General features: G+C 38.3%; 2 protein-coding genes and 1 pseudogene across 9 annotated transcripts; 2 read left to right on the top strand and 1 right to left on the bottom strand.

Moving 5' to 3' along the window:
• The first annotated feature begins 8,763 nt into the window (after window positions 1-8,763).
• Window positions 8,764-79,378, top strand: LOC113114230 (zinc finger protein 827-like). 7 transcript variants are annotated; one of them, XR_003293690.1, is made up of 14 exons: window positions 8,764-9,199; window positions 29,616-30,833; window positions 34,004-34,176; window positions 34,591-35,089; window positions 45,822-46,049; window positions 59,241-59,477; window positions 61,231-61,285; window positions 61,372-61,472; window positions 66,228-66,365; window positions 67,119-67,457; window positions 69,808-70,005; window positions 70,921-71,098; window positions 74,556-74,701; window positions 75,012-75,106. XR_003293690.1 is itself a non-coding variant. In XM_026281073.1 (14 exons), exons 1-13 carry the CDS (start codon window positions 9,157-9,159, stop codon window positions 74,697-74,699), a joined length of 3,456 nt encoding a protein of 1,151 aa, XP_026136858.1. In that variant the 5' UTR covers window positions 8,764-9,156; the 3' UTR covers window positions 74,700-74,701; window positions 75,042-75,178. The 7 variants fall into 7 exon arrangements, 5 of the variants coding, with proteins under 5 accessions (XP_026136858.1, XP_026136857.1, XP_026136856.1 ...); XM_026281073.1 differs by having other exon boundaries at window positions 74,651-74,701; window positions 75,042-75,178; XR_003293691.1 differs by having other exon boundaries at window positions 8,765-9,199; window positions 70,921-71,107; window positions 74,651-74,701; window positions 75,012-75,094.
• A 7,525-nt stretch (window positions 79,379-86,903) lies between these two features.
• Window positions 86,904-89,734, bottom strand: LOC113113332 (RNA exonuclease 1 homolog; annotated as a pseudogene).
• Window positions 89,735-114,497: 24,763 nt separating this feature from the next.
• On the top strand, window positions 114,498-133,231 carry LOC113114231 (mothers against decapentaplegic homolog 1-like). Of its 2 annotated transcripts, XM_026281075.1 has the most exons (7): window positions 114,498-114,611; window positions 122,424-123,009; window positions 125,853-126,131; window positions 127,739-127,855; window positions 129,665-129,886; window positions 130,070-130,326; window positions 131,718-131,861. In XM_026281075.1, the coding sequence occupies exons 2-7, from the start codon at window positions 122,610-122,612 to the stop codon at window positions 131,859-131,861; spliced, it is 1,419 nt and encodes a 472-aa protein (XP_026136860.1). In that variant the 5' UTR covers window positions 114,498-114,611; window positions 122,424-122,609. The 2 variants fall into 2 exon arrangements, with proteins under 2 accessions (XP_026136860.1, XP_026136859.1); XM_026281074.1 differs by lacking the exon at window positions 114,498-114,611 and having other exon boundaries at window positions 122,610-123,009; window positions 131,718-133,231.
• The last annotated feature ends 10,948 nt before the right edge of the window (window positions 133,232-144,179 follow it).

Genomic DNA, 144,179 nt, shown 5'->3' on the forward strand with positions numbered 1-144,179 from the left:
AATAAAAAAATTGAAATAAAAAACTCAAACTGAATTAAAGTTACATAATAATAAGATTAATACAAAATATGCAAGCACAAAACATACTTATAAAAACTAACCAAAATTAAAATAAAATAAAAATAAAAGCTAAACTATAATAGTATATTAATGATAAAAATAACACTTTATTGATGCAGTGGAATCCAAAAGTGTATATATATACACACACACACACACACACACACACACACACAATACATACAAACATTATAAATACCCATGATGCAAATAAAGTCCCGTATTTTGAACCACAGTGACTTGCTGTATGGGCAGAAACAGTTCAGAATTTCTTTAAAATATCTTCTTTCGTGTGTCACAGGAAAAAAAAAAAAAGTAGTACAGACTTAAAATGACACTAGGCTGACATGAGCATCATTTTCATCTGTGGGTGAATTATCCCTTTAAGAGATTGAATTATGATAGTGATATGTGAATGCTTGCTTCTCATGACATTTTTTTAAACCATTATTACTAGCATTAGGCTCTGAGAAGAAAGACAAATCTCTGCTTTTATAGCCGTGAGTCTAACAGAGCCATGGTATGCCGGTTTCTCCTTTCTAAACACCTCAGTGGTTGTTCTAAAAAAGAGCTAAAACTCCCGGCTGCCAGGAAGCTAGGCTTTCAAATCCTACACTCTCTCCTCGGGTGAGGATCTCTTCTCTCTATCTCTCCTTCTCATATAAACACAACCACACACACATACACAAACTCCCACTCTGCCTTTTGACCACCAGTGTTCCCTACCACAGAGGAGTTTTGACTCAGAGGCAGGCAAACAGTGGTCTCTGCTAGCTGAATATTCATCGCAATGGGAAGACATGCCGTGCTTGATCCTGATTTATGTCATATTGCGATGTATCCAACAAGGTGACATGTTTATTGAAGTTGAATGCTTCAGGAAGTAGCAGAGGAAAACAGCTCAGCACAATGTCTGGCATTAATTTCTTTATTCTCTTCACAGAAATGGCATTATGCAGGACATTCCTGAGGCAAGTCTGATGCCTCAGTAAATCTGCCCCAGTCTCTCCCTCTCTCTATCCCTTAGCTTGTCTCGGTGGAATGTCAGCTGGCAAGTGCCCAGAAATTGAGACTTAGCCTTTCAGAACGTGCCAGTCTCGCCCAAGCTTCAGAAGTGTGCGAGCCCAGAAGCAGCAGTCCCCTTATCAAAGCCCTTGTCCAGCAGGGCTCACGGCTCGCTGAACCACTGATCACCAAATCCTCTGACCTGCCGTTAACCCGCCGGACTCAGAGCGACAGTGACAGAAGAGTCTGTCATGGTGAAGACCTACAGAGAGACCACAGGGGTGATATGATGCTCCATGCTGCATCATCATTTACATGAGGTTAGATGTGAACAAATGTCCCTACGATACCACAGTCCATATCCGAACATTTGTTTTGATGACACTGAACACCACATTTCTGGAGTAGTTCTGTCATTATTTATTTTACAGTACATCCTTGTGTCACATCAAACCTGGTCTTTTTCCTGTTTCCTGTTCACAAAAATGGAGAAAATACAGTTAATAGCCTACTTTCAACGGGTAAAAAAAAAAAAAAAAAAAAAAGCACCATGAAGTCATAAAAGTGAACTGTACATTTCATTCTAGATCTTCTGAAGCAGTGGGATTACTTTGTGTGAAAAACAAATCTATACTAATTGCTTTTGAACAAATTGATCGCTTTTTACTGATATAAACATTTGCGATTACTCTCATTGTAAAATATGAATAGCCACAGTTTGATGTGAAGGGGATTCATTTTCAAATGAATTGGTTGATTAAGTTTTGATGATTAATTCATAAATTAGACAATTTACAAAGTAATATGAACTTTAATGATACTTTAACATGACTTTGTGTCCTTTTTTCTAAACTTGAATGCCAAAATTATTGTAAAATTTAATCTCATATTCATTTCTGGTGTGAACTACTCCTTTAAATCTTGATTTTAACTATTTAATATCTATAGTAAAGTGTGTCCATCTGCTGATGCGATATTTGTCCTGCTCGGAGGAATATCATGTGTAGTTCCCTCTTGTTTTCTGGTTGGTTTTCATGCCTAGCTCATTTTCATGGTTCAGATGGTATTCATTTCAAATCCAGCACAACCAAATCTAAATTAAGAACTTCATGTTTATGCTGTTCAGCTGGCCATTTTTGATGCCACATAAGCCAAGAGGAGCTGCCAGCACTTGGTTTTGTTGGTTTAATATTTTAATGTGTTTAATTAAGACAGGATAGGCTCGATAACCTTCTGTGACGTTCAGGCAATTGTCAGCAAATTAGTGAGATTACATGACAAGCACTGAATGACAGCGCAACCCAGCTCTCAGTCTTCCCTCCACTTATCTGATGGTAGCCTAGCAACAGATCCCTGACCTGGCATTGACCTCCACCTGATAAGGTCAGCACCTGAAGTGTCTCTCATTGGTGGGCCCTGTGAAGAGGAGGAGGAGCCTAGAAGAGAGGGAGAGAAAAGGAAAGAAACAAAGGGAAATGGAGAGAGGGCAGAAATCCCATCAGAGACAAAGCCATGGCCACACAAAAGCGCAGAGGACTCGTGTTACAGTGTGTGGATCAAAAGAGAACTGTAATCACCATAGACTCCACCGTATTTCCCATATGCAAAACAAGAACTGTCGCCTAATGTACATATATAAAAGTGTTCAAATTCAAATACAGCATTGATAGCACTGCAATGCATTACTAAAACGCTGCACATTGGGTTGTTTGATAGAATGTCACGCCAGCGTTATTTTGCAAATACTATTAATTTTATGTCATTTCAGCAGTACACTCCCTGTAAAGCCAAAGGGATGCAAGGATAGCAAGTGCTAAAATAATTATAATCTGTAGAGAGCCTGCATTCAACTGCTAAATGTCAGTTCTGTGTGTTTTATGGGTTGAGATTGTTCCCTGCTTCTTTATCATAGATGTGGATCTACAGCTGAGACATTTTCCAGCATCCAGTATGCATTCAGAATGCATGAAAATAACAAGAATGATTGAAATTGATAGAAACATAAATTTTGTAATGACTGAAATAACAGGAACTGAAGTGAGAACCAAACATAAACAGACGCTTAAACTAAAATTCCACATAAAATACAATAATGGTCTTATTGTGAACAATGAATTAGTGAATGCTATTATAAAAGGTCTGCCTTTACTATCATTCATAAAAATAACTTGCTCCACCGCAGAAACAACTTTACATTTAAGAAAATTCCCACATTCATCATCTTATATATTTTTTAAATATTCCTAAATGCACATATACTATATAAAAAAAATAAAAAATAATGAATCATACATAATGAAAACCAAAGTGTAATCATTTGAATTAAATTAAACCTACCACCCAATCTATACACTAAACATAAAATGTTTGCAGCATGCAATCAGTGATTTTTGGGCTGAGGAAAAATCGGGCGGGCAACCTGAAAAAGGCTTTCAAGACAAAAGAAGCATGAAACGTGGCACAGTAATCAAATAATTAAAGCAATTAAAGCATTCAAGGGTCACACACTCCGAGGTAGAATAAATGACTTCAAACTAATTGTCTGTTATAAAATTATCACAGAGCTTTAAAGAGCAACAGGAATAGGTCAGAGGAAGGCCTTAGACTAAATTAAAAGGTCTTTCTGAGATGGACAGTACTGGGATATTAACTTAATAACGTCTCTACAGGTGCTGGTGAATCCACAGTGAAATTGAATACATCTATTAATAAATAAATATTTGTCAGAAACCTCGTCCATATAGGCTATCTCTCATTTTTGATCTTGTAGGTTCAGCGATTTAAAGATATAAAATGACCCTGTCTTGCTCTAAATGCTCTGTCAGCCTGTCAACATGTATATAAAAGGTCATCATTTTTGACTCTTAGCACCAGCATGTAATATGCTAGAGGCCAAGAAAAGGAGTTGACTCTGTCATACTTTTGAGGAGAGAGGGGGGAAGAGGAGCTCTGTTCTTGAAGACTCGTGTCATTCTTTGGGGTCATCAGCTATCAAGAACTTCAGATTATAGCACACCCAGAAACTAAAATTGTCCTGGGGTTGTTGCAAACCCATAACCATGTTTATCTTCAGAACACAAATAAAGATATTTTTTATATTCTCGCATCATATTTGACCATCCATTGAAAGTCCACACAAGCCAGCATTTTTTTTACCAAGCTCCAAGAAGCTCATCGTAAAAGCCATCCATATGAATCAAGTGGTTTAGTCCAACAAATTTAAATAAGCTTTTATTCAGGTTATATTCACATAGATCAACACACATACATAGAGCACATCAATTAACTCGATGAAATCTTTTTATCATTTAAAGTAGTCATGTCTCTTCAGAAGTCTTTCAGCTTTTTGAAGCTTGAGTAATTTGGTTGCATAGACTTGGAGGGAGAAATATGAAGCAAGAATATAAAGGAAAATATCTTCATTTGTGTTCCAGAGATAAATTAAAATCATGTAGATTTGGGACAACATGAGGATAAGTAATTGTAATTTTCTGGGTGTGAAGTTACTCTTTAAACATACCCCAGATTGTTGCAAGTTGAGTCAAAACTAGTCAGCATTCTCGAATAGGGCCTGCAGGATGAGGAAAAGTAGCCTTTTTTGTGAGGTATCTCTTCCCGCGCAAAAGGTCAGAGAGAGCAAGTGCAGGGGCAACCACCTGCTTCTGTCACACAGCTGGAAAGAGGGAGTGAGAAGAGAGGGAAAGGGGACAGGTGGCATATCCGGGACGACACTGGCACCAGCTTTCCACCATAACAATCTCTCTTTTTCAAAAGCAGTTTGAGTCGGAACAAATGTTAGATAGGTGTGTTAGATACATGTGAAAGGCCCCATGTCCCATGTGGCAATAATAGGTAAACAAAACCACATGCATTCTCAGATTTTAGAGTCAATTCTGAATGCAACCCTGCAAAACATGAAAAAATGATCTGTGATAATTAGGTTTCACGATTAAGTAAAGCATGATTGTTTAAAGCACACAGAAATCACATTTACATGTCTAAATATGGCGTGCCTTATAGGTGACTTTGACTTTTTTTCCGGGAAAAATCGGTACAGACTATCTTTCTCTTATGAATATAATAAAACTAAAGACTTTTTGGAGTTATGAAGGATGCAGTACTACTCTATAGGTACTCAAGATTAACAGGATATTGAGTGAAAACGAGCATTTCACCCCCCCTTTTAATGAATGAATTAAAAAAATGATAAGATACTGTGAGGGTGAAGGATTTGCACTGATTTCACACAAATTCACCTCGCTGACCTCAAGAAAGTTGCTGGATTTTGACTTTTGTGTGAGCTGTGCTTTATATATTGCTACACTACCGAAAATAGACAATGGACCCTTTGATCCCACAGCTTTACACAGATCATTTGCATTCAAAATTCTGTTAAATATTATAAATGATCAAAATATTTTCAAATGCTCTTTTCTATACAGAAAAAAAATGGTTATTACTGGGTTGTCATTTGAAATTCTGTCCTGCTACTTTCACGGGCCACTGAGCTTTTCAAACTGTTTTGGGTTTGAAAGCATTAAGGAATGGCCGTTCAAATCCCATATAGTTTCATTATGACAATCTTTAAATGAATCAAGGGTTCCAAGGTTTAAATGAACACCTTCTAATGGTGCAAAAATGTCCCAGATGCGGTAAAGCACAGGTCGTCACATCCAAAAATATACAGTGATTGCATTAAGCTGAAATGTTTAAAGCAACACATATTTCATGGCATCATAAGTGTATGAATATGCAGTGCAGAGGGCAAAGAGAAATATTTTTAGTAACCACCCTAGTAGTTCAAATTGATATTTACAGCATTTCGAGCTCTGTTATTCAAGCTTCCTCTCTCAGCCGTCACACAATCCTGTCATGTCACTAGTCCTCTAATGACCTGCTCCACTCAGTGTTCTTAACACAATCTTGCAACATCCTAACAAAGAGGAAGAGGCTGCAACGAATTGAAAAAGAGGTAACCCACACCACTATGCTTGGCCTCAGGGAGAGATATACCTCTTTATCCAACTTCCTTTATCCGCTACTGAAGCACCTGAAATTCATTTAGCTCGCTAACAGCCTGCACTGCTGCAGGGGAGCCATTTTAATAAGTAGTAATAATGCCAACAGACAAAGCAAATTGCTTTCAAAGACCAGCAAAACAATCATGCTTATCAATATCGCACAAGAAATGTAATGAGATGGACAGTCTGGGGCTAACTATTATTATTTTTTAAGTAATTGTGCATCTTTAATATAAAAATATTATTCATATGCCATAAACTGCATTGCAGATGAATGTAAAAAAGAGAGCTTGGCATGTAAATGAAGCTGTTACATTTAATTCAATTCAGTTTCATTCACAATATTTAATATTTCAAAGCATGCATAGAAAATACTATACAATTAGGATTTATGTTGTTCCAAAATGTGGATGAAATTGAATTAAATGCATGTGGATTGCATTGAGGTCTGTGAGTAATTTGTAATGCATCGCTGCAGTGTGAATGAAAGGGTAAAGTATCAAATGGAAACAGATATGTCAATGGAAACGGTCTCCTTTCTTTCGCAGATGTTTGTCACTGTCAGGTTCGGTTGATACAGTGCCCATCAAAAGATGATGTCTGTTAGGTGACCTTTAGGTTGCTACCAAGTGTGAGGTCATGCTGCTGTTGCCATGACTACTATCAGCAGATTGTCTGCTCGCACGCATTACCTCAGCTGCCTGGCATCGGCAGGGTTACAGAACAGACCGTGACCTCGCCATGGAGACTAAACTAATCTTAAACAATAACAAGCAGCACACACACATGCAGGGGGAGATTTTGTGAGATTACCATAAATAGTGTTTCCTAATATCGCGCATCAAATGTATACCTCAAGATATAAGGATATAAATATATTGCGTTCTGTATACACAAATAATTCAATAAGAGAAACATAATACAGGACTCCTATGAATAGAATTGATTTTATTTTTTAGTATGTAAACGCTATGACCAATGTCCAGTAGTATACAGTTCAACAGCCTCTCTGTGGATTTGAAGGGGTGACAATGGGAGAGAGAGAGAGAGGAGTGGTGAGGCAGCCATATTCTAATGAGCGAGCTACAAAGTGTGTGTCAGTCACCTGTGCAGAGGCGAAGTGGGCTAATTTGAGCCTGTGCTAATTGCCACGGTAACGAGCTGCACGTGTGGATGGTTGAGAGGAGGATGGCAGCATGGCATGAGGGAGGATACAGTCCTCCTAACACCAAAGAGGTGTGAAAGAACGAACTTGTCCAACAACATGCTGCCTGCTGGAGTCCAGCCCTGAGTGGGGAACAGCCGGCTGCTTCAGTGCTATGCATAGAACCGAATACTGTGTGTGTGTGTGTGTGTGTGTGTGTGTGTGTGCGCTTTCGTGTGGGGTATGGAGGGGGATCTGTTAATCAAATTATCATTTAAAGTCACATTATGGTTGTTACCATGCAATAAAATGTAATAATAATAAAAAAGAAACATATTTTTATTTGATAGAAAAAAATACATTCCTGTATGAATAACCTGTATGAATATAAGGTCCTATTAGTTCAAAAGAATTAGTGCATTATCTATCATTAGTTACCACTTTATTAATATTTTAATGTTGATAATGATTCAACAACTGTTCATTGTTAGTTCATGTTAGCTAATAATAATATTAACAGATACAGCTGTGTTATGCTGAAATTAACATTAATAATGATTTCCATCGTTTTTTCATGGTAACTTATGTTAATGAAGCATTATTGTAAAGTGTTCCAGAATAACCTATATGTGTGTATTACAATATCAATTGTACGTAAACTCAGAATCAATATACTAGCCAGGACATTAAACATTAATAAATACAATTAAAGAAGTTGTAATGGTAATAATAATAATAATAATAATAATAATAATAATAATAATATCTTAAAATGAGATAACATGGAGATTGTAAATTCCATAACATTTTAGAATAAAGTTAAATGAATGTTAGTTATTTTACTAACAACGAGCAATACATTTGTTACAGTATTTATTAATCATTAATTAATGTTACTTAATATAAAAATACAACTTTTAATTGTTAATGGTAGCTAAGGCTGATTAAATAACATTAACAACTTTACATGGTACAACTTTTGATTTGAATAATCATATTAGTAAATACGGAAACGAATAAAATGCTTACTTATATTGATACATGTTTTCAAAGTATTTTTCACTGTCCATGTTAATCAATACTAATGTTTACAAACAGATCCTTATTGTAAAGCATTACTGTAAATTATATAGATTTTTAATTTGTAGCATTACATCAATTAAAATGAACTGTACCGATTTGATTCAACCAAAAATGTATGAAAAGCATGTAAATAAATTTTAAATATCTTTATTAATTTTAAATCCCATTTTACATTTATACCATTACATCGACCTTAAAATGAATTGCAGTGATTTAGGGGTTTCTATCAACTCAGATTTAAACATTTCTAAAAATCGTTTATAAAAAAAAAAAAAAAAAAAAAATCATCATTTTAAACCGATTGTCATTTTATATCATTACATTATGTTCAAAAAGCCCCCCCCCCAATCCATTTGAATATTTATTAGTCAGAATCTATTTTCTAAATAAATATATAAAAAACAAAATCCTTCGTGGTCAGTCAAGTATACACCCTGAAAGCTTGGGGGCACCTTGTCCCTTTCTCGTTGCTCTGTCGGGCGAGCTCCTCTCTCTGAGAGCCAGTGAGTGAGTGAGCGAGTGTGTGTGTGTGTGCGCGCGCGAGTGATTGTGTGTGTGCGTGCGTGTGTGTGTGCTCTGCTGTTGCTGCCCTTTGATCCCTGCATTAGTGTTAGTTAGGGGCTCGGAGACACACACTTACAGAGAGCAGCCATAGTCAAGACACGGCAACAACAACAGCACCTCCTCCTCTACTCTTCCCTGTTCCCAACAATACACTTAACCGAGGACAGCCAGGTGCACGACAAGTCCCTGCCATCAGGCTCCCTCGCAACATTTCAATGGGGAAAGACCTTTTTTCTTCTTATCCCTAAACAAGAAGGAGAATGTGATAAAAGGGGGAAAATGCCAAGGAGGAAACAGGAGCAACCCAAGCGCCTGCCTTCACGTAAGTCGTTTTCTCGTTCGGCGCGATTTCAGCGCGTCTCCGTGTGTTTTGCGCAGTAGTTTAGGGTTAAAGAGGTGAAACAGACAAAGGCACGGCGGAGGTTATTTCTCCTTTTTTAGGTCTGTGCTAGGCAGCCATGTTGGCGATGAGGGGGCTAGCGGAGCGAGCGCACTAGCGGTGCCTTTAATTGCAGATAATCGATAAAGGTCCCGTTCCGCCTAAAGGTTGCGGCCAGTAAAGCTCGCGTTATCGCCGCTTATTTGGTGCTTATGGCCGCGCGTCTTTTCTTATATGTGTCCGTGCGAGCGAGGCAGAGACGCGCGGAAGGGAAAGGGGAGGATCTGAGGATCTGGCCGCAATAAAATGAAGGGTCAGTCGGATCAGACTGAGAGCCAGACTCAGCCTTCTATCCGTGCCCCTGCCTTTACTTAGCTCCAGCGCTATCTAGCAGCGGTCCGCAACTTAAAAACACGTCCTTAAATACATTCGTGCAACTTTCCGCCTTCCGCGGTTGTGTGTGTGTGTGTGTGTGTGTGTGTGCGAGCGACTTTTTTCTTTCGTTTGTCGAGCGGGATTTTTTTAAGCTGAGGTATTTTCTTCCACCCCTCCCAGTTCAGTGGGGTTCGTGTCTGCAGGCTGCCTGTGTCAAAGCCGTGGTCGGTCACCTGAAGTTCAGGGTTTTTTTCCCTCCTCATGCAGCCATTCATTGCAGACAGTCTGCGATCAATAACGTACGAAATGCGAAACGCGTTAATCTCTCGCTTCGAAGCTCTCGCGGCGGATATCTCACGGTTTGCAGTGCTCTGCACGGGTTGCGTTTGGGATTACTAATCGCGAAATTCGTTCATTTGACCCTGTGTAGCTGGATGTTAACATTGTGCTTTTATCAGCTCGCTAATAACGGCTGTAGTAGCGTGAGCCGGCCGCTAGAGGACACATGATGTGTAGAGTGTGGAAAACATCGATCAGAGGCGAAGTGTGGCACGGTGGCGCTTTAAGTGCACGAAAACAAGCGCTCATAATGCATCTTTGTGCGTGTTACCATTCAAAACCTGACACTGTCTTTTACTGCTCTGTGGAATTTTCTGCTTGTATTCTAGCAGCATTGCATTGTGCTGACTTGTCTTCATAATGCCAAACATGTTCATGTTTGCATCCATTGGACTTTTCACAGTCATTTCTGCCATTTCTACTCGCTTTTAATCTTTTATCAGAAATGCAGTTCAAAGTTGTCACTTTGGAATCGCTTTGATTTGATTTTAAAATAAATAAACTTTTTGGCTGGTTTAGTGAATTGCTTTACAGTGTAACAAAATGTTTCACAAAATTCAGCAGTGAAGAAAACTTTTTTTTTTATGGAAATACAGGATATAAATCACTTTATTATAATGATAAAGCATTTTAACTAAACGTATTAATTAAACAACTTATTAAATAAACATAAAAAATGTTATTTAGTAACATAAACTAAGGGTGTTGTACTTAAACATTAATATTATAATAAGTGTGTTATAACTAAATGCACATTTTCTTTTCATAATTTAAATAAACTTTCTTTCAGTCATTGTTGTTTAGAAACTAGACATTTGTCCCACCTCTGATTAATGCAGCATCAAAATCACCCACTCAGCAAAAGCTGCTCTGAAGTTTCAGCCATGGAGGAGTGATGTCACGTTTCATTACGTTCTGTTTGTGTTCATCGTACTTTAACACCTGTGAGCAGAGAGGCAGACGACAATCACAATGGTTAATCTAAATTTAGCTTCTTGATTACTATATACTGTCTTGAAAAAGTTACAAATATGAGTTGGCACAGTGGAATCCGTGTGCTGAGACTGTTTGTGTGCTCTTTCAAAAAAGTAACATGCCAGGCATCTGCTGTTTTTTTTTTGTTTTTTTTTCAGTGAACGTTTCCATGCAAAGGCTGTGGCATATCCTTTTGCAAGTGTATCTTTCACTTCCTTTTCTCAAGAATAGATATCTGAGTTCAGGAGTGCTTGCGTCACGATGCGCTCGGGTCAAGACGTGCAGCAAGAGGGCCCTGACACAGTCAGATGATCTTCTTGACAGTTAAATATGACCTTTGGCTTTAGTGCTAACCACTGGGATTACAAAAGCACGGCCTGTAAAACACTGTTGCACACTCATTTTCCAGAATTAACACGTTTTGTTCAAACTGCAGGTCACAGTTCAGCAAGCTTCCAGTAAATTAATCGCGAAAAAGCAGCCTAGGTTAAAATGTTCCTGTCTTGTTGAGCTGTTTTGCTCAGTTTTCCACTCTGAGGTGGAGAGGTCGACTGAGGTTACCTCTTTTTCTCCTTTTCTTGCTGGTTCTTTGTCTTACTCGCAGGCATCCATTTTGTGCAAGTACATAGCCCATATCATTCTTTCACCCTGACCTTTGCCATCAGCTAAAATGTCTCCCTATGGGAGCCAGCCGTTTCCATTATACACACATGATATTTAAGGTTATCTGCATTTGCAAATGGAGGAATTGGAGCATTGCACGGATTTCAGCTCTCCATTACAGACTGCCGGCAGAGTGTGTGCGACTGGGTGGCTCTCCACCTTACCGTAATGGTGGGTCACTGGCTCCTTTCCACTCATCTATGATTATAATGACCTTGGCTGGGCTTGGGCTTGAAAACATTGGATTAAGGGGAAAGGAAAATGAGGGGAGGTTTCCATTTCGCTCTTGGCATCTGATTTGTAGGGAAAATCTGCCAAGAACACCCCCTCCTCTTCCTCCTCTATTTCTTTCCTCTGCCCCACCAACTTGATCAGGCTCTCTCACCGGTGTCTGCCCATTTGAGCTCAAGCGAATAATGATACACAGGCTTTCCTCTCAGAAATGAATTAAAGGGCAGGGGAAGGGGTGGTGGATGCTCTCCTGAACAAGTGCTCACACAGAAAGGGGCTTCAGCCAGGCATGCTGAACCAGAACATTTAGATTAATTTGGCTAGCTGGATCGCCTGGCTTTCATCACAGGTGTAGTCTAGCTGTGAGTGCTCAGTCAAAGGCACTATGGTGACATAATTTAGACAATTTTTGTATGGCTCGATAAAGAAGGTGCGTCTTTAAAATGACAAACCACAAAGTAGCCTGCTATAGCCTAGGAAAGCACTGAGGCTAAGCTCAGAGTTTAACATTAAGGATGGGAAGAATGCTTGCTCTGTTCAGTCTGCACTATATCTATATGCATATTTTGATCATGCATGTGCATTTTACACCTTGCAAAAAGAAACATTTGCTTTTCAGTAGCATTTGTTTGCTAAATTAGCTTGTCAACTTTTTAAACTTGTTAGTTGGCTAAAATGATCTAGCTGGCTTGATACAGATGAGGTTTAGACTAAATTCTAAGAATGATTTGAATAATCTTGGTAGCGTCAGTGTGAATGGGTTTAAAATTACAAGCCACTCTGAAATGTTTTCACAGTCACTGGTGTTTAGGAATTCTTGGCGTTTCTTGGGTGATCATATTAACTGTATAATTATTGCACAGGTCAGCTGTTAATATTTAATATCAAGGTACATTAAAATGTGTAGATCATTCCACTTTTAAACACATTTTTAAAATCTTTTTAAACTATAATATTTATTTTACATGCTTTTGTTTTAAAAAATTATAAGTGTGAATACACAATGCCCTAGTATTCAAAAGTTTGGTATCACATCAGTTTGTATTTTATTGTATTTATTAATCTTTTTAGAGAAATCAATACTTTTATTACATTAAGTAAAAAATCTAATTCAAGTAAATGCTGTTTTTTAGCTTTACATTAAAGAATCATAAACAACATTTATTTCAGTTTCTACAACAATATCAAGAAGCACAACTGTTTTCAAATTTTAATAATACGTTATATACTCAGCAGCAGATCAGTATATTAGAAGGATTTTTGAAGATCACGTGGCACTCAAGACTGGAGTAATGGCTGCGGAAAATTCAGCTTAACCATCATGTGATACAATAAGTAATATTGTAAAATATATTAAACTGAAAACATCTGTGATACAAGCAGACAGAAATAACTTGTTATATTATTGTTTCTGTTGTGCTCTGATCCTGTCCATCGATCTTCTCGAGGCTGTAGTTCATCAACATGCTCATTTATTAAGGTTTTCTCCTAACTAAAGGACACGTGTCTGTATGTTTTAATGAAGCACTACAGACTCTGAATAAAAAAAAGTCTGAACCCAATGTTTCACCCACCCAAGTTTCAGTCAAAGCCTGTATGGAATAAAAGTGCCTGAGCTGGGTAACGATTTTCCGCATGTTGACAAGTCACAACATGGAGATCTACAGCTCGGAGAGCAGCCCTTTGGCTAGTGGCGGCCCAGCACTGAGTAATAACCAGCTCAAAGCAGGCATTCTGCTGGCAGGGGTTCATAAGGAACAGCTCGCTGGTTCAGCTGGGGAAAGGGTGGGGGGAGCTCCTGGAGAGCTCCAGGCACTATCCTGTGTTGTTGTACCACACAGATGCATCCATCCCCTCCAGGATAGACCTTTAACAGGCTGCTAACGCTGGGCCACACCGCACAAGGGATCGAACAGACAGGTCCGACACAGGCCCAGGCTGCAGTACTGTGCCAAACTGTGATTTGATTTATGAGTCAGTACTCTGGGTCTGTCTTAAGATGAGATGAGGCATACTGGGCAGAATCAAAGAGCAGTCTGTTCACTTGACAAGGAATGAGAAGAAGCAAGTCACTGTCAGTTTTTAAAACTGGATTTTAATGATCAAATTTTAGAGGAGGCCTTGGAAGTGGGGAGGTCAATAATACTTAGAAAAAGCTAGCTATATGTTAGTATTCCCATAGTATTCCCATTCATCTGAATGGCAGTTGATTGGCAGGCACGTGACTCCTCTGTATGCGACCTGCTTGCTGCCGTTTTTGCTCATTGTGGTTCATGGCTGCATGTTTTGGGAGCCAGTTGCTTCTAACCTCCCATATGTTGCTGCTGCTTAGATGTCAGGGGTGAAGGAACATTAAGACTTTACACACTGGTTTTTGGAACATAGTCAAACTCTTATATTATAATACATTATATTACATTACATTATATTATAAAGACAAGACAATCCAGGTACATGGGGTCACTACACGTCCCCAGTTCACTGATTACATTATTAACTGCATTAAATATGCACTAATTTGCATACATTTCCTAAACATAAATCTGAACTTTGGATAAAGACAAGTTAAAAATTCTTATTTGATTTTGGTGTGCTGCTGAAGTGGAGATTCCTGATTCATTTCTGAATTTTACACTGTAATATTAATTAAGTCTGAATTCTGTCACTGTCCCAGAAACATTCTTAACAATAAGCCATGATGTTATTATTTTGTCTAGTTGACACTAGTTTTAATACATTTCTCATTACTTTGTGTGAAGTGCACACATGCTGCGAGCTGCTGAGCTTCAGCCCCATGCGTGCTCCATGTGTAGTAGAACAAACAGAATAGAGTGCAATTTATTCATTTTGAATCACATAGTGCAAACAGACTAAGACCAGACTTTTTGCTGTTTTTAGTCATTGATTATTTTGACTCAAGTTGCAGCCAAAATTTTGACCACTTGATTAGAAGTTCCTTGAAGCCGTATTAAACCAGTTTCATTTTTAAACCAAATTATGTTTAATAAAATCGAATGGATTGTTTTTTTTTTTTTCTCCACCTTGAAATGGAATCCAGATGGCGACAATTATTGAGTGTATTTAGCTTTATTAGATTGTCCCCAGTCCTGATCAGTTCTGTTACCAAAATGGCTACTTGATGTTGTTTTTTGATTGTTGTGATTGGGAAGGCTGATTCCACACCAACAAAGTAGTGCCAAAAATGCCAAGTTTGATTCAACTAGACAATTTACTCTCACAATTATGCAGCTGTCATAATCATAGTAATTATACAACAATAATGATGATAATTGCTATCATTAGCATCAAGAGACATTGGGACACCAATGTTTTCTTGCAATGGAACCGGTTATATACGCTTGTCGGGATTTCATTGAGCTCAGTATGCCTTAAATGTGAAATGTGTGTTAAGATTTAATCGAAACTTAGATGAATTCCATTTTCCTCCATTTCCGAGATATTGTGTTTGATAAGGGTCTGAAATTTGTCACGTCTCTAAGTTAGACTACAATGTCGGGTGCAGAGAACATAATCATGTTAATGAGTTTAACTAGCAGACTAGCAGCTGTGCTCCAAGGGTTTTTCTGGAAACGGGGCTGTTTTATAGCTGAGAAGATTAAAAGTGCCAGGAAGCAACAGACACAGAGTAGTGGCAACCTGAGGTATTGACACCTTCCAAGGGAAATGGTATATCATTGGCAAGTAGGGTTGCAAATAGGGCTGTGTATTGCCAAGAATCTGGCAATATGATACGTATCACGATACAGGGATTCCGATACGATATGTTGTGATACATTGCGATACTGTCAGCAAGGCGATATATTTGGATATTTCTTATTTTAGGAATAGGATATATTTTTATGAAAGCTGTCATTAACAATTTAATTCAAGTTTATTTGTATAGCGCTTTTTAAAATACAAATAGTTGCAAAGCAACTTTACAGATAATTAAGTTTCTACAATATTTAGTAGTCGCTTATCAGTGGTGACTGTCAGTTTATGTACATATGGCAGTAATGTGCAGAACAATCAATTAAAGATGTAATCGAACAGTCGATGAAAACTGTTAACAGCAATCATTATATGATGCAATCAAACTTATAGCAAAATTTGGTAATCCTGTATGTTGTAAGAACACACCACCATATGCCAACCTTAGCAATAAATAAATAAAAATGATTTAACCAGAACTCAGTGGGATCTGCGTTTGCAATAATCAGTCCTTGTAACATAAAATGTTATTGAACCACTTCTTGTGCAGTACAAGTAAAGGGTGGGGGTGTTTGGAATTACAATTCTTTAAATTTACAATTGTAACATACGTCATAACATTTTATCTAAAAAAAAAAAAAATCTGCTTAATATCAATTAAAAAGTGCTTGCATGATTCCTAAAGAAAACATTCAAACCTTTCCACTTGGATTATACAGGTTTTTCAGTTTGTATTTCCACGTTGTAGTTCCGCGTGGAATCGCCGAAACCATGACGTGAGCACTGCACCAACTGCGCAAAACGTCACCAAAAAGAGAGACAGCTGCAGCCCTCGCCACGGTCTCGTGGTAGACGTTACAACAAAAGCCCAATTGACGGCACACTTCAGCTTTGTACACCGAACCAGGAACAGGGACAAATCTTTCATCCTCCATTACTAGCAGCGATATTAATGTTAACATTAGTGGCATGCCCTAATACTAGTATTTCCTGTTACTCTGATTTTGATTATTTTTTGTAGGGGGTGGGGGGGGGGGGGGGGGGGATCTATGATGCTTTTTCCAGGATTGATGAAATGAAGATAACCTGTGAACAGTATTTATTCAAAATATATTTTTTCTAACAATTTATATATATATATATATATATCAAAACTTAGATGTAGGGCGAACATTTAAGTTTTGATGTTGACAAACATTTTTTTTTGTATCATATTAAAATTTAATCAGCCTATTCTACTTATGTTTCTATGTGAAATTGAAATCAACCCCAATTTTGCTTTAAAAAGCATTGCAAGATATGACCATGCCATGTTCCCTTCACTAACAGACTTCTGGAAGGGCTTCGTGGAGGGAATCAGTTGCTCACTTTCCCTACAAATATTGTGTCCCCTTCCCGAAATAGCCTTGAAGTGTGCAAAAAAGCTGTTTGGAACTTGCCCGTAGTCTTTGGCCTCAAATGCAGCAAGTTTGGCTTCAGAGAAAATGGAGGGGAATCCCCCTCTTAGATGACCAAAGGGGATTGTGTGTGGGGAAGGGTCATTTTTTTAGACTTTTGTTTTATTATTATCTCACCTAAATGTTTGTTCAGTCATTTTTGTTTTTGCAATGGTATAGCCTAATTTAGTTGCACAGTATATTATAAACAGTATATTATATATATAAAAAATTATATTCAAGTCATTTACGTGAACACTTTTGGTAAAGGTACAGAAGCTATCACTGATGTGGTACCTTTTCAAAAGGTACACATTTGTAACTTTTAGGTACTAAAATGTACACTTTAGGTGCTTATATGTATCATTAAGGTACCAATATGGACTCACCCCAGTGACAGCTTTTGCACCTTTTTTTATTTTCTGGGAGTGTACCAAGATGGACATTTTGATTATGCTGCAAGATTTTTGTTTTTCTCAACTATATTTAAAGCCCAATTTATACTTCTGCGTCGAACCTACGCTGTAGGTTATGTGTAAGTATGCCGTAGCCTGACGTGCACCTCTCCAAAAATCTAACAGCGCGTAAATTTTACGCGGACAACAAGAGATATGATTGGTCTGCTATAATCCCTCCCTCCATATGTAATTGAGTTTTGTGTGTGTTTATTTGCACTGTAAAATATTTTAATGTTACACCTTCTTATATAAAATTAAACAAAGCAAACAACAAGTGTCTTATCATATCCTCCTGAGAACCAAGGAAAATATTTTTTTTCCTAATCCTATTTTTTTGTGATTCCATACCTGTTTAGGGTTTAAAAAACATCCTACAATTTAGACATTTCTATTTTAATTTTTTATTTTTGTTTTACAGCATGTCCACTGTAGTGGACAACAGGATCATTTTAGTACGAAAACAAACACATTTGGTAGATAACAATTTTACCAGATTATACTTTTTTTTTTTTTAACTAAGAATACATTTTGGGCTGTAAATTGATTATTATCCAATACAGACATTTTGATTATATAAACATTTATCATTCTTGAATCCTTTTCCTTACATTTTGCAAGTATATCTTTACTATTAGAGCTTAACACTTTGTTATGTCCGTATCCTTTTATTGGTCCCCTTGAATCCTTTTAGTGTTATTCGAACAATGAACATAGAACTAATGTGAAACTTTTGGAGGGGGATTTTTTTTCCTTCTGTCAAACTGAATCCAATCTAGTTTTTCCTTCACTTTTCATTTTATTCTTAGTATGTTTTTGTTAGTTGTGATAGTCCAGGAAGCAATTTCTCTTTTTGGTAATGCAGAGGAACATCTTGCATTTGGTACATCTCATGTACGTCTTGCTCTTGGAGCCCTTATTTCTGCATCTTTGTGCATGCTTGGTATCCAAAAATATTCAATTGGACTCCAGTCTGCATGTGTTGTAGGGTCATCTTGACACACTGGAAGCCCAGGTTACACGTGCAAATCTGATATGAAGGAAAAAAAGAATAATAAATGATAAATAATAAATAATAACAGTTTAAATACTCAATGCAGCTGCATTTAAAATTGTGGAACTGCATAAAACATACATATTACTCCTAGCCCACAGAGGGCGTTGAGTTTCCTGCTCATCCCTGTCTGTGTCTGCATCTGTCCCTTCACCTGAGCCTTCTGCATCATCTTCCTCTTCTTCATCACTGTCTTCTCTCACTGGTTGAAACTCATCCTCATCTCTCTCGTCATCTGACAACTCTAAATCTGAATCTCCCTCGACTATTTTGTAAAGAATTCTTTATGCTTCAGTTCTATTTCCTATAACATTGTGGAGTCATTATTTACATGAAGATAGTCCTGATGTCCTCTATAATTGACATTCATAAAATTGCTAATTTTTCAAAAGATACATAATGTATTTGCTATCAGAACTAAATATATGATTCCTAACACCTTAATGAACAAGAAAATATATGATTATCATAGAAACAAAACCATAGACAAACAATATTTTACTCACCTTTTATCTTTCCATAAAATGTGCTTATTCCTATGCCGGCCATTTTGGATTGAAAGATTGAGGGGGTTCCCGGCCTCCCAGCCAATCAAATAACATATCCCTGAAAAGCCCAGGATGTCCTCTGTACAGTACAGCAGGAATTAAGAGACTTGCACAAAAGATTCCAAGGAGAGGGATGAAACTCAAATGTCCACTACAGTGGACATAAGTCAAGGGGCTGGGTCTCAGGAGGTTAAATAATACTAAATAGCATTATACAACAGTAGTTGTCTGTGAAAAACAATGTTGATCTGCTGTAGTACAAGTCCTTGTGCAGATTGAAAGAATGCCATCTTCTCTTGCTCCGTTGTTGTCTTCTTTTTGTAGTTTTAAATAATGATTTTATTATTTGATATTCATTTGCCGCCGTCACGGCTATAATGCTTCTCCGACGAGCAGCTTCTTCTTCGGCTTTTGTCGTGGTACTTCGGGTCACACCAGCAACATGCCCATGGACACTGTAGACTAGCAATGACGCAGAAGTATAAATGAAAACCGATGCATAACCCCATAAGTCCCCAGTTCCTGCAATTTTGCAAATTTCTAGTTTATTCCCATAAATCAATCCCCTTTAATTTCCATATATTCCCATAATTCCCATAGAAAGTTTCCATTTTGCTACCATATCGTCACGTATAGAGGTGTTTGGCTGCTTTACAAAGGTGAGATTTACGAGGCTTAAAACGTAGGTGAGTGTCTCAGCCCCTCGTGTAAAAAATGTCCTTCCCATTTGCAGATGACTTCACAGTATGTTTGATTACTCCCGACCTTGATGCAAAGCTCCAGTATTCATGTTTTGTTGTTACGACGAGGTCGGTAACTGTTTAGTATTGGTCTGGGGAGTCTACCTGGATGTTGGCGGGGGACTAAGGGAGTGGCCTTATTTTGACTGTTAAACCTGTTAGTTACACACACTATACCAATGCTCTGAGTGAATGGACGGTACAGCCATTGTGGAAAAAAAATCTGGGTTAGCAACTGAAAGGTTGTATGTTTGTACACTGTTGGGAAAAAAAGTGAACCAATTGGAGCTTTATGGGTACAACAGCTTGTCACTGGAAGGGTATCCTCAAAGGCAAATAAAAGCATCTACTACATGACTAGTTAGAGTGGTTATGTCATTTAAGCCATATACAGTTTGTACTCACTGAAATTAAACAGTGTTCCTCCAGGACAATAGAGTTAAATTCAACACAGGACAACGAAACTGGGCTAGGCTACACTGACTAAATCAGATTAGATTAAACTAGAACTAAAAAGAACTAAAATAAGATCTAAAACTAATAACTGAAGTTATAAATGATACTTACTATGGTGGTAAAATGTTAGTTAAGTCAAAGCAATGTTTTGTAGGGATGTATAATATACAGCACCGTATCCGCTGTTATTTTTGGATTACTTATATACTATTATAGTGTTTATTAATATTTTGAATTAGCTTTTTTATTTTATTTATACTCTTTAAAAACACTGGGTTAAAAACAACCCAATTTGGATTATTTTCAACCAAGGAGCTTGGATAAATATAGGACAGAAAACGTTTTAAGTTTATTTTACCCAGCAAATTGGGTTATTTATTTATTTTTTCAACACTTTATTGTGTGTAGATTTATTGTTTATATATTGTGACTGCCTCCATAACCTGTCCATAAACAAACAGTAAACAGCAAAGTATTTATATTCTGTATCTTTGTGGATGAAATCTTTTATTTTATGCAAAACATCAATCTTTTCCATCACACAAAAAGACTTGATGCGACACACTCATTTAGGTGTTTCCCCAACTGGGGTTTGTAAGTTGATGAAAAGCTAATTAATAAATCATAAAATAAATCATTTTATCATGTCAAATTAAAATACATAAATGTGTTATTAAATTCTTGAAATATTAACTTACAATCACTCACAATAATTCAAATTACCAGTGGGTACAAGTTAGGGATGCTCAGATCCACCTTTTTTGCCTCCGATACCGATTCCGATTTTGTTCTCCATTAAAGGGGTCATATGATGCTTTTTCAAAGATCATTATTTTGTATATTTGGTGTAACAGAACATGTTGACATGCTTTAATGTTTAAAAAACACATTATTTTTCAAATAATGTACATTATTGTAGGTCCTCTATGCCCCGCCTCTCTCAAACGCGTCGTTTTCTACAAAGTCCGTCCTTCCGACAAGCGCAGTCTACTCTGATTGGCCAGCTGACCCAGTGCATTGTGATTGGCTGAACACTGCAAGCATTCATTGGAAATGTCATGCCCCTTTCCATAATCACAAGCTTCATCTTTTGAAATAAATGTAAAGACAGTTAATAATGTCCTTATTTTTACCATCAGTTCAATCCTGAAAGGGGAACAGAGTCGCGTGATAGACACAGTGATGAAGCTTGTATGTGTTTGCAGTACACAAGTAGGGCTGGGCGATATATCTGACAATATGATCATGCTCATTTAATCAGTAAATCTGGCTCCGTGATTAACGCTTAATCACCATCACCTGCTTTCAAATGGAGCGGCACTTAATCGAGAGAGCTGTAGATCACTGACAAGCTACGCAATATCGCGTTCATTATCGGAGGCGATTCATTTACGATAATGAATACGATATTGCGTAGCGTTGCTTTTCATTTCTGCGGATTGAAGCGTCCTCAATTACATAATATTTAGTCCCTGGAATGCAAATTTTACTGGAGGATCGCTGGCGAAAAATCTGCATTTTACTCCCCGGATTGCGATTTTTTTTGGGGAACCCTCCTCGAAACCTAATTGGGCTTTTTTTTTTTTTTTGTGAAAACCAGGAAACCCTTGTGATAGCACGCAACGCTTTGCATTAAAAAGTGCAAAGCACAAGGAGAAGAGAAACTGATGCATAGTGTATTATATCTGTGCAACAGTTATTGAGCCTTTCTTTTAACAGTTATAGTCTTTCTACGGCTGTGTTTTGTTCTCACAGACAATAGAAATGTATTTACAAATTAAGTATAATAATGGGAACACAAAATGATCTTGGCGAGAGCTTTACCGAGCTCACTGTCGTAACTGAATGCGACCAGGGTTTTAAGGCTGAACGAATGACTGACAGCCACAGCGGAGAAAAGATTTTGTGCGAAGTTTAATGTAAGGACTCAAATATTTATATGTAGCTCACATTAAGCTATTGTATGGCTTCAGAAGTAACACAGAATAATACGCACAATCTCGGATTTGGATCGCCCATCTCTGACTGATACCCGATCCAACAAAAATGGCAGTATTGGAGCCGATAGACCAAACAGAAGAACACATTGTCTCACACGCACACTGTAGACTTCCGTGGCTTAAAAAAAGGCTTGCATAACATATGACAGTTACAGTAACTTGGGACAATGCCAAATAAGAGCTCTGTGCTGACCACAGACACCCCCGACTGGGTTAGAGGTGTGGCTGAATCAGTGTTCAGATAGGCGCAGAAAACAATAAAATTACATGTTCTACGTAGCGATTAAATGGACATGTCTAGCCGTTTGCTAGCATTTGCCTGTAACATTACAATACATTTCACATTTCACTTACCACATAAACAGAGTAAGAAGAGTTGACTGATAGCGAATGATGGCAAATGATTTGCAGATCCTGAGCACCACTGACAAAATGTATGGTAAAATGTATGGTTCTTGTAAAAAATGTATGGTAATGTATGGTAAGTACTGCCGAGTGCTACTCCATACGTGTGATCGCGAATCTCGAATGTGGAAGTAAAAAGCAAGTGCGCGTTTATAAGCAATTTCAATGCCCCACATATTAATAACTGCTACCTGATGCCCGCAGTTTAGTAGAATTTCAATATTGGTGAAGCCCTCATTTTATGCGCCAATATTGACTAATATTTTACAGCATGGTGTTGATTTTAGACTATAATTCTGCTGTTTGCTCAACTGAAGATCTTTATGCAGTTCTTCATTATGGTTTTATAGACTATCCCAATTACTCTCTATAAATACGTCCCCGTTTGGCATGCACAGTGTACTGTGATTTTGTTCCTCTCTCAGTCCCCCTCAGTTTACCCTTGTTGTCATTTAGTCGTTGTCTATGCAGAGACTCTTAAACGAAGCACTAAGGTTAGCCACAAAATGTTGGCTCGATGTGCTCTCCAAAGGCACAGTTATGGTTGTCATAGTGATCATATTTTTTTGCGATCATTTGTCACCCAGATACTGTAGGGTTGAATTAGAAGCACCTGGTTACACTGACGTGAAGCGGTCGGAAGGGGAGAGGTGAACAACTATTCCCGTTTACTTCTGTGACACGGCATGTTTTCAGTCATACGTGGGCGCTGTCAGCGTTATCTCGCTCATACGTCTTTACCTTCGTAAAATCGAGATGGCTATCGGCGTGACAAAGAGCACTAGGACCGAACAATGCGGCGCTAACCATCGGCTGCCCCGGCCACCGTTTAACATGGAGATTGGAAAAGGAATCAGCTTCCTCTCTTTCAGGACCTGCATGTAAATGAGGTTAGCCTCTCCTGCTGTGCCACCGCTCTATCCCCCACTCTCCTCTCCCAACTCTAATGGCTGCAAAACTGCCACCCCCATTCTTCAGGAAGAAACCGGGACCAATCCTGATTAGTGCCCTTGTCTTGAGTGACAGGCTTGGATCCAATGCCGTGGGCGCTACTGCCAAGATACTGTCAACCCAGTATCAATGTAAAAAAAGCCATCCCTTTTCTTCAAACCCCCCAGCCACACATATACCTCCTCCACTCTCTCACACACCCCCTCATATTCTCTCTCTCTCTGTCTTTCTGGGTGGCTGGCTAGTCAAGCTTGGCTGCATCCCTCGCCTGAGCTACTGGGACAAAGTGTGATTTACAGTAGTTGGAGAGTTTCCCTGTCAGCTCTAACCTGTGTGCATGCTGTCTATCTGAGTAGGCGGCAGTAATGCTGTAGCAACAGCATATTGTGGTGTTAGCGTCATAGCACCTAGCTGAATCCACCCCTGCTTCCTGTCCCCGTGCTATCTACACAGAGCCTTACTTATTATCTTATGTCTGTGACTGTGCGGGCACAGAGAATTATCCATTTTCCTTTCGTTTCAGCATTTTTCAAGTTGTTGTAAATGTAAAATCTTCAAGGCCTTTGAGCTCTGGTCTCAATGCCCCACTTTTATGCTCTTAAAGAAACACCACTGAAGTGTATGGTGGATCCCATTAGTTAGCATCTCACGGATGATTATGAACATGCAGATCTGCCAACTTTTTGATGGTACATCTGAGATTACTAGTCCAGGCGCTGTCTTTTTTTTTCTTTCTCTCCATCTCTATAAATGGAAGTTGGGGAAATAAACATGAGTGCAAAAGGGCGCTTCATCTACAAAGAGGAATTTCAGAGGTCTGGAAGCCAACAGTGTCTCAATCTCTTCCAAGAACTCATCTCCTTCCTGTTTCACCTCTGGCACCCTGCCCAACATGCCCACAGACTGCTGAGGCAAGGCAGAAAACACACAGATGGTAATATGTAATATGCTTTGATAATACATGTTGAAGAAGGCCTGTGCTAATGTGGAATACTGTAGGTGACTGATTTGTTTAATATGAGTGTTGGATACAATGGATCAGAATTACAAACAATCTCAGCATTCAATATAATCATTTTGTGTATATGCTGTGTATTACACCAAGTATCCTATTAAAATAGACTGTAGCTTGTTGATCTGTGTTTTACTTGAATGTTGCAAGTAAAACTTTTACATTTAGTCTAAATTTGAGTTATTTGCTTAAAAATCTCTCTATTACAATTTACATTTTTAAAGAATCAGCAAATATGACAGAGTCTGCAATTTGTGGACAAAAAAATGATAGTGTCAGCTGAGTGGGAGCACTTCACTTAATATTAGAAAAATAAGAATAATGTAAGAAGCGGTTCTGAAAAATGCACTTACACTAACTCACACATAGATATTTGTGTTTAATGGGATGGGATTTCATGTCTTATGTGATCAGTTAAGAGGCTAGGGTTGGGTATATGTTACAGCACACTTTTGTCATGATCTAATACGTTTGTGTTTCATTATATCATAACTTATTTTTGACTGAGAGAGAGAATCAGTTTTTGAGTGATAGAGAGTTGTAATCTGTGGTGTCTGTGTTAATCTCTCTCATGCGGTTCCCTTCACTTTTGTCCATTACTATGAAGTGTCTCAGACTGCACTAAGAAACGCCGGTTGCCAGTTTACGCTTATTTAGATTTCCTGCTTCTTCATTAACTGAACTGTGGGAAACAATATGAGTGAACAAGGATCGATATGAGAACCTTGACAATGTTGCAATATTTCAAGAAAATAAATTGTGACTTATCGATAGATGATTGCATTTGCAGAATCTCAGTTTTGTCTTGACTGATTGCCCATTTTCTTCAAGGCATAGACTGGTCATTCTGAGAGCCCCCTAATTACCAGAATTACTTCCCACCTCTGGTTCTGCGTTAGTCACTCGTGACGATGTGTGGCTGGTGGCTGTGCAGCGCGTCCTTCCCACCATATTGTCGGCCGGCGGCTAATAAGGTAGCACTGACCGGCGGACAGGCTCATTAGCATCGCCTGCGGCCGTGGCAACACCCGCCAGGGCCCAGTCGGACACTTAATTACCGTCACCACTTTTTATCTCCCCTTTAAAACCCAGCCCCTCACCCCTCGAATGCCACCGGCACTTGCTTCTACAATCCACAGAGAATGCTGGGAAAGTATAGATGCCAAAGTGTTGGTTAGTTACCCTGCAACATCCGATAGATGCCCTCACTGAGGCACTGCAATATCTCTGATATAGTTAAAGCTATTCAACCCGAGTCTCTCATGCAAGACTGTGCAAGTGTGTCTTTTCAATGGAATCAGTGGAATATTGATGGCTCCACCCCGACTTAATCGACTAATGCCTCTCCCTCTCTCCTTCACTCTGCTGAAGCAGCCACCCTCTCACCCAGCACAGCCTTTCTGTGCCCTTTCTGTGACTTCTGGGTCAGGCAGGCCGATTTTTATGCCCAACTGAGTCAGAGAATAGCCTCAGTGTATTGGTAAGCAACCATACGCAAGTCATGTGGCTGCTGGCCCTAATAGAGAACGCTCCCATCCTCCTCCTTGGCCTTTTGACTTATTGCATCTAACAGCTGAGATGTTGTGGCATTAACTGTATAGGTGCCAACGGCTGGTGTTCACTATATCCATGTACTGTGAAGAAAAGAACAAAACAGAATTAACAAGGTCCTTAAAGTCAAACTGAAATCAAAATTGACCATATTTACTTTGTTTGCCTAAATTGATCGTTTTGTGGTGAACGAGTCAATCCAAACACACAAAAAAAATTTGGCTTCATAATCTTAAATCAAAATCTGAAAATGCATTGCATTGGAGAACCTTCCCTGATGACCTTGGTTTGACGGTTTGGGTGTCTGCTTAGCATCCGTAACCACGCTCCTCCAACTGACAGTTGACAGGCTGCCTGTATGTTTGCGAGCATTGACAGTGCGTGAAAGGAGAGATGGCGAGGAGGGGCATTTTTGGTTGTGGCACTCACAAAACACTTTTCCCATTCCCTAAAATTCCAGTCCAGATAGCTTAAATTTTTAACTTTCCAGGAAGAAGGGATAACAGAGAGGTCACGGATTTGCTCGAAGCACGAAATGGGGTTTGTGAGATATCTGTCATTAACTACTTTTCTAGATCCAATCAGGTGCTAGTTGGAAATAAAGCCACGCCCACTATTTTTCCTCATTTAGTATTCCGTTTCTCTCTGAAATACGCCACAACACTGGAGAAAAGTAGTTTGCAACTTCCGGTTCACACGGACTTTAAGATGTTTTCCAAGTCTAATTATAATAGAAAGAGCAAATATTATGTGCCCAATTGTCTATAGAGCAATATGGTAAAAATACAGATTTCTACATAAGGATGGTTCACTCAACATTTGGCCATCGTTTATTGACACTCGCTTATCGTGTTTGGCGAATGAAGTACACTACTGGTCAAGTCAGTAAAATTTTTGTGTTTTTGAATAAAGGTACTCATCAAGCCTGCATTTATTTGTATAATTGTATAATTACAGTATAATATATGCAGTAATATTACTCCATATCACCGTCCAAAAGAGCGAATTTGAATGGGTTTCTATAACATTCCCGTTAAAGGATTTCCAAAATAAATACAAATTCCTGATATTTTACTCACCCCCATGCCATCCAAGATGTTAATGTCTTTCTGTCTTCAGTCATACAAAAAGGTAGGGTAGGGTTGATATCTCCATCCCATTTTCTCGTTCCAACTTCCAAATCGTTTAACATAGTTGCATAGTGGCATTTGACTTTTTATCATGCAGATTACAGTATAGCATGTTTATCCTAACCTTTTTTTAGAGAAAATAATTATTAATTTGTAATATCTTTTGGCAGGTTTTTTTTTTTTTTTTTAACTAAATTGGCTGAAATCTGTCTGGTAGGCTTTAAAGTTCATTTCAGAGCTTGAATGTAACACTCTTCTTTCTTTTCATGTTTTGTTGAGGTTATGATTTGCATTTAGCACTTGTGGTTTTAGGGTTGTAGGGTCATGTCTGCAGCAGCACACAATCATGAGCTCAGTTTAGCCACAAGAGATACGAGCACCAAGTCTCAGTGTGAGTGACTGATAACAGATCTGGACCACAGTGCCTCCCGCAGCTGTTTTTCTGGCCACACAAAGTCATGCTCACTATTATGCCATTAAACGAACCTCTCAAAGGCAGACGTCCAGTATCTTGCCCCAACTGTCAAGCTTGTTGCTACGTGATAGCATTGTTGCCGTTTCAGCTAACTACCAGGGTTTTGTTCCCGTTTTCAAGCCACATACGAGTGTGTGTGCGTTGTAGAGGCAGGGGGTTGTTTCAGACAAAGCCATGCGGAACTGGGGCCTGAGCCGTGACCTTGGGAAATGTCAGGCCGCCCACGGAGTGGCTTGCCTGTGTCTGCCTCTCTGGTGCAGCTAGGAACAAGAGTGGCGGGGCGTAGCACAGCCTAGCTTAACCTAGCATGGCGAGAGCAGGGTTCAGTCTGAGTTTCTACCACTGCCTCAGAGACCTCTGGTCAGCAATCTAGCCATTTCTCTCTAACAACATTATGGGCATTACTGCCCGTCCTCCCTGGTGTCACATGGAAATGGGTCATGCCTCACATGCTTCAGTCTTTTGCTCAGGTGACCGAGAGCTCGCTCAGTGAAATGCCCTGGTGATGTGCATTAAATGCTCAAACCTTTAATGATACGGAAAAAAGGGGGACGCTTGAACATAATTTCATTCACATCAAGGGATGTGTGTGTGTCAGGTTTATATCTTATTTTATTTAATTTTATTTTTCACGTTAAGAAGCATGGTCTGCTGTATTGTTAGTATCATGGTGCATGGTCGCATGGGGTCATGGCGGTTGCCACCCCTTTGGACCAAAGTAAGCAGTGCTGGCCAGATGTGTGTTGACTGTAATGATCCCTACGGGTCGACGGGATACCGTTGCCAGGCAACGGCTTTTCCTTTTCCCTGTAAACAGAGAGCTTACTTGCCAGGCTTATGTTGGGGTCGGCAAGGTGAGACCAGCGTTTGTGTGTGCGAGCAAAAGGCGAAGAGAAGATGCTCAAATGAATTTTCTTACAGATCATATTCCAGTGTCACAAGTCCCCGTCCTCTTTTCCTGTTGTCTCCAGGTCTTGTTCCCTTGTACTCTCACCGAGGTGTGAGGATTTAATTTGGTCAAGTGAACAGACAGAAAAAAACCCCACTTGATAAGTTTTGACATCCTGCCTCATCTAGGTTTGTTGCTTTCTGACATGCTCTTGTGGACGGATTGTTAATATGTATCAGGAATATTCTTTGTTCGCCCTTGTCTGGCAAGCTGTAATGTTTTGCTTATGAATATTGATACATGAAGTGTATATTAATGACCCTCGGTGACCTTAACCCTATCCTTATTGGCTCCCTTGTGCTATCGACAAGCTCATGAATATTCATCCAGTTCTGTAACCTCCATTACCCTAATCTTTGCTGTCTAGCCTCCCGGAAGGGCCTGTCACCATGGTAACCCTTTTACTACACTCTTTTAGACCCTTGAAAAAAAAAAAAAACGTGGTTGAAAAAAAGAATTCAAGACAAGTTATTCCACTGTGCCTCATGAGGGATGTGTCAGATACTCACCAGGGCAACTCTCAATTGTATTATATCACTCACTCATCATTTTAGAATTCCTTTTTCAAACTATCCATTTTAGTCCTAATGAGAAAAGCCACTTGAAAAAGGTCAGTCAATGGCTGTAAGGACAATGCTGGCAGCATTTTGCCCTAACTGATTTTTCCTCCAGCATTTATTAATAATTATGCCATATTGCCATTATATATATATATATATATATATATATATATATATATATATATATATATATATATATATATATATATATATATATATATATATATATATATATGTTAATAAGATGCTTGTTTTATAGAATACAACAAATGATAATAAAGTATTGTCAGTTGTCTTGCTGGAAAATCATTTGAATACATCATGTTTTTATCCCATTTCGCAGATGTGGACACAGTAGAGGATGGAGGGCCAGAGGCTGGCTCAGTAGAGGAGGACAGCTGGTTTGGGAATACTTCCGACAGCCCCTCTGAATCGTCCTATGGTGATGTGCAAGATGAGCTGCGGGTTTCCCCGGACGATGTTCCCCGACCGGACCACGACACCTCAGCCGAGAGCTCCCTGGGCTGCCCGACGCCAGTTCAGCGAGCTTCCCTGGAGCTGCTGGGGCTGGACAGTGGGATCCTCTCGACCAGGGACATGCTTTCCTCTGAGGTGTCTTCTCTTTACAGAGACTCCAGCCAGGCCCTGGGCAAGCCCCTCAGCAGCAACCTGCGGCGTCTCCTGGAAGCTGGCTCAGTGACACAGGAGGGAGGGGACCTGACCGGCCATGTGATGGGTAGAGGACCAGAGTCGCCCCCAGTCAGCTTGGTACTATCTCCATCTTCACATCACGCACAGCAGCTGAGTGCCCTGGCGAGGAGGTTGGCTAACAGCAGCAGCAACAACAGCGGCGGCAACTCGAACTCTGCATCACCTGCGTCTGTAGCAACTGTCAAACAGGAGCCCTGTGACCCATATGGCCCCAGCAATGGCCTTAACTCAGGCAACACTGGCTTCGTATGGGTAGGAGTTGCAGATAAATGGCCGTCGACTAGTTGCTCAGCACCCAGTGGCAGCAGCCTGTCACCAGACTCAGCTATCCAGAAGTTAAAGGCAGCTGCCAACGCCGTGCTCCAAGACAAGAATGCAGTTGCTTCCTCCACCTCGGCATCTTCATCCTCCTCTTCCTCATCATCATCCTCTTCAGTCAACTCTTCTTCAATGGCAGCCCTGGGTACTCGCTCTGATGACGCGGTGCGCTTTGAACCGTTCGCTTCACCCTTCAGTCCGCAGTCAGCCAGCTCCACGCTTGCTGCCCTCTCAAAGAAAGTGTCTGAAAGGAGTCAGCAGCAGGTGGGCTCATCTGAGCATCAACCCTCAGCTGGCTCCTTTCTCTCTCTGGTTTCCATGACCTCCTCAGCAGCTCTGCTAAAGGAGGTGGCCGCACGAGCAGCGGGGAACCTTCTAGCTGATAAGAAAGAGTCGGCATTAGTACTGGGAGCATCTGAAGATGTCAAGCCCCTGTTAGACAGGAACCAGAAGGTGCCCACCCCAACCCAGGCCATGGATCTTCTGCTGCCAACAATCCCCAAGGGAAGGGCCAAGCCCAGCAGTCAAGCAGGTAATGGTTTGTTCCCTAAATGCATGCTTTTTTGTGCTTTTGGGGGGAAATTGCCAGGTGGTTTAAATTTGTATTTTTATTTATTTATTTATGCATTTAACAGACGCTTTTATCCAAAGCAACTTACAGTGCATTCAGGCTAACATTTTTTACCTAACGTGGTCCCTGGGAATCAAACCCACAACCTTGCACTGCTAACGCAATGCTCTACTACTTGAGCCACAGGAACACTTAAATTAAATATCAAAACAAACATGAAATGACACTAGCTAAAATTGAAATTCTGTGATTATTGTGTTAAAAAAATATATATGCATATAGGACCACCTCTTATGCCACCCTGCAGTTAGGCTCAGTTAATAAGACATACCAGAATCCATTAAATGCAGACCGATTTCTTGCATCTGCATACACAGTAATGGAAGCTCCAGGAAGGTATCAGAAACACACAGTTGTGTGGTGCTTTGTGTCCCAGGATAACCAGGGAAACCCGGTATTTCAACTTTTCCACAAATCACCCCATAGTTTTAGAGAATGAATTAGCATTTTCATTCAGCCCTTCTTATACATTTATTCATTTAGCAGACGCTTTTATCCAAAGCAACTTACAAATGAGGACAGTGGAAGCAATCAAAAACAACAAAAAGAGCAATGATATATAAATGCTATAACAAGTCTCAGTTAGGTTAAACAGTACACGTAGCGTGGGCTTTTAAATAATACAATAAATAAAAAGAAAACATATAGAATAAAAAAAAGAATAGGGCAAGCTAGTGTAAGAGGTCTTTACACACACACACACACATAGACATTATTTATTTTGGGACACCTAACAATTACACCAAAAGGGACTTTAATGACATTGGATTCTATCTGCATAGACATTGATATGGAGTTGCTACCCCCCCTACTATGACAGCTTCTACCATTCTGGGAAGGCTTTCCACAATATTTTAGAGTGTTTCTGCATGACTTTTTTGCCCATTTATCCAGTAGAGCATTTATGATGTCAGGCACTGATGTTGGACGAGAAGGCCTTGCTTGCAAACTCTGTTTATCCACCAGTTTATCCCAAAGGTGTTTGATGGGGTTGAAATCAGTACTCTGTGCAGACCACTCAAGTTCTTCCACACCAGACTTATCCAGCTAAGTCTTTATGGGCCTTGCTTTTTGCACTTATGCTGGAACAGAAAAGAGTCCCGTAAAGTTGGAAGCATAGCATTGCCCAAAATGTTTTGGTATGCTGAAGCTTTAAAACTTCCCTTCACTCAAAGTGAGGGTACATTATCATTATCATACATTATCCCTGCTCCACCAAATGTTACAGTTGGCACAATGTAGACAGCTAAACGTTCTTACCTGGTATACTCGTCTGTCAGACTGCCAAACAGAGAAGTGTGATTCACCACTCCACAGAACACATTTCCAGTGCTTCAGAATCCAGTGGTGATGTGCTTTACACCCCTCCATCCATTGCCAATGTACTTAATGAAGTAAGGATTGCATGTAGCTGCTCAGCCATGTTCTTAAACGCTTTCACCTTTCAATAATACCACTTACAGCTGACTGTGAAATATCTAGCAGGGATTAATTTTCACAAATTGACTTATTGCAATGGTATAAATATATATTTATTTTTAATTTACATCAAATGTTAACTATTGCTACAGATTACAAAGAAAATGCTATAAAAAAAATAGTAAATGTCATGCTAGACAATTTCGAATAAGATAGTCATTAACTTCCTGCCTTGTTTTTTACATTAGAATAATTTCTTTACAGTAATAATGTTTTTAAGGTACGTGTCCCTGAAAATGTTTTGATTACAGTGATTTAGTAGTGCCATAAGGTCATGCTTCGTCTGCAAGAGGTTGGCTGGAGAATCTGGGAAAGGTCTGTTAGCACAGTGGGGGTTTGCTGGAGTTGGCGGCACGTTCCCAGACCCAGCTCATCTCCCGCGGATGTGCAGCCTGCCAAACGGAGGCCGGCAGTGTGTGTGCTCCCTGTAGCCCCAACAGTCGGAGACCATCTCAGCAGATTCCCCCGGAATTTAGGTCAGGCTCCAGAGCCGGCACAACCATCAGAGTTTCCATTCAGCACAGGCCCGGGTTGAGCGCCTGAGATATGGCTGATCTTTTGCTAATTCTCAAACCTCTGTGGCTTGGAATCAGGGTTGACCGAAAGAAGCTGCAGACATAGAGAGTAATGTCAAAGTCACGATCACAAGAGAGATAAATGTGTTGTAAATGACTGTAATATGGCAGATTAGGAAGTGTAAAGTTTAAATACTAAATAAGAACGCCTCAATTAAAATAATAATTGAGTTTCACCTGGCTTGTTTTTATGAATGTGAGATCTATAAGATGGTCACTCAAATAGTTTTTGTCTGTTAATGAAACAATATCAAATGCACATTCAAATTGGAGAAACCAGCTAATGGCTCTCATTCCTTTCCCTTGATACTAAAGACCTTCAGTCGTTTTACCTCACGAGCAGTTTCCACAGTGATCTCGCCGGGAGAGGTTGAGCCACAGATGGTGGTTTATTGTTGCAAATAGGCAGTCTCGAAGTTTTACACCCCGGGTCAATGAATGCCTGAGCGCGGTAATTTCACCAAACACTGATTACCAGATGTTTTTCGAGGAACGCGACTGGAATACTTATGAAGCCATCCTGACAGGCCCTCGTAGAATTTGTAATGCAATCATGCCAGCTTCTAATAAGACCAATTAAGCCCTAATGGACACCGGATATGGAGCCAACAACAATAATCGGCTTACTAAAAACATCCTTGTGCTTGGCTTCCTTTGTGAGGAGTCTTTGGCATTGATCGGGGTAATCATAGCTCACAATTTTTATCTCATTCACACCAATAGATGCAAGGTTGACAAGAGATATTTAGCCTACATGTTACTGCATGCCAAAGGGCTATCTGATAATATGGAATTGTTCTCCAGCTAATGGTTTTATGCAAATACTAGACCTTTTTCCAACAATATATCACTAGCAACAAGTTACACAAAAACTATAACAAAAACAACACTTATAAAATGCGCGGTGGTAATAGATTGTGTTTTATTTTTAATTGCGGGTTTAGTGTTAAACTCTGTATGCATGCATTTTATTCACGTATTTAATTATTTAGTTGTTTGTTTGTTTATTTGTTGCAGGTTCTCCTGAGGATGGAGGGAAGCCCTTTCAGTGCCCAGTGTGTGGTCTCGTCATCAAGAGAAAGAGCTACTGGAAGAGACATATGGTGATCCACACGGGCTTAAAAAGTCACCAGTGTCCCCTCTGTCCCTTTCGCTGTGCTCGTAAAGACAATCTCAAGTCCCACATGAAGGTGACTTCAATCGCGGAGAGCAGAAATGCCTGTGCCATAAATCACATCATAACGTCTCTAGATGCAGATTTTTTTTATGATGCAAAATGATTAGGGTCTGTCATTTCATATTTTTAATCAAATTAAGTATCAAATGATACCAAATGAAAACAATGAATCACATTTATAAATATTTGCAGGGAAAAGCCTCTGAATTAAGGTAATTCAGATATTATCGTGAATAGACATGATAAAAACTGGCCTTAAAAGTCAATAAATAGTTTATTTTAATATACATATCATTGAATGGAAACCTATTGTTGGCACAGCCCACAGTGATTAGAGACAGTTGAGAGGGCATTCACATCTTTTTTTCTTTTTTTTTTTTAATCCGAATCAATCCATTCAAAATATTTCTTCTGTTGCTTTTCTCAGGTCCATCAGCACCAAGACCGAGGGGAGACTTTCCAGTGCGAGCTCTGCCCCTTCACATCCTCCCGCCACTTTAGCCTCAAGCTGCACATGCGTTGCCATCAGCACTTCCCCCGTCCCGACCTTAAAGTCAAAGAAGAACCCGGCACAGACACGGAGGAGGGCGAGGGCTTGCTCATGGGGGACGGTGGAGTCGCTGGTGATCAGGTCATGAACACAGATGCTTCCTCATCTCCCACTGCGAGCCAACCTGATGGTCGTTTGCTGGCCTCCCCTGCAGAACCCTTGAACCACGTCCAGATCAAGGAGGAACCCCAGGAGAGGGATGTGTCTGTGATGTCTCCCTTTGCCCTGTGTAGGGAGCGACCCAGCAGCAGCAGCAGCTCTCTGGATCTGCCTGGGCTCAAATCCATTCCTCCAGGGTCTGGACCTACAGCTGCCTCTCTCTTCAGCCCAGATATCACCACCAAGACTGCTACGGACCTCCTCATGAAACTCTCAGGTAAGAGATCTCAGTTAAACCACAAGGTAAAAGGGCAATGTGATGGAATTACATGCTTGATTATGTAAACCAGCTTGATTTATCCATAATTCCTTCCATTTAGGATGAATGAATTGCTAATATAATTATGGGTTGGCAAAGGCAGTAGAATTCGGCTTGCTGGATGGGAACACAAAGCCAAGATCCTACAGGACTGTGTCTGCTTGATTAATTCTTAACCTCAGTTACAGCTCTACAATAGAGAGCCTGTTTATTATAGCTTCACTTTACCATCTTGATGCCTGATCAGGTTTTTATTTTTATTTTAATTTTTTTAGGTCTGTAAGTTTTTTAACAGGTTATAATACATATTTAAGACTGCCATAAAGACAAGTACTTTACATTCAGTGCCATGTTTCTTGACACAAATGATACTTGGCTTTAGGTTGAAAAGAATTTACAAACTATATCCTAGATTGGGCTGAATAATATGATTAATATTGATTATGGTTTAATGATTTATGATTGCTAATTAATATGTTTCCAGAAATTAAAAGAAAACAATATGGTTAAACTTTACATTTAGATTTATTAATGCCTTAGATACCTGATCTAAAAATGAACAATCTTTTACAGCATTTCTTAATCTAGGTTAATAATCCTAGATTAACAATTTTATATTTTATTAACTATTATATTAAATTATAAATTGGATTTTGTTTAAAAACTAAATCATACTTTTGTTCAGCCAATAATAAAATTAAGACTAAAGACTCAAATGTTAATGTATACAATCTGAATTTTTAAAAACGAATTAATAAATCCAGACATTTTTAGCATTATTAATATCATTGAATGAGTCAAAGTGTTACAGACAATATCATAATCAGTTAATGCTTATGCTAATATTGAGTAAAATAATTAGTATTTTTGTTGGGGGGGGGGTGTATTTAGCTGTTAAAAAACAAAACTCACAATTTACTTGTTAATGTATTTAAGCTGCAAACTTTAGACCATTAAATACGTGTTGTTATAGCCGAAAGTATAGATAATTGTGAGACAGCAGTGAGATTGATGCGAGAGGGCTGACCAGGGGTTACCCAGAAGGTCGGCAACGGGGTCGCTGCTCCCTCGCTTAATGCAGAGTAATTAGATTGAGATCTCGGAACAGAAAAAAAAAAAAGGAAAACCTTCGGAACATTAGATTAATTAAAAATTCATGCATAATTCATAATTAAAAAGGAATCCGTAATTGGAAATGATTAGCGCCCTTAGCTCCATCGTGTGACCTCTTGCCTGGATGCAGAGGGACTGTTCCAGCCTAGTTAACTTCATCTCCGTCTTGGTGGAACGTGGAGAGTCTGCGTTCAGTGCACTGCCACCCCCTTGTCGCCCAATGGCACTGTGTTCCTGGACTCCCAAACAAATGGGTTTAGGTCCCAGAGGAGATAGACTCCTCAACATTGCAAGGCTGGAGTTAATATATAGTGGCCATGTCCTGCTAGACTTCCAAGTGGGAGATGCTCCACTGCTAACGATGTGATAGAGATTGATCAGCATAGGCCTCAGTCAACTAGTTTGTTTAGATTTTTTTTTTTTTGGAGTTTGGACTTTAGAATTTGTGCAGCGGTTCTTTAACAGGGATGATTTTAGTGTGCTAAAATGGTCAGGATGCTGAAACTGTCTTTGAGAAGTTCGTTTCTTAAGTCAGTGTCAGTCCCAACTTTTTTATCCCATTGCACACTAGGGATGGGTACCGAGACCCGGTATTAAACTGGCCCCGGGGCTAAATAATGAAAGACCGTAGTATCAGTAAGATCTGACGTTATCGGTTCTGCTTTCGGTACTGGAGGGAAAAAAATGTATGTACTTTGTATCTTTGCTTAATAACGTTATCGTGCACATTTTATCTCCCCAAATATTTCTTATGTGCGATCATATTGAGACATTTGTCTGTGAGATCTGCGAGATCTCTCATGCGCGCCATGGAGGCTGTCTGTCAGTCACACACACAAACACCACAACGAGCGTGGCGCACGCACACGATGCGCATAACAGTACGAAAACTCCTGCTTAATAATAAAGAGTGAAGATGGCGAAGAGATCTGCTTAATAATGTTATCGTGCACATTTTATCTTACCAAACATTTAAAATTTTCAATATTATTAAGACGTTTGTCTGTGAGATCTGCGAGATCTCTCATATCGCTGCAGAGGCTGTCTGTCAGTCTCACACATACACACACAACAAGAACGAGCGCGGTACACGCATAACAGTACAAAAACTCCCGCTTAATACAAAGAGTGACGATGGCGGAGAGAGCAAAATGTTCCAAAGTGCGGTTATACTTCACTAGAGTTGTTGCAGACAACGCTCGTTGTCATAAGTGCAACAAAATTTTTGCATGTAAGGGCGGAAACACAAGCAATATTTCAAAGCATCTTTCAAAAGTGTATTATGTGCAGACAGAGAAATGCAAAGTTTTCGACATGTTGAATCAACGTTGTTCACGTCATTTAAAATAAATGTAAAATCTCCCTAGTTTGCTAACCTTACGTAGAAGTTCTGTTTATAAAAATATAGTTTATTTCATATGTTTTACATTCATTTGTTTTTTTGTATAATAGCTATTTGTTCAAACATGGCTGTTTCTTGCACTAAAAATAATTTTTTTATTAATTTTACATAAAAAAAAAGAAATGTTAATTCGGTTCTCAACTTGTTCTTAAAAAAAACACACACACACAACACAAAGTACCGATAAGAATACCATTAAAATACCGGACCGTTAAGCAGTATCGGTAAGAGTAGTAATACCGTTAAAACCTTAACGATACCCATCCCTATTGCACACCACTAAGCATGCATTGCTTCGATTGGCATAGTAAAACTGGATATTATATTAAAAGTAGTACTCACATTTAATGTGTAACTTGTGCTTAAGTCAACACTGTGGCATTGTGTTGGCGATGATTAAACAACACATTTGCAGATCGTCGCTGTCGGGTGGGAACATGTCCAAAGCCACTACCACTTTCAGGAAATGTAAAAACTTTTTTTTTTAAATATAATATAATTAAAAAGTTGGTATTGTGGCTTTATGGATGATCAGACACAGCGAATGATGGCAATATGTGTTTTGTCTGTCATTAGAATGGCAGTGAGTGCATCACATTATGTTTTCATGAGCTTACATGTTATAAAGTTTATTGTAGCTGTATGGGTGCTCAGTTTTTTGTTGTTGAATACTTTGGTCAAAATGTCATGATATGAAAGATGAATCGCAATGCACAGGATATGTATAACAGACTCTTCTCTGCTCTTCACATTCACAAAAAAACATTAGCCTTTATATAAATGGTGTTTCTTGAGTAAAGAAAACACTGTACTTTTTCAAACATCAGTTCTTTATTTAGCCTTGCATCGTGAGAGATCCTGACTGTGCATTCACTTCATTCTGAATGGAGGCGGGCGGAGTTATGAGGTTTCGCTGTCAGTTTGAGCATCCAATGGCATTACAAGTTCTAATCACACGCTCTTTTGAAAGTTTTGTCATTGGTTAAATATTTGTAAAAACCCACAAGCGGATGTAAAGATGACCATAGCATTGATTTAAAATAATAATAATAATAAAAATGTAATACAAATATAATAAAGTTATATATGCACTCGTGAGGTGTTTTTCCTCTGAATATAACTTGAACTTGATGGTTTATTTTCTTATCCACAAATGTTTTCAAAAAAAAAAAAAAACACATCTTGACTTCAAGTGGATCTCTGTTAAACTTTATCACCCACTTTTGTTTGTGCTTGTGTGTGTGTTTTTTTTAATCATTTATAGTTCAAGTTTTTTTAAATATTTAATATTGCCATTTTCCCTTAATTGGAACTGTAGATCACAGAGAATTGACAGGAAGCAAATTAGGAGAGAGATAGGTACAGGATTGGGAAACTGTGTGTCTGTGTGTATATGTATGTACTGTATGTGGCTTACAAATGATTGATTAAGTAATTATTTGTCACAGCCCTGCTTAGAAATCTTACATTTGTGAATCATACTGGTACAGTACCAATTAGGGATTTGCTAATATAAACATTTAGATTTTTTGACTTGGGCTGCAACTTGTTTGGCACCTGTGAACATGGCAACGTATTTGTGCACATCCTCCACATTTAGTGTCTTGAGTGTTATCTCCGGTTGTCATACTCCCACTTGGGGTACACGAGGGAAAGAGAGAAGCAAAAAAAAATTTAAAAGGGAAGGGAATTAGAGAACTAGAGATATAATAAAGAATGAAGTGTAAAATAGTAGACTATACTGCTTTTAGAGTTCCCCAGGCAAAACACACACATGCTCACGCACACACGAGGTGAACTCTCGCCGACCTCTGACATAATTGGGCTATCATTTCTTAGGACTGCCTGGTTCTCCTCTGAGTTTCAGACCAATCCACTTTGATTTTCCTCTGTGCTGACATGACTGTCAGCCATCCAGTTGCGATACACATTTTGATTTGAAGATGAAAGCCGGGGAAACGCTTTGAAATGCAGGCTCCTGCACATGCTCGCTGGACCTAATTCAATAATGACAGTTCACACATTGTCTCTTCCTCTCAGAGAAAGTGACACTGGGTGTGACTCTGGTCATGGACGAATAATTGCCTAGTACAACTGTGGGAGGTGTTGCAATCGGCCTATCCAAAGAGCGAACAGACGCTGGACTGTTTTCTCCATCTGCATGGTTTTTGTATGCCCTTCTTCATTCATATGTTCCTTGAAGTCCTCGCCAGCCATTTCCCTCATCCACCATGCTGCGTCTGCACTTGTAAAGGACCCCTGCTGCATCCAGCGTCCAGTGATGTGTGGCTGCACCGTTGCTGCTTCATGTAGCAAAGCCTTCGTACCGTAGCAGACTGTTGGCTGTTGTTGCCCCCTTAACCTGCCACGTTAAGGCATCCTCGGCAGGAGCACTGACCAATTGTCAAAGCTGGGAGCAGAGCTGTGTGACAGAGGTGGGAAGCTAATGAAGTGGTCCAATAGTGGGCAGCCGCAACAGAGTGAGAGGTGACAGGGAACTGGACAAGCGCCCAGCAGAGAAACGAATCAACCCACAGAGATGAGGAGGCAGGTGACAGCAACGGCAGATGACAGCCTCACCGACGAGAGCAGAGATGGCCCCAGTGTTGATGTAACACTGACCAGGGGCTTCATTCCAGTAACAGCAAGAGAGAGAGAGAGAGAGAGAGAAAGAGAAGAGACATTGAGAGAGAGGCTGCTTTCAGACAAAAACTGAATATGATTGTCTGTGCTGTTCAGAGCGCAAAATGTGGTTATGTTCACACATTTTAGTGATATAAATGAAAGAGACAACTGTATTCAATAATCAGAGTCACTTACTTGAATGGAAAAAAAAATAACGTATCTTGTATTCAAAATTATTTAGTTTGTTGAGGAGCTAAGTTCTTTTATATTGTATATCTTAATGAATCATCAGTAATTTTTCATCATTGCATCTCTTTTTGGCACTTTATTTAGTTTAATATTGTAGGGATTCCACAATTCTCAACATAATATTGAATTGTTTGGTATGACATTCACGGTTCAATACACACTTGTGAATTGCATTTAAATTCCTTCCATGTATTTTATTTCTCTTCATATTACCTGTTTGTGTGTTCACACAAAGTTCACACTTTAGGTTGAGGAAACGCCTCCCACTTACGTACAACATGCATTTGAAAAAGCAACACACCCAAACATCTTCTCTTGTGATCAGTCAGACATCAGTCAAATGTCTGAAATAACTTCCTTTTGTGAACTGATGTGGCTTCTTATCACAAAAAGAGACAGAAAAAGTTTCTGGAAACTTCCCAGGGGGACTTTGAAAATATTTGAAGATGGAAACTTTATGCGAGTTAATTGGAAATTTGGGGACATTTATAGAAACTGTATCAAATACATAAATATACTTTTTTATTTTTGTTTATAAAATGGGGGGTTGTGATACTTCGTTAATGAATCCTGGAAAAAAGTACCAAAGGTTCTAAAAAAAATGTTTAGAAACACAACTGTTTCCAAAATTGATAATATATCAGCATATTATAATGATTTCTGAAGGATCATGTGGCACTGAAGACTGAAGGAGTAATGATGCTGAAAATTCAGCTTTGCATCACAGAAATACATTATATTTTAAAGTATATTAAACACATTATTTTTGTTGCAATATTTCACCAATATTCATGTTTTCTGTAATTCTGTCATTTTTGTAGCACAATAGCTTACACACCACACAAGTATGTTTTAAAAATAAATGTATGTAATATTTATATAATTAACATGAATACTTGCCAAGAATTTGAATTTTTTTTTGTGTGTAGGATTCAATAAATGATCCGTGCATGTTTTGGAGGAAAGCACAGTGCATGTAGGGGCTGTGGCCTCAATGGCCCTGCAGAAAGTAGTGTGTGCTGTGTGTGCATGTGACTGAGAAATGTGCAGGGTAGAAATTCAACTGAAACGGCATTAAATTAAGGCTAACCTGCAATTTTGCTAATTCCCAGTTTATTCCCATGAATTCCCATGGAAAGTTTCCAGTCCTGAAAATTCCTGGATTTTCCCAACCCTACGCAGCCATAGCTGGATGTCTCTGTACATATTAGGGATTTCCTGGAATATCATGAGTTCTATTACTTCTATGATGTATATGTTAATTTTGTGCGCTACGGTGCCCTCTGTCTTCCAGAATAAATTAAAGCAATGTTTAAATATTCTTACATTAGCTATTTTAGTGAAAAATGTGGAAAACATGCCTTTATTAATTTAGCTAGTTTTTTATTTTTTTATTTTTTTATTGTATATTACCCTATGTAATCTTGAATTGGTCTAAATTATGGCTGTGAAAAAAAAAAAAAAAAAAAATATATATATATATATATATATATATATATATATATATATATTATACCATTTCAGAGCATTAAATGCCATCTAAAGACTAAAAATGGCAGGATTTTTTTCCCCAGGCCTAAGAGCTCCACAGAACAGTAGAGAAAGTGTGATATGGAGATCAGACAATTTTGACATAAATGAATGTGTGTATTGTTTACTCACCCTCGTGTCGTTCTAAACCTCTATGTCTTACTTTCTTCTCCGGAACATAAAATAATATATTATGAGAAATGTCTCAGTGTTTCTTTTTTGCTTCTTTTTTTTTATGTAACCAAAACTTTTCCATTACTGACATTCTCGTTTTTCGTTCCGTGGAAGAAATGAAGTCATACATATTTGGAACAACATGTCTGATGAACTTACTCCTTGATTGGATCCAGTTGTAAGGCTTTCTGGTTTATGGGAGTTGTTATCTTAGATACATCATTCAGTCACTGTTGCTATGGTTACATGCATATTCACAGGGGCATGACTGCAGTTATTTGCCCATACATGCAGTATTTGAGCCGCTTCTGTGTGCTGTTATATGACCAGAACAGTTTAAGTGTCACACCTGTTTGTTTGGAAATGCCTTTGCACAATCCTGAACACTGACTGTGTGAATGGAGCTAGAAAGATGGCGGCTTTCACATAAGACCTCCACGGTAGAAAATAAATTATGCCAAAGATGATTTCGATGGCAGGACGCAATTTGAAAGATCAAGATAGGCACTTGGGGATTACTCTTCTATGAAAGTCTAATAAAAGAGACGGTAAACAGAAAGCGCTTATTTTCATTGAGCTTAATTTTGGTATTTCGGAGACATTCATGCCTTATGAGAAAAAAATAAATAAATTTAGCTGGCAGATTAAGCTGATAAATTATTCAGTGCTCTCTGTAACAAGAATTCGAATGGAAATGTTGCTCTATTTTTAGCTGCAAACCGAAAGGTCACCAGAGTGGTGTGACTTTGTTTCTCCATGTTCACGTCTCCAGCTTGTACTTTTCTACATGTCTGCGAAAGAGAGGTCACTTATGCGCATGCTGTACGCCCTCTGATAGGACACGCGACCCGACACACTCTCAATTAGAGGATGCCCTTCCAGGTGCTGACCGGACCACGCTAAGTCCGTCCGCTGACATCTGACTGCTGATATTTCCAGCCAGTGCCACCACATTACACCACCTCCTGCGCTCTTCACGCGAGGGTCATAAACTCTCCCAATGGCTCTCTACGATCTTTAGCTCGTAGTCGTGTCCTGTCCCCTAACCTGACTGTACCTTCAGTGCTATCACGGATGCACCATTAATCAGAGTCATCAAAGTGAGGCGGTGGTCAGCTCGAGGAGATTGATGAGAAGAGTCAGCGCCATTGTGGGTGGTGCATGTACTCGGATTTGGGGCTGCGAGGAGATCGGATGAGTGCTGAGGGGAGTGTGGTAGAGACAGGAGGGCTGAGTGATCACTGATGATCTGTAAGAGAGATGAAAGGAGGAACAGTGAGAGAGGGAGGGAGGGAGGGAGGGATGCGGATGGGCAAGCATTTGCATAGAAAAGACTGACTGAACAGGAGGGGAAGGGTGATATCGAGAGAGAGTGTGTGTTAATGAAAGGTTTTAAAACACGGAAAAGGTGTTTGGAGTGAATGTCCCGACAATGATACTAAAACCTGAAATCATCTAGATTTTAAAATGGAGCCTTTTCACATTTCTGGCTGTTTTCAAAGGCAGAGCATAAGTCAAATTCTATATAGTGGTCATATTTTTATTATTTTACATTTCCCATTTTTTCCAGGAGCAAAAGTAAAAACAGACAGCCTTTCTATTACTTTAAAAGAATGGGTAATAATAGGTAATGAAACATAAAGTACATTTAAAAAAATGTACTTGAAATGTTTAAAAGTGACAACAACAAACAAACTTGTTAGATTTACGATGTTAATAACTGAATGAAATGCATCATGTTTTGTGCAAAGGCTCTGTTACTTAAAGTCGCAATGAAACGGAAGCAGCAAGAGATTTTTCTTCCATATTGTGATGTATATTGGAGTGAAATGTAGTATCGAAAGGATAAAAAAAGGATTGGTTGGTGGGTTGGATGGAGGCAGATCTGAATGCGATTTTGAGGTCAATTGTAAGAAAGTTGTTATTAATTGGTGAAAACTGACGTGTCACCAGACCGCAGTTGTTCCATCGGAGATTGAGTTAAGACATTTTGATTAAAAAGCTTTCCACTTGTAAATGATCAGATATCAGTTATTGAGCAACGTTTTTTTTTTTTTTTTTTTTTTTTCATGTTATTGTGTGGAATGCTGGTAAATAAAGAGAAGAAGGTCCAGATTTTATAGTGCACGTATGGTGCGAGGTGTGTTTTTTAGTTTATAGTCATAGGTTTTACCTACATTGTGGGGAACAAATGTTTCTAAAAGGTTATTAAAACCTGAAATCACCAGCATTGAGGGTACCAGCCAACAATATCCACAAGGAGAAAGATTTAATGAACTTAATACATCATGTTTTAATTAAAATCTAAAACAGAAGCAAAAAGGAATCTGCACACCTAGTCAGAGAGCAAATTCAAAACTTCCCGTCTGATCCCTTGTGCACTTTCACCTTTTTCAATGCACCATTAACACTTTCTGGATTATCAATATGTACATTTTGTACTGTAACCCTTCACTTAAACTCATTTGATCTGGATCTTTGACAGTTTGATTGTACCTTTATTTTGCATGATATGGTTACTTAATTGTTTTTTTTTTCCCCAAACCCAACCTTATGTACTCTACCGCTCAAACACTTGAAAGAAATTAATACTTACATCAGCATTTATTTGATAATTAAATTCACTATATTGCTGCCTTTACTGTACTTTTGATTAAATAGATCTGACATTAGTGAGCATAAGAGACTGCTTCAATAACATTTAACAATCTTACTGACCACAATTATTTTTTACATACTTTTTTTTTTTATTATCTAAAAATGCAAAAGGTTTAGCAATAATATTAGGGTGAATAAAATCTCATTAGGTAAGTATAAAAACAAAGTCATAACCATCACATAAAACAAACGTGTTTGTCAAAAAGATCTAGTTTCCTGGCATGCATAAGAATATTAATTATTCATTGGCGCCTGATTAGAAATGGCCCACTTTTACAGCATATTGAGTGAGAAAAGAAATGTGTCTTACTCTCCTCTGAATTCAGCAGAAATATATCATCACCAATCATTTTACGTGCAATTACAGACAGTCAACACACTTTTAGATGTTCACACTGTTTGATGATTCAGAAACAACACAGTCCATATTTTGCATAAAACTGCTTGTGAAATTGTTTCCGCTGGGCTTCGGGTCCAGCACAGAAGGCTCATCATTTAGCCTATTGATTCCTAATCTATTTATCTTGTCTTCTCAAAAGGTTTCCCTTCTTTTAATATGGAACCAAAGCTAGACTGCTAACAAATAGTTATTAATAAAAGCACATAAAAAACAAAAACAAATTATCTTCTGCATTGATGCAGACTTAACTAAACTAACTAACTACCCATAATATTTAAATATCTTATTTTAAAGAGTTAGTTCACCTAAAAAGGACATTTCTGTCACATTCTACTTGCAGTTAAGTCAATCCAAACCATATGGTTTTATTTCTTCTGCAGAACACACATTTTTGGTCTGTTCCTCAAACGAAGCCTTCATATTGCTTAAGAAGACATGGAGTATAGTCACATCTTCACATTCCGTGTTGCTATCAACAAAAATTTGGGCTTCAGGACATAGTTCTCAAAACTCTTGCTTGTCTTTTTCTTGCCCTACAGCAGCGAACCAGAAGGAGGCCCTAAAGGGTCCATTCTGTGTCAAAGAGGAGCCCCAGGCGGAAGAGCCCCTCAGCTCTCAGAGGGGACCAAGCTATAGCTTCTGCCAAGAAGGACCTCCAGGGTCCACCAAGCCACGAGAGGAGGGGAGCCCGATGTTGGGCAAGAGCAGCCTACTTAGCCAGGACATCAACGTCAAAGTGGCCTCTGAACTGCTTATGAAGCTCTCAGGTCAGCAGATGTATTTTAGTGCATGCACTCAGATGTGTATGTGTATTTTCAGGCTTGAATTCACAGGATTCCAGAGGATTGAGTGGGTAGGTGTGTGTGAAAGAGATGTGTGTGCTTTGCATTCTGTTTCTTTTTTCTCAACACATTGCTAAGGTCATATGTAGAAGACCCTTAATGCAACAGTCCTACTAAGGTTATAGAATAAGCTAAAGTTTGTATATTTACATCAGAAATATGTCTATACATTATGTCAAATTATGTAAAATGCTGTGAGGTCATCATAATATCCAGCGGCTGTTTATATTTGCTTGTGTTTGTTCTTTCTTTGTTTCTTTCTTTCTTTTACCATTTCACTCCCTCTTTGTTTTGCACTCTCTCTCTCTCTCTCTCTCTCTCTCTCTCTCTCTCTCTCTGACCTGCTACTGTCCATTCCACTCACTCGTGTGTTCTGGGCAGAAGGAAAAGGGTCAATTCGTTTTCATGTTGCTCAGTCAATGTGCTTTTTATCCTGAGCAGTCCTCTGCCAAAATAAACCCACTGATTGCTGTTTTGGGGCCTGGTTCAATCTTTATTTGAACTCTACAATACAAGGGGATTGAAAAAGTTCAGGTCTGAAAAGTATTCTGTCACTTCCATTTCGTGTACACTTTTGTGTTTAAAAGCAGTTGAAATGGACTCACCACCAAAAAGATGGAAATGTATTTGTGGAAAAAATGCTTTATTGATAAGAATGTGGAGATAGGGTAGGAAAAATATGGGGAGAAGGTGGCTGAACATGGTAGTGTTGCTAGCCAGGTGTGATCTTGCGTAACTCGAATGTCAGACACAAAACCACAGCACCAAAAAAGAAAGAAAGAAAAAATGCTTTCTCATACTAGTCAGAAATGGGTTTAAAAAATTAATTCTTTAATGATTTTGAAGTAAACAAAAAACAAATCCGACAAACGCATTGAATTGGCTATTTTGCCATTGTACTGCACTGTCATTTAGGTGTCTCCATGAATCAGACTGAATAATCAAAATTGATTCCCAGTACTATTAAAAACCTTAAAGGGTTAGTTCACCCAAATATTAAAATTATGTCATTAATAACAGTTTAAGATATTTTAGATTTAGTCCGAGAGAGAGATATTGTCCATGTCTAGAAAGGTAATAAAAACATCATCAAAGTTGTCCATGTGACTTCATAGGGTCAGTTAGAATTTTTTGAAGAATCAAAAATACATTTTGGTCCAAAAATAGCAAAAACTACGACTTTCTTCAGCATTGTCTTCTCTTACGGGTCTGTTGTGAGAGTTCAAAACAGCTGTAACTGCAGTTTGGTCATATCCGGTTTGCGAACGAATCATTTGATATAACCGGATCGTTGTCGAGTCAAGAACTGGTTGCATCAGTTTTCAAATCACCAGTAGTGATGCAAAGTTCGGTTCTTCTCCGCGAACCGGTTCTTTCGGACAGTTAGATTCAATAAACCGGTTGAAGAAAACGGTTCACCAGTTCTTTTGCGCTCAACGAAATGACGGTTCTCAAATCGGACGTGTCCGACAGAAATGGTTCTTGACTCGAGAACGAGTCAATCTTTTGTTCACTATCTGGCTTGGCTCGGTGTTAATCTTCAGTTCTCTCTTCACAGCCGTTCAGTCAGTGTACTGTTTGAGTAAATTAATTACTCCGGGATATTGGTTTGTTTGAACTCAGAGGGAGTGTCAGCCACATTAAAAAAGTTAACAGCTTAAGTCATTGTGGATTAATGCGTATTGAAGACACGAACCGTTACAAACGATTCAGTTCGATTTGATGAACTGGTTCAAGAAGAACCGGTTAAATCATATGATTAGTTCATGAACCGGATATCACTAAACTGCAGTGCTGTGAACGTGCTCATATCAGACCCAGAAGAAAAGATAATGCTGAATAAAGTCGTAGTTTCTGTTATTTCTGTTTTGGAACGACATGAGGGTGAGTCATTAATGACATCATTTTAATATTTGGGAGAACTAACCCTTTAAAGCCAACATAAAAGTGAAATTCATTTTCCAAATTCTGCTCCATCTTGTGCACAGCTGTGCCACACCGTGTATTCAACCACGGACGAGCACGAATGGACAACTTTGACACCTAGTGGACTCTCAACAAGTCTCAACAACATTCTCCTTGTGCATGTGCAGTTGTATGCACAAAAATTAAGCGGCACGCACAGAGTGAGCTTGAATATCAGTGGACCGTACCGATAACTTAAATTACTTCACGTGGACAGTGTGCATAACATTGTGGAACTTAAAAGCTTTATTTCCCAGCCCTAAAACCTTTATTAAAAAAAACCCTCAATATTCAATAAAAAAAAATAATAATAATAATCCATCCAAAAGGACGTGAAAAAAAATAACCACATCTTTCTTTTTTTGTAGAACGCTACAGTCTTTAATGCATCAGGTCTTGAGAAAATAATTGTGAGATCAAAGAGGTGGGATTTTAGACGTGTTTGCAAGGTAATAAAAGAGCTGGAGAAAGAGACAGACGAACAGAAAATGAGTGAGAAAAGCACTTGTCAAAGGGAGAGACAGCAAGATCTAGAGTCCATTACAGAGGATGATAGGGAGTGATTCACTCTAAAGCAGCGCATTTGACGGGCACCACACACCAGCTGCTGCTGCTCCCTCCCCATGATTCCTTACACTTCAGCGTGACTCAGCCGAGCCAAGAGAGAGCTGGTTTTAACACGTGTGCTTCCTGACTGCACAGCCCCAGGTCACGTTTCCCCAGAGAGTGAGTGAAAGTGTGCGCATGAACTAGAGAACCAGTCTTTGCGTATATGAGTATGGAAAGTAGTAAGACATGAGAAAAGGACTAGTATGCTTCACTCACATTGTTTTTGTGTGTTATATGTGTTCTGAAAGCTCAATGAGAGGTCTCTGTGACTTCCCACATCAAAACTCCATGTGCTACTATAAGCGAGAGCCTTTTTCCAGCTCACCCCACCTCCAGGATGTGTTTCCTCAGCCTCTCTCTCTCTCCGTCTCAAGAGACCAGGAACAGGGACCAATTAGCCTGTTTGTTGTCAAGCTGAAGCAGTTTTACACGACATGGCCTCGCAGATCCGTCTCAGTGCGGCCACCGCGGCATGCCGACATGCAACCAAGAGGATCTAAAGAGCCGTGTTCTGCTAGCTACAGGCTGGGGATCAGTGCCATGGAAACAATGACATAGTCTGTGGTCTTGTGTGTGTGATGCAGTCTTGAGAGGTCATTTTGGGGGAAGGTCAACTCCGTCTGGTTCATATGTTCATAAGCACACTGCCCTGCTGAGAGAGGATGTCTTGACAACCCCCTCGTTCTTCTTAAGGCTATCTAACATGGCTTTACATGACATGCAATGTGGGTTGTGTTACTGTAGTGGCTGTTTATAGGGTCGTTTGGCACTGTCATGTGAACCTCCGCAGACTGTGAATGCAAACTCATGGCGCTCACTAAGTGTTTATACTGGACATGATCACCATTGCGTTGTTTTCAAGTGCAGAATATCAACTGAAATATACTATACTAAACTGGTTTATTTAAAGTCTGCTAAATTTGAACAACTAAATTCACACTTAATGCACTTTAGTTGGACTTCAGCATTACTTCGGCACAATTAAAGAAATACTTAAGTATATCTGATAGCACTAAAGTGGAATTATTGCAAATATACTTTAGGTACACTTTAAATATCTTGCATTTAAAGACCAATATTATTAAAAAAATTATACAATCCTCATCAATTGTCAGTTATAACTATATAACTATTATTACTATGTCTTCGTTAAATCTTGGCCACGTTGTATTCAGACATTCCCTCGTGCCATTGATTTATTGATTTTTAACCCAAAATAAACATTTACATTGTTTACTTACCCTTGTGTCATTCCAAACCAATAAGACTTTCATTCATCTTCAAAACACAAATTAAGATATTTTTGTTGAAATCTAAGATTTAGGCGCCGTAAAAGAAATCTGTAAAACATAAAAAGAAGGCACTGTAAAACAAATCCATCTGAATCATGTAGTTTAATTCAAGTCTTGTTAAAAGATACAATCGCTTTATATCGCTTCCATACATACTAGCTTAGCATACCACCAAAGGATTAGCCTGCTATCTTACCTTACATTAATGCTTAGCTATACGTGTTTATACTTATTATATTTTTTATGCTTGATAAACCTTTTAAAAATCACTACCCATTGGTGTTCTATGTATACTGAACTCAACAGGCGGATCAGATTGTTCACGACACAGTAGTTCTTCTCTGCCACAGAAGTACAATTGCATCTGCTCATAACACTTATCTCCAGGTGGCTCCTGAGGGATTGTCCGGGAGATTAGTGGTCCAAATTCATGGTCCCATTGTGTGAAAGTTACCGAAAAATGATGAACCTGACCACTGGCCCTAGTTGGCTTGTAGTGATTTGGCCCTGACAAGGCATCAGTAAGCAATTTTTGTTAGTTCATTTCATGGTGTGGATAGCAGCCATCCTATTATGAGGTGTTGCATCACATGATTTAAAGTAGGTCACCTCCACCCCCCACCACCCATCAAACCAGTTAACAATGTGTCGACTTCCCCCACATCTGTTTGATGGTAGCTGTTTGCATCCTGGGGCTAATTACCACTGCTGTGTTAGTCCCTCAGTGCAGGTCCTGGGTTTCAACAGATGGACCCTGCTGCACCTGGGGGGCACACAGGACCTAAGAGAGGACTGCCATTCTCTCATCCTCCAAAGCGCAACCTGTATTTGTCCCTACAGACATAGATACATCCAGTTGCGGAATTTTCAAAGGGGGATTGTTTCTTGACCTGGTCATCTCTTTCTCTTCTCTGCCAGGTTCTTGGTTTTTTCTACTATACCCAAAGCCAATTAGAGGCATCATCACAGAGCTCAGCAGTAAAGGCCCCGATATACTTCAAACGAAGTTCATTTCATTCTTCGGTTGCGGGCAAAAAGAAGTTCAAAAAGGCTGAGCGATGGTATACTGTTTCCGAAATTTCCAACACCCCCGAGCTGCTGGAGGCAGGGTGTTGATTAATGTAAACATACATGTGTTGTGATGCGCGCATGTATCCCCTAAACACAGCGATGAAATTAAGAAGTGTAGGCAATCTAGAGCCCCTTTCACACTGCCATTCTGGCAAATACAGGGGTAAAGTGTTCCTGCAATTGTTCCCTGGTCGCTAGATTTTGCACTTTCACACTGCCAGTGATGACCCGGGATATGTGTGTGCTTTCACACACAACCCTTGAAGATCCCGTAACGACACGTGACATCAGCGCGTGACGTGTAATGTACGAGTCGACAACGCTAGGCATGTTATACTTTCACTGAAGCAAGCAAACGATCTCGGCGTCAGCACGGAAAGTGAGGAACTAACTGATCTCTGCTTCATTACAGTTTGCACATGTGTTTTCGTCGCGAACGTTGATCTTCCTTCAAAACAGCCGACGCGTCATCACATCGATACGGAATTAGATCTGGCTTTTGTTCACACAGCGCTCGTCCCGGGTCGAACCCCGCAATGTTACTAGGTCCCCGACCCGGGTTCAATTCGGTAATTGATCCCGGGACGTGGTTGCTTTCACACAGAAGGCGACCCGGCAATGTTCCGGAAATATTGCGGGTCCGACATGCAGTGTGAAACGGGCTTAGGTGTGAGCAGGCCTCAATGCTCAGAATATTATAGACAAAAGAATAATGATTAACAGCAGTTCAGAGCCAAGTATCATGTTTGCAATATAAAGAACCATTCGATTTCCATAATCAGTCCTTTATGTGAAGTGTGAATGTGCAGATATATTTGTGCCAGCTCAGCTTTTCGACACTCCAGTGTGTTCATGTTGCTTACTAGTGACTAGGAGATGTTCTTCTTCTGTCTGACCTCCGTGGAATGAGAAAGAAACCGGGAAGAAAAAACACTGCATGTCAAAGAAAGTGGAGTTTCATTACACACCCATGCTTAACCGATGCAGACCGATGGAAGCTCAAAGGTTTTTAGGAGCCAAAACAAAATCCCCCAGAGAGTTTACTTTGGTCAGCTGTTTCAAACTTGATTTTGTTCAAAATGACGTCATAAGAGTTGGTTCTTCAATTTGGTTTGAAGTATATCGGGGCCTTAAGACAACATGAGCCATGCCAGCCAGAGATGCTGCGGTAGGCTGCTGGGTGGCCATGACCTCAAAAGTCCCCTCTCAGAATCATACTCCAATGAGCTGGAATTTGTTTGATATTTAGAACTGATTTCTCAAGTAATTTATTTTGACAGTGGATGGCCTTCAATAGAAGAGCAGTGTCCATTTTTGTTTTCAGTGTTGGAAATGTCTATAGAGAAAAGGAATATGAAAAACTTCTTATTGACTAGTCCAGTGTTCCTCCGATGGTGGAATTGCTTTAGATGGTACACAACATAAAATGTATTTTTCTGTATTTTATTACCATGTATGATTTTTATTTTTTACATTTAAAATGTATATTTTACATTTGTGCATCTGTTAAACTCAGGCATAGCCTAGGTTTTTACATCAGCAGTACATCATCTTTCCATTATGTGATGGTCTGACCGCACTGATATGTCTATTTTATTCCTGTGCAATATTAAGAAACAGCCAAAACCGAGGCAGTCTACAAAAGGAGAGTTTGCCCACAAAAGTCTGTTAGCTGTGAACGGTCTGTTTTCGACTCACTGATAAACTCTGGATGCAGCACTCTTTTGACCATGGTATCAATAATGAAACCAGACAGAAGTTCTTCTGAACAGACGGGAGAAGTTTTAAGATTGCATTGCTTTAAATTAATAAATATATATATCTATCTAATATATATATTTATATATATGGTATTAGTATTTTAAAATTGGAGTGCAAAACCTATGAATGAACACTTTTTTTAAGGGCTCTTGTACGGCAAAGGGCCAATCAAGGGTTAAGACTCTTGCAGCAGCATTATTTGTCAGAAACATTGATATCAATCAGAATGTGGCATTATAAGTATGTTGCTCACAGTCCTTAAGCTTAAACTTAAGAAGATTTCTAATTGACCAATGTTGAAATCTTTTGATAGAGTGATCACTGATGATGATCTCCTGAATGGTGATACTTGGAACAGAACCTCTTGACTTGATTCAACCTTTTTACAAATGGGCTCAATTTAGCCCATAATAGTGCTCTAAAGAAACAAACCCACGGACTATGGATAGTAATAGAAGCATTGCCAGATCAACAGCAACTATGTTGAAATCTATAGATGAAAGAAGTTGGATTGTTGATTGTGGATTCATTACAAAAGTTGGGCTTTGTGGCTGTTAAAAATAAAGGGGGGGGGGGGGGGTATTGATGCAATGTTTTAAAAAAGGCCATACTAACCTGCTCAGACAGCTTGCATTTCTAAGATCATTGCTTTAAACTGTGCATGTTGAAAAATAAACCAAAAAAGGAAGAACCCAACACACACACACGCACACACACACACACTTAGACTACTTTGTTGTTGGGCTACTGGTAGACCATACTCACTAGGGCTGTGCAAAAAATCAAATGTGATTTCCATGCGCATCTTATCAGTAAAGACGCTCCTTTAATTAGAATTATACCTCAAGCATATGCGTTCAGATCAGGGTTGCCAGGTTTTCACAACAAATCCTTCCCAGTTGCTTCTCAAAACTACTCCAAAACTAGCCCAATCGCGTTTCCAGGAGGTTCCCCGATAACGAACGCACGTGCTGGAGATATACTTCTAATTACCGAAGCGTCTTCACTAGTGAGATGTGCATGACAATCGCATTCAATTTTTTGCACAGCCCTAATACTCACCCAGATTGTCCCCATGTGTATTTTACAACTGCAAGAAGACAGCCTTTTCACCAATCTAGAGTGTAGATACCCAAGAAATGAAACCACTGTGAAGCCTGCATGGCCATTTGACCATTTCCTGCATCACGCACAACCCAACATCCCTCCAGTAGCCTCTTCAGGGGCATGTGGAGCACTGATTCTCTCTCGCTTTCTCTCTCCAGCTGAGGTGAGCATTGCATCATGATGTGCTGAATTATTGAGAGGCTGTTCAGCCGCTGGTTTGGGATCAGCTCTCCCTTGTCTCTTTGCGGGCTGCGGTTGCTCTGGACCTCTTTGAAGCGGCTGAACTCTTCACCTCGTGTCTAAGCGGGTCATTCTTTCCGTCTGGCCAGAGGAGATGTAGTGCATTATGACAACCTTGTTCTCTATCCTTCTGCTCCACCTCCATCTCACTCTCTTTTTTGTTTCTCTAAAACTTCAACTCTATCTAGCTTTTCCTTCACTGCATCTGCTCCTCTGGTGCATGTCTTTTTAAAGTAAAAGTCTCATTTAAATATTTTCTATTAATATGCAATATATGCAATTAAAAATAAAACCATAATACTTAATTATACAATAAATAAGGATATATATATATATATATATATATATATGTGTGTGTGTGTGTGTGTGTGTGTGTGTGTGTGTGTGTGTGTGTGTGTGTGTGTGTGTGTGTGTGTGGAAGAACCTAAGATGAAACAAAAATAGATAAAATAGTCCACCTGAGTAATTTACTGTTCTCTTTTCTTACCAATCTCAATTTTCTATCTTTATTTTCTCTTCCTCATTTATCTGCTCCCCCCCTTCTCTTCCCTATTTGCATCTCTTTAGTGTGCATCCTTTCTCCGTCTTTCTCACCCTCACTGTCTCACCTCCAAATTCATATTCTCAGGCTACTGTACAGCGCATCAAAGTGCATGTGACAAGTGGGGTTTGCATGTGTTGAATGACTAATGCTCTGAGGCTGTCAGATTGTTTAGTATGCCAAACGGATGTGGTGGGAACGATGGTTGATTCATGCCTTTATTGTCTAAATGAGGGTGAAGTTTGCAGTACATGTCTTTGTCACCAACCTTCAACAGCTTCTTATGTGGCACCTCGGAGATGTCTGACGTAGAAATACTGGTGGGTGAATGCAGTCACATAATATAATTATAGGTAGTTGACATGACATCCTTTTGTCAAGCTGGCATGTCGTGTGGTGTGAAAGCTTGATGCTTTCTGAAGCTATTTTTAGCAGCATTTTTCTAGTTTTCCCTGTCCTAATTTTATAGATGACTTTTTGTTATACATACAGTTTGTTTGAGCCCTAATAAATTGAGAAACTACATGCAATATTTATACTTTTAAAAATTAATCTGTCACAATGGAGAACTATTTAAAATGAAGGGTGAAAGCAAAAGGATAACGTTAAAGAATGTGAATTTTTACTCTAAAATCTAGATGATGATAAAAAAAAAAAGGAATATATTTTGATGATTTTAGGGGTGGGTAATATGACAAATTTTATTTACAAAAAATGTATTTCATGATAACAATGTGAATCACAATGTAATAATATTTGTTAATCTCTTTGTTAAGCTAGAGAATTACAAACGGAAAAAAATATACTTAAAACAGTTCTGTTTTTCAGGTACACTATGTCTTACAGTAGCATTACTGTCTTACAATAGTTAGAAGTACTACAGAATTGTAATGATCAAATCTATAAATTAAGCATAGTCTGTATTGTATGAATTGTATCTACAGTGATTCTTATTAAAGCTAAAAAAGTTATTCAGCCAAGAGCAGTGATTGATTTTATCTGTCTCTTGCAGACAGCAGATATATATCTGCTGCTATCTATATTAGGCAGTATATTGCTCTTAATAACTGTTTTTTTTATATCAAGCACACCCCATGCTTTATTTTCTCATTCATGTTTCTTTCTAATAACTTGTGTAAATGTGTGAATATATATTACATAACCCAAATATATTTACGTAATGCAGTATAAATGTCAATAACTTGTGTGAATATATTTACATACCGCAAATATATTTACATAAAGCATATATATGAAGAGTTCATCTTTAAGTCCCATCTGCATTTTTCATCTAAAATTAGGATTTTTTTTCAAGCTCCTATGATTAAGTTGAGTCATTTTACTTTAATTGCAATGTGCAGGTCCTTTTCCAGACTATTAAAGTAAAATAACTGAACATAAATATAGGAGCCTGATAAAAATCCTAATTTTAGATGAAAATTTCAGATGGCACTAAGAGGCGTTTGCATCTGAACTCTTTATATAATATATATATATGGTGGGATCAGGGACCCTGAAGTGCTCTGACACATTTTAAACATTTGTCCTTCTCTCATCTGTCATTTTGAAAGAGAGGAAATGTTGTTTAGATGTGCATTCTTAAACCAACTTTGCTTAAAAAGTCGCTCGCATGTGTGGTCATGTAACCAAATAATTATTTTCATAAACCGCTCGACATAGCTATGTTTTTACCCATTAACCCCGGCATGTAAACACCTTATCCTACCCATGTGTGATACGTTACAGGAAAGCATCCTTTACTCTGGATTTAAGCACATCCAGCCATAGTACACATTTTGAAGTAGAGGAGGAAATATATTCTACTCTTTATTGACCCCAAAAATTATAAAGATAAGTTCTCATCTCATACAAAAGAAGTGGTACAGTCAAAGAAACTGCAAACATCAGAGAATATGAGTTCTAAACATTTCCTGATATTTTGGAACACTCGCAATGACCATATTGTGACGTCACTTCTTCAAAATCGTGTAACGGCTTTTTTCTGGCATGTAATCAGATGTCATGAGCTGATTCTTGGCAGTTATCAGAATATTGGTGTGCATGTAAACATGCTCACTAGTAAGAAACAGGGAAATTGGATCAGGACATCATTCAGGTCAAATTTGAACCTGCATTTCCAACATAAGCACCAAATCTTGTCATATCTGTTGCACACGCTAAGCCACAGCTTCGGTTTGCCTCTGTTTTCTATTTGTTTCCATAATTCTGCACCGGTTTATAAGAGCTCCCTTTGAGGTTTGGATAGAGCAGATGGCTAAACAGATAGTTGCCACTGGTCAGCCTCGGTTTAACCTCCATGCAGTTTCAGTGTGTGTGTGTGTGTGTTTGTTTGTATTTTCCATTCAGTATTTGCTCATTTATGTACTCATGATAATTTGCATATCTAACACACTGGCTATTTTAGATGCTTTCAAAACACTGCTGATTAGGGTTGCACTCTCTTCCTAATAGTGACTCGCTCTCTACATCATTCTTTTTTACGTACATGTGTACAAATGCATTTGAAAGCAGTTACTGACGTCACTGAACCCAAGGCGAGAGTGCATTGCTCTGTGTGTGTGTGTGTGTTATGAGACTGCTTGTCCCCTAAATGACCCCAGCCCTCAATCTGGCTGCAAGCACTTTATTAAAGGGATTAACGGACTAGTGGTTGTCAGTGTCCCCATGTGCCATTGCCTCCTCCAGCTCCTGACACCTGGGCACACTGCTGACCCCCATCCCTAGCCCCCAAACACACACACACACACGCACACACACACACTCAGTCACTGTAAACATACACTGTACTCACACATAATCTAGGTCAGACCCAGACAACAACACTCCAACAGACCCTGCCCAATAACGCTCACTGTTAATGGGAGGGGCGGAGGTCACCCGGCCTACCCACAATCTCCTGCTCCCTCGTCTCTGGCCAGGCTAAATTCATATGATTACACCCCCTCGGCCTCCCTCCCTAGATGTCTGATCAAGCATGGTCACCCTTGAGAGGCATATGCCATCTACCACTCATCTGTATATACTGTGAGACGTCCGATCTGATAAGAGGAGCAAGCTAAACGTTTTTTTACCCTCCTTTTTTCTCCAGTCTAAACGTAGGGAGCTTTTTTATATCAGAAGGGCAGAGTGAGTTTACAAGAGCAGGTTTTCATTAAAAGAACTCTGGCGTTCCTATGAGCTTACTGACTGTCTGTCTTTGTTGTCCTGTCGTGGCGCTTGGATGTTTTTTTAGACTAACCATAGAAAGTTCTTGAAACCTTTGGAAGTTTTTAAATGTACTGTCAGGTCCAACCCTTTCTTTCATGTTCTGCTTTATACTACAGCATTGTATAACTGCAAATATTCTCGCCAACTAACTGGATTATTCTGTGTTTGGTTTTTGTTTGATTGGCACAAATGGGATCTTCTGGTACACTTTTATTTTATTTTTTTTAAGATGGACTAGGAATTTATTGTATTCGGACGAGGTATTTGTTGTACTCTTTCTTTTTGAGTTTGGCCTTTGGAGCAGTGAGTAAGAAAAAAACATTCTGAGTCATTTTGACCAGATTTCAACCCCCCCCCCCCTTTTTTTAAGCCAAATTATAGACATCTGCTTCAACTTTAACCGCCTTTGGTAACAGCCTTATCTCAATGATGCCCTTGTCTCTGTAGAAGTTTAAAACTCAAATGAGTCACAAAACAGACAACCAGGCTCAAATTTAAATATGTTGCACATGACAGTGAGTTGACGTCTGTGCTTCCTTTGGCCAGGGGGCTTATGGGTTAGAAAATCGTGCTTCTTGGTTTTGCACAATGTAGAAAGAAAATGTGGGTTACTACCAGGTCCAATTCGAGAGAGCCCCACCCCCAGAACACAGAACATAAAATGAGGCCATAACATAAAAAAAAAAAAAAAACATACTGATTAATAAAGAGAAGTGATTTGCCATATGACAATTAAAAAAAAAAAAAAAGAAATTTAAGTAAGTGTTAGATGATGGCAGAGATATACTAAATGCACAAATATGATGCACACTACCATTCACAATACTTTTGGGTCAGTCTTTTTTTTTAATGTATTTATTTATTAACTTATTTCTTAAAAATTAATACTTTTATTCAGTAACAATGCACTAAATTGATGAAAAGTGAGAGTAAATAGGGTTTGTGGCGCTCAGTTTCTCTCACTTTCATTCAGAACAGTAACTTTTTTCAAGGATCATCCGGAGGCATCCGAGCACCTTCGCCTCAGGACTGCCTCTGACGATCACATACACAAATGACACCACTCTAGTCTTGATTCAGACATGTTCAAACCATTGGGGCAGTGACCAGATATACTCATGACGATGGCCTCTTATGCGAAAAGCTTTCATTATTAAAATATATTTGCCAGAAGCAGATATTTTACACTTATGTTTAGAAGTTTGTTGAAATCTCTATCTTAAGAATGCACAGCTAGTTAGAATCAGTGTTATAAATGTTGATTACAAATGGATTAACATTAACTTTAATTGACATTTTCAGAGAATAACAAAGAAGCTTGCCACCAGAACGTCATAGTGAAGGCGGAGCCTATGGAAGTGGACCCGCCCTTAGAATTGTCCCCACCCTCTTCTCATCGACTGGGCTTCAGCACTTCAGGGGCATGTGAGAAGAAGGAACCAATGGTCCTCCCAGATCCTTTGCCCCGCCCCCAGAATGACCTCTTCTCGCAGGACATATCAGTCAAAATGGCCTCTGAGCTGCTTTTCAAACTGTCTGGTAAGTCCCTTTGACAGAAGAAACAAAAACTGTCCGTTTAAATAAAACGTCTCCGCTGCGACAGTCTTGAGCTTTTCTTCTTCATCATCTTCTCTGATTGCTGCACTGACACACCAGAGAGTGGAGGGATATTTGTGGTGTTAAACGATGGCAGGATTGAGCTTTCCTTCCAAGAGTGTTCTGAGGATTAACAGAGACAAACCTGCCCCCAGCGCTCCTCACTGCCAGCTACGGCTCTCTTTAAATGCCATCTAGCACCTCGGAAGCCTATCACACACACACACACACACACACATATTTATATATATATATATATATCTGTACGCCAACCTCACACGCACACCATTTGCATCCTCCCACCTCCCCCCCTACCCCATGGGAGTGGTGTGTAGCTGCACAGTGTGTATGTATAACCCCTCAACCCTCGACTCCCTCAGATTGTTCTCAAACATTCTGGCTCAAGCACACTCGGTTGCACACACTTCCCTTGTCTCTCTCTTTTCTCTCTCTCTCTCTCTCTCCCCCTCTTGCTCCTGTGCAGCATCGTCATGGCAACGCAGAGAGCCCTTCCATCCTCTGTGAGCTGTGTGACCGAGAGGGTGTCAGGGAGAGGGGGCTTAGGAAGTGCCACCCAGGGAGCAAGGTCATTACCAGACCACCAGAAGAGAGAAAGACAGGCAGATAGACAGACAGGCATGAGACACTGTTCTCTTTTGCCCTCTGTTTTTTTTTTAAGATTCTGAAAGCAGTTTGGCAAAACACGGTTTAAAAATCTAACCACTGCAATCCCTGCAGAAAACACTGTCTGAAGTCAGAATGCATGGCAGAATTATTTTCTTATTTAGTACTTTTATCCTAGTTTTCCAGTAGAAATATGTAACGTAAATTTACGAGTAAAAGTCTGTCATATATTTTGAATTGCATTTATTAAATTATAATATTTATTCAAATGCGTTATGCATTTTCCTACTCCATTGTCAAAGAGCAAACTCAATCAATTTTGCACGATTTTTTACTTAAAACAAGAAAACATACTATTCGACAGCAAGAAGAAAAAAAAAACGTAAAAAATATAAAAAAATGTATATATTTTCTGAAATATTATTTACTCAATTTTATGTTATTATTTTTTACTGGAAAACAAGAATTCCATTCGATTAATTCCATTCTGGCTGGTTTATGCTGGTCTAGCTGCTGGAAAAGCACAATCACAAAATTATCTAAAACTAGTTAATTGCATGACTATATATATATATATATATATATATATATATATATATATATATATATTATATGTATATAATTCTTTTTTTTTTCTTTTTTCTTTTTCATTATTGTTGCATTTATTGCATTGCATTTATTAGAAATGATTGAGTTTTAGAAATTAACTTTAAAGTGGGAAAAACTATTTTATAGTAGTTAAAGTAAGCCTGATCTTGCATTTAGCAGGATTACCAGAATTATCGAGTTTGGCAAATTGATTTTAAAAGGGGGAAAACATTTTTACAGCATTTTTGGAAAATCTGGATCTTGCAGAACAGCATTCTAATCTACCACCATGCAAAACACTATACATGCTGCACACCGGCAACAGTTGTCTTTTTATCAGCAATGGATTAATGGTCAGCTTTATTAATGAATAGTTCTACTAACAAATAATTGCCTTATTACACCTACAGGTGGCAAATGATTTTTGTAGGTACAACACAAAAACAAGCCTATTTTTTAACTCCATTGTGTCTTTCTTTTTCAGAAAAAGTAAGTAAAGCTAACGAAAACAAAGACAATGCATCGTTCAGTATACACAGGTGCGTTTACTGTTGTGCGCTTATTATGCTGCCAGGATATAGGGAATCACATTTATTGAATCTAATTGTAGCTTGTGATTTTCCAGCCCTTACCTGGACGACCGCTTTAGACAATCACCTTTCAGCACGCGCTCCAAGAGCTCTTCCCCAGCTGAAGCTGGATCTTCAAGCAGGGTTACCCAGCAAGGTAAGACTATCTCCTCTTCACCAGCCAAGATCCTTTACTCACATTCAGCATCCATTAAGACACACCTGTAATAAATATTCTTTACTGTTCTAAGCCATTTACTGTGTTTCATTATTTTTAATATAAACAAAACAGCGCATATTATACGATTTGTTCGTAAGGTATGTTTTGGTGCTTTAATGTGAGGAATATCCCACATGCAAATTGCGACACGCTTCGGGAGAAAAAAAAAAAACTTTAATTATTTGTCTGTCTCAGACATCACTCATGATCAGATTGTAGTTCATACAATTCAATGTATGCACTATAATCATGTTCCTTTCAAAGGTACTGTCCAAATACAGGTCATTTTTATACGGATGTGGTATTCATTTTGGACCCTGCTCACATCTACGTACATCTATGTATACAAGCCTAGCCTCTCATCTAATGCGAGGCTACAGAGGCCCCTCACACTCCCACCCAGCTTTGAGACCACTGCACTGGGCAGCTGGCACTCCCTGCTTCCCTCTACTGGCCCCTCTGGCAAAGGGTAATTAGTTTGCGCTGGCCTGGCCCGATTCCCTACACCAGTTAATGAAAAAATGATTGGGTTTTACGTGTCCAGGGTGCAAGAAAGTTAATTCACTACACACTCAGACATGCGTTCGTTCTTCCGCAGACACAAAGCGGACGTACAAAAAAATCACACAAGAGAAGCCATGACCCTTATCTACCTTTTTTCATTTCTCTCTCTTTCTCTTTCAAATTCTTTCTCTTACTCCAAGTGTCTAACTCCTTCTGACCCGGTGTGGGTAGTAACTCCCACTCCTTAGTTAAGACAAAGAGCTCTAATTTTTTATTTTTAACAGCAAAATCAGTGGGTGAAAAACGATGAATTGCTTTAAAATAGTTCTGTGTTTATGCCGAAAATCATTTCTGTATAAAAATGCTTTTATGTAGTACTTGGCTGCATCAGATGAATGGCATTGCCTGCTTTTACATCAAATTTTTATATGTTCCACTTAATTGCATGAGAATACTCAAGTTCATTGTGTCATCCTTTGTGTGTTCGGTGTGTGTGTGTGTGTGTAACACTCCTCTTCTATCCTTGCCTCTTGCCCCGGGTTATCTTCAGCATCATTGTGGAGGTTGTCTCTTCTCTCTCTAATAACGCTAATTAAACTATTAACCACTTCAAGGCATTGATGTAGATGCTCTAGTGTCTCAATTAAGTGTCAGTGCCTCATTTTATTGTTGCAGGGTCGTGAACTTTGTATATTTTGACCCCAAGACACTAGATAGTTATAAATAAATATAAATCTATAATCATTAACTCACCTGGAATATAAAAGAAGATACTTCAAACAACATTTTAGTCCATTCTGTGAAAGTCGGTGGGGTCCAAATAAACAATTGACCTTTGTGTATTTACAAAAAAAAAATCTATTTTTAGATATTTTACCATGTATTTCTGTGATGGCAGAGCTGAATTTTCAGCAGCCATTAATCCAGTCTTCAGTGTCACATGATCCTTCAATAATCATGCTAATATCTTTCAGAATAAATACAAATAAAATCTTGCTGACCCCATGACCCCAAAATTTGTAACTGTTTTTTTGTTGTTGCTGTTGTTGTTTGTTTTCAGCAGAAAAAAGTAAGTCATACAGGTTTTGCATGAGGTTGAGTAAAATCTCTTTAGGTTTGTTAAGGACCCTTATGAAACAAAAAATATATTGCAGTATATTGGAAAATATAATGTAATATATTAGGCATATATTCTTATATATATTAATTTTTTCCAATATATTGAAAGCAGCAATCATTTGTATATTTTGCAATATATTATATAATATATGTATCATCAATGTATTATATAATATTATTAAATATATTCAAATGAAAATAATATATTACAATATATCACAATATATTTTAAGAAATATTTTGGTAAATACATTTTCCTTTCGTAAGGGGAGCCTGGTTCTGAAAGCACCACTTATATTGGTTCCCAATGATGCAACTCTTTTCAGTAGGAGAGGTGAGAGAGGTGCATCAACAACAAGAAAATGAATGTATTAGGGCATAGTCATAAGCATTGCACAGGCATTTGTTCACTCATGTCCCCCACTGAGGCATTGTGGGAAGGTGCCATCTTTTCCCTGGCAGTCCCCAGGCTCTGTGTCACACCAGAGCTGTCGGCACCACATCACAGCGCACTGCCGCTGAGTGGGACGTGAGTCAGACACACAGGTTCATATGAGCGGTGTGACTCAGTGGAACCGTGGGCCCCGGGGTGACGAGGCTGATTCTGGGCCCTGTGTCTGATTGTGTGTTGCCTTTTCTAAACTCACACATAGACTGAAGCAGAGGGCAAAACACCCACTGTAGTTTTAATTAAAGCTCTTATGCAGTGCAGGTCAGTGTGGGGGACGGCTGGGAGATGGCACACACATGGCACCCTTGTTTAATTATGCGGTTTAGCGATGCTAATTCATGCTGATAGTGTGGCACTACTAATCAAGTTGAGTCTTTAAGATTCTAATATGGTCAAAACATCGTCCAGTTATAGTAAGTCTGATATCAATTGGTGCTTAAAGGTGCAGTGGTATAAGGTCTATATTTTGTTATTTTGTTTTCTCTTTTTTGGCAAATGAATCACAAATGGCCGCTTAGGGAGACGGAGGGAGTTTTTAAATCACAAATGAACGAGAGAAAAAAGCCTTTTTGCACTTCCTTCAAATGTGGATATCTAAAATCCTGCTTGTTTTATGGAATCCAAAAAAAAAATCTTATGTTAGTAAGCTATTTTTTCTTTTATCTGTTGCGGTTAGAGTGTCTCGCTTTCACCTGTCTTCTCCTCCAACACGACTCTGTGCGACATCGGTAGCAGTCATCTTTTTTTCCTGAAATATTTCTCATCAGATTCTTTCAAGGATAAATGATCTGAGCTAAACTATTCACATTACTTTAGTGGAGGACTGTACTGTATCTCAACAATAGTCTCATTTGTGTCTGTTTTCTAAATCTTTTTAAAAGAAACATCTGAGAAAAAGTTGTTACAGCAATAAAAGTTTCTTCTGGGTCATAATTTCCCCACTTCTCCCCCTGTTGGCTTAAAACCGAAGTAATGTGCCTCGCTTTTGAGAAGTAAGTAATACATCAGCAGTAAAATGGAGCAGGCAAGCAAGACATCACTTATCCTTATGTCTTTTAAAATAATGATGGATTTCAGAACTTACCACAGGATAGATTGCTTACATTAGTTTTAACAGCTGCTCTAGGACCAATAAAAACCTTGGCATCTCTGTGCATGATAACAATGAAATTGACACCCTGACATTAGATTGCCCTGTGGACTAGATTTAACTAAAACCGTTGATGGAGTTTGAGGAGTAAAGGGGCACTTTTAGCATCATTCCCTGTGACTTCTTGAGGAAGCGTACCGACAAGTCACTTGGGCCACTTTGAGACACTATTTCCGTCACGAATTTGGGGTTTGGTCTCTGGCAGAAGATACGAGCATCCCCATGAAAATGTCCTTCAGGTCTTGCGTCCAAGGCCAGTGCATCTGCTCTTTAATTGCCACCATTAAATTCTCTCTGATATGCCAAAAAAGAAAAAGGAAAATGTTGTTTCTCCCCAACCACTTGCCCCCCTTTTCCTGGCCATGCCCCCATCAATCCTGAGGCTGTATTACTTATGACAGCATTTGTAAAAAATGTGCCTATTTATGAGCAAACCACAAGGGACAGGCACACATGCTGCATATCCAAAAAGCCCCTTGAATGTTTATTGAACGGATCAAATGCTGTGGTACATGCACAATAAAAAATACAAATAAAAAACTCAAGTCATTGATATGACCTACAAACCCAAAACATGCAACATCTCTGAATGCCTTGACATGATTAAAACCCTTTCAGTTGCAAACCGCATGCTTTTTTTAAATGTATTTTTTAAAATAAGTTTACATATTTCTGTTCCATTTTGGCTTGTAAAGAAACATTGCTTAACATTAGGCAACCTCTCTTGTTTTGTACAGAATTATGGCCAGGCGTTCATATTGCACCATACATCTATTTGAAGGGGCTGTGTTACATGATGACGGAATTTCTCTTTGGTTTATATATTTATTTATCTATTCATTTATTTATCTCTCTCTGCCTCCTTCCGGAGAGAGAGAAAGAAGGCATGGTGCTGCATTTTAATTTGACGCCGAGTCAACCACCTTCATCAGAAGGTTAATTCAGACACTCTCCTCCACTCGTGTGGCATGCTGCCTCTCTCTCTCTCTCTCTCTCTCTCTCTCTTTCTCCCCCTCTCTTGCTCTTCTAATGAAAGGTGAAAAAGGAGCACACAGTCCAATGTCAAGATAAAAAACACCATGTTGGCTACCTGATCTGGATGTGTAGACTCATGAACATATTTTCCAACACAGTGACTGACCTCTTGCCAACCTCCATGTCTCCTGGTTCCTCTGTTGTACCTGCAATTAGTAGTTCCCATGTGTCACAAGAATATAATATGTCAAGAATTCAGACAAATTCGTCTAAGGAAGTAAATGTTCTGATGTAGTATGTATATTGTAATCTCAAGGATGTCTAGAGCAATCACAACAAGTTATTTTAACTAAAACATTACAAGATTGCAAACTGGAATGTGAAAAAATGAGTCACTTGAGCAATAGTCTGGTCTGACAAGCAGAGTGGTACAAACAGGGAAACCTCTCAGTGCTGTTGTACAATATCTGATTATTATTTTTGATGTATCCAGATCCAGAGAAGGTGAGTAGTGAGCCAGGGAATGGACTGGCCCAATGGAGACTCAACGAACAGCTCTTTCCCTGCCCTGTATGTGGCAAAGTGTTTGGTCGCCAACAGACTCTCTCCAGACATCTCTCCCTTCACACAGGTGAGAATACATGCTCTCAAACAACATTCAACCAGTTTGGCTATGCCGGTTAACCAACTAAACCAGCAAAAATTTTCTGCTCCGCCTTCTATGTTGGTGTTTTCAGCAGAACTGTTCAAGTGAACACTATAGTATTACATTTACACATACATCCATAATCACAACTACAATGTTAAATTACCTGGGTAACAGCTTTTACCAGTTGACCAGGTTAAGGTCATCTGCTGGTTCAAACAGTTACTGAAAAGCAAGCTTTGTTGAATGCTATATGTTCAATTGTGCACATACATGTCCAATAACATGGTATGTTGTCATTAGGACAAGTAATTCCTTAAGTAAATAAGGTTCACTGGACTAGATTACCCTTCCTTTAAACAGATTAGGCTACTGATTACTCCTGGTGGGTAAATTACCTAAGTGATTACTAAACTGTAAAGAAGGAACCTCTCCAAGCACTAAGCTCACCTGGAGCACAGCACAACCATGATCAGCCTCATCTGATTGTTGGACAGTCGCGTCCCGCAGGTCTCTGAAGACCATCGATTTGCTGTTTGATTCAAATGCATCTCAGTCTGGACTAGAAAACAAATTAATAAATATAAAGTCCTGTAGGAACGGTGAGCCTCAAGGGTAGAGATCTTCTGATCTCAGAATAGCCAGGAGGAGACGGGCCACCTTATAAACATCTTCTATCAACAGAAGAGTCTATTGTTTGTTTGCTTTCTAATTGCTCTCTTTTGTTTGTCTCTGCAGAAGAGAGGAAGTATAAGTGTCATTTGTGTCCGTACGCGGCTAAGTGCCGAGCCAACCTCAACCAGCACCTCACCATCCACTCAGTCAAACTGGTGAACACAGATGCCGAGCAGATTGTTACCGCTGTTACCAATGAAGGCCAAGAGCTCAAAAACTGCCCCTACTACTACAGCTGCCACGTCTGCGGCTTCCAGACAGAGTTTAACGCTCAGTTTGTCAGTCATATGTCTCTTCATGTAGACAAAGAGCAGTGGATGTTCTCTCTCTGCTGTAGCACCTGTGAGTATGTGGGTGTGGACGAGGCCGAGATGAAAGCTCACATCGGTGCAGGGCACGCAGGTAAGATCTCACCGTTCTTACATTTAACACATTACCCGTTGAAATATTGAGTTTCAAATGCTGGTGTGTGCACTTAACTACCGTATTTTTCGGACTATAAGTCGCACCTGAGTATAAGTCGCATCAGTCCAAAAATATGTCATGATGAGGAAAAAAACATATATAAGTCGCACTGGACTATAAGTCGCATTTATTTAGAAACAAGAACCAAGAGAAAACATTACCATCTCCAGCCGCGAGAGGGCGCTCTATGCTGCTCAGTGCTCCCGTAGACTCTCACTGAAAACATAGAGCGCCCTCTTGCGGCCGGAGACGGTAATGTTTTATCTTAGTTCATTTCTCTTGGTTCATTTCTCTCGGTTCATGTCAAATCAATTTTGATAAATAAGTCGCACCTGACTATAAGTCGCAGGACCAGCCAAAATATGAAAAAAAGTGTGACTTATAGTCTGGAAATTACAGTAGTTAAGATAGCATGACTATCTTGGTCAACCAGCTTCTCCAGAAAGACTATGCTGGTTAAATTTTGTGGGTATATTGTGCCAGTGCTGGTTCCCCAGCTAGACTAACACAATTAGATTTTACTCTGTAGACCTGGAGTGTCTGGAGCGTTTTATATTTTGAGATATTTTATTGTGTTTCTATTTACTCTATTTAACAAGATTGTGGCCTTTTAGCATCTCAAAATCTCAAAATCTGTTTGTCAGTTTGCAAGAAGTTGGGCTGAGGCAGGACTACCTATATAACCTAACACTGAACATGGTGTGAAGGAAATGAGGGGTAGGAGTGATTGGGAATCCTGTTTTACTGTAGCCAACAACATTTCAATGGAAAGGAGCTAAAGACTGCTTGCTAAATGTTGTTATATGACATCATACCATTGAATCGCAGAAACGAAATAATGTCTGTCCAAGAAAGATTTAGATTTGCTTGATTTTTCGCTAGGCAATTTTCACTAAAGGGGGTCAGAAGAGGCATAAAGCCTGGTGACTAAGTCAACTGGTTCGAAAAGTTCCATTTGGTGGCGCTAGTGATGCAGAAATCACACCGCTAAGGTCTGAATCACTGGGTGGATGTTGTTGACACAGAAACTCACCAGGGTTATTATAGACAAACACCTCAATCTTCAGGTTGTGCGTAGGGTTCATTTTGAGTTGCTCATGGAACTGACTGAGGGTTCACCATTTGAGTGGGTGTGTGAGTTTATATATAACTGCAAGGCCTGGTGTTATTAGACCCAAGGAGGCAGAAAAATCGATATCCCTAGTCACTCACAACTACCCATCCAAGTAGCCCAACACCGCCATGTCTCCCACACTCACCCTCACGCCGCGGAGCTCGAGTCTATTTCTACTTGAGCTCAAAGAGTGACAGCAAAAGAACAAGTTGGTTCGTCAACTGCGATTTAGCGCCCTGCCTGAGATTTGCCGGCTTTGGGTCATCGCCTACCAGCCTGCACTTCTTTGTCTCCTGCTTAGTGAGAGTAGCGGCTATCATCGAGGTGCTTTGCTTTACACTGCAGGTGTACGGATAAACCTGGACGTTAATTCATCCTGATATTTCGACCACATCCACCTCGTACAGTAGCCTCATAGAGGCCGTCAAGTTCACTCACAGAGATGAAGTCCTTCTCTTCACAAAGCGCATCTGTATTCAAAGATGTCATTCCAGCTGACAAAAGATTAAACATGACCACCTACTCTGCATTCTACATGCGTTCTTTCAAAAGAACCTCAGTCTCAACATGTGAGCATGTGCGTGTGAGAGCTGGTATCGGCCATTTCGTGAGCTCTGAGAGCCCCAGGGTAGAGCCGTGGCCTGAGATGCTCCCGCCATCTTAGCTGTGGCGGCCCTGACCTAGGCAGCCCCCCTCCCCTGCCGCTCTCAGGCACAGCGTAGATCAATAAGAGCCCAGGCTTGAGTGTTCTGGCTGCTTGGATACAGAAGTCAGGCTAAACCCGCAAGAGTGCCTCTTAGGGAAGAGAGCCCGCCTCCCGACTTTTAAGGCTTAATAGCGCACTGCTCTAGGCATACATATTCCAGCCCGGCTCACTGGGTGGACTTCGATCAATTGGAGGATTTTTCTGCCTTTTGCTTTACTCATTACAGAATTCATTATCAAACCTTGAGCTCTGAAAGATGCTCCCACCTAATTCTCTGACGGCTTAAGCTAAGCCGAGTCTTTGATACCATCATGTCATTCAAATACGGAGTTTGTCTTATATTCAGGAAGTGACCCAAAATATTTCTTTCTTTCTTTCTCTCTTTCTTTCATTTTTTCTTTCTTTCTTTCTTTCTTTCTTTCTTTTCTTTCTTTCTTTCTTTCTTTCTGTCGTTTTATCCCACACAGGTTTCAGTTCCAGAAGCCCTCTCAGTGAGACCAAGAGCACTTCCTCCTCTCTCTCAGCCCTCAGCGACTCCCTCAACAGCTCTGAAGGTGGAGATGTTGCCCAAGGTAACGAAGAACTAAAAAGCCTTTTGGCCCCGCCTTCTTCTGTGGGGAGTCAGTCAAGCTCAGGCCCAGGAACAGAGGAAAAAGCAGAGAAAGGTACGGCTTTTATATACTACTCTTTAAAAGTTTGGGGTCATTAAGATTTTTTTTTGTTTTAGCGATCAAAGGTGACAAAAAGCCTTTCATTATTTTCCATTATTAAAATATATATTTCAAATAAATGTTTTAAATTATTATTATTATTACTATTTATACTTCTTATTCATTAAAGGATCCTGAGAAAAATATATATCACAGTTTACACAAAAATATTAAGCTGCATAACTGTTTTCAACACTGATAATAATAATAATAAATGTTTCTTAAGCAGTAATGGCTGCCGAAAATTCAGTTTTATGTTACAGGAATAAATTTCATTTTGAAATGTAGTCATATATATTTAAATACATATATATATATATATTTTCACAATATTACTGTTATGTATTGTAAATACTTTTACAATATTACTATTTTTGATCAAATAAATAAGAGACATTTTAAAAACTTAAAAAAAAAATAAAATGCTATTTAGACAAATTAATAAATAAAAACTGAATTATTATGATGTTAACTAAACATTAAAGTTCTCATAAACATTATATAATGTAATAATGGTAGTTCAGGAAAGTTAACAGAAGTTAATGCCTTGAGAAAAAAAAAAAAAACGATAGGCTCCCTGAGATGGCTGTCCACATCCTTGTTCCCAGACAGCAAGCAGTTTCGGCCCAGATCTGGCCCACATTTGGCATGGATTTTATGCGGGCCAGATGTGGTCCGGTTCTGGGCCGAAAATGCTTGCTGTCTGGGTTTGGGGGTCCCTTGGTCTACAGAGGTTCAACATCTAGATTAGTGGCCCTGAAGAAAATCTTTTGAGTTGTAAAGTTGATTAAACGTCTAATTTATTGACAATCCAGTTCCTTATAACCAACATAACAACATTTTTCTCTCTCTTCCTGACCCATTCCTTAGGCTTTGAATGCGTCTTCTGCAACTTTGTGTGTAAAACTCGCCCTATGTACGAGCGGCACCTACAGATCCACCTGATCACGCGCATGTTCGAGTGCGACGTCTGCCACAAGTTCATGAAGACACCCGAGCAGCTCCTGGAGCACAAGAAGTGCCACACCATCCCCGCCGGAGGGCTCAAGTAAGGAAAGCAAGTACAGCACGTGCCTCCCCACAATCTCACAAAACCCACCCCCACCCTACCTCAGCCCCTACCCCCTCAGACAGGACACAGCACAGATTTTAAACAGAGTCTATCCAGGAGCACTGCTCGAGGATTCACAACAGAGGATGTTCCAGAAATGAGTTCATCGAGCAGTGCTTCAGCTTAACCTCTCTGTGGCGCTGCATACAGTGGAAGCATGTTATAGACAGAGTTCCTGAAGGTGCCTGAAACATATGTGAGCACACCACTCTATAGAGTCAGAGATTTGAATTTCCTACTTATACCTGCACTTAACAGCTAATATTTTTAAAGGAACAGTTCACCAATTAAGGGGATAGTTCACCTGAAAATGAAAATTCTGTCATGATTAACTCAGCATCAACCTGTACGAGTTTTTTTTTTTTCTTTTGCTGTGCACAAAATAATATGTTTTGAAGAATGTTAGTAACTAAACAGTTGATGGATCGGTTTCCAACATTCTACAAAATATCTTCTTTTGTGTTCAACAGAAGGAAGAAACTCAGGACACCTTTTTTTGGACACTTTAAAAAGAATGCAAAAAAGGCATGAAAGTATCATAAGCTGTCCATACAGCATGCACTATATTCCTAGTCTTCTGAAGACATACGTTTTCTTTTTATAAGGAACAGACCATAATTTAAGTGATCATCAATTGGAGACCTTAAAGCTGCAGTCGGTAACTTTTGACGCTCTAGCGGTTAATAAACAGAACTACTTGCGTCTTGCGGAAGAACATCGTAGCTTGAACTATCTCTGTTTATGTCTATGAAGAATCACAAAGGTACTGGGTTACTCCGCCGCGCTACCCCCGAAGTAATCTAAAATAGTCCGAATATAAACACTTATTATAGGTGCACCCTAGTGATTCAGGACAAGCTAAAAACACGGTTTGGAAAATGGATTCATGGTGTACTCGCTTATTATATACATTTTTCTACATTTTGAACACAAACAAAGTTACGGACCGCAGCTCTGATTGGTTGCTTCTTAACGGGAGTGATGTATTTTCTGCAAATGGCGATAGGACCACTGGGAAGAGCCAGAGGAGCTTGATTTTTCCACTTATTATCTGTCTCATATTCTACTGTCAGGAAATAATGACAGGTTTAATAAATATGTAAAAAAATATATTTTTACAAAAGTTACCTACTGGAGCTTTAATATATGTCCTAGCTTTCCTGTTATGAGAGTTCGTAAGAGAAGTAGTGAAAGTCAGTTTTTTGAAGGAAATATTTTGTGTGAATAACAAAATGTGGTCTCTCCCTTACTTAGCCTTAGAAGACTATAGATGGATATAATCACTTGGATCACTTTTATTGTTCTTTTTCATACTTTTGAAGCTTTTTTAAGAATTTAAAGTCTTTTTCTTTGGAATTACAATGATTTAAATTTTGTGATATTTCGTGTTCCATGGAAAATAATTAAATTATACACGTTTTGAACAGCATAGTAAGTAAATAATGATTTTTTTTTTTTTTGCAGTTTTGGGAAACAATTGGGACATTCTTTTGCTAAAAGGTTTGAACCTTAAATTTGCTGAATCACACTTACAAGAGGAATAATAAAATCATTTCCCTACATTCCTCATCAGTGTTGGTGGAAGTATAGAACTCCCCATATGTCTCATTTGTAATTCTACTTTGCAAGAGTTATTGTCAGTCAGGGATACTAATTCTATGCAGGTGAGCACACATATCACAGGCACTTTCAGGAACGAGACCCTTCCTTTAGAAAGCCTGTGGTAGACATCACTGGAAAAGGTCTGGGCCCGCATGTGAAAATATATCTGAAGAAATCACAACAAGCCAGTCAGCACTTGTCCATCTGTTAAGCAGCTCCACTGCCAAGACCATTATGCTACAGTTCACACTGTTCTTTCTCAGCCTGTCATAACCGCCACCACAGTTACAACAACACATTCAAACACAATGAATAATCATCTGAAGGCAAATAGACACCCAATTTCTAAACACTTACAAGATCTTTTGGTTTGGGGCCTTTTTTTTTTTTTTTTTGAAACAACACAAAGTCCAGTCTTTGATATTTTCTGTTGTATTTGTCTAGTTGTTTGACATACATAATTCATGTGCTAAGGTCATGTATTTCAGATTTCATTGCCTCATCTTGTCATTTATGGCTATGCTTTTCCATGCTAGACACATTTGATAGTTTGTAGTTATCACTCATTAGAGCGCTTAGCCATTACCACAGGTAAAGGAGGAAAATAAACTTAGATCAGTAGCAGTATTTTACTAAGTTAGAAGTACAGACAGTACTTTACTTGGAGTCCTGATTCGCAGTTATGATAGAAACCAGAACAAGAAGTGTCATTTGACAATTTTCTATTCCCAATTTGCCATTAAATGTTTAAAAAGATGATACCCCTTTAAATATTATGATTTTAAGAGGACTGTGAATAAAGGCGGGCCTTCAATTATTTTAAAATGTATCAGATGGAAACCTATTCGAAAGGGGCTGGTTTATTATTCTCTTTTTATTTGTTAGCTCTTATATTAAAACACTGGGAAAACCAATTAAATAAAAAATCCTCCATTCAATATTTTGTATTTCCAAACAATAATGTGCATTCCCACAGAGTGTTTCTTTGTCAGTATCTTAAGCAATTCTTACATTTTGAATCTGTAATTGTTCAGTGACTCTGAGGCGTAAGTGTGTGTGGTCGGCTTTAATGTTACTGTATATGTATAACAGCTGACTGCTTACAAATCACTGCATGTTTTTTAAAATTATTTATTTATATATAAAAATAAAAAAAATAATTGACGTGATCTTTCTCCCACAGCAGGGCTCCAGCTGGATTAATGTCTGCTTATGAATATTCCATACAAGGTGTCATAGTTTAGAACTGGACTATATTTTTGTATATAAATACCTGTACTTAAGTGTCCTTATTTTAGACATATATTCTGTGGGGATTCTCTGCTAATTCTATACTATTTGCATAATCCCATATAGATGTTACCAAGAAAAGCAGCAATAAATTTACTGAAGTTACTCCTCAGAGGTAGCTTTTTCATAACTCAATAGAATATTGAAAACAGTATTTATATCTGAAAACAAATCTTACAATTTAGTGCCATACAGCTTTTCAGTGAAACTTATTTTGTTTTAGGTATGTTTAGATATTTTTACTGTAAAAGAAGACTGGGGGCAGTGTCTGCTCTTTCTAAAAACACTGTTTATCTTTACTAATCTGATATACTGTTTGTTATTAATGTATTCACTATGCAGTTGAGCTTGGTGAAACAAGGTGTTCCCAAACTGTGAACTGATCTTTGGTATTTTAGACAAACTTCAGACTCATTGCACAATACAGATTCAAAACGTAGAGCACAAAAACCAAAAGTGACCAAAAACTTTTAGAGCTTTTTTTCTTTTTTTTTTTTTGTAGTCAGGGCGAGAGAGAGATTCACAGCGCTCTAGTTCAGTGTTGAGGTAGAGAGGAGCCCTTCACAGTGTGCTTTCTGAGGTCATTCTGTTCTGCAGGGTTTGTGAAGCGCTTTGGGGCCCTGAGCAGATGAAAGGTGCTATTTAAATGTAAGTGCCACTCATTTATTCATTTACCTTCATCTGATTCCCATTCCAACCTGTCCGCAACCACACAGCCATACACACAAACACACACACACCTTCTCTCACATGTAGCAGTCTATACACACAGACTGTAGCTTATATACACAACAGAGGGTAAGACACACTAAATGCCTCCTTCATCCCTTCCCTTTGTCCATTCTGTGTGTTCTTCATTTCATTTAAGAGAACAGAGTTTTTCTCACTCAGGAGGTGCATCATTAAACGTCTTCCACCTCTGTGTCCTACACCCTACTCCTCCTGTCTCTTTGACCAGGTGCCCTCTATGCATCTACTCCACCAACAGGCCAGCCGCCATGGAGGGCCACCTGAAGACGCACTACAAGATGGAGTATCGCTGCCGCATCTGCCAAGCCGTGTGGGCCAATCAGGCAGAGCTGGAAAGGCACACGCGCGCTCACCGCCTGGGCAACCACTACAAGTGCGAGCAATGCGGCTACCTCTCCAAAACAGCCAACAAGCTCATCGAGCATGTGCGTGTGCACACCGGCGAGCGGCCTTTCCACTGCGACCGTTGCAGCTACAGCTGCAAACGCAAGGACAATCTCAATCTCCACAAGCGGCTCAAGCACGCACCGAGACAGACCTTCGGTTGCGCCCAGTGCCCATTCACCACCACTCACCCGTTCGTCTACAGCCGCCATGTTAAAAAGCACCAAGGCGGGGAGGGGAGCGCCGAGGAAGGTGAGGCTCGGCCAGGTACGCCATACCAGGGCCTTTTGGATCGAGGAGGGAGCAGCAGTGGGAGCGGGGACAGTGGGAGCACCAGTCCGCTCATGAACCTGTCCGCCTCTCAAGCCTTGCAGTCCGTCGCCCTGTCGATCACCAGCAAGCAGCAAGGCGGCGCCCCTACCACACGCTACCTCTCGGCCAATGGCACGTTCTCCACATTGGCGACCCGCTACTTGGAACAGTACAGGAACTGTGACCTGGCTCACCTCATCCCCCTCACCACGCTCTTTACGGCCCGCCGCTTCAAATTCCACAGCTCCTCGCCCTCAAACTCCTCGCCGCCCTTCTCGGCATTCTGGTCCAACTCGTCCTCGCAGTCAACACTCAAACACTCCTTCCTGGCATACCTGGGATTGACAGAGAGAGCTAAGACAATTTGACCATCCTCGTCCCTTCTTCTTCTCCTTCACCCGCCGTTGCCCTGTATCATCAGTCACCGAAGCCACTGACTGTTCCACATGCAGGCTAAAATACTGCCCTGAAGTGTAGTAATGATAGTAAAACATCCATTTATCAGAGGAAAAGCTGTTCACACTCAAAGAATTTTGATTTCTGTTCTATCGCAATCCAATCGTTGCTCTTTCTTTTAAGAGGTCGTTTTCCTCTAAAAATCGTGAATGACCTGGAATCCGATAACAGTGCTTTATCTATTACAAGTTTTGTATTCATTTTGATGGGCAAAATGAAACGGAACATAAAAGTTTGCAAGCGCTAAGCTTTTTTTGTGCATTTTGTCAGGAATACGAAAGCATGTTCGCTATGTGTTGCAATTGTTTTTTGAAGTCATTTAGGGGCTCGGTGTGAAATATCTTGGGGTATACAGTATATGGCACGGCAAAAACCAATGAAACGGATTGTTATCATTTGAGTCTTGTTTCCAAAGCAAAGCCTCAGACCATGCACTTGTTAATTTATCGAGCTGTACATAGTTTTGTAGTATTCCTTTTCTTTTATCCCCCACACCTGTAAGCATTGACTGGTTTTGCTGAATGGCCAGACTATCTGCAAATCTTAATCTTGCCTCAGTAACAAGCATAAGGCCTTTTACGACACCTGTGAGGTGCAGCTGATGGCATTTCTTAATACAAGCCACGCTAATTTCAAAAGCAATCATTACCACTCCTGCAGTGGTCGCCAACCCATGATGCCGCCCTTCAATTATCTTCACCATACTTTTGGTCGCTACAGATTGTGCCATAGCTGACCGAGGTGGGCATGAGATATAAGTGACCAGTCAAGCGCCCTGTGCATAGCTAACATATATAATACGCACCTGTACGTTTAATGAGATGTATGAGGTGACCGGTTTTTGGGAAAGACCCAATTATTCTGTCACAATGGCCGATTCAATGGTGCTTTTTGGAGCTCTTTTGTAATTTTGTGTGTAAAAAAAGAAAAAAAAGAAAAGAAAAAACCTGTTCCAAAATGACTTGAATGAATGTAATTTCTGTTGGTCAATGTTAGAATGATACAGAGGTAGCTGGATTGTGGTAAGTGAGATCATGGACAAACAATGGTATCTCGGTGGCCTTCTGTGTCTTACATTTTTTGTTCTTCTTCTTGTTTTTTATTATTATTGTTACTTTTAATTTGAAAGAGCCTTTGAAATGTAAAATACAAATATATGTATCAAAATATATATCCTGTACTAACAAGCTATTATGAGAAACCCATTAGAAAATGGCTCTCAAGTGCAATGTGGAGGCAGCCATTATTTTGATCTTTGGAAGCATGGCTTTCCATATGTGGGCAAACATGGTAGCATAATTCTATGTTCCCCTCTCAGTGTTTTGAATTTTAATTGCACTTAAAATTTTGAAATGTTTCAAAAAAAAGCACTTACACCCAATAGAAAACATTCTTGATGCCAATTATTTCGACTGCCTCAAATAACCTCAATGCTACTTAAGGCACTTTTTTTTTTTTTTGTCTGCTATAGTGGTTGACACTACAAATTCTAAGCCTTTTTCCTTTTGGTATTTGCCAAACAGCAGACTGCTCTGTTTTGATGGATCATATGGCATGTATAATACGGACAGCTGACTTCAAAATCCACCCTGGACACCAAAGGACCAGGCTAAATTTTTAACAGTGGTTTTGCACAGTGCTGTAAAAAAAATGCACTTTTCTAAACAATGTATCAGAACGCAGGTCTATTCAATGCTCTAAAATGGAAGACATCCATAGGTTTTACTGCCCATTATGTTGGCGAGCCCTGGAAAAAATAATTTTCGATCCAAACACAGTTGAATTCATGTTCAAAACAGATAAACTGTAACATTGGCGGTAACAGATTGATTTTTGACGAGCACTTTGCTTAGTTATTGGATAGATGGATTTATTTTACGAATTTAGAATTTAGGAAACTTTAATTGGTGCTAAAAGAGTAATTTAGTATGTGTTTGGTTTAGTAACCAAACACCAATAAACCGATACCAATAAACTCAATATGACCAAGAACTGGTTGATTAATTAGCTTGGATAATATATTGGTCCAAATAAACAGATTCTCCTTTGCATGTATTGAAAAACATGTACAAAGTTCAAACTTGAGGTCCTAAAATACTTTATTCGACGAAAGATGCATTTCAACCAAACAGTCCGTTTTTATCCAGCCAATGGGATCTGATCAATAATTTCAATGTTATCCATCATAGATGTAGAATGCTCTCCCGCCTTCATTCATGCGAGAATAGCAGATAAGGGACAAGGATAAAAACGTAGCCTGTTAAGGTCAGTCGAGGCAGGTACACAAAAGTTTTCGAATGCAGCTGACCTTAGACATTTTAAAAGGAAACGAGTTGCAGCATTACTTTGATAGTTCAACCTTGAAGCGCTAAGAGATAATTCTTCTTAAGTTTATTCTCCTTTAACTTAACCATTGCCCAATACAAATTCTGTATTTAAGGCCAATTTATAAATAAAATGCAGACATTAAAAGATGGTAGACAGTTTCTTGGCCCCGCACAGTATCCTTATTTTATACTTATATTCTTTTGCTCTCATGGTATCATTTATTTTTCATTTCATGTAGATGCCCAGCATGCAGTCTAATGGTATGTTGTATTTTAAGTGGAGCTTCTTTGCTTGATAATAAAGCTCCTGCTTAACCCATTATCTTTTATGCTCTAGTGCCACTTGGTGGCAAGGAGTGCCCGAGAGCCTGAGAGGAAGTGAAACTGATCCTCGGGACCCATTTTGATAGAGTGAATTCAAATGGAATGTCCATTGGGCAACATCCTTTTGTCCATCTGCCTTGGAACACCAAGTATTCATCATGTAGAAGAACGTGGCTGCTGCTCTCTTGCTCAGTTGTGTGGGCAAGAGGAGTGCAACAGGGATCGCTTGCTGTTCCAATACCAGTTTTTATAAATACTTAATACTTGGCGTTCTGTTTGCCTAATTGCAAGGAGCAGCATTTTTTGTTTTAGCATCATTGCGCATCCAACAAGACTGACTACCTTTTTAGCACTTCAAAAGATGCATGTAATTGCTCTTGATCTCTAGTTTGTAGCACTTACTTTTTTTTTTTTTTGGTCCGAAAAAAAAGAAGACCAACTCGTTTTGCGTTTAGCTTTGCGGGTTATTCTGCACAATCTGTTTGCTTTATCTCTTGCTGTACTCTACAACTCAATAAGGCTCAAGTATCATTTTGTTTCTTTCTTATTTGGCACCCAGTAAACTTGTAATGTGCTGTATAAAGCTTTTTTATTACTTCATTCTTAAGGCTGTACAGGGTTGTTTGTGACAATGACTGGTAATTAGACCATTTGTACTTTTTATTTTGTTTTGTATTTTGGTTTTCTCGGTTTTGCATTCTTTATGTTCAAATTGCCAGTTCTAAATGTAACAGGATTTGAAAGTAAAGCTTACATCTCATATTACCATAAAGGTCTTGATGTCTGTTTTATCAGTGTGTGTTTTGATGTCTTCAGCTTGCATAACCAGCATTTGTATTATTCAGGTACAAAATAAAAGTTGTTAAAATGGCACAAAATACAGGACACAGGAAGTGACATCAGTCCAAGGTGCGTATACCAGGTAAGCTGGGATTTGTATCGAAGCCAATTTCTACCACGTAAAAAAATAAAATAAAATAAAATAAAATAAAATAAAATAAAAAACTTTTACAAAGAGTCACAATTATAGATAAATAGTATTGACATAAAAATCTAAATTTTATTTTATTTTTATTTCACAATACCTCATAATTATGATTCTATGAGTTTTAAGAAAGCAGGATCATTTATGTGTTCTTGTTTAAAGCAAGTTATTTCTTGATTGATTCATGGTGATGCTTCCTGGGTTCATGATATTTGATAAATTTCTCTTCCTATGTCATGTTGAGTCTCCAGTAAATGCATGTTGACAAAAATACTGAATATTAAAGTCTTTTAAAAAGTCTTAAAATTACCTTCATAAAACCTGCAGAAACCCTGCATAGTGCATCCTGCTGCAATCTCTTCCTCAGGTAACAATGCCCCCGAACCCAGATATCCACCTGATCTAAAAGAAATAATTCATCAGAACAGGCAACCTTCTTGCATTGCTCCATGGTCCAATTCTGATGCTTGCATGCCCATTGTAGTCACTTACGTTGGCGGCTTTAATGGCATTCTGTGGCTGTGCAACCCCATGCACAGCAAACTGCAACACACTGTGTTCTGACACCTTTCTATCATGACCAGCATAATTATGTTTTAAAAGTAATCTGAGCTACAGTAGCTCTTCTGGGTGATCTGCCTCCATTACTCATGTGCATCAATGAGTCTTGGCCCCATGACCCTGACACCAGTTCACTGGTTGTACTTCCCTGGACCATTGTTGGTAGGTATTAACCAATGCATAATGGAAACACCCTACAAAATCAATGTTGTTCACTTCCTCTGTCAGTGGTTTTAATGTTGTGGCTGATCAGTGTACGTATCTTGAGATACCTCTCAGACTTTGTCTTAGGTCCCAAAACCTTCCTGAATTCCTGATTACAACAGGACCATGACTCTAACCCTTGGCATCTAAAAAAGAGGTTGCCTGTGCCTAAAAAAAGTGAAGCGCTCTCCACCTTCCGTCCAAGCCAAAGGTTGGTCCTGCCTAATGAAAACAGATGAAGCAGAGATAAAGTGTTTGCCGAAATTAAGAGCTCCATTCATCACTGTTAGCCCCAGAGCTATGAAGCACCTTGGACGACATCTCTCCCTCTCAGGCTTGCTCCATAATGCCGGCGGAGGCAGGCAATCTGTATGGATTTCTTCCCTTACATCCATATACAGCCAGAGGTTTGATTAATTTATTACGAGTTATTCTGTCGTGAGGTTCAGTTAGGGTCTAAATTCCATTTGAAAAATTAGTATCTTAAATGCAAAGAGAAGAAGTCTGCATAATGAACTGTAAAATGTTGATATAGGGTCTTACAGAGTGCAATGGTGCTGCCCACTTTTTCAGCAGCCTTTATCCTGGAACTATATTTTCTCAAGGATTTAAGATATGAACCAACCAACCAGCTGTAAGGTGGGGGGGGGGGTTACAAGACAAGACCATCTTTAATTAGATAAAAAAAAAAAAAAAATCCAGTATATACAGAGATATGTACTTTTGATGCAATTTGCTTGTTTCCAAGAATTACTCAGAATGTTTACACTATTATTAAAAAGTAAATCATGCAGACTGATGGCTTCAACAAAGGCTTTTTAATCGATTAACAACTTTGGAGCTCAAAGTAAATCTGTCTTCAAAGGTTTATAAGTTAACATTCAAAATCAGTTTACCTGTGGAGAAAACGACTGGGATTTTTACTTTCAAACCCAATTGATGGACTCAAATAAAATATATATATATACATTTGTTTTACAGTAATGAACAGCTTATCGCTTAATACCTACTGTGACCGAGGTGAGGCATGTGCTGCTATGCTTTCAACACCCATGCAAGGTAACAGCAAACATCCAATCACATGTTTAGACGGAAATGAACTATGGGTCACTGTACCGAGACGAACAACAAGCTGGGGTTTGATGTGTGTCCGAGTCTGGAGGATGTCACCTTCGAGGTGGTTTAAGTCCACCATGTTGGAGCTTTGTGCCACTAGATTGGCTCTGGCTTTAATGAATCCTCTCCATGTTCTAGCGCATCTTAATTAACATCAAAGCAGGGCTGGAGGCCAGCAAGAGCCTCTGCTTAGCTTGACCTCTGCTGGAAAGGGAAAGTTGATTAAGTGGGTCTCCAGGGTGATGAGGTCACACTGTATCTCTCTGCCAGATACCGGCTAATTTAGTCATACAGACACTTGACTACAGCAATCATATTTTATTTTAAGGCTGTATCAGTTTCTACTACTGAGTTTAGAGAGAGAAAACAGAAAAGCATCTGATATTTTTTTTTTAAGGAAGAGAGTACTGCAACTGTAATCCTCTCGAATATTTATATAATAGGTTCAGGGATTAAAAATTTAGTGTTCAAACCCAAAATGTGTCTAGTTTGAAAGAGTAAAGGTTTTTTTTTTTTTTTTTTTTTACTCAGCCTTGCTTGGAGCTTGTCTATGCCGAGGTGACCTTTCGACACAGGCGAGTGAAAGTTGGCGGCAGGCAATCGATAGGCTGTTGGCTTTTTTGTTTGTAGGTTCAAGACGGCCTTGGCTTTATTACAGCCGGGTTCGAGTCATGGGGGAGTTGCAGTCTTTGGCTGCTGCAAAAGCCTGAGTGAGAGGAGCTCCCTCCTGTTTGCCAAAAGTGTAATCCCTCTGTGACCTCATGCAACCCTTCCTCCAGAGGAAAAGCTGCTTAGAGGAGTGTCTGTCTACTGGAAGCCCCCCTTCCACCTCCCTTTTTCCTCCATTCCATCGCCTCGCTCTCTTCTACCTTCACGTTCTCCTCTCAAATTGTCTCAACATCAATATTTCCCAGGCTTCCTCACTTCACCCTTGTCAGATGGCTGGATCTGAGGGCATTAGGGAACTGCAGCAAGCCAAGCAACGAGAGATCCCTGTTCAGGTCTGGAATGAGAAAACAAACAGAGCGGGGGCACAGACAGACACAGAATCACTGTATGGAGGCAGGGCTGCTCACCGGGTTGCCTTACTTAATGTTTGACTTTGCAAATCTTCATGTACAGTAAGATCAATGTAGATACAGAAATTATCATCTAATTGATATCAGCTGTCAAAAAAGCAACAAAGTTGCTGTTGTTGTTGTTGTTTTCACATTTGTTCATTTTCACACAAAAATTATGATTACAGATTATCAATGAATAAAGATTTACTTTTACACAATTGCTTCTATAATACTGTTATGACCTCAAAATTCTATCACCATTGTGCATAATTTCAAAAAAAAAAAAAACATTTTCACATTTGCATCACATGACCAGCTCCATATGCATGGCTTTTCTAGTAAACTTGATGTTAACTCACCTGGTCCAGCATTGCTTGGGTACAAGTACAGTCAAACACAAGTCATGATAAAAGAGCAAAGACGTGTAGAAGCTAATTAAAGTGGCATGCTTTGCAAATTTATCTCACATTTGCTTTTGTTAACATTATCAGTTATGCGTAAGGAAGTTGGTAACATGACTTTCATAAGTTTCGTGAACCATGCAAGAGTCAAAAGTATATTTTGCAGAAATGCCACCACTGGCGCACATTTTTTGAATGAGCCATTGTTTGCAAAAAAAGCTGTCAGTCACACAGGTTGAATGCTTCAGAAATCTTTCATCTATCGATGACCACACAGGCCACACCCACCTATAGCATGATCCATAAGATGTGTCAGATAAGGGGTGTAGCTCAGTGGGAATCCTGACAATCTGGAGGCACGACGGAACGCTTGGGGAGTGTTTGAGTAGGCGCTTTACTTCAACTGTGACTGTATATATACAACTATGTGAGTGTGTTGATTGCAGTGTTTTGACTGATGCTGTCATTCATGTGGTCAGGCAACCAATTGGAGTATACACAGAGCCATTCGCCTGGGTGAGTTTCCAAGGTTAGCCCTTAGTCCTTCCAGGTTAAAAAAACTACAACAATTCAGTAGTACACTGGAAAAGGTTTTTTTTATTTTTTATTTATTTTGACAATTGATGTCTGTATAGAAAATAGCTTCAGTGAGTTGAGGAAACAGCTTATTGCTTAATGAACTGTCTAATCTTCAATGTGTTTTCCATAAAAAATTAATTTCAGGGTTTACGATGAAACAAAAATACTGTTTCACTAGAGAGGTCACAGCCAATTTTGCCTGTAGGAAGGATTTGGTTTTTAGTTTTTTTTTTTTTTTTTTTGCACTACTGCTCATTCACATCTTATGATAACCGCAAACTGTGAATGACTGATGTACAACTCAAAAAGTAATCCGATGATATCAAGGCTATAACTGGATTGGTTTATAAGGCATGTGAACCTAAATAGAGTCACTAATGAATCATTAATGCTTATTTTATAAAAAAAGAAAAGAAAAGTGAAACTGACATGAAACAGACAAAAATTCTGATAGTTTACTCCTACTAAATAAATAATAATAAAAAAATTATAATAATCATAACAAAATCTATGGAATAAATACTGGCCTCCTCAGGGTTTGAATGTGTAAGTGTCACAAACTTATGACAAAGTAGATAGTGCACATGCTCCTGATGTGAGCAGTTGTCCTCTTGGAGATGCCGTTTCGGATCATGTTGTTTACCCCCTTCGTTCCTCAAATGTTCATATTGCTCTCAGTGATCTTGTCATTAAAGGCAAAAACCCATTAACAAACTTTTATAAATAGCATAATATATATATATATATATATATATATATATATATATATATATATATATATATATATATATATATATATATATATATATAATTTCTTACAGTGCTATTTACTAATCTAACTCTAAACAGCACAATACTATTCAATGCAATACCATATATCCAGAGCTAAAATTTAGGAGTGTAGGGTGATTGGTGTTACAACACATTATTGCACTCTTTTGCAGGAAATATAATTATCATGGAGCTGGGTGCAACAATGGAACAATAGGTGGCAGCAGCACCTTTTTTTCTAAAATAATATTTATGATCCTGACAGTGTACACTAATGATTTGAATTTATTTTGGATTATTGAGTATAATTATTCAACATTATAATGATATGCCATGCAAAATGACATGTCTTTATTTGAATACGGGGAAAAGTCTGCATATTTACACTATTGAGAATCAAAGAAATATTTTTCACACCATGTCAAAATTATGTCCAAAGACGACATCCATCATAAATGTGCTCATCCAGCTGAAAACGCCAGGCCAATAGTTTATAGTAAACTTTTGAGACACTAGCTTGTTTATCTCCTACTCAGCAGGCTGCATGCTAGCAGTTGGGTTCAGAGCTAAAAAAGTAATTTTTGAAGTTGCTACCAGTTTTCTGATGCTTCAGTGTCTGGTGTGGGGGCGAATGGCCTGGATATTCAAAATAAATAAATAAATAAATACATTTGGCTTGGTTTTTTTTTCTGCTTTGTGCTGAAAGTTAACAGTCAAGGATTCTGCACATATCTGGTTTGAAATATTCTCTCATGCAGAACGCGAACACAGGATCACATCACCCCCAAAAAATACAAAATACTTTTTTTGAATAGCATCTTATGAATAGGAACATAATCAAAAGGTTTTAAGGTTGGTCTTTCTTTCTCCTTCATTTCATTGATTCTAAGGTTAAACTAATTAACCTTCGGTGGGTTTTCAAGGAACACAACACACTTTAGATTTTGACTGATTTTTCCTGTGCCATTCAATTAGCCCAAATGAATTAATGTCTTCAGTTAATTAACATAGTATCACATGGTCATTTGTCTTACAAATTAAGACACTGGGTAACAAGTTATTCTGTTTTTAGGGAAGACCTGGTTAAAAATATTGAAGGAAAATATATATTTACAGTCTTAATATCTGCTGTGCCTGCTCTTAAGTCTGTTTTTTAAGTAACACAAATGTAGTTTTGGTTAGACGCTCCTTGAGGAATTATAAAATATGACACATACAGGCCTACAAAGTAAAAAATAAATAAGAAATTTGGAAAATCATTCATATTGATTTCATAATTCATATTTGATTTCCCCGTATTGATATAGATTTAATTGCATGTTAATATATTTGTTCAAATTTCTATTAGGTTTCATGTTGTACTTCATGTACATATAATGCATTTGTGTAAGGCAGATATAGAATAAAAAAAAATCCAATCACACTAATATTATATTGATTGTACGCCTTTAAAACATTTCTAAAAACAAATCAATCCCCATGTAAACAGACTTTCTTACATTCCCGGCTAGAAGGGGGAGCATCTGGTTTGTGTCTCTCTGTGCCAAGAGCAGTGTTCGTCTGGATGATAGTACAGTAGTCCAGGGCTGTCGCTGAGGCATTCCCAGCAGCCTGTTGGGCCACGCTCACACAACTTGTATAGCATGAGCCCAGCCGGGCAGCACCAACAGCGCCCTGGCACTGCTCCCGGGCATGTCAGCCCACTGTTTCACCAGCCCTCACACTGGCTTTTCACTGCAGCCACGGCCCTCAAACACCTGTCAAAAGAGTCAAGCAGCAGGTAAAACTCCACCAGGAGCCATTAAAAAGTCAATTCAGAGTAATAGCCTTGTCCCGGATTCAGTTCTTTTCAGGATTCAGTCCCATTAGAATGGATTCTGATTTTGGGTCAGACTCTGAGTGATCAATATATAGAGACTAAGACCAGACCTAGAAGCCCTTTTGGTTTAATATTTCATCACTGGCTACAAGAATTAGGTTAACTGCTAAGTTTTGATTATCTACAGATGGCAAATGATCTGAAACGTTATAAAAACATTCATTATCTAAATGTTTTTGAGCATAAATCTTGAGTGCTTTGGAGCAAAGACCTAAAGAGTTCCTATTATGCTTTTTCACTTTTGGAATTTTAGTCAGTGTGTAGTGTATCCACCTTTTTCCTGACGTAAAAATGGGTGCAAATTCTATGGGTCTAGCTTCCGGTCTCATTTGCATCCTGCTATTTTTAGCTGTACAAAATAGTTTGTTTTGCTGCTTGATATTGACAATTGATGTGTCCTATCATATTATTTTAATCTGTTATCTTAATTAAGAACACACTGGTTTGTACTGCAAACAGTTTTACTGTTTACTTCACGTTGTTATTCTCCACGTTATTTAGCGGCTAATGAAACGGAAGTCTCACCCATAGGTTTACTTCTGCGTTGAGGAAAAAGGTGGTATTATTATGTATATATATATATATATATATATATATATATATATATATATATATATATATATATATATATATATATATATACACATACACACACACACACACACAAACAGAGACCAGCTAAAAGCTACAGCTTCTGATTTAGCAATGTTCGATCATATGGTAATTTCTTACAAATTCGTTTAACACGCCAACATGCCGCTCTCTTGTATAATTCTCCAGAGATAGTCTGCAGTCAGACTGTTAAGTTCTCTTTTGTGTGGCAGACCCAGTCGATGAGGAAACACCACAGAGGTGTCGATCACAGTGCTGTGAATAATCTGAAGATGGCGGAACGACCAAAATGCAATCCTTAAGAGCTTCTACCACAAACTTCAATGCCAAGTTGAAAAGGTTTACATCAGAATTCCAGCTACAAATTGCTCAAAAACCTTGACAGTATACCACTATAACTCACTTTTAGAGCAGTAAAGTCATTCTCCAAGCCATGGCCAATCAGAATTGTGCCTGCATTAATAAAGCTCAAAAGCACTGCTTGTACATCACACAATGATGACTTGGTACCCTTCACGTCATCCTCGCTGATGCCGGAGAACCTGAGCAGGATAAAAAGGTGTGATTTACAACATTTAAAGCACTGTTCGCTCTTTAGTTTGCCAATTTAAAATATTAAATTAAAACATCCCACTTGGTATTATAGTCAACTACATTATCACGCTTGACAAAAGAGTCACTCTTGATAGTTCCAGACCTTGAGTCGTGTAAAACTGGCAAAACACATTTAAGTTAATATAATATCACATGAATGTACCTCTATGTTCTTTTTTATTATGAATAACATAAGCCTTACTGTTTGTGTGTCAAGGGCAAAAACTTCTGGACATGTTTTGGCCATTGAAGATTGAGGAAGACTGTTCACAAAGCCCTGAAGGCTTACTGCGTCATGGATATGAAGCTGTAAACAGTGAACGTTTCAACTCAAGTTATTGGGTTAATGGCTTGGTAAAATGCTACAATACCACTGAAAACCCAGTTCAAGGAAAGATCTTGGCATAAAGGAGTGCAGACAAACCAGGTGATATGTTTTCAGCCCCTCTAACAAAGCATGAGTGTATGAGTAAACTTCTAACACAAATCATAATACATTGAACACTTGGCATCCAGGAGACCCAACTGCATTCTCACAACAACTTTACACCACCTCCTGGCACTATGAGAGAACACACACAGAGAAGATAATACCAGAAATAAAAATGTAATTTTTAGAGACTCTCAAATCCTTTCTTACCTCGATTCTCTACGACTTTTCCATAACGGTAGTTACGCTCCTCTCTGCAGGTGTGCTTACCACTTTTGTCAAAAGAGAAAAAATGCTCCACATCGACAGCAGATTCTCTTCAAAGCTGTTACCAATGAATTCCTAAATATTTAAAAGGCTTCAAAAGCCTAAAAGCTTCATCTATATTAAAAAGTAGATATTGCTTTACAATAAAAATGCTTGTAACCATAACAATATCCTATGGTGACCTGAACTGGAAAGCCACAGCTCAAAAATGTTTGAGTATGAACCACTTCACTTTACGGTCACTTATGCCCTTCTTGGGATCTCCATACTGGAAAGCAAAATCAACTCTATCTTTATGTTAATGAGGGAAGTTGTTTACTCGCAACATGTCCTTAGATAGAATATGATCCTTCAAATCACCTGCAACAGTAAAACAACACCCTTATATTCATGCACAAAGTAAAAATCATTATTATTATTATCATTAATCTGTAATGAACACACTGGCAACGTAATAGCAACAGACTAATAGCATGAATGCATTTAATTTGAGTTTTGTTATTCAAATATATATATATATATATATATATATATATATATATATATATATATATATATATATATATATATATATATATATATATATAGTTACATTCAAAATAAGAAGAAATGCTATATTTCACAATATTACAAACTTTGGAATGGTAGTGTATGCATTTATAGTCCCATACATAAAGCAAGCAACTCCCTAAGGCACCTTCGCAGGGGTTAAGACAATGTAAAAATATATATTTTTAATTAGCACTACATATAAACGGCACCATATGAAAATAAACTCCATTTTAAAAAACAAAGCCAAAAAGAGAGTTATAGCAACAGAGGTGAGCACTCTAGTTTGACCCTGAAATGAGAGCCAGCTCTTACCGGGTCCCTGAAGTGCTTGAGTGTTTAGTGGTACATTGCCTCTAGACACATGCTGATCTCGCTCACTGGGAGCTGTAAGTACATATAAGGAGGGTGACCTGATAGGAGTGTACAGTGGAGTAAACAAACGTTTCTGTAATTTGAGCAAAAGCACATGCATAAAAATAACAGATGAACCTTTGGCAGGAAAGAGGTTTTGGCTTCTAAGTCTCCTAAGCACGTTGACAGCAATGCTCAGATACTCCAGCTTATTGATACTACGGTCATAAACATTTTTTTCTTCTGCCAGAGCCTAGAGCACTGAAATGGGTGCGGCTGGAAAAACATACGCGACAAAACGTAATCAGGGCATTAAAAAAAGTGCATTATTTTTTTTAGACACAGTCACAGATGATTTCAGGAACTCATCCACAAAAGGTTCACGTAGTGTTGGCGGACATCATATGGCACCTTTGTCCCAATCTCATGACATACTTTTGCTTTTTGTTTGACACCCATAGTCTATACAACTCACAAAAATATATATCTTTATCTTAACATCACAAAATTCACGTGACAAACAAAACCTGGCTTGTAGAAAAGGATCTCAAGAGAAAACAAACACAGACAGACTAGTAGAGCAAATAAAACCGTAGCTGGTGTGAAGTTGGCTGGTTGTGGAGGATGTAAAGTTTGTGAAAGTTGAACAGATGGAACAGGCTGAGGAGGCCGTTGGATGCAGGACATTGTGGTTGGAATCAGTGTCAGAGGTAGAGCATAATCATCAGGAAATATATTAATCTCTCTAAACAGAACGTACAGGAATCATTTTAACATCTTGACTGCATTTGATCCTCTCACTTTTCAGATTGTCTAGACAAGTAGAAATGTCATCCAACACATTCTCATGTTGTGAACTTTCCTCTTTTTCGCTTCCATATTGAGATTTGTAGAGTTTACTGGTTCAGCCACAGGTTCTTAAGAAAATAAGATCCTCCAGAAAAGGCTGTTTTTCTTTTCTTTTCTTTTTTCAGAGTGCTTTTCCATAATTACCTGTTTATTTAAGGGCCCTTTATTAAGCTATTTACCATCTTCAGCAGGGACAGATCCTTGGTAGATCCTTGGTTGTAGTTCCAAACTGCTTTGAAAACGTACGTTCATCTTCTAGTGGTGACACATCAATGACAAGTTCTCCTTCAGAAGACTTTTGTTCTTTTGGTATCGTCACAGTTTTCACTGAGGTCCTTTCTTTCTCTTGGTCACACACACACACACACACACACACATTTTTAATTTCATAACTCAGAAGTCCATCAGAAGAGACATTTTCCTTGTGCTGCCTGGGTTTTGTTTGGTCAGTTGCAAGATGATCATTACTTGCACAATTCCCCTCGGGGGTAAATGTGGTATACTCTTGCCTTTCTGTTTGGTCCTACATTTTCCCTGATCTTTTGCTGAAGGTGGAATTTCAATGACCAAAGTACCTTCATTGTTAGAGTCATCAAAATTAGAGGACAAAGGCTGAACATTTTTTCCTGTTTGGTTATTCTTCAGGCTATGTTCAGTATCCACGTTATCGGTTGACATCAGCTTAGTGTCTACCAAGTTTCTAGATAGTAAGTCTGCTAAAAAATTGGAACAAGAGTCATCAGTCTTTGGCCTGGCACGATCAACCACATACTTTTTTGTATCTCAAATGGTTTCCATTCAGGTCTTTAGCTTTGGTGGTTCTCAAATATTTCTCAGATCAAAGACCTGCGCTATCCGTCTGTGTGAAGGACTGTGATGTCTGATACCAAGACAGTCTCTTCTTTTTCCACCTCACTCTTTATTGCCTCTATTTCTTTGTTGATCCTCTCCACTTCCTCAAGGCAAGTGTAATTGTAATTGTTAAAACTAATAAGAATTTTACATTAATCTGTCCAGCCAAATGCACTGATAACTATTTTATATCATCATGCAAATGATGCTGATATCAGTACATTCTCTGCTTCTGTTGCTTCCTCTGCAGTTCCTGAAGTTTAAAATTGCACCTGCCCATCTATGATATGTACGTACCATTCTCTTATTTCTAACATTCTGGATGAGTATGCTTCTATTAGGACCAGGTCTGTTCCCACGTCTCACTTCTCTACTTGGTTTAATGCAGAGCTTCGTACTATTAAAGCAAGAACTAGACAACTTGAACGTCTTTTTAGGAAAACAGGTTTAACTGTCCATTATCTTGTTTATTCTGATTACATCAAGAACTACAAAACTGCCTTGAATGCAGCCCAATCTTTTTATTTCCCCAGCTTTATTAAAGCTAAAAATAGGCCTAAAGCACTATTTAGCATGATAAACTGATCCTGGCAACAAATCATAGTATCAGCCAACAGGAATCTGAAAATTTGTGTTGTACTGTTTTGCACCACTTTCAGGGAATGTTTGATGTTTTACGTGGGACTTTTGACGAGGAACCAACTATTTCTAATTGTGAGCAAACTCAGTCTACCCAATCACTGACTAACTTTACCCCAACAAATCCATCTCTAATTGCTGATGTAATGCAAAAATCGAATTCCTCTTTAAGCCAACTAGACCCTGCACCTATTTTTCTCCTGAAACACTGTATCCCTGTTATTTCTGCCCCAATCTCACACCTCATAAACATGTCTTTCATTTTTACCACTGTTCCTATCTCACTCAAGACTGCTGTTGTTACTCCTATTCTCGAAAAATGAATCTGGATCCCTTTAAATCTATCCAACTATCATCTAATCTCTAACCTGTCATATGTATCTAAAATTATGGAAAAGACTGTAACCTCTCAGCCGCAGTCATTTCTAGCTTGCAACAATCTCTTTGATATTTTTCAGTCTGGTTATCGTACATGGCACAGTACGGAAACTGCTCTAGTAAAGTTTGTCAGTGATCTATTACTTTCTGGTGATTCAGGCAGTTTATCAGTACTTTTATTACACGACCTTAGCTCAGCTTTGATATGGTTTGTCCAACCGATCTCACGGCCATTTGTACATTTTTCACAAGGTGGCTCATTCGTACGAATTCGTACGACCACACTCGTACAAATTCATACGATTGTTGCCAAATCGGACATATTTTACGATTTGCACAATTCGAATGAATTTGTACGAATGACCTACACCTAACCCCGCCCCTAAACCTAATCGTCACTGGGGTCGTATAAAATCGTACGAGTGAGGTTGGTACCAGATGGGCCGGTCTGAGTATTTCACAATCTGCTCAGTTACTAGGATTTTCACACACAACCATTTCTAAGGTTTACAAAGAATGGTGTGAAAAGGGAAAAACATCCAGTATGCGGAAGTCCTGTGGGCGAAAATGCCTCGTTGATGCAAGAATGTCAGAGGAGAATGGGCCGACTGATTCAAGGTGATAGAAGAGCAACTTTGACCGAAATAACCACTCGTTACAACCGAGCTATGCACCAAAGCATTTGTGAAGCCACAACACGCACAACCTTGAGACGGATGGGCTACAACAGCAGAAGACCCCACCGGGTACCACTCATCTCCACTACAAATAGGAAAAAGTGGCGACAATTTGCACAAGCTCGCCAAAATTGGACAGTTGAAGACTGGAAAAATGTTGCCTAGTCTGATGAGTCTTGATTTATGGTGAGACATTCAGATGGTAGAGTCAGAATTTGGCGTAAACAGAATGAGAACATGGATCCATAATGCCTTGTTACCACTGTGCAGGATTGTGGTGGTGGTGCTCTGGTGTGGGGGATGTTTTCTTGGCACACTTTAGGGCATCGTTTAAATGCCATGGCCTACCTGAGCAATGTTTCTGACCATGTCCATTTATGTCCTTTACGACCACAGTGTACCCATCCTCTGATAGCTACTTCCAGCAGGATAATGCACCATGTCACAAAGCTCAAATCATTTCAAATTGGTTTGTTGAACATAATGAGTTCACTGTACTAAAATGGCCCCCACAGTCACCAGATCTCAACCCAATAGAGCAAGGATAGTCAACTCCGGTCCTGGAGGGACACTATCTTGCAGAGTTTAGCTTCAGCCCTCGTAAAAACTCACCTGCCTGTATCTATCTAGTAATCCAGAAAACACTGACTGTCTTGTGCAGGTGTGTTTAATTAGGGTTGGAGCTAAGCTCTGCAGGACAGTGGCCCTCCAGAACCGAAGTTGCCTATCCCTGCAATAGAGCATCTTTTGGATGTGGTGGAACGGGAGCTTCGTGCCCTGGATGTGCATCCCACAAATCTCCATCAACTGCAAGATGCTATCGTATCAATATGGACCAACATTTCTAAAGAATGCTTTCAGCACCTTGTTGAATCCATGCCATGTAGAATTAAGGCAGTTCTGAAGGCGAAAGGGGATCAAACACAGTATTAGTATGGTGTTCCTAATAATCTTTTAGGTGAGTGTACTTTGCTGTATGCCACATCACTTTTTTTTCTTTTTTAATTCCATCTCACTGCACAATTCCAAATTTCCTACTGTCTTGCTCAAACAGGGAGTTCCCCAGGGCTCAGATCTTGGACCATTATTATTCATTCTTTACATTCAGCTTCTAGGCCAAAAAATTCATAGCCATGGTTTTAACTACCACAGTTATGCTGATAACATTTAAATATATACTGCTTGTCAACCAGATTCTACCCAGTCGATGGCATCATTATCTTCATGTGTCAGTGAGTTAAAGGTTTGGCTACATTCTAATTTTCACGGTCTGAACTTGAGTAAAACAGAATTTTTTATAATTGGTCCCCAATCTCTAATAAAAAATAAGAAGCTTAGGTATCATTCTAGACCCATCACTGACATTGGATGACCACATTAGCAAACTCTCCAAAGCTGCTTTTTTTTTCCAACTTCGTCCTTTCCGCAGTAGAAAGGATGTGAAATCATTACTGCATTCATTTATTACCACTCGCCTTGACTATTGTAACTCTTTTCTCTGGCTTACCAGCTCACTCCATCGTCCGTCTGAATTAAAAATTCTGTTGCAAGATTATTAACTTCCACAAAAAAATCTGCTAACATCACCCCATTCTATTTAATCTTCACTGGTTGCCTGTATCTATTCGTGTGCAATACAAAATTCTTCTGCTCACCTTTAAGGCACTCAAAGGTCTTGCTCCCTCCTTTCTTTCCGACCTACTCTCTTCTTATATACCTTCTCGCGCACTTCCGTCTTCTAAACTTTGTAATTCACTTCCCCTGGCACTCAGAATGGTCACTTCTTTCAGGGAATTCAAATCACAGCTTAAAATGTATTTGTTTAACCAACTCTATCACTAATTTACCTTGTGTATTTGTCCGTTTTGTCTTCTATTTATATGTCTTTACTACATAATCTGTGTTATATGCAACGTCATTATTTGTAACTGAATTGGGCAAATATCCAATAAAATAGTTTCTTTGTAATCAATATTTGTTACTTTTGGTGTAGCCTACCTTGTTCAGCATCCTTGAGCTTGGGAAAGGTGCTATATAAAATTACATATTATTATTATTATTAAAGCCCAACTTTGATTCGCGCACATTTCATGGCATTAATTTTTTTGCCTATTAGTTAAAAGTTATATAGCCTAAGGGTCGAGACAACAATGCACTAATTAAGCAATTGCACAATGCACAGATTTCAAACCTTAATTTAAACGTATCGTCTTTGCTGTGATTGTACAAACAGTAAGGTCACTTGCATCATCCCCATTGAAGTAAGGGACAATCTGTTTCATCGAAGAGAGCTGTGAAAGCAAACATAAGAGCTGCCCGCACATGAAATACTGAGTTATTCTGTTGATTGCCAGTATAACGCTATCCCTGTAGGGTTCAGCATCTGTGAAACCAAAAGCCTTGACAACATTTTTCAAAAGTCTATTGAGAACATGGGAAAAGCATGTGAATGAATCCTTCTTTTGAGCAGAATCTTTTCAATGAATTGTTAAAACCAACTTAAAAAGACTCATAATTCACGCTTGAGTCGTGATTGTATGCCATTTTATTTTTAAACTAAATTCAAAACTCTAGGGCAGGGATCTTCAAATCTGGCCCATGAGATCCACTTTCCAGCAGAGTTTAGCTCTAACCTTAATCAAACACACCTGAGCATGCTAATCAGTGTCTTCAGGATCATTAGGGGAACCTTGCTCTAGAGAATCCATAGCAGGACAATGCTAATTGACTTATTAGCAAATAAGCCCTGGTAAGCCCCGCCCCCCTCAGTTGCTCGGACAAGGTTTAGACTGTATGAACTGATTAGTTCCTGCAGTTGCTGCTTTTTTGAATTTCCTAATAAAAAAATGCTAATCCAGTTTGTTTCCTCTGCAAACTATGGCATACAAAGCATCACAGAAGAAATAATGATAATAAAAAAGAAACACATCCCTGCATGCACTAATAAACAATCAAATCAAAAACGGGATTTTGCAAATGCAATCATAGGCTAGGCCTATTACTTTTCATCTTTAAAATAAATTGCTCATAAAATGAAAAGTGCATATAACAAACCATAGCAAAATAAAACTAGATTTTGATCCTTCTGTGGAAAATAAAACAAATGACTCAAATACTGTCCTCATCTGCTCATGACAACATAGTGTTATATTAGAATAATATGTATAATAAATAAGACGAAAAGTGGAAGGAAAGTACAATGGGTTAGTTCTTTTCATACCAACTATTTCTTTAAACATAAATTGGATGGGAGGGATGAAGGAGTGAGGGAGATGGGTGGCATGCTGTTCTTGATGTCTCTTTTTCTTTTATCTTAACATGAGTATGAAGGCCGCTGGCCTCTTTGACAGGCGAGCTGCCACATTGCTGTCTTTTGTTTACATTTTTAATTTCTGTAAATCTATGATGTTATTACATTGTGCTCTAAAGGTACTTCTGGTGTCACAGACAGCCAGCAGCTGAATTCACTTCAGCTGGCAAAGCGAGCAATTAGACCCTGGATTAAAAAGGATTGAGTTTTGAGGCCTGAGGAGAGTTTGCCTGCCATCACGAGACACTCCATTACCATCAAGAACACAAGCCATGCTGAGTTACCGCTTGAGGGTGGAGGCAGAAAAAAGCCACTTGGTGCTGCCAGGAAATACATTTGTTTCAGAAGAGGTTGGTTTTTACATTAGCATTGTGAAGGCAATAGTATAACCATTGCCTGAACAAACCCTGCTTTTAAGACAGAGACCAGATGGAATTCATTAAGTGAAGACTAGCAGCAGCCTGTTATTCAAAGGAATTAATATATTCTATACCATTATTCAATAGTTTCTAAGAATAATCACTTGAATTTATTAAAAAAGGTCAATTGAATTCTTCTCTTATTTCTAAAGCATTTTCTTTTCAAAAACACTTCTGAGTTGTAGCTTGTATGGAGCTGTATGTTTGCACACACAAAATAATATCTGTAATATTATATTTTTCATGTGCCATACTGTACCTTAACATTTAAAAAATAATAATCTATAAAGGGATAATAATAATAATAATAATTAAAAAAAAAATGATTGTACAAAAAATGATTCCAAACCTATATGACATTTCCTTGTCTGTAGAAGACAGAAATATTTGTGTTTTTTTGTCCGTTCCATGAAGTCCAATGGGAAGCCGGTCCAATGTCAGCCTTGGATTTTTTTTTTTTTTATTACATTTTTGGGTGAACTATCGCTTTAAGGTACTGTAAATATTATGCTTATTCTGCAACAGTATAACACTCTAATGATACTGAAATGCAGATGCGGCCACAGGGATTACAAAGGGCTTATCATAACAGGGCTGACATCACTTTAGTTACAGTTGAAAGGACTGCCGGTCTGGTCTAAGTGTGCCAAACAGAGTTCGTATGACTCCCTTTCACACTTCCAGGCTTGTCCCGTTAGTTTGTCACTCATAGGATCATTTTGCAGCAGCCGAGCTGAGCTCACACCCTTAAGGAAATGCCTTACACACTCATCAGTCACTAGAGAGACAGTGTGGCAGTCAGCCGAGCACAAGCGCATGTGAGTGTAGATGTAAGGGAGGCAAATAGCACAAACGCAGCAGGGTGAGACTCTAACCCTATAAAGAACTAATGCTTTATAGGTGGGCTAAGGCTCCATTTCTTCTAAATAAGGTCTAAATAGAATAGCATGTCATTCTTTAGTATGTCATTCTTTTTTATTTGAACGCTAATATTATTTCAGCATGCACTGCTGTAAATGCCTGATCCCAGAAATAAAATGCGGCTTTATGATATGAGTAATGGTAGCTGAAAATTTTGCTTAACCATCACAGGAGTTAAGCACAGTTTAAGTGAGCCAGTTATATATTCAAATAGAAACAGTAATTTAATTTTTAATAATATTTCTACATTTTTAAATTTTGTTGAGCTTAAGAGACTTCATTCAAAAACTTTAAATCTTACAAACCACAAACTTTTGCATGGTACAGCATATTTAAAACTTTATTTTGGATCTATTTTTTGTTAATGAAGATGTGCATAATTTACTTGTTGAGATGTGCAGAAGATTAAGATTTCCAAATATTAAAACACTCCCGTCTCCAATAAGTTAAAAAAAATTGAAAGTGACATGATATCCAGCCAAGTATGGTAACCCATAGTCAGAATTTGTGCTCTGCATTTAACCCATCCAAAGTGCACACACACACACACACACACACACACAGCAGTGAACAGCCATTTATGCTGCAGCGCCCGGGGAGCAGTTGGGGGTTTGGTTCCTTGCTCAAGAGCACCTAAGTTGTGGTATTGCCAGCCCGAGACTCGAACCCACAATCTTAGGGTTAGGAGTAATACTCTCTAACCACTAGGCCACAACTTCCCCAAAAATAAGAGAACTTGGGTCCTGCATGTTCTTACACAAAAATTAAATTTTTCCAAAAGTGAAATGTGTATTTCAGCACTGTTTAGGCTGCAATATGATATCATAGACTGAAGAAGGTTTCCTCCAGACAAACAACACTTCTGGGCTGTGATGGTAAAGTCCAGATGCTCCGGTCTAATGTATCTGTTTACAGAGAAAGGCCAAGAGCTTTTATTCATGATTGATGGAGAGGGCGGCCCTCAGGTCTTTGGAGTTCATCAGTATTCACAAAGCATTCCAGTCTGAGTCATAAGACAGAAGCACAAGGCATAATGACTAGAAAGCATGTGCACAGGAGGAAGAACGTGTCCATACGCAAACGCACACAGCTTGCAGAACAAAAGCGATGAGACAAGGTCACGTGGACTTGGGATTTATTGAAACAGAACGATGCTGGGTTTAAACATGCCAATGTTTAACATGGAATGTTCTCTTAAGAATTTGTAAATCTCAGTTGTGGTACACCATCAAGACAGGAATGAGCAGGACTGGAATCGCAGTCAGCAGATTCTGAGTCTGTAAGGGGCAGCCGACAGCACACTATTGTAGGCTGAGGCAAACAGCCGTGGCATGCAGAGGAGCTTATTTACATAATGGACAAAGATCTCTTCAGGTCTACAGGTCCATCTAGTGTCAGCCTCAGAGAACATCAGCTGCTGAAACACTCTACTGTATGAGCTCATTTAAATTCATGTAATGGAGCTCTGATGTAAGATCAGCAATATCATTTGCAGACTTGCAGAGAATATAATTGTTAAAAAAAAAAAAAATCACTCTGGTTATGGGTGAATTGGTACTAACACCCCAAGACTAAACACAGGTGAACATCAGAGCATTGCTTTTTTTTCACATGGAAACATTTATTACAACAGTATACTACAGTAAGTGGTTAAAATAGCAGTTAGTAGTTTACAAAGTGTCTGTGTACAGTTTATAGGACTTATATGTAAAAATACATCAATATAAAACAATTTTCTGTTTGAAAGGTCACAGGTCATTTACATGAAACAAAATCTTCCATTTTTCAATTGGAAGATTTCCCCCAAGAACACGTAATATTTTGGTAATATTCTCAAGATGACTAAAATAGAGTATCTGTGTATAATTGTATATGTGTGTGTGTGTGTGAGACATATCAGGACACAAAAATGACATGGGTATGACACAGGTATTTCAAGGAGAGGGTGACTTATGAGGACATAACCCATGTCCCCATTTTTCAAAATGCTTATAAATCATACAGGATTAGTTTTTTTGATAAAGTAAAAATGCACAAAGTTTTCTGTGAGGGTTAGGGTTAGGTGTAGGGTTGGAGAAGGGCGATAGAACATATACAGTATATTGCTCAATATATACAGTATATATATATATTACTTTATAAAGAAATAAATCATGTTGCATTGCATTTTACTGTATTTATTATATATATATATATATATAATTTATATATATATATAAATTTTATCTAAAAAATAATCTGCTCAATTATTTATTTATTTTTCCCTTCTTTAATAAATCTTTTATTTTAGTAAAAGTAAATGCTTTCAGGCAAGTAGAAAAAAACTAAACAAATAAAAAAAAAGTATTAATCAGTGGCCCGACACAATAAAAATAAATAAAATTTTGTAAGACTCAATCTTTCTGTTATATCTTTGCAATAAGCCTGGGCTTTAGTTTCCCATGGAACAGCATTCCTTCACTGTATGGTGGAGAAAACTTTCAGAAGGAGGTCAGCAGCAGGGCCAGGTGAGGTATCTCCACACGTGACCCTTCGTTCCAGCTCCGGGAGCTCGGCACGCACCTCTGGATGCTGCTGGAAGTGGCGTAGAGCGTTCTCCTGGATCAGATTCCACAACCACACCTTCTGCTCAGTTTGCCGCCAGACTCGGAGCTCCACGCTGCTCAGCATTGCATCCCAGAACTGTAGCATGGTATCCCACAGCTCAGGCACACCCTGCCCTGTCTGAGAAGGTATGCAGACCACCTGACCACACATGGGAAAGAGTTGAAAGCAGGGAAAGCAAAAAAAATGTGTTGGTGTAGATGTGGAGAGTTAAAGAACCATAAAAACAAGAAATGAACAGAGAGAAATGGAAGCAGCCAGAATGTGGAAATATGTTCGCCCACACACGTCACTCCATCCTCGTTTTCAATGAAAGACCTATATACTAGAGTCTTTAGGGAGGGCGAAAAAAATCTATATGACCGTCGCATTCTCCAGTACAGTGATGGAGCTCAGAAATCATGCTGTTCAGAGGAGACAAAGGCTTTAGCGGTTTTCATCCATGTGGGTGGCCTATAATCAGTAAAATGCATGAGGAAGCATTTGGCCATTCAAAGGGCTGCCTATTCTGGCTCTGTGCCCTGCGGGTAAAATTAATACTGGGGGTGAGGGGGCAGGAAAAGAAAGACTTGACAACGAAGAGCAGAGCATGATGGAAAAAGACAACAGACTACTCCACTGGCCAGGATGAATTTTTTGAACAGAAAATGAAGATATACACTTACATTTACATACATAAATAAAACATGAAATCAATTCTTACATTGGAGGAAGGGGAAGGAGGAGACATTAGAATAAGGAAGGGGCTATAATTACACAACTGAAAGGTTGGGGACAGTAAGATTTATCAAAAGTTTTTGAAAGATGTCCCTTGCAGTCACCAAGGCTGCATTTATTTATATATATATATATAAAAATAAAAATAAATCTAAATATATATATATTATGGCATGATGGCAATATATTATGAATATATTTAAAAATGTAATTTATTTCTGTGGAGCTGTATTTTCTGCATCATTTCTCCAGATCCTTCAGAGATTTTTCTAATAAACTGATTTGCTGCTCAAGAAACATTTATTATATGTTGAAAATAGTTGCACTGCCTAATTTTGTTGTGGAGAAACATTTTGTTTTTATTAGTTTATACTTTAATGAACAGAAAGTTCAAAAGAATGGCATTTATTTGGAAAAGAGAGCTTTTGTGACCATGTAAAATACTTCACGGTCACTTTTGATCAATGCTGAATAAAGTTTGTTTCTTTAAAAAAAATTAAGTCTGACTGACCCCAAACATCTGAATGCTAGTGTGAATGTTTCCAAAATGTTCCCCTCTAACATCTACTTAAATCTATTTTCTAAAATAAGCTAAAACCAGTTGTTTTAGATTCTTTAATAGCCATTTCCTTTAAACAAGATGGGGCTTTGAAGATCTGATGATCATATTATATTTCACTAAATAAAATAATAATTAAAATTATTTTGTTGTAGACCATGAGCAATGGTGAATGTAAAGCATGATTATAAAGCCGCACAGCTTTGGTTTCCAGACTTTGGACTTCATTCGGAGTAACTTTAGGGCACTTGACTGTATCCTCCCCGCTGGAACAACCAATTCACAGTCTGATTTTGTAACCACCAGCAAGTCAGCCATCTCAATAATTCCTCTTTAGATTCCCTTTCTCAAAATACATTTTAATCCACTCTCAGCAAAACTTTCACAAACAAACAAAAATGTACAACTTAAGAATCACCTATAATATAGAACATAAGTTAACATGATTCAGACAATGTTCTATGGCAGTGGTTCACAATCATTATTTTAATGCATTTAAATGTATTTAAATGCAATTTAAATACACGTATGCAACTTATTTTCTAATACTCGTTTTTTTTTACGTTTGAGTCACAATATCTCCCCAAGCAAAAAAAAAAAAAAAAAAAAAAAAAAAATTGCTTAAGAATAAAAAACTGAAATCGTAATACAATCTTAAGGCCTCCATGGAAGTTTGCTGAGGCTACTGACTCCTCCATTGAGAACCACTTCTATGGTAATGGAAGTGTGTAGATCTGTAATTAATCGCCCCCTGCTGGTGGGATCAGCAGGACTAACAAATCCACCATGTCAGGCACAGCAAACTCAGACTGACTAAACTAAACTTAAGTGACAATGCAGAGTTACTTTGCATACAAAGAGTTTAAGATTTCTCAAAATTAAAAACACAACTCAATCAGAAAAAAATGATTAAGAATTTTTTTTGTTTTGTTTTTTTATTCAGCAAGGATGCATTCAATTTATCAAAAGTAGCAGTAAAGACAAATAAATGCTGTTTTTTTTTTCTATTCATCTAAGAATCCAGAAAAAAAGTATCAAAGCTTCCATTAAAATATGAAGCTGCACAACATAGCATTTTCAATATAAACAATAATAAGAAATGTTTGTATAACAGCAAATCAGCATATTAGAATGATTTCTGAAGGATCATGCATCACTGAAAACCCACGTTATGGCTGCTGAAAATTTTGCATTGTGTACAGAAATAAATTAAGTTTAAAAAAAAAAAAAAAATCTCTCAAATATATTTTAAACAGCAATTATATTTCACAGTATTACTGTATTGTATTGGTGATCAAATAAAGCAGTCTTGATGACCATAAGATCAAAAACAAATAAAGTGTTTTTTTTTCTGTTGAGTATTAAAATAAAAATAAAATAAAAATGTAATATTATCTTAAAAGCATATGACATGTTTATTTACTGAGAAATACAGAGATTAAACAAAATGTTAGATTCTGAAAGCTTTTTACAGTATGAACATGTCCAATTAGTTTATGATAAACTATAGTTACTTACTGTAACACTAGAAACTCCATAAATTAAACTTTAATGACAAAAATAAACACAAAACAGCGCATCAGCCCCTCACGGACGACTGATGCGTACAAATAAAAAGCAAACACAACTAAACGCCCAGGCCTGGTCCTCTCTCGTCCTTCACTGTTGTCGCTCCAGTTTTATATCCTTCCATCTCCTCTGTGGGACTCGAGACCGGTAGTGGGTCGCAGGTGTTATTCATTTCCCAATCACTCTACCGGCCTCGCTCATTCCCACATCTCTCGGCCCCGCCCCACTCGTCACACTTACCATGGTAAATTGAAAATTATATGGAAGCAGGTGATCTGTCTAATCACAGAAATGACTCATTGAATGTTCATTGAACAGGTAAACAAACTGAAAATCTGGAAGTTTCCTTAAATCGTCTGTTTATCATCTTAAGCACATTTGGGGTTTAGGTTCTGTCTTCATTTGGATATATTGATTAAGAAGGGAAACCTTCAGTATCTAACCAGTTCTCCACATCAGCTGTGACGTTATCACCAATGCTGCCGAGGTAGTGTAAGTTAACGGTCGTCAGTGTTTTTAAAGGGGTCATATGATGTTGCTAAAAAGAACATTATTTTGTGTATTTGGAGTAATGAAATGTTTAATGCGGTTTAAGAAAAAGAATTAATAAATAATAAAAAAAAATATTTTCCACATACTGTACATTATTGTTTATCCTTTATGTGCCGCCTTTCTGAAACGCTCCATTTTTTACAAAGCTCATCAGTCTGAAAAGCGAGGTGTGCTGTGATTGGCCAGCTATCCAGTGCTTTGTGGTTGGCCGAATGCCTCAAGCGTGTGACGGAAATGTTACGCCCCTTACCGTACTGTGACTACGTTTACATGCAGCCAATAACCCGTTCAAAACCGGGATATTAGCAATAACCCGGTCGCGCACGGCCATGTAAACACCGGCAAAAACCCGGATATGCTCATATCCCGGTTTTAAAAACCGGGATATTATACCTGGGGTACCCCTTTTCTAACTCGAATATTTGGTCTTGTAAACGCGTTTCGGCATATCCCCATCAAAATGTGTGTTCAGCGCATGTTCTATTCGCAAGGAATCTTGGTCTTTTGAGTCTTTGGATACAGGAAGAAGAATCGGAAATGACGCATATTGCGTCTTACATCCAGACGCTAACCGTGCGTCGCCGTCAGTGTTGGGCAAGTTACTTTTAAAAAGTAATTAGTTACAGTTACTAGTTACTTCTTCCAAAAAGTAACTAAATTAGTTACTCAGTTACAAATTTTAAAAGTAACTAGTTACTTAAGAAAGTAACTTTCGCGATTCGCGAATGAGCCGACTCTAAGAGCTGGCTCTTTTAGGTGAACGTCGGGAGCTGGCTCGCATATCTGAAGAGCCGACTCTATTTTTACAAATTTAGCCTATAGAAATTAATTATGTAATAAAAATTGAAATATTATAGTAAAAGTCATTTAAAGAGCCGTTTGTGAGCCAAAAGAGCCGGCTCTTTTCAGTGAGCTGAGTCAAAAGAGCTATCACTACTATGCATGCTTTCGAACACCCGCCAACTCTACCTCTGATTGGCTTACAATGAAATTTTACTCTACCTCAGCCAATCGTCAGCATTTATGCGCTTGTCTCGTGCTCTGCCCACTAACCAAGGAAGAACAGTAAAAAAAAGTATTTGCCTCTTGCTCAGAGATCTAGTTAGTCTGATGAAAAAAAAAAAACAGCTTCATCAGTTATAGTAACGCGCCGCATTTTTTGGCAGTAACGGTAACGGCGTTATTAAGATGAGAAGAGTAATCAATTAGATTACTCGTTACTGAAAAAAGTAATGCTGTTAGTAACGGCGTTATTTATAACGTCGTTATTCCCATCACTGGTCGCCGTTTACATCGGGATATAGGCGGATCTTTTGTGACGTCATTGTTTATGTTTGTCGCGTTGCATCATGGGAGTCGTGTGGCAAGAAACACCGCTAGATACCTGTAATTTGATTGTTTTGCACGTTTGGAGGAGGATTTAGAGAAGAGGATGCTTCACTCTTGCTGTGTGGTCGATTGTACGGCTCATTGGGGGCCTGATAAAAAGTTTTTTTCGAATTCCCTCCGAAAAGGATAGCGAAAAACGAAAGAAATGGTTGCGTGCAATTAGGCGATTGAACCTGGACGCTCCGAAGAAAGCCTGGATTCCTGCAGCTTCTGATCGAGTTTGTGAGGCACATTTTGTTCATGATAAGTCTTAGTGACTATGTATTTATAGAAGATTGAATAAAAAAAAATTAGGGCCGGGACTCGATTAAAAAAATTAATCTAATTAATTAGAGGCTTTGTAATTAATTAATCGAAATTAATCGCATTTTAATCGCAGATAAATATTTGACCTGGGAACAGTGAGAAGTAATTTTTTTTTTCACATGGATTTATAGTATACCATTGAATAATGACTGAATACATAAGCTTAAGCAACAAAATATTGTTTATTTTTGTTCAACCAAGTCTAGCAGACCAGTGCAATATTTGCCATGAAGTGTAACAATAGCATATTTAGAAACAATTTAGAAATAGTACAAGCTTATAGGTGCTGGAACCTTCTGTAAAGTGTTTTTTTAAGTAAAACACAATACTGTCAATTACATTCAGAACATTGGAAACACTGACTATTAGAAAACATCTCTCTGTTGCTTCAGAGGCCATAACATACTAAGTCCAACTCTCAATAACCTTGGCCAAAACAATAAAGAGTTCAGTCCAGAGTAAAGTCCACGCTAGCTGCTATATGTTTTGTGTTGAGGTGATACTTGAGGCTCGTCGATGTGTTGCAGTGATATGCGAACGCTAGTTGGTGCTTCAGTATAATCGGTCCGCCCGAAACTCATCCAGTGAGAAACGTTCCGCGGTGCAAAAATAAGTTATTAAAAATGCGGGATTTTTTTTTTTCTGTAATTAATTAATCTTAGTTAACGCGTTATTTTTTGTGTAATTAATTAATCTCAATTAACGCGTTAAAGTCCCAGCCCTAAAAAAAAAAAAAATAAAACTGAGTCAAATCAACCGAGTCATATGTTTACTTTTCGTGTTCTGATTCAGGTGTCCCAAACCGCGATCCACTGCACCCAGACTATGTTCCTCACATCAAAATGGGCTATTATCAGTCACTACATTTTCAATAAATAAGTAAATAAGAACACTGATCAATGAAGACTTATCCGGCTTTGCAGTCGCAGTGAGCAGTGATTATTTCGCCGTTCTCTTTGGCGATCACCCACGGGAGATGAGAATCACACTGTGACTCTGCTTGGCCAGGTCTAACCTCTGCTTTTAGCACGATCACTGCTTTCTGTTTGGCAGAAAAGATCGGCCCAACTTTGCAAGAAACAAAATAATCATAAGCCTCCAGACTTTTGAAAGCCTTTTAATCTTTCATGAGTGAAGGGTCCAGGGGTTTCTATTAAATAAGAATAAATGTCTCCCCAGCAGATTGGTGGCCAAGACACGGGCGAGTCGGACCAACGTTTTTTGTCATCCCAGATCTCATATGGGCTTTGAATAACTTCAATTTTGTCACCAATACAAATTTTGAGCTTCTCTCCAAACCTCCTCCGGTCTTCAGATGTTAAAGTGCTAATATATTGTGGATTTCGCCCGCTAACTCTCTTGAAAGTGCTCGGCGCGTCTTTTACAGCCCGCCATACTGTTTGTTTTGTTGCCACACAACCACTCGCTCATGCGCACAAAGATGTCAACAAAGATCCTCCTATTGGCGACTGATTACACATTCCATGTATACAGGAGTAACTCTCTCTGCTCACGCATGTAACACAAGACAAAAACAAAAACACAAGACAAAAACAATAAAACCCATTACAAACGAGCCATTTGTTGCATCCAGTGGGGACATAATAATGGGTTATAATGACTTATACCATGTTTTTACGTGTTGCGTTGCATAACCTGCTGGCAACAACAAACAACAAAACACTTGAAACCTACATTTGAAATCATTTTTGTGTATTGGTTTTTAAAGGCACTGTATGTAAGATTTAGATTCTACTAAAGCATACAAATACCATATGTTTGCAGATATTTAAGAAACATGCTAAGTTAACATACTTGTTTATCTGAAAAACAATGTTACAATCAGTTATTCTCCTTTGAAAATGTGCATTCTGGACAAAATGCTGGTCTTGGTTTTGTTTTGTGAAACTCACCCACGGCCAGTTTACCCAAATGTATTCCAGCACCCTGGGTTGCCAGTTGGCGGAAAACACAGTATATGGTATTTCATTCATATTTAAGTCTGCTCATTCCTGTTTGTGTAGCAAATCTGCAACCTGTGTGCGTCTAGTCTGAGGAGGAGGGGAAAAACCCTCTCCAAAATTTTGACTGCAATTCCTAGTTCAACCACTCGGTGTCAATCCTACATATAGCACCTTGAATGTTGCTTTTTTTGCGCGAATGTGGAGTTTAATTTTGAAGAGGGAACAATTTTATTTTGAAGGGGTGATATGATGAGATTTCAAGTCTTCCTTTCTCTGAAAAGAGAAGATCTGTAAAGTTGCAAAGACTAAAGTCTCAAACCCAAAGAGATATTATTTATAAAAAAATTAAGAGTCATCCACAACCCCGAAAAACTTCTCATTCTAACACACCCCCACATGTCTACGTCAAAAAAGGCATAACTTTTATTCACACTGTTGCTGAATATTTTGCTTCTGCTGCAATCATGCTGGAGTTTTCTCCTAAAATATGACTTTTTTCTGCATTTTGCAATTTGATTGTGTTTCTTGGAATGTAGTGAATAATAATAATAATCACCATGCAGTAAGAAATGTTCCTTTGTTTCCACCTTTTTCTGTGAGCACAGTGAACACACTCTCTGTTCTCGTGGCCGCCATCCCTGTCTGTGCAGTCCTAGCTCTACAGCCAGTAAGTGATCTCTCAGTCTGGACTTTGTTAGTGTCTTTCTCAATTTGTGCTCTTTTACATAGCTGTTATCCTGCTGGTTTATAACCTCTTAAATAGAGTTCCATCTTAATTTGTAATTTAGCGGGTGTATGCTAACAAAATGTGACACTTAAAAAAGGGGTCTACATCAGAACAGTACATTAACAGTGTTAGTAATTGTGTTTTAGCCACTTTAACCATGACATTTTCGACGTGTCACTAGCGCCATCTGTTGGTGAGTCTTCATAAATGCATCAAGTTTCTTTTAATGCAGAGACTGTTTTTACCCCTGAGGACTTCAGGGGGCAGTGCTGAGTTTGAGAATTGGGGTAAAGCACTAAAGTCGCTCAAAAAGTATAATGTTTGGGACAATTCTATGATCTCTCACACACCATATTTTACGAATTAATATACGTATTTTTTTAAAATGTATTAACTAATTATAATTTAAGATGATGCATCAGGTTCACCATAGAAATATATATATATATATATATATATATATATATATATATATATATATATATATATATATATATATATATATATATATATGAAGGTATCGTTAAGTTTTGACAAACATTCTATAAGAGAGCAAGGTTTGAGAGTTGTGAAAGCTCAGAAGAAGATCCATGTAGGTAGACATGAAATAGGCCTATGCATCTTTAATGTGGCTTTAATGTGGCTTTTATCTGCTGTTGAACTGACAGCACCCATTCACTGAAGAGAATCAATTGGTGAGCAAGTGATGTAATCCTGCATTTCTCCAAATCTGTTCCCTTAAAGAAGAAAACTCATTTTAACAACTTTTTGGGTGAACTGTTCCTTTAAAATACAAACCCGATTCCAAAAAAGTTGGGACACTGTACAAATTGTGAGTAAAAAGGAATGGAATAATTGAAAAATCTCATAAACTCATTAACCCATATTTTATTCACAATAGAATATAGATAACATCAATGTTGAAAGTGAGACATTTTGAAATGTCATGACAAAAATTGGATCATTTTGGATTTCATGAGAGCTACATTCCAAAAAAGTTAGCAATAAGAAGCCGGAAAAGTTAAATGTACATATAAGGAACAGTCGGAGGACCATTTTGCAACTTAATAGGTCAATTTGCAACATGATTGGGTATAAAAAGAGCCTCTCAGAGTGGCAGTGTCTCTCAGAAGTCAAGATGGGCAGAGGATCACCAATTCCCCCAATGCTGTGGTGAAAAATAGTGGAGCAATATCAGAAAGGAGTTTCTCAGAGAAAAATTGCAAAGAGTTTGAAGTTATCATCATCTACAGTGCATAATATCATCCAAAGATTCAGAGAATCTGGAACATTCTCTGTGCATAAGGGTCAAGGCCAGAAAACCATACTGGATGCCCGTGATCTTCGGGCCCTTAGACGGCACTGCATCACATACAGGAATGATACTGTAATGGAAATCACAGCATGGGCTCCAGAATACTTCCAGAAAACATTGTCGGTGAACACAATCCACCGTGCCATTCGCTGTTGGCAGCTAAAACTCTACAGGTCAAACAAAAGCTGTATCTAAACATGATCCAGAAGCACCAAGGCCAAGGCTCATTTAAAATGGACTGTGGCAAAGTGGAAAACTGTTCTGTGGTCAGACGAATCAAAATTTGAAGTTCTTTTTGGAAAAATGGGACTCCATGTCATCCAGACTAAAGAGGAAAAGGACAACCCAAGTTGTTATCAGCGCTCAGTTCAGAAGCCTAAATCTCTGATGGTATGGGGTTGCATGAGTGCGTGTGGCAAGGGCAGCTTACACATCTGGGAAGGCACCATCAATGCTGAAAGGTATATCTAAGTTCTAGAACAACATATGCTCCCATACAGATGTCATTTCTTTCAAAGAAGCCCTTGCATTTTCCAACATGACAATACCAGACCACATACTGCATCAATTACAGCATCATGGCTGCGTAGAAGAAGGATCCGGGTACTGAAATGGCCAGCCTGCAGTCCAGATCTTTCACCCATAGAAAACATTTGGCGCATCCTAAAGAGGAAGATGTGACAAAGAAGACCAAAGACAGTTGAGTAGCTAGAAGCCTGTATTAGACAAGAATGGGACAACATTCCTATTCCTAAACTTGAGCAACTTGTTTCCTCAGTCCCCAAACGTTTGCAGATTGTTATAAAAAGAAGAGGGGATGCCACACAGTGGCAAACATGCCCTTGTCCCAACTTTTTTGAGATGCGTTGATGCCATGAAATTTAAAATCAACTTATTTTTCCCTTAAAATGATATATTTTCTCATTTTAAACATTTGATATGACATTTATGTTGTATTCCGAATACAATATTGAAATTTGAAACTTCCACATCGCATTCTGTTTTTATTTACAATTTGTACGGTGTCCCAACATTTTTGGAATCGGGTTTGTATGTTCTCAGTGATATCCGAATGTTTATCATATTTAGTGTATCAGTATTGTGTGGCCGAAAACAGAAATCTGCATAGGGCAGAGGTTATCATCAGGAAGGTAAGCTGGCCGGGGCTTGTGGTTAATGACCACTGATTGGATGAAGGAGGGAGAGAGTGAAGAGCACTGGGAAGGAAAGACAGCTTGAGAATCAACAAAGTGTTGTGGTGGGGAATGAGAAAACCCGATACCTACATGCCCTCCCATAAATTCAATTGCTGTGCTATCTTTGTAACCTTTGACCTACCGCTGCTACAGTTACAGCACTGTTGTCGCCATGGAAGCGACGATCAATGAAGCAATGGGGATGACATCATTACACACAATGTCTTGTGTACTGCTCACAAACCCTAAAAGCCTTTTATACTTTCAAGTTGAGGTTTCTACGCTTATATATATATATATATATTTTTTTCTTCTATATTTAGTATATTACATATTTTGAATGGTCTGCTGGGATGATGTTTTTAACTCAAGCTGATTGTGCACAGATTTGCATTGTATGAGTTCTATATGTGTTTAACATGCTTTGCAGATGGAAATGAGTTTAGGGCTTTTGTTGTAATAGAATTTACACAGTGAAGCTTACAGTATGAGTTATTCTCTTGCTAGCTGTTGTAGTCTTCCCTCCTATATGTTTTCTTTGGCATTATACTGCGTATACTGTTATTCCTTTCTAAGAAAAGCAAATCAGACATGGAAGCTTTGTTTACAGCTGGAGCTATTTTCGCCACACAGAACTCTGTTTAGAATATGCCACAGGAAAGGATGATGTCAGAGGACTAACGCTTACAATATCTCCAGAGGGACACGGCACCACAGCTCACAGCTCTCGTCTCATGAGAAATGACCTTACGATGATGAACTGTAGGAACATATGGAATAAAAATATAATTCCATCTTGAAAGACGCATGATGTAATGCAGGAGTTAAACAGTATTTGCTGAACATGCAAACAATAGCATCACCAACACCTGTGTTAAAGAATAGTTCACCCCAACTCTTATTCTGAACTCTTATTCTGACGGCACCCATTCACTGCAGAGGATCCATTGGTGTGTAAGTGATCTAATGCTAAAATGAAAAAAATTCTTGGATGGCTTGGGGGTGAGCACATTTTCAGCAAATTTTCATTTTTGGGTAAATAAAATTCCTTTTGGTGTGGTACCTTTTTCACATGTACATCCTTTTAGGGGTATTATGTGAGATAATATTTTGTCTCTTTATTATTCTAAAATAATAAGACATTGCACATGTGTAGAGTTTATATGTTCGGGGTCTTGTGGTCCCAGGAAAGTCAAATAACTGTTTGAGAAATTAACCCGGGGATCTGCTCCATTATCTGACGTCATATCATTATTCCTGCAAAAAGACCATCATAAAAACTCAGAATGAGGACAATTGATACTTATAACTGTAATTGATACATGATTGGCAAATGGTCATATACTGGTGTGATTCCCCTTTTGCCAGAGCCCTAAATGTGACGGTATTTTACAGTAAAATTACATATAAAACAATATTTGACCATTTAAATTGTTCAACAATTTAAAGGTTTTCACAAAAGCCTTTAAAAAAATTAATTCAGTAAAAAACACAAGTATTTTTTACAGTGTAAGATGTGTTAACCAATTTCCTTGGATTCCAACTCTGAATATTTGAACAATATACCAACAACGTGCTTACAAAACCAAACTCAATGGGCTTTTTATCACAAATGACAAGGAAGACCTTGGCAAATGCTTTACACTAGCGTGGTCTTCAGTATGCAAGCCCTTCACCAAGTGACCATGGCAGCTGTTCCAGCCTCTTGAGCCTCATGCAAAGCCCCACAATTGTCCTCTTATTCCTCTCTCCACTCTGGGGTATAGCAGACCACCCTCCTAGCAAACATTAGGAATTGCTGATGGTGGGGAGAGGGGTTAACTCTAGCCACGCCAGGGTGGGAAGCTTCATCTTACACGCCGCCCATTTACAAATAACATATTGTCCATTTGAACAAATGCCAGACACCAAAGTTGTTACCCTATCGCAGAGGAAAATAGGAGGCACGCTCAGCTGTCTTTTTTTTTTTTTATGGTTTTCATTTTATATGCAGTTTTGTGTTAACATGATTTTGTGTGAAAAACTTGCTCATATTACTATTCAATATTACATCTTTGTTGCGATGGTGACATAATGCCTAAAACTTTACAGCTCTCAGAAAGTTTTTCAAGAAGAATTATTGCAAGTGCATTTTTACATTTCTGCTGTAAAATGCTACAAAGATAGCCTCATTTGTCTTTTAAGAGTTTCTTTTTCTAAGTGTTTATGTTTGGCCGTATTCATATGTAAGTGCTTTACAGTAACCTTGTTTTTTGCTCCTTTTAAGTCAAATTTTAGTCAACTTATTATTATTATTATTGTAATTGACATGCCACAACTGCCGTTTAATTTAGCTTAACATGTATCGAACCCAGAATATTGCTTTAATGCTGTTCCACAATTTTTCATACTACCTCAAGCATCAAATTAACATGTAGGCCTAATTATGCAGGTGGACTTATAGTCCATGGCATATTATATTTATTTTGCAGGATAAATAAAAAAAGCCCTTGGAGACAGTATTTAAATATTACCACTCCAGGCATTATTTCTAGAAGAGCAAGAGCATGGTGTCAATGGAGGCGCCTGATTGAAATGTGAGCTGCCTGATTCTCTGCCATCATGCTTAGCATTACTGAAAACACACGTGCTGTGCCAAAGACCGCTGATGGCACCGAAGCACAACTGAGTCGCATATGTAAGCAAAGGTTCCCAAAAAGAAATGAAAATACCACTGATTTAGAGAGTGGTTCTTCGGGTAGAACTTTACATTTTGCACAATACTGTTCTTCGATAAGCAGATAGTTTTACAGCACTACTACTACACATTCCCATGGCACAACCGTCCGGCTTCAGTTGTGATGAGGGTGAATGAAGGCTCAGTGGCCCTCCTCCCTCCTCCGCAGTGGGTGATTCTGTTAAGACAGAGGGACTCAAATTGAAAGTGCACCTGACAGCAGCCCAGTGGGAGACAAGATGAGCACATTAGGAGGCGACATTATCCTTAAACCCAGGTGTACGTTATTAAGCATAAACATTTTCATAAGACATTCATCAGTGTTTGAAAATACATTAGTCACTGTCTAGTCCATTTCTATAAAATAATTGCATAATTAGCCTACACTGCACATGCTGCTTTATAATGATTTATAATCATGTTTTATCATGTTGTGATTTGAAAGCTTTATTTATGCATTATAGTTTGAGTTTGTCTCAGTGCATCTTACATTAAAATTGTTACTTTTTATATTGAAGAAAAAAAAAATGGTGAAAAGGCATCCAGTGACGTTACTAATGTAAAAACAATGTCGGATAAGAAGCTATGCAAATAAATAAAGTGATGATATGTAAGCTGCAGCTTTTTTTATATGACCCTGGCTTGGCACAAATCAACAAAAATATACAAAACCTAAATAAGCAATATACTAACTAATGATGATCGTTTTTACCAATTACAAGACAAAAAAAAAAGAAATATATTGGTAATATACAACGACTTTCTGGCATATCAGAACTATTTTATAATTCTGCACACTTCTTGAAATGCACTCTCAACTCGCAGTGTTTTCCCAGATTCCACATTCACGTGCAGCTTACTCGCGCCTCACTCAGACATTCTGTCGCCAACCGCGTGACGTAGTCTGCGCGGGCAGCATTGCCACTAGAGATGGTCTCCCTCCGCAGGATAATATAGTTCCGTGGGCTCTCGCACTCAAAACAAAATTAACTGGATTATTAACGAATATTAAATTGTTTTACATTAATAAATGCCTACTTAAGACGATTCATGTAATTAACAACGTGACATTGAAGGGTTGTATAAGGACTATCTGAAATAACATTTATTGATTTAGCTGTGCATCTCATTTGTAGAAAATATGATTGACGATGGATTATAATTTTCACGTTTTTTCACGCTTTGTTACGTACAACGTGTGATTGACAAGCTCTACATGCAAAAAGATCTTACACTGACAGTTTTTGAGCACTTTTGTGTGAGATTAGAAACATTGCAGATAAACACTTTATTAAATAAAGATTTGATTCATAACATATCATGCTGCTTTTTATTATTTTAGGATTTCTTATAGGCTATATCTGTGTAAGGATATATGTTTTTATTTATTTATATTTTATAGTAAATAAAAATGTATTTATTATTTATTATGACAGGTAAAAATTTAAATTAATTTATTTATATTTTATAGTAAAAAAAAACATAAAATAAAAATAATTTAAAGTAACTTTGCTTGTTTCCTTTTTCAAGAAAATAATCTAAATCACTTTCAAGAAAAATAAAAAAATTGTACATTTAACTATTTTATTTGTATATAAGCAACTAAGGCACTTGTGGCGTGTCAGTCAATCAGCAATGATACCTTCAATAAAATGGGTAGAACGCTCACTGCACCTCATGGTTTTTCCCATGGTCTTACCCAGGACAATTCCATGATGGGACACAGACTGGCCTCCTCTGGCCCTAGAAAGAGTAGGCTACATTGTTACAATGTTACATAATTCATTCCACAGTACTTTGAAAACGTTGAATGTGTAAAAAAGTAGGACTTGTTAGGACTTGCGCTCCGCCCCTCAATATATCCCGCGGCGTGATACGCGTATATCGCGGAGGGTGCAGCGGTCCGCGACATACTGACGCCAGGCGAGAGCACAGCGAGTCTGTATGAACGCTGAGAAGGATCGCGTCGAGGTGGCGCACAAGGTACAGTAAACTCTACTTTTCTATTTAAACGGGTCAACAAACTGTGAAATTACAAACGGCTAATTTGTAAATGAGAAGGATAGAAGGAACGCGCAATTTATAAGTTCTTACCGAGCGTTTATCGCTCATTAAAAACAGGGATGAAGCATCCAGCTTGGTTGTTCTTCATAACAACTCCAGAGTAATTCACTCAGTATTTGCTCTGGTTCATGTGCTGTGTCTGCACATCACCTTGTTGTTGCTGTTTGTTGTTACATTTTGTTTGACTGTCACATGATGTTTGAGCTGTTGTTAATGTCTGCAGTCAGTTTCAATAATATAAATAATATTTCATTTTTTAATACGTTTTATTTGTTTATACTCTACAGGCTACTTTTTAATTCAAGTAACGTTATTGACCTTGATTAGTGAATACACACAAATGGGTTAAAGTATGTTTAGTCAAATTCCTTTATATATTTTTCATTCCATTATTCTTCATGTCGTGCTTTGCCACCCACTTCAGTTTATTGTGCAGCTGGAGGGGATTTATTTTTTTGGTTGTTCAAAAATGGCAATAAATCATACACGTCTACTGGAATATTTGCTCCTGTACATGATGCATGCAGAGCCTGTGAGACCTGAGACAGTTTCCTGACATCAATGAAGATGACAGATCAGATTACTCAAAGGACAAGAATTTGTCCTTGTCCATGATTTGCCTGGATTTTTTTTATTCCCACACATTGTGTGTGTGTTGTGGCAGACAGAGAAAAGGAGTGTGCATGTTTTTGTGACATATCAGGACACTCTGTATAATGACATGGGTATGACACAGGTATTACAAGGAGAGGGTGACTTATGAGGACATAACCCATGTCCCCCTTTTTCAAAACACTTATAAATCATACAGGATTAGTTTTCTTGAGAAAGTAAAAATGCACAAAGTTTGCTGTGAGGGTTAGGTGTAGGGTTGGTGTAGTGCCATAGAATATACAGTTTGTACAGTATAAAAACCATTACACCTATGGGATGTTCTCACTTTTCAGAAAAACAAAAATGTGTGTGTGTGTGTGTGATTGTGATTGTCTTTTATATCAGCATTTAACTTACTGTTTTGTTTGGGTGAGTTGTCTAGGTTCCTCAGTGGACAGAGATGAGTAGGGACTCTCTTGACATTCTATTAATGTACAGTGAGTGTTGAATTTTAAGGCTGGCCTATAACTGTGTCGTCGTATATTGGAAAGCCATTCAAATAATCATTACTGAATGTATAGAGACATTATACGTGCACCTTTTTAATACATTAAAATATGAAAATGAAATGAATTAACTCTAGTTTCTTAACATTGGTTTTCACTGAACATTGTTAACTTTGTGATTTTGAAAGAGTTTGGTATACAGTAATTGGCAGACCACCTGTGGTGTCCAATTTTGTAAATCAAATCTTAATTGAATGAGTTTTGTACAGTGACCTACATATTTCGAAATAAAATACATACAGTTTTATGAATATTCATTACATTTTCAGATTACTTTTTTTTGTGTGTGCATAGTGTCACACGTCTTCTGCTTCTTGAAATTTTAGGACATTTTAAAATCTTATGTATTTATTTTTTATTCATTATTTTAATAAAAAAATACATTATAGAAAATTATATCCATTATTGAAGTTGTTAAGTAATATTAATAACAACAACAACAACAATAATAATAACCATAATAATCATAGATAATCATAATCATCCTGCCCGTCCACTATAGTTGAATATTATCCCAATTGTGTTTCACTATATGATATCTGATATATTGTTCACAGACCTAAAAAGTTGTTTCCATTATTATTATTATTATTATTATTATTATTATTATTATTATTATTATTATTATTATTATTGCTGCTGTTATTATTATTATTAGAGTTATGAGTTATGTATACAATAAACAAACAAAATAATGAAACTATATGTCGTTGTAGGCCTTTTGATCACAGACCAATAGTGTCCATGCTTTCTGTTTGTAAAGTGTAAAGTGAATGTATGCATCACATGATCAGGTCTGTATGTGCACAAACCTCATTGGGATGTATTTCATGTGAAATGCCCGTTTTCCGTAAGTTTAAAAGGTCAGCCTTCTTTTTTAATCTGTTGTGGTTTCTTGACTCATAGTATCAGCGTAGTTCCACAGTGACTCACAATATACTGAGAACAAACAATTAGCCATCAGTTTACAGAGTATTAGCTGTCGTTGCATGAACCCTTGGCCTTTTGATTTAAAAGAGGCATCACAGGGAGTTTGAAGCACACTTGCTCTTGTTCAGAGTGTCTGTCTTTCTCACTCTCCCTTTCTCTGTATCCCTCCTTCTCCATTTGTCCAACCCCCCAAACCCTTGTTTTTTTCTATCTATCTTTCTTTCTTTTTTTTTTTATTAGAGAACATTGCAATAGAGCTGGCACTTAATGGAGGGCCCCAGATCCAGCCCTTGATAAATAATGTAAGTTCTTTATAATGCAGAGTCCCTTGAGAGGGCTGAGAAAGCATCATTACTGCCTCCTAAATTGATTAACGGCACTGAACCAGCGCAAAATGATACATGGAGATGATGCGGGGGGTCAAGGCTGTCAAAGTTGTGTGATGGGAGCCACATTAGCTCTGCCCGCTGCACCAACCCTCAAGCTAATGCTAATATTTACATGCACTCAGCCGAACACGCAATGATTGCATTTTAATGGCTGCCCTGCATTGCAAATGTGGAACCGAAACTGCAGTTTTTTTCCATTTGTGTAATTCTTCCAGCAGCAAGTACTCAATCACAGTTCACCGACCAGACCCCTTTAAGCTAGACCCCCTTATGCTCATCTTATGCGCATGTTATCTCCATCCAAACTTTGGCATCCCATGTCCATGCACTTGGCAATTGGCCCTAACAGTGAACTTGCTTTTAAGTATTGGTTGTTTTGACTGGGCTCCAGACAGCCCAAACTAACATTGTCTGAGTCAATACAATGGTATATTGACCTTTTATGTAATTGTGTGGTCAGACTAGTGTTCAGATTTAATGAATCCTCTATAATGTATTTCAGTTCAACTCCAACAGCCTTTGAATACCTTTGCCTAAATGTTTGGACTGTGGGGTTCTTCCCCAAATAACATGGAAATGAATTAAACAAGTCAGCTGGTTCTAACCACACAGACCAAAAGATCTTAGCAAACCCAAGGTCCTGGTGTGAGAACAGCATCTACGGATGTTCAGACAGTACCTGTTGTGGGAATACCCGATCTGTGTAGTGTTTGGGTTCGGAAAGTGTGCTTTCAACATGTATGACAGCTTCCCTAAGGGAACAGCTGCATGTGTATTTGAGTTTGAAGTGGCCTACAGCCTTTGACAACGAGAAGCCCCTGGCTCCCTGTGATACTTAAAGATAAAGAGGCTCTTGATGTGTCAGGGAGATCCTTATAACAGTAACACAAAGGTGTTGAAGAGTTTCTCAGCCCCTTAGTCGATTTTTTCGTTTTTTAACAAGTCAACTACAACATGATTCAAGTAACTTTTTTCTTTATTAGTATATATATATATATATATATATATATATATATATATATATATATATATTCCATGTGCACCACACATGAACTTGTCAGCATGATGTAAATGTTAAACAAATATATTGTTTTTAATATCTTTGCAAAAAAGATGCATGGACTACAATTGCATATTGTACAAACTTGTCTTATACATTATATGTTCAGAAATAAAAGAAGGAACATGCTTTAAAAAAACCCCTCAAAAGTCAAGGTAATTCAAATTCAAAATGACTGAAGGTATATCACCAGTAGATTATTATTAACTATAAATGTTCTGTAAAAGCAATGCGCAGCAGCTTTCATCCTGATGTCACCATGATGCAAAATATTAAATATCATACATACAGTAGGTTGAGCCATTCTTTGCAGGTTTGCCTCAATTGCACTGATTGGACGTGTTTGACTGTTGCGCTTATGTCTCTTCCAGCATCTTATACATTCAACGGCTTTCTAAAAACATGGTCAAGATGTTCAACTCTCATCTTCCTGCATTTTTTTCCTATTCCACTGTACACATCGCATCTTTGTCAGCACAAAAGTGCATTCTATGTGAATGGCACTTTAGTGATATATTTTACTTATGGTCCTTCAACGAGCACGTCACAAATGAGCAGTTATTCACGTGCGCTGACGTGAAGGAGGATAATTATTTTCTCTTTACTGTTAACACTGGCATTTCGTCAAAGTGTCTGATACTAATGTTTGGCAATATTGTGATTCCTCTATTTTTATAAAAAAATTAATAGTGGCAAAACATTAAATTTAAATTAACTGATCAAATTGGATAAATCCGCCAAGCCACTTTGGCGATATCAGTCACTTTTAGTCACTTTGATATCAGATTTTCAGATTTGCTATTTTTTTATTTTTTATACAATTTTTATTTTCCTTGTCAAGGCATTCATTTTTGTATATTAGGCCTATTATCATTACATGAGCTAGCTGAGAATTTAATGGAATTAATTGAAGGATCTGTATCAGTGTATCACTGTTAATGTGAAAAAGCATTAAGCAATAGAAAAATCCATACACATTGATTCACTCACAGATCTTCTATGGCATGAAGTCTTTGCAAGTTCACCTGGTACTTATTCAACAAGAACAGAACATTCTGTGGGAACATTCCCCACATATTTATCTTTAACCCATCTGTTATCTTCATTCACTTGTCTTAAGAAAAAAAAACTTGTGAATTCGTGCTTCCTATCCACAGAAATGTTCTATTATGAAAGACTACAAAAATGAGATCCCTTGTGTTAATCAAAGGGAACAAAGACCATCTATATATATATATATATATATATATATATATATATATTTTATCTTGTTGGGTTATAGTGATGGGCTTTATGCCATTTGCTTATCTCCTCCCTGACAACAGTATAAGGTCCTGGGCTTGAGTATTTGGCTGCAAGATGATGCTAAATATAGCAACAACTTATTATCCTCTCTTTTGCTGTGGTCCACGATAACAGTTATTAATCTCTCCAGCCTAGTTAATAAATAGTGACTGTTTTCATTGAATACATCTACTGTGATGTGCAGAGTTTATGCTAGTTTATAAGCCAAAGATTTCTTGTGATTTTGTTCAGATTTTGCAGGTATTCTGTAAATAATAATAATAAAAGTATTGTCAGATATAGAGGCATTTGTGTTGTTATACTTTGCCCTGATTGTAACCTACATCAGACAAGCTTCCTACAGTGAAACAGTAGCAGAGGGCAGTCACACTCACCGAGGACAACATTATTCTTAGCACTCAGCATAGTTCAAATAGCTGCTATCTGATGTCACCTTACTTACAGTATCTAGTGTTGATGGGCCAGAACAGAATCAGTAGAAAAAAAAAAAGAGAAAAAAAAGACTGGAAAGTCCTTGGCAAACCAAGCCTTAGACTTTTCATATGTGTGGATGGAGATGGAAAAAAGAAACTTAGCAAGAATGTTTAGCAGCTTAGAAGTTGTTCAGTTATCATACTTGATGTGAAAGCATCCCACCCCAAGAAAATTTATGGTTGACTAGAACCTATGTTTCAAAGCCCAGCGGTCTCCTGAATGGCATACTGTTATAAGCAGCAGCATCTTTACATATGAGGAAACTGATATGAGTCAGGAAATTGTTCAGTGCTATAAAGCATCACTCAGCAGTGTGTCATGCCAGTATCATTTAGCGTGCCGTATGAACACATCCCACTTCCCATATGCTGAAAGCCATTTTGAGAACTTACCGTAGAGAAGATGGAAATGAAAGCTTTGCGCTGTGACTCTGAAGGCCGCCATTCGGAGAACCCGTAACAGAATGATGTCATCATCACAGTGATCTCAGGGTAGAAGATCTATTGCGTCATTTTTTCTGGATCGTTGGCATTAAAGCATTTGTGCATGTGGACACCGCACTAAACTGATTTCAGAAAGGCTTCTAATGCAGCGTAAAAGTAAAATCATCTACAACAAAATATAAAGAACTTCAGTGGTAACTGTGTGAATATTTAATACTAATTTATTGCTAGAGATAAAATCAAATGTTGTGTACATTTACACACAAAATTACTACCAACCTCAACTTTCAGACACCATTTTATTTTTTAATTCAATTATCAAATGCAAGGAAATTGGGTATCATAGGCTGCATTTGTAGTGTGATCAAAAATGAATTGGATGAAGGTGTCTTATTAGACAGGATATGACACAGCCATTGGGCTTGGATGTGCCTTGTTGCTTTCCTACTGCCGTTGTGAAGACGGAATTTTACAGCTCTTGGACACAGCCATAGTCTGAAGTAGTGTTGTTAAAAGTACCAGTACTTCAGTCAGTAAAACCATAACGGTACCAGCCTTTCTGCAGTCCTGGTAGTACCAGAGAGTACCAGGTCGATGCAGTATCTGCGGATAGGCAGCTGTTTTCAAATGCTCCCGTATTTGAGCACTCTGTGATGAGTGTCAAAGGTTTCTATTTACAATGTGTTCTTGCAGCGTCTTTTTTTGTAGCCAATCAGAGACATGTTTGTTGAGTGTGTGGATGCAGTGGCCAATCAGAAGCTTTTAAGTCAGAACATGCTCAGTACACCACAGTTTCTTCAGCGTGAGCTCCACTCGCAAATTGTTTCACTATAACCAACAAAAGTATAAACAAGATGTAAATTGTGCAGAATGGACAGATTCTTTTTTTTTATTACAACTGGAGTTTTCACTCAGTCAGTGAGCAGACTTCATTGATTATAATAGTAGCACTGTTTTCTCTATATAACACATTCATATTTTTACAGTTTTGATAGGATGACTGAATCTGAAATTGCAGTGTCTGGCCTAGTGATAATCACCCAAACGAAAAAAAAAAAAAAAATCTGATGTGTCGAAATAGATATGTGCATTAAGTCTTGCAGTTGTAAGTGCAATAGACCTGCCACTTGTTCTGTTACCTGTAACGCCTGTTTCACACATGCTCTGTCTGCAGTGCGTATGTGTTGCATTTTTTACGCACCCATGTTAACAGATTAAAGTGTTCACACTGCACACGGTTGTGGTCCATCAGTGCGTTCCAGGAGCAGCGTTCATTTACGCACCGAGTTTGCATGCGCTGAATTAAAGTGACATTGCATTATCTGTGGTAAAAGTGAACATGAATTGACAGAGAAATGTAGTAATTTATAGGGGTGCACCGATCGAGATCGGCCGATCGTTAATGCTCATCTTGTCAGTAAAGCCGGTTCTCTAATCAGTGGTAAATTCCATCAGGTGCTTGGTTTCACATAGAGCCGCTGTCACTACACAGAGCCATTGTTAACTGAGAAAATGCGCAAATAAACGCTGAAAATGAATGTGGATTTGCGCAGCTTCTCAGTTAACAATGGCTCTGTATAGTTTTTAAATGCAAAAGAGAATGCAATACTTGAAGGCTACATACAGTACAAATGGTTTAATGTATATTTTCAAAAAGGTAAATAAAATATCAATTGAATATTTATATTAAATTTGTATAAAATAAAATATAAAAAATAAATACTTAGAATAGTTGTGGTACCTTAATTGGTACAGAGAACGTAGGAAGTTAACTTTTTTGCTACTGTGACAACACTAGTCTGAAGCGAAAACAATTTTGTACACATGTGCACATCATACACTATACGATTTTCTGTGTATATCTGTCTGGATCTGACTTGTGCAGACTGCAAATCATTGCAGTAATCCAGTCTTCAGTGTCAGTGCTGGAGTCTCTTGAATGTCTGATTGAATTGTTAATCTCTTTACAGGTGCACTTGACAATCTGACCTAGATCTGGAACTACACACCTTTCAGCAATTACCTCTGTTGATGTGTCGCTGCGGTTGAGTTTTTGATTCTCTTGGAGGAGGTAGAGCAGAGATTCCTTGTGTCTGTGTGGCTGAATCCTGCGGACTAACTGTGACGGCGTTGGCTGGGGCGCACGTGGCGCCACTATGAACGTCACGTCTCTCTTCTCCTTCACCAGCCCGGCGGTCAAACGACTGCTGGGCTGGAAGCAAGGCGATGAAGAAGAGAAGTGGGCAGAGAAGGCTGTGGATGCTCTGGTCAAGAAGCTGAAGAAGAAGAAGGGTGCTATGGAGGAGCTGGAGAGGGCACTCAGCTGCCCCGGTCAGCCAAGCAACTGTGTCACTATCCCCCGCTCGCTGGACGGAAGGCTCCAGGTGTCACACCGGAAAGGGCTGCCTCACGTCATCTACTGCCGCGTATGGCGTTGGCCTGACCTGCAGTCACACCATGAGCTCAAGGCCCTGGAGTGTTGTGAGTTTCCCTTTGGATCTAAGCAGAAAGATGTGTGCATCAATCCCTATCACTACAAGAGGGTGGACAGTCCAGGTGAGTGACTAAATATATTTGAGCCGGTTGTTCATGAGCACTACGTAATAGAAGCTAATTTATTTGGACTAGTGGTTGGGATTCATTTGATTCATCCTAGTGACTTGAATCTTTTGAATCTGTTCAGGATCATTTACTGACACTTTCATTAGGCTTCATCTTTGTGAAAGTATGGGGTGGCAAGTCATTTTTTTTTTAATTATGACTCACTGAACCAATCCAATAATTAAAGGAATAGTTCACCCCAAAATTTTAATTCTGTCATTGATTACGCACCTTCATGTCGTTCCAAACCCTAAATACATTTGTTCATCTTCTTTTAAAAGCACTCATTTACTACTGACACAAGTCTTAAGGCCCATTCACATCAAAGACGATAACAATTAGGGCTGCACGATATTGGGGAAAAATGACATTGCGATATTTTATTTTTCTGCGATATATATTGCGATATTTTTTCTTACAAACAAAAATGGGGTCCGCACACTTACATTCTCATTTTAAATGATTTAAACATCGACACCATCTTGTAAATTGATTAATATGCGCGAGGGAGAGAGAGCAAGACAGCGCTCGTGTTGTTTGAAGACGGCTCGCTCTCTCTCTGTCTCTCTCTTGCGCGCGCGCTCTCTCTCTATCTCGCGCGCGGTCTCTCTGTCTCTCTCTGCCCTGTTAAACTTGCATGTGGTTTTCAGTCCTGTCAATGATAAACTTTCACTCTATGATGGTTAAGCTGTGCAATTAATCCGCGAATCACATTCGTCAAGGGCCAGGGAGCAGCTGGCCCGTACAGTTAATGAATAACGGATCAACTACAACAGCCTACATCGCACATCCTGCGATGTGACTATCGTGGATTCGTACATCGCGATATCGATGCTTTAACGACACATCGTGCAGCCCTAATAACAATATAGGCTAGCTATAAAGTTTGAATAATTATCTATCTATAAAAAACAGAGCAACAATAACTTTGGAATCGTTTTTAGAGCATTTATTGTCTACCCAGCTGATGAACGACAAAAACGACAACCTTTCAGCATCCATGACAGCACGTTCTCATAATAAATGGAATTTTATCGTCTAGTAGAGCAAACAAGTGAGCAAAATCACATTGTCAGTGAATCCCATATGGATTATATAGCTCACATGTACCTTCTTCCTCACATGTTCCTGAGTTTTCCTTTCCCATGGTTCCTGCAGATGGTTTCTTTCATTTTCTGTCCTTCCCCTTCCATATCTCTCTCCGGCCTTTGCCAGGTGCTTTTATAGTTTGTTTGATCCTGATACTGATTCTTGAGAGAAAACTGGAGTCTAAAAACCTTCTGTGCTCTATGTGTTTGTGTGTGTCTTAATGGGAAGCGAACATTTTCTTTACCTCTGCTTATGGTGAAAGAATGGACTTCAAACGCACAGCCCCCTTCTTGTTGGCTAAGCAAAAGATGAGGGTCAGCTGACAACACAGAAACAGCTGTCCACAGTATGTGTGTGTGTGTGTGTGTGTGTGCACATTATGAGAGCAGGAGCAGGAAATTCCAGGCGGGGGCAGAATGAGGGCTTTGTTCAGGGTCTGTGTACACATTTGTGTGTATGTGTGTGTGCAGGATGAAACATGTGGCTGTATAGAGGAAGAGATTTACAGGAACTCCTGTCACCCACACAGACAATAGCAGGAAAGACTGGTTGCCCGCCTTGCACACGCTTGTGTAGTGTAGGCCTGTGGATGTCTGGACACCTGTCTTTCCCCTCCTCTCCAGAACGGCAGCATGCTGTCCACACCCATTGTTTAAGAATACTCCGTGTTATATCACTGAAATGCATTTTCCCAATCTCAGTGCAAACGTCTTAGTCTTACATTTTTAGCCTATATGAATATAAAGTATGTGGGCAACAGAGGCGGAAAGACCAGTTGCCACATTTTATTGCTCTACTATTTCTAGTAGTAGAGTACAGGCGTGTGTGAGAACTGTGAATATGACTCTTGGGTGAGATGGGTAATTTGTATATTTTACAAAAATACTGAAAATAGTGGACAGGAAAACAACACTAAAGGTAATTCAAATCATTAAAGGGATAGTATACCACAACATTAATATTCTGTTATCTTTTACTCACCCTCATGTTATTCCAAATCTTTACGCATTTTTTTTCTTGTTCTGTGAATCGTAGAAGATATTTTTTTAGAAAAAACATCTCAGTGTTTTCTTTCCATACACTGATGGTTGTTTTGGACCCCACGGATTTTCATTGTATGGACACGAACAGTTCCGTTCTACAGAAAAATAAAAACATAGAGGTTTATAACAACATGAGGGTGAATAAATTATGAAGAATAGTCATTTTATTGTTTCTTATACTTTTCTCATTATGCATTTTTATTAATTTTATTTTATCATTTTTCTTATTTTTTTTTTTTAAGAAATTTTAGAATTTAGTTATTTAGCCAGTACATTAAAAATCCTCCAAATCACTACGGTAAGCCTACAATGATTAATGTTAAGAGCTATAAGGTTTATTTTGGCTGGAAATTTCAGGATTCTGTTCATTCTTGTGCCTTTATGTCATGACTCGTGTCCATATGAAAAAATTGGATACTAGTGCAGATATGCTGCTTACTTAGATTTTGTATTTATTTTATTTTTTTAGAATAGGTCTTGTTGGATGTTCTTATTATCAGTGATTATGGTGTACTGTATTTAGTCAGATATGCTCTGATCTGGTGCTTACAGGTTGTGAATAGCCATACATGAATTCATATCAAATGTCAAGGTCTATTGGATTCTGGTGTCAGCTACTCCATTCTGATTGCCTATGATTGCCATATTTCTCTTCTCTTCCAACAGTGCTGCCACCTGTGCTGGTGCCACGAAACAGCGAGTTCAATGCTAAACTCTCTATGCTGCCACGTTTCCGTAACCCACTCCATCAGACAGAACCCCATATGCCTCAGAACGCCACCTTCCCTGACTCCTTTCAACAGCAGCCAGGGAACACCCTTCCCTTCACACCCAACTCTCCCACCAACAGCTACCCCAACTCGCCCAACAGTGGCACAGGCAGTACAGCCACCTTCCCCCATTCACCGTCCAGCTCAGACACAGACAGCCCTTTTCAGATGCCAGGTGAACTGCCCTTATGGAATTATTATTTTTTGTGTCTTTACCATAACAATCAAAATTACTAAGATTTTTTACAAAGTGTTTTATTTTTCACACACAAAAGCTGTGTTTATTTGATCAAAAATACAACAAAGTAATATTGTGAAATATGTTTTACACTTTTTACTATTACAACTTTTTATTGTATTTCTTAATATTTAAGAAAATATATATAATTTATTCTTATGATGCGAAACTGAATTTTCAGCAGTCTTCAGTGTCACATGATTCTTCAAAGATCATTCTTTCTTTCAAAGAAAATGGTAGTTTAAGTATTAATGGGATTTCAGTTGTTCATGTTTTAAGGCAAAAACATGGAGCATGATGTAATGTCATGCGCTTGATTAGAAGGAAAGTACATTTCAAGTATATATATATATATATTAATTATTTTGTGCTTTGTTACAGTTGTACCAAATTACTTGTGTGATTACTATATTCATTAATGATATGGTACTGAAATTATACTTTAAGGTACTACAAGTAATATCAGATGCGTTAATTATTTTTTGAGCAAACGTATTGTTTGCTTATCGAATTACCTTGTAATTGTGCCTTTTAAGAAGAGTAAAATTCATTTTTATGGTAAAAGACTGTATTAGCAGAAGTATTTTAAAGTTAGATTTTTTTTTAATTCATATATTTATAAAACTTTATTATTAACATGGAATTTAAAAGACAAAACTAGTCAACAGCACTACTGCCATGGCGTTTCTACTGGTCCACACTGAGCACAAAAAAGCAAAACGAATATTGGACACAATGACATATTGGATTAAAACACATATACCTATGGATACTTCCACATAGGCCGCGAACATTCGCACTCCAAAAATATGAATGTATTTGTTTTTTTTTTTTGTAACCAATCCGATAAATCTTTTCATTTTCACAAATTGAAAACACGGGAACATCTAGTAAGATTTGAGCATCACATTACGTGGCCAAATCAACTGCTGTTACACAAATGGTCGACGTGGTGGCGCTAAAGTTTTAGAAGACTGTATTAAGTGAATTAGCAGAAGGCGAACAATAGTTTTGCGCTCGGTGTGAAATCACTGTTCATCTGATTCGCCTCTCTTTTTCACACTGCGCTCAGTCCTTAAGTAAGTGACTGCAAATTTATCACTTCTCACTGCTGAGATGAATCCCTCCTGTTTTTTCCTCTTTTGGAAAATATTGGAAACAATATATATATATATATATATATATATATATATATATATATATATATATATATAGTTTCCAATATTTTACATTACGGCCTAATTCACTTAATACAGTCTTCTAAAACTTTAGCGCCACCACATCGACCAATTTTATATATATATATATATATATATATATATATATATATATATATATATATATATATATATATATATATATATATATATATATATATATATAATTATTATTTTTTTTTTTTAATTTAAAAAAACAAAACTTGCTGTGTTATATTTATATTGTATGTATTGAGAGCTGTATGTATTCTGTGGGATAATATTGATCTTTTTATTTATCTACATTTCTTGTGTTATTTTTTTTTTTTTTGGTCATTGCTTCAAAAGAAACCCCTCCACCTGCATATATGCCCCCAGAGGAGCCAATGACAAAGGACTGTCCGCAGCCAATGGACACTAACCTGCTAGCTCAAAACCTGCCATTGGAGCTCAGCAACCAACCAGGTACGTCCTTTTCGAATTATAAAAACCACACCAAAATGAGACATCACGCTGAGCTTCAGCCAATCCAGCAAAGATATCACCCATTCCTTACAGCGTGACATGGGCTGCTTATAGCTATCAGCAGCTGCCAGCCCACACTGCAGGTGCAGGAAGTCCAAACACAGACAGAATCTCTCACACACACACACATATTTGCAGACATTCTGACTTTTTGTTCTTTAAATCTGGTTAATCTACAGGAATTATAGGTTTGACTTTCCCTTTTTTATTTATTATGCAAAAAAAAAAAAAAAAAAGTCTTAACACAATGTTTAACACACACATTTATGTTTATGGCATGAAAACAGCACCTGCACTTCAGAATCAATGATCCCAATTACTTCCTTATGCAAGACATTAAATAAACAGTTTGTATGTAGTGATGCACAGAAGGTGAGGGGGGTGTGCAGTGAGAAGGCGAGCTGTTGAAATATTTGTGGAAGTTTTAGTATCAGAATTTTCATCAGAATTTTGGGATGCACACTCAAGCTGCATCGTGTGGATTGCTCACTTCTATTGTGATCGGGTAATGGGAAAAGAGTAGACAAAACACACCTGTGGCCCAGTGTCACAGACCATAGGAAGCTGGGTAGAAATATTCCATAGATAAACCCTTTACTCTCTCTTTGTGATGCACAGTTGGATATCAGAAAGGGGACATTTTAATGACTGGTGTTTTATGGGACCCACAAGTTTGCTTGCACTGTGGTAGAATTTGATACGGACAGCTATCCCACTTGTATTATGCTGATTTGGTTGTATTTTGTTGGCCCTTGAATAGTGCAGGGTAATAACCAATCACAGTAGCCTGTTACTAAAGTGTTACCATTAATAGCCTAGCAACAGTGACCTCATATAAATACCCTAGTAAAATCGATATGCCCTCTGCTGTAAGAGATGAGATGCAAGTCTAAATCTGTTAATCATATTGCTTAATAACATTCAAAGGCACAATCCAGCACTAAAGGTGCATAAACATATTCCAAAATAGCAAAATAACATGTTTTGGGGGTTTTGTCAATACAGTGAAAAATAGTAAAAGCCAACTTATCTTAAAAGGTCCTAAAATACACACTGTTGTTTAAAAGTTTAGGGTCAGTAAGTATATATATATATATATATATATATATATATATATATATATATATATATATATATATATATATATATATATATAGTTGTTCAAATGTGATAGTTAAGATTTATAATGCTACAAAATAGTACTATTTCAAATAAATGCTGCTCAGTAACACTTTACAGTAAGGTTAATTAGTTCACTACTTTAGTTAACATAAACTACAGTAAGCATGAACAATAACTTTAAGGCATTTATTAATGTTAATGTTAATTTCAATATTTACTAATGCATTTTTTAAATAAAAAATTGTTAGTTAACATTAGTCAATGCACTGTGAATTAACAACGAGTGACTATTTTCATTAACTAACATTATCAAAGATGAATACTGTAATTAATGTACTGTTCGTGGTTTTTTCATGTTAGTTAATTCCTTAACTAACATAAACTAATGAAGCCTTATTGTAAAGTGTAACCTGCTGTTCTTTTGAACTTAATGATCCCCCCCCCCCACACAATAATATTAAGCAGCACATTAATATTAAGGTGTTTTATATAATTTTTGATCAAATAAAGGCAGGCTTAGTGATCTTAAAGGTTACTTGTATTTTAATTTGGGAACCATACTACTTTGCTTAAATAGAGTAAGGGTTTGTGTGCTTGTGTTCAATGAGTTCATGACCATCTGTGCAGATGTTCAGCCTGTGGCATATGCGGAACCCAAACACTGGTGCTCCATTGTGTACTATGAGCTGAATAATTGTGTGGGAGAGGCTTTCCAGGCCTCCTCAACCAGTGTACTGGTGGATGGCTTTACAGACCCCTCCAACAACCGGAACCGTTTCTGCCTTGGTCTGCTGTCGAATGTCAACCGCAACTCGACCATTGAGAACACTCGACGCCACATTGGAAAAGGTTTGACTTGTCACTGAAATGAGCTCCACATTAAACAACTATCCTACAGTATCTGGCTATTGTGTGTTGAATTGCACTATTATATAGCATTAAAATATGACATGGCCTGTCTCAGAAATGCTGTTAATAAGCAAAATATTGATATAATATAATCTCACAATCACCTTTCCATATATTTTGCAGGAGTCCATTTGTACTATGTGGGAGGGGAGGTATACGCTGAATGTTTGAGCGACAGCAGTATCTTTGTCCAGAGCCGCAACTGCAACTATCACCATGGTTTCCACCCCACCACTGTATGCAAGATCCCCAGTCGCTGCAGCCTAAAAATCTTTAACAACCAAGAGTTTGCCGAGCTCTTGGCACAGTCCGTCAATCACGGTTTTGAAGCCGTGTATGAACTCACCAAGATGTGCACCATCCGGATGAGCTTTGTAAAGGTAAGCCAGACTATATAAATGAAGAATTCATCGCTGATCCAAAAATGTAAAGGGAACATCGGATGCAAAATTCACTTTTACATGGTTGCATGTAAATGTGTATTAGCAGTGTGGACACAACACCCCACCATTTAGTCCTTTTTAAACCCACAAACAATGATGGACGGTCCCATATTAGCATATTTCCACCCTCAGCCATTTTCTCCACATTTGTGCAGCTGTAGCGACAAGGTCTCGTATGCAATGCAGGTGTTTTTTAGTTGGTTGTAAAAGTGAACACGAGTCTTTATTTTCTCCTGACATCAGACCAATGAGGACGCAGCGGATTAGTAACGCACCACCAAATACACACAAAAAAAAATGGAATAGAGGGGTGGGGTGAGCAGTAGCTCATTATCATTTCAAGAGACATGCACCGAAACGGGTCACTATGAACAGGTAAAAAGTTTTACACGATCACTGAGGGATTTTAACAGAAATAGCTGCAGACATTTCATGAAGACCCTAAAGAATCACATCAACTTGTGAAAAAAATCGGCATCCGATGTCTAGGGATGGGTACCGAAACCCAGTATTAAACTGGCCACGGGGCTAAATTGTGAAAGACGGTAATTTCAGTAAGATCTGACGGTATCGGTAAACTTTATTTCATTTGTTTTACATTCATTTGTTTTTTGTATAATAGCTATTTGTTCAAACATGGCTGTTTCTTGCACTACAAATAATTGTTTTATTAATTATACATAAAAAAAATAAAGAAATGTTAATTCATTTCTCAACTTGTTCGTAAAAAAAAACAAAAAAAACACACACAACACAAAGTACCGATAAGAATACCGTCAAAGTACCGGACCGTTAAGCAGTATCGGTAAGAGTAGTAATACCGTTAAAACCTTAACGATACCCATCCCTACCGTTGTCCCCTTTAAATTCTTTGTGATTCCAAACCTGTATGACTTTTCTTCTTCTGTGAAACACTAAAGAAGTGGTTTCTGTCAAACACCAGCCAAAATTTTTGAATAATTAAGACTTTATTTTTTAAATAAGTCTTATATGCTCACCAAGGCAGCATTTACTTGATCAAAATCCAGTAAAAAGAGTAATATTGCGGAATATTACAAATTTAGAGACCTGTTTTATTTGTAATACATTTTAAGATATAATATATTCCTACAAAGACATTACTAAACTATTAAGTGTAACATGATCCTTCAGAAATATGACTTTTATTCTATGAAAAAGAAAAAAACTGAAAGAAGTGCATACAAGTTTGGAACCCTGTGTGAGTGAGTAAATGTAAGAATTCGATGAGAATTCCTGTTTTTGAGTTAATCTTCCCTTTATTTAGTTTCAGGAGAAATACAGCTGACATATTTGTACTTGTGTTCCAGGGTTGGGGTGCAGAGTATCATCGACAGGATGTTACAAGCACCCCATGCTGGATTGAGATTCATCTTCACGGTCCCCTGCAGTGGCTGGATAAAGTCCTAACCCAGATGGGCTCTCCTCACAACCCCATTTCCTCTGTGTCCTAGACAGAGCTGACCATAAGGCAACTGCAGATGTCTGGGTTCCTGTGCAGAAGCTGATTGGTGTAAGGGAGGGGTAGAGGGTGGGTTTTGTATTCTACTTGAAGGCAGTTTGTCTGGGGGCATACATTTTGGCTGAAGGGTCCTTAGTTTTCAGCCATGAGAATCTGGAAGATACTTGACAACCTTGTGTGACCAAGCATGTTAAATGATGAGGCCATCATACTTGTGACAAGTATCCTCCTTTGGTCTTGTTTGTGGGTTTTTAAGACAAGTTTTCCTTCTTTTTCTTTTGCATTTCTTCTCCTTTTTGCAGTTTACAAATCAGTATTCCATTGGCAAAAAAAGGTCTGCATCGTAGTTTAGAGACTAGTACAGGGTTGTACAGTGTAGTGTAGCGTGAACACGTCTGGAAGGCAAAAAAGTATGAAAACTCGTGCAGATATATAATGCTTTAAATAAACTGAATGGCGTGAAGCTGTAAGAAGGATAACAAGGTTATTAATGCAAAATGTCAGAATGTATTAGCAGAAGTATTAATGAAATAATGTAGCAAAAATGGACAAAAATGTCTGTTGTAGAATGAAGAAAACATATATTTGAACATAAAGCTTTTGAATGGGTTAACATATGGGGAGTTCGAGCATGTTAGTAGTGGGTAGGGATGCATGAGCAAACTCATGCGTATGTTGCGCTACTTCTATTGCAGTTGCGTTCGACTGATTTCAAAATCGGGTGTGTAAATGTACTTATTAGTAGAGAAAGTGCTGTGCAGTCTGTTTTTTTGCAAGTGTGGTTTGATCCCCAGGATTGTCAGTCTTTGATGTCTATGAGAGCGGAGGCAGGCTTCGTTTACTTTGTCCATATATTGTGCACTCCACCACTGTGCTGTAAGGAAGAACGTCTTCCTTTGCCAGTTTTTTCTTTTCTTTCTGAAATGCCATTATTTTTTTTTTATTTTTTTTTTACAAAACACCTTTTAAAAAGCAAGAGAAAGAAATATATATGATGCCTATGCATTTTCAGCATTTTTAGGGTGAAATAATTACCTTTTTGTTGACTAAGTTCTAAATGGCACTAGTGATTTTTTATTTTTTTTTATTTTTTGTAAAAAGTAGGTTAATTTTAATTAGCTTGCTCTCCATTTTTTTTTCTTCATAGTGAATTCCCATCCACTGTCAAAATGTTAACAATTTTTGTATTTTTTGGAAGAAAATATATGATGTTGTTCCTTCATATCTGCACTTTTCTAAGCGGCTTTTTGTCTCTGTCCCTTTTTTTGTGCTGTTCTTGCTTACTTGTACTATCAGAAAGCAGTTTTATTCCATGAATAGCAAGTCTGTACTGGAAGATTCAATAAAATTGTTTGATTCACACTGTCTTTTTCTCTCCTTATAAAAAGTTTTAAGGCAAACATCATTTTTACAAATGTGGTCTGTTAATATTAAATGTTGAAATAGTAATATGGAAATGAAAGTACTCTAGTGATCTAAATAGACTTGTTAAGTAGCCCACTGTAGGGCTAGGATTGTGATCATGAATGGTAAATCTAACTGTACGTAGGGTTAATTTACAGGACAACAAGACAACATCTCACTAATTTCATTCATCCTATCCCTGCTATTTCTTGAGTGTACTTTAATTGAAGAGCTGTTGCAGTGTTGCCAGGTTTTCACAGCAAAACCAGCCCAATTTCTACTCAAAACTAGTCCAATGGTTTTTCAGGGGAGATCCGCTGGTAATATATATATATATATATATATATATATATATATATATATATATATATATATATATATATATATATATATATATATATATATATATTGGTGGGGTTCCTTGGTAAAAGTTGCATTCCAGGGTTAAATATCACTTCGACTCATGGACATGAAAAACATCCCCCGGTAACAGTGTTAAAGTAGCTCTATTCAGCGGGAAAAACCGGGGACTTGGCAACACTGACCCGTAACGAAGATTATTGCTGTGACTACAAATGACGATGTGACGACGATGGAACAAAACATCAGAGTCAATCTCTGCTGCCATCTAGTGGTTATAATGCTAATTTCATGTCATTTACAGTTGCATCATAAAAACTATTTGTTTCCTTTCGAGAGCCATCACGTCCACATTGCGTCAGCTCAGCTCCTCCCCTTCTACGCAATTCCTGAATTCTTATTGGATGACGGCAGTTAAACTAACTGGTCAATTATCGCATGTAAACTACAGTTCCCACACTATGGAAGAGACTGGAAGAAGAGTGGGCAAGATCACAGCAGCGCAGTCTGAGAAATCAGAGAAAAGCAGATGTGCTGAAGGCATTCAGTGGAAGGGCCTCTATAAACTTAAGTTCCTACTCATTTATAACAGCTAACCCAACAACATTTTAGTTGTAATCTTCTTTCGTGCTCCAGTGGCTAGTGTTCTCTTATTTTTATCACTGTGTTTTATCACTGGTGTATAACCAAGTGTACATATACAGCTAACATTCCTTCAAATTTTGAGTGATGAAGATTAACAATATTTCATACATTCTCTAATTTTGATCTCAACTGTTTTGTGTGTGTGTGTGTGTGTGTGTGTGTGCATGGTTGCATTTATTTAACAAATATTGTAATTTTAAGTTGCAGACGTTATTTTGATGACTTTGACACTTTGGTACTTTGTTGGTCATTATATCAACCTAATATTGTAAATGAAACTTTTATTTAACTGTTTGCTTGTGCGTTCGTTCTTATATGTTGGATGTGTATGGAAAGCAATTTCGTGCGTGTAATGCTCTCATTCAACATGAATGTCATGTAACTCATTGACCACAAGAGGTTGATATTTCTTAACAAAAGCCATGTTGCTTACAATTCGCTGAAAATCAGTAACATAAAATGGCTTATGCAAATATTTTTTATACTAACACACACACACACACACACACACACACACACACACACACACACACACACACAAACACAGGTGCTGGTCATAAAGAATATCAATATCTTAGAATATCATCAAAAAGTTGATTTATATCACTAATTCCATTAAAACTTGTATTTTATATTTATTCATTACACACAGACTGATATATTTAAAATGTTTATTTCTTTTAATTTGGATGTTTATAACTGACAATTTAGGAAAATCCCAAATTAGAAAATTAGAATATTGTGAAAAGGTTCGATATTGAAGACCACTTGGGCCACACTCTTATCAGCTAATTAACTCAAAACAACTGCAAAGCCTTTAAATGGTCTCTCAGTCTAGTTCTGAAGGCTATACAATCATGGGGAAGACTGCTGACTTGACAGTTGTCGAAAAGATGACTATTGACACCTTGCACAAGGAGGGCAAGACACAAATGGTCATTGCAAAAGAGGCTGGCTGTTCAGAGCTCTGTGTACAAGCACATTAATAGAGAGGCGAAGGGAAGGAAAAGATGTGGTCGAAAAAATTGTGAAAAAAAAAAAAAAACCTGGAGAGGATTGTGAAACAAAACCCATTCAAAAATGTGGGGGAGATTAAAAGAGTTGACTGCAGCTGGAATCAGTGCTTCAAGAACCACTACACACAGACATATGCGAGACATGGGTTTCAGTTGTCGTATTCCTTGTGTCAAGCCACTCTTGAACAACAGTCAGCGTCAGAAGCGTCTCGCTTCAAAAAGGACTGAACTGCTGATGAGTGGTCCAAAGTTATGTGCTCTGATGAAAGAAAATTTTGCATTTCCTTTGGATATCAGGGTCCCAGAGTCTGGAGGAAGAGAGGAGAGGTCCAGTGTAAAGTTTCCACATGAGGTGCCATGACATTTGCTGGTGTTGGTTCTCCTCTGTTGGTTCTCCAAGGTCAACACAGCCATATACTAGGAAGTTTTAGAGCACTTCATGCTTCCTGCTGCTGACCCACTTTATGGAGATGCAGATTTCATTTTCCAACAGGACTTGGCCCCAGCACACAGTGCCAAAGCTTCCAGTACCTTGTTTAAGGACCATGGTATCCCTGTTCTTACTTGGCCAGCAAACTCGCCTGACCTTAACCCCATAGAAGATCTATGAAGTATTGTGAAGAGGAAGATGTGATATGCCAGACCCAAGAATGCAGAAGAGCATTGAAAGCCACTATCAGAGCAGCCTGGGCTCTCATAACACCTGAACAGTGCCACAGACGCATCGACTCCATGCCACGCCGCATTGCTGCAATAATTCTGGCAAAAGGAGCCCCAACTAAGTGTTGAGTGCTGAACATGCTAATACTTTTCATGTTCATACTTTTCAGTTGGCCAAGATTTCTAAAAATCCTTTCTTAGTATTGGTCTTAAGTTATATTCAAATTATCTGAGATACTGAATTTGGGATTTTCCTTAGTTGTCAGTTATAATCATCAAAATTAAAAGAAATAAATGTAAAATGTAATGAATAAATATAATATACATGTTTCACTTTTTGAATGGAATTAATGAAATAAATCAACTTTTTGATGATATTCTAATTATATGACCAGCACCTGTGTATATAAATTTAATACATTTATTTACTTGTTTGTTTGTTTATTTATTACATTAATAGTCTGCCATTGTGTTTCCATCTAACTGAGTGACAGAACTTGACAGGTGTTAGTAAGAAGCAAGGGATTCCACCACAGGGTGCTGCACCTCTGACAGACCGCCAACATTCCATATTCCACATGTGTTTATGTACTGCTATATCTGTTTGTACCTGCGCTGTGTTCCATGAGGCTTTACCTTTCCCGCAAGTTAAACAGTCTAACAGAGAAAGCACACACTGCAAGACACTTAGCTAACCAACTAGAATCACGCCACATCTGCTCTGTCATAATCTACAACCCTCCAACTGTTACACTTTAATTATGGGTATGCTCAAAAAGCCCATTTTAATCACTACCAGAAAGTGTCCGATCTTTGACCCCCAACAAAAACTGGTCTAGGTCCATTTCAGAGGTTTATAGCTTCAAGAGCCAGATTCGTAAATTGCCCAGTTGTCTCTTGTATGCGTATCAAACAACCTCCTCAGGATCTCCATCTCAAATGTGTCTTAGAGGGCATTTATTGTGTTTTCATGACCAAATAGCAATCTATTAAGTAAAGCATGAAGTGACTGGAGTTTCTGGAGTCTTTGGGAATTCCAGATTAAAATGGTTTCATGAAGTTTAATAACTCTTCTCCTGACCTCATTCTACACCACCTTACATTCTGGAACATAAAAGTGAATTCAACATCAGAGAAGCATACCATTCTAGATTAGTTTCAAAATCTTTCCTGCTCATTCAGGATAATCCTTGCGGCTGTTTGAACATACCTTACATCACTACAGCCTTCATATTTTGGCCAGTTTACCCTTCTGTATGGTTTTGTTGTTGTTTTCTAGAAGATCATATGAAATTTCCAGTATGAGGGCTACAATTTCAATACAAGAACTGCAGTTCAGAATTAACCCATTATTTAGGCACTGAGATATACCTTTGATGCCAAAGATGTGAGGAAAAACTAAACAGTTATTACCTCAATATACCATGTATTTCACATTAGTCTTGTATGCAAGCCTAAGCATGTTATTTCCATATTTGCAAATAATCTAAAAAAGTTGAGACAAGGGCATGTTTGCCACTGTGTGGCATACCCTCTTTTTTTATAACAGTTTGTAAATGTCTGGGGTCTGAGGAGACAAGTTGCTCAAGTTTAGGAATAGGAATGTTGTCCCATTCTTGTCTAATACAGGCTTCTAGCTACTCAACTGTCTTAGGTCTTCTTTGTCACATCTTCCTCTTTTTGATGTGCCAAATGTTTTCTATGGGTGAAAGATCTGGACTGCAGGCTGGCCATTTCAGTACCCGGATCCTTCTTCTACGCAGCCATGATGCTGTAATTGATGCAGTATGTGGTCTGGCATTGTCATGTTGGAAAATGCAAGGTCTTCCCTGAAAGAAATGACGTCTGAATGGGAGCATATGTTGTTTTAGAACTTAGATATACCTTTCAGCATTGATGGTGCCTTTCCAGATGTGTAAGCTGCCCTTGCCACACGCACTTATGCAACCCCATACCATCAGAGATGCAGGCTTCTGAACTGAGCGCTGATAACAACTTGGGTTGTCCTTTTCCTCTTTAGTCTGGATGACATGGAGTCCCAGTTTTCCAAAAAGAACTTCAAATTTTGATTCGTCTGACCACAGAACAGTTTTCCACTTAGCCACAGTCCATTTCAAATGAGCCTTGGCACAGAGAAAACACCTGCGATTCTGGATCATGTTTAGATTCTCTAGATCTTTTTTGACCTATAGAGTTTTAGCTGCCAACAGCGAATGGTACAGTGGATTGTGTTCACCGACAATGTTTTCTGGAAGTATTCTGGAGCCCATGTTGTGATTTCCATTACAGTATCATTCCTGTATGTGATGCAGTGCCGTCTAAGGGCCGAAGATCACGGGCATCCAGTATGGTTTTCCGACCTTGACCCTTATGCACAGAGATTGTTCCAGATTCTCTGAATCTTTGGATGATATTATGCACTGTAGATGATGATAACTTCAAACTCTTTGCAATTTTTCTCTGAGAAATTCCTTTCTGATATTGCTCCACTATTTTTCACCGCAGCATTGGGGGAATTGGTGATCCTCTGCCCATCTTGACTTCTGAGAAACACTGCCACTCTGAGAGGCTCTTTTTATACCCAATCATGTTGCCAATTGACTTAATAAGTTACAAATTGGTCTTCCGGTTGTTCCTTATATGTACATTTAACTTTTCCGGCCTATTATTACTTCCTGTCCGACCTTTTTTTGGAATGTGTAGCTTTCATGAAATCCAAAATGAGCCAATATTTGGCATGACATTTCAAAATGTCTCACTTTCAACATTTGATGTTATCTATATTCTATTGTGAATAAAATATAAGTTTATGAGATTGTTAATTATTCCAATTCTATTTTTTACACACTATTTGTACAGTGTCCCAACTTTTTTGGAATCGGGTTTGTATATATATATATATATATATATATATATATATATATATATATATATATATATATATATATATACAGTATACATACAAATATATATATATATGCATTACACAATTTCAAATGACTCATACGAATCTTTGATAATTTAAAAGTCGTAAAATTGTAAGGAATTTTAGTTGTGGCTATAACATGCTAGTAGGACAGTGTTTTACAAAACAACTAAGGCACTTCAACAAACATAAAAAAACAATTGTTTTATTATTGTCTATTGCACATGAACAACTGAACATTTGTGCATAATGAAATTCTCATTTTTAAACCAAAAATAACTATTACAACAAATTTTAGTTTGAATAAAACCATTGAATCCAATAAGTCATTTAGACCCTCTTTATGCATTCATGTTTTTGGGTCAAGCATTCTAAGGTTAAACACTCTTTTTAGATGCCTTAGTGCCACAACAGGACTTACTTTCAGGACTTACAGGAAATGCTTAAGACCTGTAGCACTTTCTTCTATAACCGGGCAGGTGGCCGCTTCAATCATCGGGCAAAGCTCTCGGAAACAGCGTGCTACGTCTCACAGAGTGGGTGCATGCCGGAGTACGGTTGCCTCCAGGAGACTTGTAGTGTTGCAACAATCGTGGAAAGACTTGCGGATGAAAAACCCTGTTTGAGATCACCCTAAGTGAATGGGACAGCACGGGTAATACAAGGGTCTGTGTGGTTTTATAGTTCAATGCCTGAGTTTTGAGCATGCGCTCTTTTCAGCAACGTGGGTGGCAGGGTACACTATCATCCCTCCACCCTCCACCTCCCCTCAGCTCTGTATTGTCATTGGCTCTTTGCAGCCCTTCCAGTCATCACTCAGCTCAGCTGCATGGAAAATGGTAATACTGTTTTTTTTTTGGTTTTTTTAATAATGAAAGCCGGACTGAGGGCTGAATTCCTAAATAGATGGTCCGAAAGTGTTGTTGTAGCTGCAGATGTCCAAATTAGATTAACATATTAATTGTTTTCACTTAACTTAGCACCAACAGCAGCAGCAGTGTTACATTAGCACAAGCGTCCAACCCTTTCAGACTGCCTGCGAAGGCCCTCAGAGTGTCACATAAACAGAAATGAGAAAAATAACCATAGAAAGACAGAGAGAAACTTTCCACTGCTGTGCAGATTTCCTTTTCTCACCAGGTTCACTCTCACTCCCTCCTCTCCTCTCTTAGTTTCTTCCACTTGTTTGCTTTTTATTTGTCATGCCAAGCTTGGCGTTAAATCTTATTTTTCGGTAAATAAACCAGTTTCTGGTAGGCATTACATACAACTTGGTGTGAGGTCTGCTTCATAAAAAGGGGCCTGGAACCTTTTATCTGAAATGTTTCTGTTTGTGTCCTTTGTATAGATGCTTTCTGACAGCTTCGAATGAAAAGGAGTAGGTTTTATCGCGTTTCTTTTGCTGAGTTTGTGGAATTTTTCCCCTCTCAAAGCATTGTGGTCTGAGTTATTATATGAAGCTATATGGTCCTCCATTTCATTCCTTTGTTCTCGGCTGTCCTGTAAGAAGTTCCAGGGTTTCGATTGCTCTCTATTTCTCTCTGAATGTCCAATGCACCCTGCAGTACCAGCAAGAGCTCGACCTTAGATACAGTGCACTCACATTTTCTCTACTTTCCCTTAATTATGTTGGTCAGCCTTTCCACATTATGTACTCTTGAATATAGAATTCAGAGTGAACATACTGAAGATCTAAAAGAATATGACCTAAGTTAAAATCTAGAAAAACCTTTCCACCAGAGGTCAGTATTTTATTAAGAAGTACTGACGTCAGGAACTACTGAGACACTACAGTGTGAAGCTGTCTTGAGTGTTAAATAATTATACCCATCCCCTTAAAATTAATGTGGTATTTGTAATACACACACACACACAAACACTCATTTATATGTAGTAAAGACTAAATTGATACAATAAGAAACCATCAAAAGATAAAATTAGCATGTCGTATAATATTATACATATTATATATGTTCCGTTCACCCAACCCTTACCCAACTATGATGAAAAAACCTGGAAAAGTGAAAAGTATCCATATGATTAAACAACTCACAAAATCAAAAACATTTGCTAAGGAATCCCAATAGACTCTTAACAAATACAATCCCTGTAACACTTACAATGGGATAGAAGCCAGGACAGAACAAGTGACTGCTTTAACCTCTGAAATGTGCACCTCTATTAACAACAAGGTTAAAAGCCCAGAAGATATTTATGCTCTTTAAGCAGGTAAATTAAAGGCTCCCTGGAAGTCTGTGATGCTCATGCTTAATGTTAATTGTGACCTTTACATTAGACTGTCATCAACAGGGTCGTAAACACTGTGGCTACTAATTTCTGTAATGAAAAGAGCAATGCACAGTATGGTCAAAGTGACTCAAAGTGATAGAAAAGTCTTAAAAGTCTTTAACAAGTCCAGCTTAATTTGCTGAATGAACTGACCTGCCTTATATTCTAAAATTCTTTTTAGATGAGGACTTCTTAATATTGTTTCTACAGGGTCACTTTACAACTTGAGAGATCTTTTGACAAATGGACTGATAAATGTCCTGGGCAGGAGGAAAGTATCATGAACATTTAGGCTGAGGATTTGCTAATGATAGACTTTCTGGCTTGAAGGTAAGAGCCATTAGCTTGCTATGTGGGGGTTGCTGAAATGCGCTGTATATGGAATGGGAAACAGTCTCCACACCTGTTCTCAGTGGATGCCAAAGTGATATCTTTTGGCATTGGCTGCTTCACCTCTCTCCAACAATTCTGACAGTTCAGAGGAGGCTGTTTCCTACACCATCCCTTACCTAGCAACAATGTTCATTTAGAAATTCCCCCCCAAAGTTAATTTTCCCATTTTTGCCGTTTATACTTTACAGTTTATTATATTTATCAATCATGGTTCTTGTAGGACTCAGAATGTATCCCTGATCGCAGAAACAACGGTAACTGCCCATTGTGTTCTTGTAGATAATAATACGCAAAAATAGTTCATTTGTATTTTATCTGTAGACCTCAGCCCATCTGATCCTGATATAGCTGATTTTGATACTTAGCTGTTATACTTTCAATACTTCAAACACAAACACGTCACATCATAAATGTTGGTACGCACGCACACACACACACACACACACACACACACACACACACACACACACACACAAAAATCATTACTTTGATTTTAATAGTATTTTTGCAGACTAAAATGATTAGGGACTTTATAAAAAACATGATCTTCAGTTACAAATTCCTAAGCTTGTGATACTTTAGGATATGCAGAGCTGTAGGTGCTACAAATAGCCACATTTGACCTTTATTCAGGTGGGATGTGACTGAGTGGGTAGTTGGGGAAATGAAGACAGGCAGTCGGTTAAGTTTGGCATTTACAAAACATATAATGTCTGCACATATTAATATATACATATCATATTATCATATAAAATATCACTACAATGTCACTTCTTTGTATTTGATTGATTCACACATTTTCTAAATAATCTTAAAAATTTGTTTGAGATCAAACAATAATTTGCAGATGGTCTGCATTTCCACCATTGGCCCCTTAGATGGTCACGGACCTGTTAAAGACACTTACTTTAAACCGGTCTTCTAGAGAAGGTTGATCGCCCCCCTTGTGTGTGCTGACATGTTTACACCACATGATCAACCATGTCATGAAGTTACTCACTAGTTACAAAAAATAATATATTTACTTTACACAGGGTTTTTTACAATGCATTAAAAACATAAACAATATAACAGAAATAATATACCACAGTCTGCAGCATAATCCAGAGTGATTTCAGGGATGAGCATGTGTGTGATCCTGTGGTCCGAACAGTATGAGTGGAAAAATAAAACGACCAACAATGTTGAATAGCAAACACCACAAACAGCAAATTGGCACTGTCTAGCACAGTCACTGCAAGAAGAGATTTCACTGCAGCCCTTTAGGCAATGGATTTTAGTATCCAGCCACAGCACAAACAACCAAAATAAAATAAAAAAATAAAAAATAAAAAACAAAGAAAAAGAAAAAAAGAAAATTAAGACTGAACATGCATTATATGTTTATCTGTACTGTGAGACTGAAAAGAGGAACAAAACAAAAGTATAAAATAATATGTTGAACCTATTCTTAATGACTTTCCTAAATAAATAAATAAATAAATAAAGTTGAGAATTGGATTGCTTTTAATGTAAATGATATTGTCCACACCCAATTCAAAGGTGTGAATACAAAAGTGAATGACAGGAACGGGTATTTACTTATTATGAATAAGTTTAATTCAAAGATGTTTAACAGTAGTTAATGCATTCTAGGAGAGGCAGTGAAATATATTATTAAATATAAATACTGTATGACCAAATTGAATAAACTAATTTTTTATTTTTATTTTTTTTTATAGCTGGCATTTCAAACATACTCTATTTTCCAAACTTGTTAAGCCGACATCTCAGCACCATCATTTGATTTTCTAGTAAAAAAAAAAAAAAGGTTTAATTCCTCATTTCAAATTCAGGAATTGACCTGATAAACAAACTGCTTTGTTGTGAAGTGGCAGCAGTGAATATGCTTTATGCAGTACTTCCACAACTATAGGTGTCAGTACAAGGTTCAAAATCACTGGTACAGCTGGTACAAATAATCAAATAAACAAACATTTGCTGAATACATAATTAAGTTATGTTACTTCTTTGTCATTGTTTGACATTGTCATTTGTTTGCACCTGAATACACGCAAACAACAAAAATACTTTGTGTGCAAATAACTGTTGTTTAGCCTGCATGGAGGTAATATAGCTCCAACCTTGAGTGAGTTTTTTACAGACATGCAAAGTGGTGGAGCACCACGCTCATTATGAGATGACTGCACTTGATGACTCACCCTTAAGGCAAAACCCAAATCAGTCTCATGTGGCACAGAATAAAAACATGTGTGGTACTTCAACCACAGTACCTTTTTTAGTCTTCACAATGACGCAATGAGTGCAGAGGAGCAGCAGTTTTGCAATGCATTTCACTGTGTTAAAGCTTCTTATATTTGTCAAGTGCACCTCTGCACATCACTGGGTGGGTAAAAAGACCAGTAAGCATTATCTGCCTTTGCCTTCCTGCCAAACCTCAAAGCCTGTTCATTGTGAGAACACAATTAAACATAATCCTGGTACTTGAGCGAGTGTGCTATCATGCAAAGGCGATGCTAAGCTCCTGGATGTCACAGCGTGTGGCTCTAAGATTGATTTGATGAACCCCCCCCCCACCCCACCCCACCAGATGATTCTATTCATATGAACTATTCGT

The sequence above is a fragment of the Carassius auratus genome, chromosome 14, assembly GCF_003368295.1.
Source record: "Carassius auratus strain Wakin chromosome 14, ASM336829v1, whole genome shotgun sequence".
Lineage (NCBI taxonomy): Eukaryota > Metazoa > Chordata > Actinopteri > Cypriniformes > Cyprinidae > Carassius > Carassius auratus.

Coding starts and splice junctions, on each gene's coding strand:
- LOC113114230 (XM_026281069.1), top strand. CDS start 9,157: ATGCCAAGGAGGAAACAGGAGCAACCCAAGCGCCTGCCTTCAC. Junction 46,050..59,240: donor ACTGCTTATGAAGCTCTCAG/GTCAGCAGATGT, acceptor TGACATTTTCAG/AGAATAACAAAGAAGCTTGC. Junction 70,006..70,920: donor AGAGGAAAAAGCAGAGAAAG/GTACGGCTTTTA, acceptor CCCATTCCTTAG/GCTTTGAATGCGTCTTCTGC.
- LOC113114231 (XM_026281075.1), top strand. CDS start 122,610: ATGAACGTCACGTCTCTCTTCTCCTTCACCAGCCCGGCGGTCAAACGA. Junction 126,132..127,738: donor CAGCCCTTTTCAGATGCCAG/GTGAACTGCCCT, acceptor TTGCTTCAAAAG/AAACCCCTCCACCTGCATAT. Junction 127,856..129,664: donor GGAGCTCAGCAACCAACCAG/GTACGTCCTTTT, acceptor CCATCTGTGCAG/ATGTTCAGCCTGTGGCATAT.